Source organism: Gadus macrocephalus, chromosome 13 (assembly GCF_031168955.1).
Source record: "Gadus macrocephalus chromosome 13, ASM3116895v1".
Classification (NCBI taxonomy): Eukaryota; Metazoa; Chordata; class Actinopteri; order Gadiformes; family Gadidae; genus Gadus; species Gadus macrocephalus.
The window spans coordinates 3085545-3195544 of record NC_082394.1 but is presented as its reverse complement, the minus strand read 5'-3'; the positions used below and the strand labels follow the sequence as shown (position 1 = coordinate 3195544).

Genomic DNA, 110000 nt, shown 5'->3' with positions numbered 1-110000 from the left:
CAGAGGAATGTTATCACAGGGAGATGGCTCACACACACACACACACACACACACACACACACACACACACACACACACACACACACACGTACACACGTACACAAATGCAAATACACACATACACACAAACACACACACACACACACAAATGCACATATACTCACACACACACAAATGCATGCACACACATAAACACACAAACACACACACACAGACACACACACACTCAGACTCATTCAAACACACAAATACGTGCACCGACACAAACATACACACATGCAAACCCCCACGCATCCAAAAACACACATACACACATGCAAACAAACACACATACACGCGTGCACACATTCAAACACGCACATACACACATGTACACCCACACGCACAGAAATGCACTAACTTGATATATACACCATATATATATACACAACCCAGTCTGACGAAAATACGTGACACTGTCACGTCATTTAATCTATTCATTCGTGATCTGGGCCACGTCATTTCAATTTTTTTGTGCCAAAAGCACAAATTTCTCAAAACAAATTTCTCAAAACTCATTCTAAAAAGAAGAGATGTAGCAACTGCCTTTTTTTCTGTCGTGGTTTGCCTACAGAGCAGCGCACCTGCATTAAATATATCCGTGAATTGTCACAAGAAACGGGTGGCCAAAAGCTGTCATATTGTTAGAAATGTGTGCTTTTGGCACGAAAAAAAATTAATGACGTGTCCCAGATCACGAATGAATAGATTAAATGACGTGACAGTGTCACGTATTTCGGTGAGACTGGGTTGATATATATAGAGAGATAGAGATATCGATGTATAGAAATAGGGATAGATATTGATAGATAGAGATAGGGATAGATAGATATCGATAGATATATTGATGTATAGAGATAGATAGATTTAGACATAGATGTGTACATATAGATATATAGAGATAGTTACATAGCGATTGATTTATATAAATGTATATGGAAACACATCCCTAGACGGACCGCGAAGTGAGTCCCGTCTCCCTGGAGACCGAGGCGGCCCGATCCTTTTCCCGCCCATTTGCATGGTAATTCTATTACCGGCTCTGCTCGCCACTTCCCCTCTTCCTCCTCTTCCTCCTCCACGCCGCCCTAATGGGGACAAATGTAATTTCATTTCCCAGCAAAAAACTAGACCTTGAAGGGTCAATTTGGAAATTGGTAGGGAGGAGGCGAAAAAAAATAAAACCTCCCTCCCCCTTCCTCAGCCCTCCTCCCACCTCCCTCCCCCCTCTCCTCCCTCCTGGAAGGGAGGCAGACAAAGCACTGTCAGAATAAAATGAAGTGTGGGGTGAGGTGAGAGGGGTGGGACGGGGGAGGGGCGGGAGGGGGGGAGGCCTTATGGCTCGTCGCTGTCAGCCAACCGCTGGTTTTCACAGACAAGCAATCTTCCAGCACAGCGAGCCCGGATAACCCGGGCCTCCGCGGGTCCCCGTGGGGCCTCCGAGGCCGGCCGGGATCAGAGGCAGGGACAACACAACGGCAGGGGGGGGGGGGGGGGGCTTCAGGACCCAGATTTACATGTGGTAATAGAATGCGCGCCGGGGTGCCAGTACGATTCCCGCGGTCGCAGTAGTGCTGAGGGCCGTAGCTGCCATCGGTGGCAAATCGTTAGGGGGCGGACCATTCACTGTCTGATTGAGGGGGATGACAGGGAGGAGACGTTATTGTTCACGGCCAGCCATTACAGCAGACTATGATTGCACTAAACAAGTCGTCTTAATGGCATTTATTTGTTCCTGAGGCGTACGGAATAGCTGTTATTAGGAAATCCGTGACAAATTAAATGCCAATTTTATGGAAATATTCTGACGAAGGGCCGGCGAAGACGTTATCGTGAGCAAAACATTGTTGTTCGAGAATCTTTAATCAACTTTGATTTGCAGCACTTAATCAACGTTTTGCTTAATTATACGCACAGATGTGCACATTTAAGATGGTGTCCTTCTGGGATTTGCCTGTATTTTTGCCAACAAAAAAAAGAAGATCCAAGGACTTGACACAGGCCTGGTGAGAAGCAACAGCAGAACTGAGTCTGATTCTTATCTCCATCCTTCAGGATGGACATTTAGGGGCGGGGTAGGAGGCCACAGACACTTCTTCATATGTTTAGTGCCATTTAAACCTCCAGCATACCTCGCCTTTCGCCTTTCCCCCTTTTTGAATCTAGGGCGGCTTCAGAGTAATGGCGTGGCGGTAGAGCTTCAGAGTAAGGCCGTGAGGGAAATAAGGTAATGCCGTCTGGCAGGATTCACACCGTGGGATTCTGACAGCGCGTCACTTTAGCTCAGGGCGTGTCGTAGCTGTTACACCCTCACAGGTGACGGTGGGGCGATGCCCTCAGAGAGAGAGAGCGAGAGAGAGAGCTGAGAGAGAGCTGAGAGAGAGAGACCCCTGCCAGGGACATCGGTAGAAGGAGATGATCCCTGGAACACACTTTCCAACCCGCGTTGTGTTGATGTGAGGAAATGGTGGATGTTGTCGGTGGTATAAAATAATACTTAACTATTAGCCTCTTGGACCAACTAGCTGAAAGTGTACAACGCAGAAAGAAAGGATATTGGGATATTATTCATTTTTGCTCCTCCCCCCCGCTGGCACGCACACGCACCCGCACACTCACACACGCATGTACATATATGCGCGCACGCATCTACACACTCACACAGACGCGCACGCACCTACATACTCGCACACAAACACATTCCCACACTCACACATGCACGTACGTATATATGCGCGCACGCATCTACGCACTCTCACAGACGCGCACGCGACGACACATTCACACAGACGCGCACGCACCTACACCCTCTGACTGACGCGCACGCACCTACAGACTCACACACAAACACATTCCCCCACACACACATGCACGCACACACTCACAGACACGCACACACCAGCAAATGCACACACACATGCTCGCACACACGCCTGCCTGCACACACAAGCACGAATTCACACGCACTCTTATGCACACGCACACACACGCACGTACTTAACTATTAGCCTCTTGGACCAACTAGCTGAAAGTGTACAACGCAGAAAGAAAGGATATTGGGATATTATTCATTTTTGTTGTTTTGTCAACGACTTGACCTCAGCATGCCGCCAACCATCATCAACACCCCCTTCTCGTCCTGAACACTCGGCTCAACCCTCGCCATGTTCCTCGTCAGTCACTCCGCCATGCGTGCGCTCCAGGGGTCGGCGTTAATACCCGTCCTCGGCCACAGACAATATTTTAAATCTCCCACGACCTCCATCCCTCTGCTCCTCCATCGACCCATCCTGAGCCTCATCAGGCCGAGTTTGGCCAAACAGGGGGTGGGGGGGTAGGGGGGAGGGGATCGTCGCGGCAACCAACACGATGATCAATGGGAGAGGCAGCGCGGGTCAACAGCTCCAGCGGCGGTGTTTACCGAGGCAAGGCAGGGGAGGAAGAGGAGGAGGAAGAGGAGGGGGGCCGGCGGTATGCAGGGCATAAACCGGAATCGATGCAGCAGCTATCATCATTTGCCGGCTTTATGAACGGCCTCGTGCAGGGGGGGGCTGGCAGAGGGAATAACACTTACTTGTATCCAGACAGCACTCCGGCGGTGGATTCGGAACCGGCAGCCCATCAATCACGGCGGAGCCCGTTGCTCGTAGCAACGGGTACCGGCGCCCGCTTCACGAAAACACCAATTAATGAACGGCATCAGTTATGTGTCCGAGCCGCGGCCACCAGACAGGCGCTGTCCGCCGGTCGCCTCTCAGAGCGGGGGGGGACACAGCAACGCAGTCGGCCTCCATTTGCTCTGCTCAGTCTGTCTCGGTCGTTCTGCTCGTTGTTTCAATAACGGGAGGAAGGAGGCACTGGGCCACGCTGAGCCAGAGAGCGCCGGCACCCCTGAGGGGGGGTACGCCTAGCTCTACGTTCTAGAGACCCCTTTGGTGGTTTTTGAAGAGAGAGTTCACTGCTTATCGCCATCGCTCAGTCGGGATGGGTTAATTAGTTTTGTAACACTGGGTGGAGCAAAGCGGTTGATGTGCCTCTGTGGGGGCACCATGGGTTTCTTACTTACTTTCTCGCAGAGCTGTACTCGAGACCAAGTTTGTCAAGTCGAAGACCAGGGCTTGTCGAGTCCGTGTTCAAAGGGGTTTGAGTCCAAGTAAAGATCGAGTCTAAATGACAGAGACAGTCAGAAAAAATGAATCCTCTTCGAGACCACTTACTTACCTGTTTATAATTGTTGTGAGATACTAGAGACACAGCATGTCATCTATTTTAAGGATGATCATTTTGCGTGTGTGCAACCGTGTTCTCAAGACCCCTTTGTGTGGTTGTTGGACAAACACGAAGCAGGAACCGGTCTCCCCCTCCTGATGAGAGACGCCCTCCGTCGCGACACCACGACAGGGGGTCCCTAGAACGTAGAGCTAGGCTTAAGCGGGGTAAGCATAGCTCTGCATTCTCGAGACCCCTTGGTCTCCCCCACTGATGAGACACGGCGAGACGCCTTCCGTCAGGGAGGGTCGCTAAACAGGGCCAGGCTCAAAATGGCAGGGTCGTTGCACGAATACAAAGTGACTGCGGTCCAACAGCGGTGTGGAGTTAGGCAAATGGACGGATCAATGTCCCTGAATGTCAGATCCAATTGCATGGCACCGAGGGGGGGTTGAGCGAGAGAGAGAGAGAGAGAGAGAGGGGAAAATCTCTTTTAACCGCTAACACAGTGTTATAGAGACGAGAAACGTGCTCCGGTAATATAGGAAACCATGCTTTCAATAATGGAATGATAAGGGGGAGGTATGGAGTAGAGGTTAGGGTGCTGAGAAGAACCAAGCTCGATTCCCGGAGTCCCCAGTCGTACTACTTAGCGCTAGCGGCATCATTTATCACCTTTATCTGAGTTCTTTGTGAGACGTTTAGAGATTAACGCATCTCTAGAGGGATTAAACAGCGTGAGGTGAGTGAAGTGAAAAAAGTATTAAATTCGACCCAAGTATTGAGTTTACTCCAAAATATATCAAAAAAGGAAATGTGAGACTTCATAAATCCAAAAATCGTTAAAGCTTAAGAGCAAAATCAGTGTACTAGGCAAAGTAATCTGCTAATGAATCCCCCGCCTCCCCCCTCTTCCTCGCCGTCTTCCTCCTCCTCCTCCTCCTCCTCCTCCTCCTCCTTAACCACTCCGGGAAAAGCGCTGGGCGCTAATGAATTTAGAGCCGGACGTAGCTCACTCCTCTGTGTCCTCCGTCGCCCTCCGCCCTCCCTGGCGTCCCCACCCGAGGTACTTGGCCATGCCGGGACCAGAGGTGTGTGGGATTAGCCCAGTTTAGTGTGGCTCTCGCGGTCGGACCCACGGACATGAAAGAGGAGGCCTGCTCTGACAAGGCCAGCCCCACCGGCCAGGAAGCCCGGGCGGGGATTACCATTTTTGGAGTTCTGTTCCGAAACATGAGCCCTGAACATGAACAGCATTCCAATCGCCTTTTTGTTATTTTCTTCATTTTTTGGTTCAAAATCTGGAAGGACTCTCGTTTATTCTCTCCCTCCTTTCGTTTTGCCTGGATACTTTTCTGTGCGTCTCGTATTTGAATGTTTGTTGCAATAATAAGACATTTAACAAGACATGTGCTGTGACATGTCCTGTTTCTGCCGCACATGTGCTGTGTTTTCTGTGATGAGACGAGGATCTCACGTCTAGGATTAAAAACGGACAACATATCTCCTGTTCTAACCTCTGTACGCCTGGTATAAACCTACATGAACTACACGTTAGTCTCTACAGTGAGACGCTTATAGGTCGTTAGAGGAACTACACGTTAGTCTCTACAGTGAGACGCTTATAGGTCATTCGAGGAACTACATGCTAGTCTCTAAAGTGAGACAGCTTTAGGTCGCTAGAGGAACTACACGTTAGTCTCTACAGTGAGACAGCTATAGGTTGTTAGAGGAACTACACGTTAGTCTCTACAGTGGGACAGCTATAGGTCGTTAGAGGAACTACATGCTAGTCTCTAAAGTGAGACAGCTTTAGGTCGCTAGAGGAACTACACATTAGTCTCTACAGTGAGACAGCTATAGGTTGTTAGAGGAACTACACGTTAGTCTCTACAGTGGGACAGCTATAGGTCGCTAGAGGAACTACACATTAGTCTCTACAGTGGGACAGCTATAGGTCGTTAGAGGAACTACATGCTAGTCTCTAAAGTGAGACAGCTTTAGGTCTTTAGAGGAACTACACATTAGTCTCTACAGTGGGACAGCTTTAGGTCGTTAGAGGAACTACATGCTAGTCTCTAAAGTGAGACAGCTTTAGGTCGTTAGAGGAACTACTCATTAGTCTCTACGGTGAGACAGCTTTAGGTCGCTAGAGGAACTACACATTAGTCTCTACAGTGGGACAGCTATAGGTCGTTAGAGGAACTACATGCTAGTCTCTAAAGTGAGACAGCTTTAGGTCGTTAGAGGAACTACTCATTAGTCTCTACGGTGAGACAGCTTTAGGTCGTGAGAGGAACTACACGTTAGTCTCTACAGTGAGACACCTGGAGGCCATTAAAGGAACTACACTGTAGTCGCTTAGAGCAGGGTTTCACACACAGATGGTCGTGACTCCTGCTTTCATAAAACACATTCCTGTTCACTCGTCATTGACATTCACTGTGAATGCTAAACTACAAACTAGACGAGTACAGATCCATCCATCCTCCACAGAAAACCACCCCTGAAATCTGAAAAGTGCCTCTCTCTAGGAGTAATGGTGGCTAGGGAGGCTGAAATCAAAGCCTCGTCAGGTTTCCACTTCAGGCCGGGCTCGTATACCTCCCGCGGTGTGTTATGCTACGCGGGTATCGGAGAACCAACTACAGGTGTGCTGGAGCGTGACCACTCCGGGGAGAGCCCGACAGGACGAGAGAGGAAGACAGAGCAGCATCAAATGGCTTTAATCTCCGAGCATTTGTAAACGGAGGAGATCTGTTCGACATCCTCTGTATGCAAACGAGGACGCGTTCTTCTCAAGCTATTCTCCTGCTTTTCTCTTTTATATTTTGGCCTTGTGATAAAGTTTGGAGCTGGCCTAATAAAACCAAGCCAGCCTCAAATTATTAAAGAGTGTTGCATCTGGAAGGTTCTACTACGGTTAAGTAGCCGTGATATCTCCGGTTTAATTTTTGCGCCGTCTTTGTCTGTGTCCGCAGGCTGGGTGGGCTGGAATGATTAATAAACATACTTGACAGGACTCGATGGTATTTAACCACAATGATTATCAACACCGGCCCACACTGTCTCCTGTTTGTTGCAACCGGTCACTAAATGTCCTAACTCTTAGCCGACCGATTGGTTAACAAACCGAAAAATATCATCCGGTTTCAGTGAAGGGTGGGTTTGCGGCCGAAAGGATGCTATTTATTGGGAAGTATGTGGTGGTTGAACTTTGTATTTCTCACTTTCTATAGAGTAAGCACCACGACACTACGGGAATGATCTCTCCTCCATCTCTCTCTCCATCCATCTACACTTTTAACCTCTGCATCCTGCGTCTCCACAGCCAGGTGTAGAGCAGTGAGTGTTTCTCAACGTTTCTCAACCCAGCGCTGTTCGTTCCCTTTGAATGAATGAATGATGAGCTGATGGTGGTTGAGATGTTCCCCTCTGGGAGAACGAGTCCGTGTGTCAGCGTGCACCAAGGAAATGAGGGAACACGCGAAGGCTGAAGGCTTAAGAGGATGCCCAGCGGTGGAGTGATCATTGCCGCTACGCTAGGTAGCTGCTGCGCTGAGGCGCTAGGCCGCGCGGCTAGGGTGTGGAGGTGCAGCATGCCCACTGAGCTAGTTGCGCGGCTAAGAATACATAGCTATGCTATTCTAATAAACACCTTTGAGGTTGACATGGTTCTTTTTACTTGCTGCTGCTAAAATGTATTGCTTTCAAAGTACTCAAAACTCAAGTGGCCCACCTACCTTGGTGGACGAGAAAAATGTGTCAGTGACCTCACTTTAGGGGTGTTGCTTCAAGTCGTGGTGGAAGGTAATGATCAGAATGACCCTGGCTTGGTTGTATTGTATAATAATACATTTAAACATGCAGACACACACACACACACACACACACAGAAACGCACACACACACACACACACACACTATCATCATACAAGTGCACATCCCAGTGATAGTTAGCTAAATTAGATGTTGCAATGGTTTGTGTGTCTGTGTGTGGTTGTCTCTGTGTTTGTTTGTCTTTGTGTATGTATGTGTGTGTGTGTGTGTGTGTGTGTGTGTGTGTGTGTGTGTGTGTGTGTGTGTGTGTGTGTGTGTGTGTGTGTGTGTGTGTGTGTGTGTTAGTGTGTGTGTATGTTAGTGAGGAATGAAAATATGTCTCAGATTTCAAGGAAAGTGACATCACTGTCCCTTTTCATCTCAGGCCCTTTGATGCCAAATTGGTTTTGTTAGAGTGGGGCCCTTATCGGCATCACAGGGTGGCCTGACGCCTTCAGAACAACAACGCCGCCGTCTGAAGTGTACAGCGGCGCCTCTGTTTCAGTGGCGCGTCGCATGTGACTTTAGTAGTCGTCCGCTCACAAGGCTAGCGTAGCGCTAATCCGCGGCTAAATGATCCAACGGGCTCCTCAGGACATCGATGTTTGGTCGCCGAGGGCAGGCGATGCGAGCGCCCCCATGTGTGTGTCACGGCGGGCGTGTGTGTGTTGACGCTGACGTGGTTCATTGTCACTCGGAGGCAAATTGCGTGTCTGCAGCGATGTATACATGAACACAGAGTTAGACTCTGCATAGAGTCTAACCCCCCCCCACACCCTCTTATCCACTTATTGTATGTTGTACATCCTTGGACTTAAAGACAGTTCTTAGCATTGTTGACATCTTATCCTGGCTATCTTTGTTGTATACAGGGACTGGCACTTGTTCTATATACATCCTTACTGTGCCGACAGCGATATATTGTTGTTTCTCTTTCTTCTGACAAATGTACTTATTTTAAGTCGCTTTGGATAAAAGCGTCTGCTGAATGCCCGGAATGTAAATGTCAATGTAACACACACAGACGCATGTACGCAAATTCCGCCGCATACACGCATTCAAACCAAGCAGGTGCAGACAGAAAAAAATAAATAATTCTGACACACATCACGTACACAAACACACACGTAAACAGAGGCATCTATGCACACACTCTCACCCACACACTTTGGTGTAATGGAGAGAATAGTATACTAATGAATAATGAATCTTGCTGTTTTACTCTAATTTTAATCTGCATGCATGGCGAAGCTTCTCAGATACAAGAAGAACACACACAGATGTTGTATTTAGTGGAAGGCCTTTAGCCTACATTGTATAATTTGAGAGTCATACTAGTTTGAGAGACATATTGGTTGGAGAGAGAGACATTGGATATATTAGGTAAAGGCCTATTTAATAAATGGTACATCATGTATACAGACCGAACACACAGTTGTATTTCACATCGGTCATGACTCATGTCCTTTGCCACCATGAAACTTTGTATCTTGCGGAGCTGGCTTTGGACCGCTGCCTTCATGGCCATTTCATCTGGAGTCTTTTGTACCTCGTGCGATGAAGGCTAGTGTCCTTTGTGTCCTGCAAGTCTTTTCTTCGCTTGGTTGTGGTGGATCCAAAACAATTCCAACACAGGATTGGTTTGCCCTTTCCGGGCATTCATCATCTGTGAGGAGTTGACCAATCGCTGACATTGCCCCATGCTACAAGCACAGTCAATTTAGCATTGTTTTCTGGGCTGTGTTTTAGTGGAGTAGGTTTTCCCCTTCTCACGTTTCCACAGCAATTTTAAACGAGACGTTGCGCGAACCAAACACAACACAATCAACCTTGTTTTCCCTCAGTCTCGTATCCAATAATTCAACGACGAAGTGCTTCAAGGGCCGGCTTTTTAAGGGTGGGTGAAGGCAGAGGCAGCTAAGGGATTCAACGATGATGGTGTTCCTAGCTCGTCTCATATTACACATCGGTTCTTGGTTGACCAAATGTCCTTGGGCTTCAAGACTCACTCGTTCAGAGTTCACCTAGACTGCATAGCCTCCCCCCTTACCCCCAATTGCCCCTCTTACGCACTTATCAGGTGTTGTACGTCCTGACACTGAAAAATAGTTCTTAGCATCGTGTAGCAGCTTATCCTCGCTATCTTGGTTGTGTACAGGGAATGGGTTAACCTAGTGATTGTTAGTACTTGGTTCTAGGAGCATCCTTACATACCGAAAGAGATACAGTATATTGTTTCTCCTTTCTTCTGACAAATGTCCTTATTGTAAGTCGCTTTGGATAACAGCGTCTACTAAATGGCCTAAATGTAAACTCCCCATGGCGTCGTGGTAGGACCTCAACCTGCATCCTGATTGGACGAGTGAACCCTGCAGTTACTGCATATCAATGCCCCCGTCCCCCTGCTGGCCTGGTTCTCCAGCACCGGGACCTAGCCTAGCCCCTCCGGAACCTGCCCCTGCCCCCCACCCCAGGTCAAAGGCCGGCGGACCGCAGGGCTCCACTAATGATGGGGAACGACCCCCCTGGCGTATCAATTATGGAGCCCGGGCCTGAGGAGCCGAAGGAGCAGGGGTGATTTATTCCTCAGGGCTCGGCCATCCCTTCTCATCAGACGCATGCGTTTTCTTTCTCGCTTTCCTCCGAGGGACTCGATGTTCCAGTTATTCCAAATACATTAAGACAAATAACCGTGTGATCCACTCCGACCGATTCCCCGGCAGCGTTTCGAACTCGGTGCTCAAGCAATTAGGAGGAAGTTCCTGATATGTTTTAAAGACATAGCTGGATGGACTGGTCATGAGGGGTTGTGACGTCGAGCTGAATCGTCCCTGGGCTGAGACCCCCATATCATTCTACCTATTGGCACCCCTGAGTAAGACCCATTACCCTCTAGCTGCTCATTAGAGACCTGAACATTCACTGTCACTCACCTTGGGATAAAACTTCCAAAAAAAAGAAGTTAACAAAGTACTGAGCTTCCTACTTCCTGGTCCCGTCCCTCTTGGCCAATCACCACGGCCCATGGATCTATGTTGTGCTGTGTAGACAAACATTGCGTCGTGCCAAAACACTGATGTCAGGTAATGCTCAGCGTCACATTCATTCTGACAGCCAGCCTACGCTGTTGCTCCTCACAACTGGGTGATGATGCTAGGCCCCCGAGGCTAAGCTACTCCGCCGCCGAGGCTACGCGGCTGAGCTCCGGTGCTGAGGTGGAGGACGTGCATCTAGCCGGTGGGCTGCAGTAGACCTCTGTTTATTGAGAGCCAGGTCAGAGCTGTGCCGCCGCAGCCCCGCTGAGAGCTGACACACGGCCGGGGTGTCTAGACGGGCCGGGCGAGAAATGCCACTCCGATGAAATGATCTGATTGGAGGAAACAGCTCGGGCTCCGACAGACATACAGAGGTCACACACCTTTGTTATTATTTTATTTTGGTCAAATCGAACGCGCTTTGGATTGGATTTTTTGAGGAGGAATCGATGATTGGTCGCGTCAGTTGTTGTGACGGCAAGCCTTGTTGTCGTCATAACAACAACGCATAAAAAAATTGCCACAGACGGACAGAGAGGAAGACAGACAGACATATGGGGAGACAGACAGCCGGACACAGAGGGAGACAGGAAGAAAGACAGACAGACAGGGAGACAGATAGACGGACAGACAGACAGACGGACATACGGATAGACCGACCGACAGACAGGGAGACTGTTGGAAAGTGTTCTCTAAATTCGAAAGCCCATTGATATGTGCTCTCCAACTCTTTGGCCACTTCTATTTGTACGCTCACTGTGTATTTGTTGTACCTGTGATTCAGGAGCTGCTCGGCTCCCCCTCCAGGTATTGTATTTTAACTATGTTGTGCTCTGCTGTAACTGGTGTTGATGCTACTGCTCCCATTCGGATCGTGAGCTTTGAATTCTATCAGCCTCACTTTGAAGTGCCTTTGAAAATAGCCCAAGTTACACGACTAAATGTAAACATAGAGACAGACAGACACACACATAGATTGGTGAAAACACATGGAGGGTTGAACAAACAGACAGACAGACAGACAGACAAACAGATAGGTGAGAACACAAAGACGGTTGAACGAACAGACAGACAGACAGACAGATAGGTGAGAACACGTCGATAGTCGAACGAACAGGCAGACAGACGGTCTGACAGACAGAAGGACAGACGAGAGGGGACTCATGCGTTTGGGAGCACGCATTGTAAATCCTCTCCTCTGTCCCCTCTGTCTCCTCAGTCCCTCCGTCTGGGCTGAAGGACTCTGTTCGCTGGAATGCTCCGTCTAATGGCGCTGAACCCTGACACGGGGCCGGAGTCGGAGTCTATAGTGTGGGGTGGGGGGGGGGGGGGGGGGGGGCTGCCGGGTCAGCATGCGACACTGGGCCGAGCGCGGGGTCAAAGCGATATCACATAGTCGAATTAAACGGAGGGGATGACAAACTCAAAACCGCACAGAGCCCTTTTTCCTGTTATTTCTGAACACGACAATGACAGCATTTGTGGTTTGGTTCGTGTAAACAAGTCGTTGAACCGCGGGAGGAGGCGGTAGATCCTTGAGTGTGTTGAGGAGTAGCTGCAGCCTTTCACCGGCGTTCACACACACACACGGCAAAGAGGCTTTGTGAGCCCGCTCACTTCAGCACGGCACTGCGTCCCTGCCAGCACCCTGTCGATGGAGACGGGGAGAAACACGCCCACACAGCCCAGCACGCCGAATCACAGGCGCACACACACACACACACATACACACACACACACACACAGACACACACACACACACACACACACACACACACACACACACACACACGCACACTAGCATGCACACACACACACACACACACACACACACACACACACACACACACACACACACACACACACACAGACACACACACACACAGACACACACACACACCAGTATGTGCGCACACATACACAAACACACACCAGCACGTGCCCACACACACACACACACACACAGACACAGACACAGACACAGACACACACACACACACACACACACACACACACACACACACACTCACCAGAACTTACACACACCAGCACGTACACATCACAGGCACACACACACACACACACACACACACACACACACACACACACACACACACACACACACACACACACACACACACACACACACACACACACACACACACATTCAACATCTTTTGCACCCACATCACAGGCACACACACACACACAAACACACACACCTGCACGTGCGCATACATCACAGACACACAACTCACACAAGTACAACAATCCACACAAACCGACGAGCATCTACTTCCCTTCCACGTCTTTTGCCAAATCCCATGTTTCAGGAGAGGATCAGCATCTCCAGAGAGAAGGTTGTTCACTTCAGAGTAAGGGAGAGCAACTCTCGGTTGGGAGAAAGCACCTCAGCCGATCCTGGCTGGGAACACACTGTTCAGCCGGAGAACTCACTGAGCAAACACAAAGTAAACACAACACAACACAAAGAGTTGAGTTTGGCTGTTGCCCGGTGTGTTCTGAGCCACCGACCGTGTCTATGTTTGCGTGGATGCTGCTATGGGGCATGACGGAATTAAAGGCCCCCTCTTTCACGAGCGGGTTTGAAGTTGATGAGCCATTACAAGCAATTTCCAAATCGACCCCTCGATGTCCGCCCAGATGTATGATGGATCGCTCTGGCCCTAACAGATGGTACAGTCCAGTGGGTGGGTTGGTAGCCTGATCTGTCGATCGATGATCTGGCCAATGATATATTGATATATTGCTCAGTCTATTGATTGGTTGGAGAAACACGGGATGATAATGGTTTGCATTGGAAAGGTTTTGTAAACCTCAGCATGAGATCTTGTCATACTTTGATTCTGTTACTGAAGGACGTAAACATGGAAAATCCTTCTGCAAACTCAGACAGGGAGGAGGAGGAGGAGGAGCAGGGAGGAGGAGGAGGAACAGGAACGAGGAGGAGGTGGAGAAGGAGCAGGGAGGAGGAGGAGGGGGAGCAGGGAGGAGGTGGAGGAACAGGAACGAGGAAGGGTGGTGGAGGAAGAGGAGGAGCAGGGAGAAGGAGGAGGAGGAAGAGGAGGAGCAGGGAGGAGCTGGAGGAGGAGCAGGGAGGAGGAGGAGAAGGAAGAGGAGGAGCAGGGAGGAGGAAGAGGAGGTGCAGGGAGAAGAGGAATGAGGAGGAGGAGGAGGTGGAGGAACAGGAACGAGGAAGGGTGGTGGAGGAAGAGGAGGAGCAGGGAGAAGGAGGAGGAGGAAGAGGAGGAGCAGGGAGGAGGCAGAGGAGGTGCAGGGAGACGAGGAATGAGGAGGAGGAGGAGGAGCAAAAAGGGAGAAGGAGGAGCAGGGAGGAGGTGGAGGAGAAACGGGAAGGGGGAGGAGGAGGAACAGGAAAGAGAGGGAAGAGGAAGAAGAAAGAGGAGGACGAGGAAAGAGGAGTAGGAACCGTGAGGATGAGGGTCAGGGCGGGGGAGGAGGAGGAGGGTAAGGAAGAACAGAGTTAGGAGTTTCGGTTGAGGAACCAACACAGGATATCTCGTCCTTCTCACCTGGTTTAATCCATGTAATTAGACTTCTGCAAACAGAGGAAGCATCGCATTGAGTTTTCATTCACAAATATGTTTCTATTAATTGAAGGAGTAAGTCATTATTGGCAACAGAATATAAATACATGAATAATGCAGCTACATATGTCTGGTTTATCGTGTGTCAGTCCAAGAGCTCCTGGTCCCATCTGCTGAACGTTCGTTATCTTTGAACGCACCAAAGAAGTCAACGCTAAATACGATCCCCCGATCTGCAGTGATTTACCCGGTAACAGACAACACATTCACCGTCATGTGATGCTCCAGAAGGTCTATATGCAGCAGTGGGAGAAAGAGGCACAAACTTGACAAGGATAGACTGTAGACTATTACTGTCGTTATTCTAGCGCGATAAGAAACGTACTCAATGCATGGAGAGGAAAGAAACCAGCGTGGTAGAAGGGTTGAAAGAGTGCAAAGTAGAATACCTGTTAAAACCTCGGGGAGCTATGAATGGACCAATCGGCTCGGGGGAAGTAGTTTCAGGTCCTGACTTACAAGGAGCACCGCAGTCTTCAGATTAAAAAGCAATGGCGGAACCGACGGGAAGTGAAGCAATCTGCCGAGTGATCTGAAACGTTTCACCGGAGAACGACAGAATAACAACGTTAAAAGATGAACTGGGATCTGCGTGCAATGCTTTCCTCAGAGGGGAATATATCGGCTTTACTTACCCCCGTCTTCAGATTCTGCGAGAGCGGAGAGGGAGCGAGAGAATGACTTAGTTCTTTAATTGGCTGGATTATTTTGAACCACACAGGGCTGATGCCCATATTTGGAAGTCAATTGCCGCACCGCCAAGGCCACACTTATATATTCAGACCTGATATGTGGACGGCCTCATAAGGCCACAATGACAGAGGCTATTTAGGGTGATTTCAGCACGCTGTTGGATAAATTCTGAATTACAGCTCCAGGGTGGAACTCAAATACCAAGAATGACGGGAAGAAAGAAAAATAAAGGATGCAGTTCACTTTTAATGAACGGCATCTCAGCTCTGCCGAGATGACAGAAACACGCCGATAAATGCGTCGCGTGGTTACAGCTCGGGGCAAGCGATGCATAATTAGCGAGGTATATGTGGCAATTGTATCCCGATTCCGTGTACTGCGATACAAGCTTTCACATACTTTTTTTTATTCGTCTCACTCCATTGTTGTAATCGTTTTTAAAACCGTACCTGCTTTATTTTTTTATTTTGTTAAAAAAAAGCATTGCTTTAGTTTCTCTGCAGTTTTTCCAACTGGAGAAGTATAATAAATGAAGCATGCGCTTTTCTAATTTTACATAAATTAAAGTGCTTTGTACGCTGCTTTTCTCCGACAACAGTCTTAGCGGAGTTAACAGACCCACTTCATCAAGTTCACTGGCAGATCCCTGTTTTAATGGTGTTAATTTTAGGGAAAAACACTGAGAAACACTGTACATCACGGCCACGTTTTAATTATTTACTTGAGTGGTTCTGTGGCTGGAACACACACAAAGTTGTGTGTGGCGAACGGGGAACGGTGAAGATATGTGATTAAAAAGCAAGCGGAGCAGAGAAACAACAAATTGTGTTTGCAGAGCTGATGGTATGGCGTTCATTGGGCGTCAAACTACAGACACATACGGATGAAAGTGTGAGAAAAAGACCATAGTGGTCCTTTGAATAAAACTCCAAATTGGAATAAGATTTCCCCAAATATATTTGTGAAATTGAAATCAACCTTTTGAGAAGTGATATAAAGATAGCTTAATATCAATTGCCCTCACATATCCAAAAAACATACTTTATGAAACGGATGAACCTCTTTGTAGCGTAAAAGCAGAAGTTTGCAAGAAAAAGTTACTTTTGTAATCTAAGTATCCTAAATCAACACTGAACGGATGGGCTCCCACTTTCAGTAAAGTACCCGAAAATATCAAAAATCTTAAAAAAAGAGGAAAAAAAACTTTTTAAATCCTTTCAGTGTTCACACCTTTTTCCCTGATTCATATTTTAACTTTGAAGTTGTACGGTTAAACTCTGAAGCTGTAGAGCTACAACGCAGAGAGCCAGAAGAGCTCAACCGATGCGTATGGCTGAATCCCTAAGCTCTACAGAGCCACACCAAGATGGCCGCTGGGGTAACCGGTTCAAATAGGACCAGGATCCATCCAGACGGGCTGTGAGGACTGCTAGCTTGTTGAGGGTCACTTCGATAGGCCATGGCACGCTGATGGTTTGAATTAAGTAGTGAGATAGTAATATAGTCATCAACACACGCTGAATACTTAAGTAACTTCAGCTAAGAGATCACTCGACAGGTAAAACCCCTCTCACAAGGTGGGATCCACATTTAGGCCCAATCCCATTTCTACCCCTTACCCCTTCCCCTTCCCCCTCCCCCTTGTTTTGAAGGGGGAAGGGGTAAGGGGTAGAAACGGGATGGGGCCTTAACATTGTGCGTATCAAAAGACTCTTTACACCTTAACATAAATATCCAACTGGCACATTCCAGAACAGCAGAGACCACAGCAACTGACAGCTTCGTCTGGGACACTAGTGCGAAACGAGCCACTGTGCTTGCAGATGCTATCATTCTATACAGATGCTTTCAGGCTTTAAAGAGGCTATACAGATACTTTCAGATGCTATCAGGCTGTACAGATGCTATCGGGCTATACAGATGCTATCAGGCTGTACAGATGCTATCTCGCTATACAGATGCTATCTCGCTATACAGATGCTATCAGGCTATACAGATGCTATCAGGCTGTACAGATGCTATCAGGCTATACAGATGCTATCAGTCTGTACTGATGCTATCATGCTATACAGATGCTATCAGGCTATACAGATGCTATCAGGCTGTACAGATGCTATCAGGCTATACAGATGCTATCTCGCTATACAGATGCTATCATGCTATACAGATGCTATCAGGCTGTACAGATGCTATCTCGCTATACAGATGCTATCAGGCTATACAGATGCTATCAGGCTGTACAGATGCTATCAGGCTATACAGATGCTATCAGTCTGTACTGATGCTATCATGCTATACAGATGCTATCAGGCTATACAGATGCTATCAGGCTATACAGATGCTATCATGCTATACAGATGCTATCATGCTATACAGATACTATCAGGCTGTACAGATGCTATCTCGCTATACAGATGCTATCAGGCTATACAGATGCTATCAGGCTGTACAGATGCTATCAGTCTGTACTGATGCTATCAGTCTGTACTGATGCTATCATGCTATACAGATGCTATCCGTCTTATTAGCCCAGCGCTACACACAGTCTCTCTATTATTATATGCACTCTCCGGTCTCAGTCAGCGTGTAATATCAACTGACATCACACCCACTCAAACGGGGGAACGTGTGGCCTTGGAACGGTATGTAAACGAGAATAAAACTCATTTGAATAAATCTGTCTTTAATCAGATCTCGAGTGTCCCAGACCTGCGGAAGCGTCTGAAAGTTGTGAGTGTCTGTAAAGGGTGGTGTGTTTTGGGGTGGGGCTTTGGGGTGGTGTGACACCAAAGCAGATTTCGTACCCCAGCAGGGGTCCTGGTGCGGCGAGGATAATGAGTCAGTACTCTGTAGTGAACGTGCACGTCGTGCACATCCACAGACAGTCCTACTTTACCGTCGTTAATGCTGGGAATTACTGTGCAAAAATGCTAATTATAATAAGGGACTCGTACAAAGTCCCTTAGACTAGAGACAGGTTTTTAACAAAAAAAGCAGCAGACAAGCAGGACCCAAATTTGTATATTCTATATACATTTATTCATATCCTGTGTAATTATGTACAGACGGGTGGTGAGAGGGCGGTGTATCTCCTCTGTTCCCGAAGTTAAAGTGACCCTCCCCCGTTCCTAAGGGCCCTGATGTTTCAGGCGAGATGGGACAAGGCAGTCCTAATAATTTAAGCCCAGGGCCCTTCAGTGATCCCGTTGCCTCAGAGCTCTTTCCCCAGTACAGGACTGTGAATCCGGTCTGCAGTTCCCACTGATGAGCCAGATAGACGGGTTAGTTTAACCGGGGGTCAGGCTGGTGATGGCCAGGCGTGATGTTCTTGGTGTGAACCCCCTGAGTGAACGGTAAACCCCCGTTCTGCTCCCTAAAGACAAGGAACCTAAACCGATTTTATAAAAACTCTAAAGAAATCACTGAATAAACAGCCTGTTAAATACATTTGAAAAAAAGTCAGATAAAAGTGTCTCTCTCCCCAATCTCCCTCCGCCAAGATAGCAAACGGAAAGATACTCCTGAGGCGAAGCAGACCTGTTTCCAGTCTTTCCGAAGCTGTTCCCCTAATCCTCAGTGACTTGTATGGGTACAGTAGTGATTCCTCCCTCCTGTAACGCGGTGGGGGGGGATTCAGAAGCCTCCGCTCCTGCCAAGAAGCATAGCAGAATGCTCACTGCGTGGGCCCACCTGGCCTGTCAGCACAGCAGCCATGACACTAACAATACTATTCTCCCGGGGCTGCGGAAGAGGCACTGGGAGGGAAACCAGGAAGGCTGTCCACACCACACTCCACAAGGGTCTAGGAAGGGATACAATGGCCCTTAATTTGGGCGGCATGTTACTCAGAGCGGGTTGGCTTGTAAACGGAAGGTTGCTAGTTCAATCCCCGGCTCCTCCGAGTGTCGAGGTCTCCCTGAGCAAGACATCTAACCTTTGACAGCTCCGGACGAGCTGGCTGTCCCCTTGCGTGGTTGATACCACCGTCGGTGTGTGAATGTGTGCATGAATGGGTGAATGTGAGGCAGTATTGTAAAGTGCTTTGAGCGGCCACTGGTTAGAAAAGCACTGTATAAATGCATTCCATTTAACATTTGACTATGTTTACTATTACTACTGTTAATAGTAACTATAGTACTAACACTACTACTGATTAGTAATTATTTAGTAACTTGGCAGATGCTTTTATCCAAAGCGGATGGGAAGGAAATTAAGGAACTGGTAGGGGTAAGGCTGCTTGCTCAATGGTGGGCATGTCTGACTGCGGACATTAGGGATCGTACCCGGTACACACTAACCCCCCTGGTTTATCCTGGCCGATTACAGAGGGTAATTGTTTACCACCTCGATGTCCATCCAGGTGATATTGCCTCGTCCGTGTGTAATGTTTACGCTGTTGTGTTTGGTTTACCGAGGCGAATCGGCCTCAGAAACGCCCTGGCAGGGGATGGCAGTGTTTGTAGGAATCCATGAGTGACGTGTACAATAATGTGATGCTGCGATGCCAGTGCAGCGGTGAGCTGGAACGGGCCGACCGTGAGGCGGGACATTTAATATTTATTTAGTCAGAGAGGAGAGACAACCGCAGGGGCAAGGAAGGCCAAGTTGTTTGTGGAAATCTACTTCTGTAAAACTGTCCGTATTATACAGACGATAATCCGATTTCAGACCACCAACAGCGTTCTTCAGAGCCAGGCGTGCTTATTGTGTCCTTATATAGCTGAACAGAAATGGTGCACCTTGGTTAAGGTGCGGGGGGGGGGGGGGGGGGGCAGTGGTGCTCTCCTCTAATGATACGGACACCAAGCGAGTGATAAACCCGCTAACATCCACCTCGGTTCTTTAGGCTGGACTTTGAACCACCTTTGTTTTGAGTCGCGCTATTTAATGTCTGTGTGTACGTTCCAATCCTCTCTGAGTTCTAATAATTTTAAGTATCTGCTCAACTTTTAAGCAGATACACCAAGGAGACATTCTAACCATCTTCTTCATTAACCACGGTTCCTGAATAGATCTTAATTTACCATGGTTCCTGGTTCGTCAATAACCTGGTTTTAACGATGGTTCTAATGATGATCCTAACAATTTTCATAGCGATGGGACTAACGATGGCCCTAACACTGGTCCTAACGATTGGCCTAACGATGGTCCTTAAGATGGTCCTTACGATGGCCCTAACGCTGGTCCTAACATGGCCCTAACGCTGGTCCTAACGATGGTCCTAACGCTGGCCCTAACGATGGTCCTAACGATGGCCCTAACGATGGTCCTAACACTGGTCTTAGCGATGGTCCTAACGATGGCCCTAACGATGGCCCTAACGCTGGTCCTAACGATGGTCCTAACGATGGTTATAGCGATGGCCCTAACGTTGTTCCTAAAGATTGTCCTAACGATGGTCCTAACGATAGCCCTAACGCTGGTCCTAACGATGGTCCTAACGATGGTCCTAACGATGGTCCTAACGATGGCCCTAACGATGGCCCAAACACTGGTCCTAACGATGTTCCTAACGATGGTCCTAACGATGGTCCTAACGATGGCCCTAACGATGGCCCTAACGATGGTCCTAACGCTGGCCCTAACGCTGGTCCTAACGATGGCCCTAACGATGGTCCTAACGCTGGTCTTAGCGATGGTCCTAACGATGGCCCTAACGATGGCCCTAACGCTGGTCCTAATGATGGTCCTAACGATAGCCCTAACGCTGGTCCTAACGATGGCCCTAACGATGGCCCAAACACTGGTCCTAGCGATGGTCCCAACGATAGCCCTAACGCTGGTCCTAAAGATTGTCCTAACGATGGTCCTAACGATGGTTCCAGCAGTGGTGCTAACGATGTTCCTCTCCCCAGGGGGCGTGTGCATCTCCCAGTCGGTGAAGATCCCGCGGGAACCCAAACAGGGAGAGTTCGATAAGGTCATCCGGAGGCTGCGAGAGAACCCCAACGCCAGGGTGGTCATCCTGTTCGCCAACGAGGACGACATCAGGTGACTGACCCCATCTTAAGTACCCCGGACTCCTAGCATCCGATCCATCCTGATCGGGCCTCCATTACTCAGGTCTGACACGGAGGTCGGAGCAGTACATGGATTTGTTTTCACATAAGAAGGAAGGGAAAACGAGAATACTGATTTTTGCATTATCCGAAACCAGGTCATTAAGGGATGTTGGAATACTGAATGATGGTTTAATGGTTTAAAAAGACAAAGCAGCATCTGTCTATGCATTGATATCGGGTAATAATTGCAGGTCATTATTTGTGCATTCATGGTGTAGTAATACAAAATATTTTTCTTTCAAAAAAAACATTGTAAAATCAAAAAATGCAAATTAGACTTGCTATCATGAAATCAGTAACCAAGGTCTAAGTCCAACTGCTTATGGTTGCTAAGTGATTATTCTTTAACTCTTTACTGTGTACTCTTTAACCCACTTTCCCTTCACTCCTCGCTGTGCTGACGACGAAGAAAGAAACATGGATAATATATCTTGAATATTTACTGCACTGCATAATAGGCACATTTTGGGACAACTTCAAAAGCATAGTCTTCAATATAGGGCAAGTTTATTTATATAACCCAAACACAAATGGCAGAGTTTCATACGAGCAGGAATCACATTTAAAAGACAACCTTAAAAAAACGATTTAGATATTCAGAGTCAGACTACTTCTGAAATCGGAGAGGAAATAGTTTGTTGGGGATCGCTCTGCTCCAGATAGCAGAACAACAATAGAAACCAGACAGAATAAAACATGAACCTCAGGAGCAGATCGTGTTTCCCCGTCTGACCTGTTCGTCTCCCACGCGTGCTCCCCGTGTGTCGACAGACGGCTGCTCCACGCCGCCAAGAAGGCCAACCAAACGGGACACTTCATCTGGGTGGGCTCCGACAGCTGGGGCTCCAAGATATCCCCGGTGCTGGACCAGGAGGAGATGGCGGAGGGGGCTGTCACCATCCTGCCCAAGAGACAGTCCGTCAGAGGTACGCGACCTCCATCCTCCTCCTCTTGCTGCTGTGTGAAACCGCCTTCTCTACCTCACCCTGAAACTACTCATGTTAGAGGACAGGGGATGTTGTGGGAAACAAAGTAGTGCTTGATCCATCCTTGTCCGAATCCCGACTGAAGACATAGGAACAGATGTCAAATTACATTTTACATTTAGCAGACACTTTTATCCATTGCGACTTACTTATTCATACTCGCATTCAAACACCGACGGCAAGGTAACAACCAGCTCGTTGGGAATAGTTAGGGTTAGGTGTCTTGCTCAAGGCTTGTAATGGATAATCCCAGCTGGCTGCGTAATAACACCCCTTTAATTCAGGTCCTCCGATCAGATTCAGCCAGAATGTTTGCTTGACATTACCTGGCCGCCCAATAACATTTAGCCCATGCCATTGTTGTAACCGTAAGGTTGCTAGTACGATCCCCGGCTCCTCCCAGCTGAGTTAATATTCTGGGGCAGTATTGCTGCTCATGGGTCAGGGCAGATCAATCCCAGTGTTTGGTTCCTTTGGCGTCGTCATGGCGACACTAACTCTCTCTTAGGTTTTAAAATGTTTAGGTTGTGTTTTTTGCACTGATTTATTAGTTTTCTCCTTGTCGAATCAAAATAATATTAATTGGAATGATTGCGGCTGCTGTGTTCTATCAAGGCCACATCGTTGAGTTATTACCTATGTCGCCAGCAGCCAATTATAACCACGCTAATGAGAAAATCATATGGCCAACCTGAACATTAACAGAATAATACAAAGATAGGAAAATTATATAATTTAAGTATTTTATCGATCAAATTCACAGTATAGCTCAGGGTCATTCTGAGCATTAAATTCTAAAGACATGCAGACATATCTTTAAATCGAATAACAAATACTATGTATTTGTTGCTGCATGTCTTTAGAATTTAATGTTCAGAATGCCGCTGTGCTCTTCTGTGCATTAGATGAATACAGATACATGGCAGCAACAAGTACCTTGTAGCCATTAAACAATATGCAATGTATTAAGTAGAGTCTTAAATAAAGTCAACCTAAGCTAAATTCAACCCAACCTAGATAAGGTTAACCCAAACATTGTTAGTGCTTGGCACTTGGTTCTATGAACATCCTTACTGTACCACAGTAACATAACGAAAACAAAACCTAACGTACGTGTTGTACAGGCTGGTTGTCCCCTGACTGTTGGCCTCTGTTGATGACTGTGTTCAGGGTTCGACCGATACTTCATCAGCCGCACGCTGGAGAACAACAGGAGGAACATCTGGTTCGCTGAGTTCTGGGAGAACAACTTCAACTGCAAGCTGAGCCGGCACGCGCTGAAGAAAGGATCAGGGCTCAAGAAGTGCACAAGTAGGAGATAACTTCCGTCTGAACCGTACTAACGGGCTGCTGATTCCTGTCTCTCTGTTCTCTCTCTGTCAGTGTGTCTCTCTTGCTCTCTTTCTGTCGGTGTGTATGTGTCTATCTCTGTGTCTGTGTGTCTCTCTTGCTCTCTCTCTCTCTCTGTCTCTCTCTATCTATCTTTCTCTCCCTCTCTCTCTCTCTCTCTCTCTCTCTCTCTCTCGCTCTCTCTCTCTCTCTCTCTCTCTGTCTCTCTCTCTATCTCTCTCTCTCTCTCTCTCTGTCTCTCTCTCGCTCTCTCTCTCTGTCTCTTTATATATATATATATATATATATATATATATATATATTGTATAGTTCTTTCTTCTCCCCAAGTTGAGTTCTGAATTCTGTGAGGAAGAGACATGCTGAGTGTGTAGTGAAGGAGTCTTCAACAGCTTCAGCTCAGTCATTAAAAGTGTAACAGCGACGCATCAAATATTCTGAATGTCTGGCGTCTCTGTTGTAGCGCTGAGCCTTATTCGTGCTGAGTACCGACCGCTTGGGCCCACCTGGCTGGGACTGGCTGGGTCTTGGTGGAACTGGATGGAACTGGATGGAACTGACTGGAACAGGGGGAGCCCTGGTTAAAATAATATTAATAATTAATTATGATACCATACATTGGAAGACCCGTCATGTGACTCAGGGACTCTTGAACACCATGGAGTCTGAACCTTTGGTGCCCGTGCATGCAAATGGGGAAACCAATGTTCAAATAATAAATCAGACTGAGGTGGTTAGGATTAGGCTTTAGGATAGGGGTGGGGTTTGAGGGATAGATGTTAGAGTTAAGGTCTGGTTTAAAGGTTAGGTTAAGGCGCGGCTTCAGAGTTAGGGTTTGGTTTTAGCTTTCAGGGTAGGGGTTTGGTTGCCAGGACAACGGCCCCAGGACGGATCTCTGACCCTGGAGGCCTTGGTAGACTAACCCTTCGATTAGACAAATTGCATTGCAAAAACACAATCCGTCTTTACATCCATGTTTACAAATTTCTCCTTTCAGCCCTATTTATTGGAGCTTTGAATTGTTATCCTGAATGAATGCGGACCCCTGTACCAACATGAGGGGTACATTGGGGTTCTCATTGGGGTATATGAGGGGTATATTGTACCGTTGTATGTTGGTATTTTGGCGGTTATTCCGTTTGTGATAGGGCTGTAGAAGAAGCTCTCAATGTCTTCAGCCGGCTGAAACACAAGGCACTTTATCGCTGTTTTAAGAATAAGAAACCAAGCAACTCTATTTAGTATTTTATTGTCCTCCTCATCGTAGAAGACAATGTTTATGCGTGTTTTGAAATTGTTGTGCCGGTAATTTGTGATGTTTTAAATTATATTTTTATGGAGAAAGAAACCTGCTGAAAACACATGTTGAAACAATTAGACAAACTGCTGTTCATGTGGTGGAAATAAGTGTCACTAGTTTTGATAAAATAAAACTGATTTAGTCTCCAATCGAGCGACTGCAGACTGGAACGAGAACCCAAATTTCATCTCCATCTACCACTCCAACAACAACGAAAATGACCTGAAGAAACAGAAACAAAAGCAATTAAAATAATTGATTTTGCCTAGCAACAAACAAACTTTTCTGATTCTAATTCCAGAGAGGACTCTCGAATTTACGAATTTACGGACGAATTTATTTACCACAAATTGCAAATAAATTAGAGCAGGAGACACAATTAAAATCCTCTCTCTCTCGGGCGGTATAAATAGGTCAGAGGTTCTGCGTTCTCTCAAAGTCAGAGCTCTGATTCGCTGTTGCTAGGACACAGAACCCGACGGTACCTACCCGAATCTACGCAGAGGTGCATCGTATCCGTGGCGGTCGGTGCTCGAGGGAGAGGGGCGATGTCGAGGCATCAGCGAATTCATATCACATCACAGGATCTGTCTGGGATTCACGCGTGAAGACAGCTGTTTCAAAGGGGGCCTCGACACGAAGGGGGTCTCGACACGACAGCCCCCCCCGTCTCACCTCCGTCCGGTCCACCTGTTGGCTCTTTGTTTTGTGTCTCCAGGGGTGGGCGGTAGCATTATGGTCCGTTGCCTTATTATTTAGTGGTTTTTGTAGTTGCAGGTTTAAGTGCTCGTGCTGAACATGGTCATGTTGCCTTTGTGTTAAAAACATCTTTAGATCTCGATTGATTTGAGGGATTTCAGAGCAGCAGACATCTGAGGCCTCTAGAACTAACTCAGAACTAACATGAATCACTGCAAGGTCAGACATTTCTTTCAACTAAATATACATACCTTCAGTTCACACAATATTACATTGAATTTAATGTAACAGATTTAATTCCGATAAGTGAACCCCAGGAGCGTGGCTAGCAATTTGAAACATTCGGGGCTGTAGCCCAGAAGTTAGAGTCCTTTTAAAACGGGGGTTCGGGGGTTTGTCCCCCGGGAAAATGTAATAATCGGGCTGATGAACATGCAATTGTAACGTAGTTTGAGAAGGAAACTTTTAGAAACGCAATATTGTTATCCCGCAGTAATCAGCCCTGCGGCCCACCGGAAATTCTCCCGACTCCCGATTATCACTCCGTCAATCACCGTGTGTGGTGTGCGTGCGTGCAGGCGTTATTCGATAGCCTGGTAATGTGTATACATGTACGGTAATATTCGTACTGGTTTAAATAATACATTTGATAGTATTTCCCACCTTTGCTGAGCAAGAGTTTTGTTCTTAAGTTCAGTGATTGAAAAAAATAAAAGCCCGGGCTATTGAAGTTTTACTGTACCACTGTCATGCATCTACCTGATGTCAAGTGGACCTGGTTGAATTAACTGCGGGCCTCTCTTCTTATCCATCTTACCAAAGATATTTTATTACTGTCCTTCTCAACACTCTCTGATCTCACTAAAAGGCTGGAAGCACGAAACAGCAATATCGACGTGATGCGCTATGCATAGAGAAGAAAGAATTCCAACTTTGAATTTGCAACATTTTGCAACAAATTATTCTAAATCTGCCCATGTATGGACACGTCAGAATTTTGAGTTTTTCACTGGCTATGTTGTATCTGTGGCTGCTGGTAATGCAACCTCAAAGAAGTCTACTCTACGGAGCTATTTTCATCATTATTATGTTTTTTTATTTTTTATTTGACGTCACAGCAATCCGGGGCTATTCACAAAAGATCCGGGGCTATAGCCTCGAATGCCCAGGTCTAACAATGCGCCTGGTGAATGCGCAGACGTGGGCTGTGTTGGGTCTTTGTGTGAACACCAATAGTGTGTATTAATTTTAAACCAGCATCAGCATCATCTTGACAGATCCTCCAAGATTAGAAGAGTTTTCCGTGACGTTGTCTGCATATAGTTCACATTTCCTACGCTGAACACAGGATTCACACAGCTGCTGGACAAAAACTTTTTGGTGGCAGCTCTTTTTAATAGCCACAGAACTAAAGGACTGACCCAAATGAGGAAACAAACTTTCGGACTGAAGTACTTGGAGTGGCCTAAAGTCAGTTTGAAGAGGTCAATAGGGCGAGGAAAAGATACGATTATAATCGGTAATTATTTTAAGAGAGAAGTTGAGTTCATGCTTTTGAAAAAGCATTTGAACATCCACTATTCTCTGGGTGGAAAAGTCCACAATTGTGTGTGTGACTCACTCACTCACTGACTCACTGACTCACTGACTCACTCACTCACTCACTCACTCACTCACTCACTCACTCACTCACTCACTCACTCACTCACTCACTCACTCTCACATCGATTAAGCCTCTTTCCAGCGTGGCTGCCTGATTGGTTATCTGTGTCAGGTTCAGTGTGACATCATGGAGACGAAGACAAAAGGCTTATATACTGAGACTGTCCCTCTGCTTACATCATCAAACCTACACACGCATTGCTCTGAGCTATTGCCTTAACTCTACTTAAACTATTAAAGTGTGTTCAGTGCCAGGGGTCTTCAGAGATGTGAGATGGAGGAGGGGTGAAGGTTCAGGCCCGTTGAGACTGGGCTGGAGATCCATCGTAAGGCTGAGATGGACCTGAGGAGAGACGCATCTCAAGGACGCTCGTTAAACCAGCGCCCAGCCTCAGACGCCCCACGACAGGCTTTTAAAGGCCGCCACTGCACATGCACGCACACACACAGACACACGCACGCATGCATGCACGTGCAAGCACACAAACGCACATACTCAAACACACGCATGCATGCACACACAGACACACACACACGCACATGCACGTACACACACACAGACACACACACACACGCATGCATACAAACACACACAAATGCATACACACACACACAGACACACGTACACACACACACACACACACACACATACGCATTACGCACACAGATGGACACATACACCCACACACACAGACGAAGGTGTTGAGTGCATGTTAATGGGCAGTCTATTCAGAGGGCGTTATGAAGAAGGGCTTGTAATCAACCAAGAGAGGCGCACATAAACTCGGCACGGCTTCGTCTAATCCAAGAGTGTGTGTGTGTATGTGTATGAATGTGTTCTTAACTTGGTCATGCTGAAGTTAAAGGTTGTTTCCAGCAACTACGGTGGCCTGCACCTGCATGTATGGTGTTATGGTCTCCTGTACTGGCCTGCATGTGCAAGGGGGGCTGTGCTGTATTGTGTAAGATATCCTGTACTGGCATGTATTGTGTAAGGTGCCAGTAGTTATTACCTTTTTGACGACTCTTGCCTGTGGATAAATCAGTTGAACCAATCTCAAGGTGCAATATAACACGTTTTCGCAGGAGCCAATCTCTGCCAACCAGTCTGTGAAGTTCTCCTGCTCCTGACTCAAGTGGGCTTCTTTTCGAGGCGCCAAAGTGCCTTTTCGCTCACGACCAAAGGACGATGATGTGTGGATTTGTGGATGTGTGTCTGGCTTCATAGGGATGTCCACGTCCGAGAGAGCCTAATCTTCTATTACGCCACTAAAGTAGAATCACACAAGTTAACTAGCAATTGCAATTGCCGGTGAATTTGTGAGCAAATTGCCTCATAGTGTTGACCGCCTCTGCGTGTGGTCAGAGCCAGCAGACTTGTTCCAATGCGTTTCATTGTTCTACCTCTTGGCTCTATTGTATCGTAGTTAGCTGAAATAACACAGCAGACTCTATCCAGGCCTCGAGTCCATCGACACCGGATGGCAGCAAACAGCAGTTAAGTCCTCCCACTGTATTACACACAAGCGACCTTAACTCCAGTGCAGCGAGTTTAAACTCCATGACACCAACACGGCTCTTGGAATGAGATATTTCCCTCCGTCCGCCTCCTGCTTGCAGGTGCCACCCGCCATCTGTTTAACAGGGCCGGCGTGTGTCTCCAACGATGGAGGGGCCATAACTGCTCTCCCTGCCGTTGTTTGAGGAGTCCATGTGGGGGGCAGGGCTCGGGAACAATCAGTGTCTTCAGAGGTCTGCGGGGATCAGAGTGATCAAAGATACCCCGGTACATCAAGAAGAAACAGAATGGAGTGACACACAGAGAGGGAGAGGAGAGAGACGCACAGAGGCAGAGAGAGGAGAGACACAGAGAGAGGGGCAGAGAGAGGAGAGACACAGAGAGAGGGGCAGAGAGAGGAGAGACACAGATAGAGGGGCAGAGAGAGGAGAGACACGCAGAGAGGTAGTGAGAGGAGAGACACAGAGAGGCAGAGAGAAGAGAGACATCGAGAGAGGCAGAGAGAGGAGAGACTGAGAGAGAGATGTATAAGAGAGAGGCAGCAAGAGGAAAAATAAATAGAAGAGAGACGCAGAGAGAAGAGAAATGGATAGAAGAGAGCCATACAGAAAGGCAGAGGGAGGAGAGAGATATAGCAGAGAGAGAGTGACTGAGAGAAAGAGAGGGAGGGAGAGAGAGTCTGAGAGAGAGAAAGAAGAGAGAGAGACAGCGTCAGAGAGAGAAGAGAAAGAGAGAGGCAGAGAGAGGAGAGACACGCAGAGGGGCAGAGAGAGGCAGAGAGAGGAGACACACACAGAGAGGTAGTGAGAGGAGAGACACAGAGAGGCAGAGAGAAGAGAGACATCGAGAGAGGCAGAGAGAGGAGAGACAGAGAGAGGTAGTGAGAGGAGAGACACAGAGAGGCAGAGAGAAGAGAGACATCGAGAGAGGCAGAGAGACACAGAGAGAGGGGCAGAGAGAGGAGAGACACGCAGAGGGGCAGAGAGGCAGAGAGAGGAGACACACACAGAGAGGTAGTGAGAGGAGAGACAGAGAGAGAGAGGAGAGAGAGAGAGAGAGAGAGAGAGAGATGTATAAGAGAGAGGCAGCAAGAGGAAAAATAAATAGAAGAGAGACGCAGAAAGAAGAGAAATGGATAGAAGAGAGCCATACAGAAAGGCAGAGGGAGGAGAGAGATATAGCAGAGAGAGAGTGACTGAGAGAAAGAGAGGGAGGGAGAGAGAGTCTGAGAGAGAGAAAGAAGAGAGAGAGAGACAGCGTCAGAGAGAGAAGAGAAAGAGAGAGGCAGTCAGAGAGAGAAAGAGAGATAGAGAGTCTGAGAGAGCGAAGGGATAGAAGTTTGGTCATCAGGAAGGAGGGAGATGTTGAGGTGATATTGATTAAACATGAGAGGCTGGATGGCCATCTAATCACTCTGTGATCTCCCCACTAATTAATGAAGTTGGACCAGAACCAGGACAACATTTAATTTCTTGCCCGTCCCTGGAGATTAAGTCTTTGATGGCATTGTTTTATTTTGCGTCTTTGTTCTGCTGGTTTTTAGTGCCCTGCTTCGGTTCGAGTGGCTCAGCTACTGCATAGTTCCTCGCCGTCGTGATGGAATCAGACGAACATGTAAAGATCTGGAGAAGAGAGCCCAACATACAAACAAGAGGCTATTTATAGCCCGCCGACTCCCAGTGTTCGGGTCCCGGGTATCAAAGGGTCCGGGAACCGTGAAACATTCCGAGGCTTTTGACAGTCGGAATAGAGCACAGCAGGTGGCGAAAGACAACAATATTAGGACAGTTGTCAGCAGTTTTACTTTCAGGAGCTCAAACTAGCGACAGAGTCAGCCGAGCCGATAGCCTGATGCTAACGTCGCTAACGTTTTTTATGTTATGGCAGCGGCGGCACAATGAGGACCCACGTCACTGGTATTTAAAACCAGGAGCACACCATGCACCGATTCAACATTGTTGTTGAATCGGACGCCGGCTTAAGACAAGAATAACCGGATTAATGCAGATCCTTCACATCTCGGAGCAGATAAAGATGCCTTCAAAGCACGTTGTGTCTATTCACGACGACTGGGGGGGAAAGAAGAAAGAGAACATTTTCGGAACGCACGCACGCACGGCACGCATACAAACCCCGCCACACAAACGGACTTGTGTGTGGCGGCGACACAAAGTCGGGACGCCCTCACTTTGTAAGAGCTTATCACTTTGAAGGCCGGCTTCCAGCCCGGGGAAACGTGTGGGAGGCTGCCAGCGTAGCAGGAGGAGGGAGACGGGAGACAAGGAGGGAGAGACAGAAGCAGCTTGGGAGGCTGGGGCTTAGAGAGCCCGGAGACAATGCCGCCACCGCCGCCGCCGCCGCGTGTGTGGGCTGCAGACGCAGCACCACAGAAACATCTCTTACCCCCAGCTGGCTCCAGACCCCCCTCCTCGCAGAATACCAAATGGGGCCCTAAATCCACGGCGGTATCTGTCCACAGCCACGGAGGCCCCCCTCGGCCCCCTAGAGCAGTCAGGGGCCCGGCCCCTGGCGTGGGCCGAAGGTAGTCATTGCTTTTAATTCATACGTTTTCGAAGAACTCGCTGAGATAATTGGGGCCGTTAAAAATGACTTTGGTCCGTGGGGGGGGGAGAGGGCTGGTGATGGTTATCAAGTGGGCGGCGGGGAGGAGACGCAGGCAGAGGGAGGTGCAGGCGAAGGGGACGTTAACTGCTTGAGGAGGGGCCGGGACCCTTTCAAAACGGGGAAGTGGGTGCCGGAGAAGTGCCTTAACGAGGAGAGGCGAACCGCAGAGGACAGCTGTTGAATGATAAGCAGAGATCAGGGAGGTAGGACGAGTGGACGAGTGGAGGGCAGCTGATATACCAGGTTTGGACCAGAAAGAGGCTTGTGAGAGGATTTAGAGACAAAAACAACTCATCTGTGATTGTCAATGTAATGAGCTGGAGTTTAACTAATTAGCCACAGAGTGGTGTTTATCGGACGGATGAAAACATCCCAAAATCATCAGTGATTCACTGGGAGGGGATGTCAGCGACTGGGATGATAAGAACATTGTGCCCATCATGCAATGCTCTCTCTAGGTCTCTCTCAATCCCTCTCTCCACCTCTTCTTTCCCTCTCCGGCTCTGTCTCTCTCTCCTTCTCTCCCCTTCTCCCTCTAACCTCCTCAATCTCTTTCCTCCACTATTATTAATGCCGGCTCTCTCCATCCCTCTCCCTCGATCTACCCTCTCTCTCCTTAAGTCTGTCCCCCCTCTCTCTCCCTCTCTCTTCCTCTCCCTCTCCCCCTCTCTCCTTATCCCCCTAACCCTTTCCCTCTCCTTCTCTCCCACTGCCCCTCTCTCCCTCTCTGTCCCTCACCATTATTACTGCCAACACCTTAAGGTGTTTTCTGCAACAGCTGGTGGTGGAAACGCTGCAACGCGCAGTGGTTTGAATCCCATTGTGCAAATTTCCCATTTCCTTTGTGTTCTAATGCATGTTGAACACTCTCATGTTGTGCCGTCTGAGGACTTTAGCTCTGAGTTTTCTAAAAAGCTGGAAGTACTTCTAAAGACTCTTAAAGCCAGTGCTTGTGGAATGATTATTTTGACCCAGCAGAAAGCCCTTGTTACCCCGTGTAATGGTCGAAGAACACCGCTGCTCTCAGAATGCCACAAATCAGCACGGGTGTGCACATGTACGTTTAGAGTGGGAATAGGGGGGCCCTCAAAGAGAAACCGATTCGAGACACACACACACACACACACTCACACACACTCAAACGAACAATGATCGCTTTTAAGTGAACTTTAAAAGCAGAATCCAGTTACCTGACATGACAGGATCAAAGTCCTTTGTGCCGGTCGTCACACAAACGAGCCAATCTGCATTCACACCTTCGGAGTCATACAGTTAATGATAAAATTACTTCTGAGAATCTGTACCTACGTAAACAACTGATTTCCCAGAACCGTGTTATAATGACGCAGGAGAGTTGATCAATCAGCAGTCCACTTGCCCACCTTTGAGATCATCACCTCTTTGCCCTCTTCAGGAGTCGATACGTTTGTTTGTAGGGGCTTGAACGAGTCTTCAGTAAGAAATAGGAAAACAATGTCTAGCATTGGTCAGGTTGTTTAAGTACAATCATAAGCCAGAAAAGTTTAAAGACATTTTTATCAACATAATTGGTATATAAGATATGAATATTAAACAAATATGGATAGCCTAGTGGTGAGTGTGTGCGCTACAGGGTTTGAGTCCCCATTTCCAAAAGTATTATATATATATGCATAATTTTTTTTAACAAAGATGATTTCTTTGTCTTGTTAACCTTTTTTACCAATATAAGCCTTTTAGGGCAACCAATTATGTTTTGTATGCAATATAGAAAGGGACGGTACAGTAGGATCAGTTCTTAAACCTTTTCATCAGACCCAAGGTCAGACTGCACACTCCACACACTGGAATTGGTGTGTGTGTGTGTGTGTGTGTGTGTGTGTGTGTGTGTGTGTGTGTGTGTGTGTGTGTGTGTGTGTGTGTGTGTGTGTGTGTGCGTGCGTGCTTGTGTATGTGAAAAAACCCTGGCTGACACCGCCCCTAATCCTCACTGACTCCCCCCTGTAACCTTGCTGACTCCGCCCCTTGTGCATGCTGACTCCGCCCCTTACAGCACTGACCCCGCACCTTACCCTTGCTGGCTCCGCCCCTTACCTCCTTAGCCCTTTAGCAGCTTTTGATACGTTATGCTAATAGAATACATGCGCTCTTGATGACATCAGTTTCCTTGTTTCATCGTTGAAATGTGGTAATAAATACCTGGTATCGACAAAATACAATTGTTTTATTAACCGTAACAACTTGGTTTACCTCGCCAGGAAGAACAGAGAAAGAAAAATAACTTCAGTTGACAATCTTCCATTGAAGTTATACCGTGAGAAAGTCTCATTATCGGATTCCGAGCCTCACCGCCTCTCCTCACCTCGCTCAGCCAACAGCACACTCAATAAGCAGCGCCTCATGCCCCAAACACCCCACTACCACCACACAACACACAGCGCCTCACACACCCAAACACCCCTCTACCACCACACAACACACACTAGGGTTGACACTAAGGTTTCAAAAGCACTGGGGCAAGTACAAGTCCGGTTCAACTTGCCCGAATGTAATGTTCACTTGCCCAAATTATAATCAGAATCGTGAACGGGCCTCTTTTTGCCAGGCACCCGGCCTGGTTTTGGGGGGGCTCAGAAAAATCATCCTAACTCAGACTGAAGCTGAATGTTAGCTTCCACACATGTTGTGTTTAAAAAAATAACAAACTTCTCTTTGTTTACTTATTTATCGAGCGGTCACATCGTGCCATGAAGTGATTTCAGTCCACCATTGCAACCTATTAAAGCTATCGCCAAGTTATATGTAGACCTGCATGATTTAAGCAAATGTACATAACTAAATGTCGGAGGTAGTAGCAAAGATATGTCTATTTTAACTTTCAAGTTTCTTGTAGCTCTAACTGAATAATCACAATCGCGTTTCTAGTAGTGTCAGTCACGATACTGGATTTTCTAACTTCGACAGTATACCTGGAAAAATATCGATATTCTATACCATTTTTGATATCAGAGGAAAAGTTTTTTTCAGGAAAGAACATAGCCAAAGTAAATAGAGTATATCTCCACAACTGCAAGGGCGATAATGTCATCTTTGTGCCAAAAGAAAGATTGTTGTGCAAGTGAAATATTCAACGGGGATAATACTTGGTTAAAGTGAATAAAAGTATGGAACACAGCATAAGTGGAATATAACATTTCCACCTGAAATAATTATCAGTTGGTCCTTATCAGTTGGGAGCGCTGTCTTACTATGAGACACAAATAAAGGTAGATATCTTACAATTTTGACACTTGACACCTCTATTTAAAGTTCAGGGCAAATATAATCGAATGCACCAATACAAGCCAAACACTCGCTAATAAATATATGGCACTAGATTGTGCTGAAGAATATGTTTTCTGAATGAAGGCAATTTACCTATTCCCTAAGAAACCATCTCTTATTCATTGATTGAAAACACCATGTTTAGTTGCAAAATTTGGCCCAGACACTGGATAATCTGTTTATGGTTTTATTCGATCAGAATCAACTTTGTGGACAAAAATCACTTAGGTAATACTTCATTTTTGGTTGTTAAAAGAAAAGGGGACGTTTCTTCTTAAGTTGTTATTTGCGAATTTTAGTCACAGAATGATATGGTTTGGACTGTTGGAATAAGTGGAGGCTCAGCTTTCATGATATATATACCGTATTTTCCGCACTATAAGGAGCACCGGAGTATAAGCCGCAGCAGATAAATTGAATTATGTGTACATACATAAGCCGCACTGGACCATAAACCGCAGGTGTTTTAATGTTTAATTACCATTACCCCCTATGTTTTATTCGATACATTTTGACAGTGTTGCCCCTTATAGGTTTTTCATGATGACAGATAAAAAACGATGCCAGTGTTACCCTTTACGTTTCATTTGATAAAAACGACAGTGTTACCCCTTATGTTTTTTTGCCATGATGATTGATGAAAATATTTTATTTGACAAGGACAATTATTTTTTTTTTTTTAATGTTTTTTTCATGATGACCAATAAAATACGACAGTGTTACCCCTTATATTTTATTTGACAAAGACAACCTTATCTTTTTTTTCATGACGACCAATAAAAAACAACAGTGTTACTTACCCCTTATGTTTTTTTTCATGACGACCAATAAAAAAACAACAGTGTTACTTACCCCTTATGTTTTTTTTCATGACGACCAAAAAAAAACGACAGTGTCACCCCTCATGTTTCATTTGAGAAAAACGACAGTGTTACCCCCTATGTTTTAATTAATAAATATCGACAGTGTTACCCCTTATGTTTTTTTTCATGACGACCAATAAAAAACGACAGTGTTACCCCTTATGTTTTTTTCATGACGACCAATAAAAAACAACAGTGTTACCCCTTATGTTTTTTTTCATGACGACCAATGAAAAACAACAGTGTTAACCCTTATGTTTTTTTTCATGACGACCAATAAAAAACAACAGTGTTACCAGTGAATAAGTGGAGGCTCAGCTTTCATGATATATATACCGTATTTTCCGCACTATAAGGCGCACCGGAGTATAAGCCGCAGCAGATAAATTGAATTATGTGTACATATATAAGCCGCACTGGACCATAAACCGCAGGTGTTTTAATGTTTAATTACCATTACCCCCTATGTTTTATTCGATAGATTTCGACAGTGTTGCCCCTTATGGGTTTTTCATGATGACAGATAAAAAACGATGCCAGTGTTACCCTTTACGTTTCATTTGATAAAAACGACAGTGTTACCCCTCATGTTTTTTTGCCATGATGATTGATGAAAATATTTTATTTGACAAGGACAATTTTTTTTTTTTTCAAATATGTTATTTTTTCATGATGACCAATACAATACGACAGTGTTACCCCTTATATTTTATTTGACAAAGACAATAGTGTTACCCCATACGTTTTTTTTCATGACGGCCGATAAAAAACGACAGAGTTACCCCTCATGTTTTTTCCATGTTGACCAATAAATAAAAACAGTGGCACCCCTGTCAGCCTTTTTCCGGGGATCCGAACATGGGCTGTTTAGAGTGTTAACCTCCGAACTTAACAATGCACCATAGTCACCGGATAAAGTCATCACAAAGGTTATACTTGACTTTATAATTCACATGAAATACAGATAAGAGTCTTCCAACAGAAGACATCAACCGGACTTGAACCCCGGTCTCCAGGGGGTTAGCTCACAGCTCTCTCCACTTCCCACTGAGATATGTATTTTAATTATGTCTGAGGTTATATATGACAGTGAAATAGACATGATAGCATTACGTTTAAAATTAAAGATATTGTATATTCCACAGATATTGAGCCACGGTCTCCAGTGGGTTAGGCATAGTGCACTCCACTGCACCACTGAGGCGATGAAAATACACAATAATCAATCATCAATAAAGAGGATATACATGACATTAAAATGTATGTGTGTATGTCTATTATTTCCCTTATGTTTTTTTTCATGACGACCAATAAAAAATAAAAGTTTTACCCCTTATGTTTTATTTCATAACGACCAATAAAAAACAACAGTGTTACCCCTTATGTTTTTTTTCATGACGACCAATAAAAAACATCAGTGTTACCCCTTATGGTTTTTTTCATGACGACCAATAAAAAACAACATTGTTAGCCCTTATGTTTTTTTTCATGACAACCAATAAAAAACAACAGTGTTACCCCTTATGGTTTTTTTCATGACGACCAATAAAAAACAACATTGTTAGCCCTTATGTTTTTTTTCATGACAACCAATAAAAAACAAGTGTTACCCCTTATGTTTTTTTTCATGATGACCAATAAAAAACAACAGTGTTACTCCTTATGTTTTTTTTCATAACGACCAATAAAAAACAACAGTGTTACCCCTTATGTTTTTTTTCATGACGACCAATAAAAAACAAGTGTTACCCCTTATGGTTTTTTTAATGACGACCAAAGAAAAACGACACTGTCACCCCTCATGTTTCATTTGATAAAAACGACAGTGTTACCCCCTATGTTTTAATTGATAAATATCGACAGTGTTACCCCTTATATTTATTTCATGAAGGCCGATAAAAAACGACAGTTACCCCTCATGTTTTTTCCATGTTGACCAATAAATAACAACAGTGGCACCCCTGTCAACCTTTTTCTGGGGAACCGAACATGAGCTGTTTAGAGTGTTAACCTCCGAACTTAACAATGCACCATAGGTACAGCGGATAAAGTTATCACAAAGGTTATACTTGACTTTATAATTCACATGAAATACAGATAAGAGTCATCCAACAGATGACATCAACCGGACTTGAACCCCGGTCTCCAGGGGGTTAGCTCACAGCTCTCTCCACTTCCCACTGAGATTTGTATTTTAATTATGTCTGAGGTTATATATGACAGTGCAATAGACATGATAGCATTACGTTTAAAATTAAAGATATTGTATATTCCACAGATATTGAGCCACGGTCTCCAGTGGGTTAGGCAGAGTGCACTCCACTGCACCACTGAGGCGATGAAAATACACAATAATCAATCATCAATAAAGAGGATATACATGACGTTAAAATGTATGTGTGTATTTCTATTATTTCCCTTATGTTTTTTTTCATGACGAACAATAAAAAACGACAGTGTTACCCCTTATATTTTATTTCATGACGACCAATAAAAAACGACAGTGTTACCCCTTGTGGTTTTTTTCATGACGACCAATAAAAAACAACAGTGTTACCCCTTATGTTTTTTTTCATGACGACCAATAAAAAACAACAGTGTTACCCCTTATGTTTTTTTTCATGACGACCAATAAAAAACGACAGTGTTACCCCTTATGTTTTTTTTCATAACGACCAATAAAAAACAACAGTGTTACCCCTTATGTTCATTTTCATGACGACCAATAAAAAACAACAGTGTTACCCCTTATTTTTTTTTCATGACGACCAATAAAAAACAACTGTGTTACCCCTTATGTATTTTTTCATGACGACCAATAAAAAATAAAAGTGTTACCCCTTATGTTTTTTTTCATAACGACCAATAAAAAACAACAGTGTTACCCCTTATGTTTTTTTTCATGATGACCAATAAAAAATAACAGTGTTACCCCTTATGTTTTTTTTCTTGACGACGAATAAAAAACAACAGTGTTAACCCCTTATGGTTTTTTTCATGACGACCAAAGAAAAACGACAGGGTCACCCCTCATGTTTCATTTGATAAAAACGACAGTGTTACCCCCTATGTTTTAATTGATAAATATCGACAGTGTTACCCCTTATATTTATTTCATGACGGCCGATAAAAAACGACAGAGTAACCCCTCATGTTTTTTCCATGTTGACCAATAAATAACAACAGTGGCACCCCTGTCAACCTTTTTCCGGGGAACCGAACATGAGCTGTTTAGAGTGTTAACCTCCGAACTTAACAATGCACCATAGGGACACGGATAAAGTCATCACAAAGGTTATACTTGACTTTATAATTCACATGAAATACAGATAAGAGTCTTCCAACAGAAGACATCAACCGGACTTGAACCCCGGTCTCCAGGCGATTAGCTCACAGCTCTCTCCACTTCCCACTGAGATTTATATTTTAATTATGTCTGAGGTTATATATGACAGTGCAATAGACATGATAGCATTACGTTTAAAATTAAAGATATTGTATTTTCCACAGATATTGAGCCTCGGTCTCCAGTGGGTTAGGCAAAGTGCACTCCACTGCACCACTGAGTCGATGAAAATACACAATAATCAATCATCAATAAAGAGGATATTCATGACATTAAAATGTATGTGTGTATGTCTATTATTTCCCTTATGTTTTTTTTCATGACGAACAATAAAAAACGACAGTGTTACCCCTTATATTTTATTTGACAAAGGCAACAGTGTTACCCCTTATGTTTTTTTTCATGACGACCAATAAAAAATAAAAGTTTTACCCCTTATGTTTTTTTTCATAACGACCAATAAAAAACAACAGTGTTACCCCTTATGTTTTTTTTCATGACGACCAATAAAAAACAACAGTGTTACCCCTTATGGTTTTTTTCATGACGACCAATAAAAAACAACAGTGTTACCCCTTATGTTTTTTTTCATGACCATAAAAAACAACAGTGTTACCCCTTATGGTTTTTTTCATGACGACCAATAAAAAATAACAGTGTTACCCCTTATGTTTTTTTTCTTGACGACCAATAAAAAACAACAGTGTTACCCCTTATGTTTTTTTTCATGACGACCAATAAAAAACGACAGTGTTACCCCTCGTGGTTTTTTTCATGACGATCAAAGAAAAACAACAGTGTTACCCCTTATGTTTTTTTTCATGACGACCAATAAAAAACAACAGTGTTACCCCTTATGTTTTTTTTCATAACGACCAATAAAAAACAACAGTGTTACCCCTTATGTTCATTTTCATGACGACCAATAAAAAACAAGTGTTACCCCTTATTTTTTTTTCATGACGACCAATAAAAAACAACTGTGTTACCCCTTATGTTTTTTTTCATGACGACCAATAAAAAATAAAAGTGTTACCCCTTATGTTTTTTTTCATAACGACCAATAAAAAACAACAGTGTTACCCCTTATGTTTTTTTTCATGATGACCAATAAAAAATAACAGTGTTACCCCTTATGTTTTTTTTCTTGACGACGAATAAAAAACAACAGTGTTAACCCCTTATGGTTTTTTTCATGACGACCAAAGAAAAACGACAGGGTCACCCCTCATGTTTCATTTGATAAAAACGACAGTGTTACCCCCTATGTTTTAATTGATAAATATCGACAGTGTTACCCCTTATATTTATTTCATGACGGCCGATAAAAAACGACAGAGTAACCCCTCATGTTTTTTCCATGTTGACCAATAAATAACAACAGTGGCACCCCTGTCAACCTTTTTCCGGGGAACCGAACATGAGCTGTTTAGAGTGTATGCACCATAGGGACACCGGATAAAGTCATCACAAAGGTTATACTTGACTTTATAATTCACATGAAATACAGATAACAGTCTTCCAACAGAAGACATCAACCGGACTTGAACCCCGGTCTCCAGGGGATTAGCTCACAGCTCTCTCCACTTCCCACTGAGATTTATATTTTAATTATGTCTGAGGTTATATATGACAGTGCAATAGACATGATAGCATTACGTTTAAAATTAAAGATATTGTATTTTCCACAGATATTGAGCCTCGGTCTCCAGTGGGTTAGGCAAAGTGCACTCCACTGCACCACTGAGTCGATGAAAATACACAATAATCAATCATCAATAAAGAGGATATACATGACATTAAAATGTATGTGTGTATGTCTATTATTTCCCTTATGTTTTTTTTCATGAAAAACAATAAAAAACGACAGTGTTACCCCTTATATTTTATTTGACAAAGGCAACAGTGTTACCCCTTATGTTTTTTTTCATGACGACCAATAAAAAATAAAAGTTTTACCCCCTATGTTTTTTTTCATAACGACCAATAAAAAACAACAGTGTTACCCCTTATGTTTTTTTTCATGACGACCAATAAAAAACAACAGTGTTACCCCTTATGGTTTTTTTCATGACGACCAATAAAAAATAACAGTGTTACCCCTTATGTTTTTTTCTTGACGACCAATAAAAAACAACAGTGTTACCCCTTATGTTTTTTTTCATGACGACCAATAAAAAACGACAGTGTTACCCCCCGTGGTTTTTTTCATGACGACCAAAGAAAAACAACAGTGTTACCCCTTATGTTTTTTTTTCATGACGACCAATAAAAAACAACAGTGTTACCCCTTATGTTTTTTTTCATGACGACCAATAAAAAATAACAGTGTTACCCCTTATGTTTTTTTTCTTGACGACCAATAAAAAATAAAAGTGTTACCCCTTATGTTTTTTTTCATGACGACCAATAAAAAACAACAATGTTACCCCTTATGGTTTTTTTCATGACGACCAAAGAAAAACGACAGTGTCACCCCTCATGTTTCATTTGATATAAACGACAGTGTTACCCCCTATGTTTTAATTGATAAATATCGACAGTGTTACCCCTTATATTTATTTCATGACGGCCGATAAAAAACGACAGAGTTACCCCTCATGTTTTTTCCATGTTGACCAATAAATAACAACAGTGGCACCCCTGTCAACCTTTTTCCGGGGAACCGAACATGAGCTGTTTAGAGTGTTAACCTCCGAACTTAACAATGCACCATAGGGACACCGGATAAAGTCATCACAAAGGTTATACTTGACTTTATAATTCACATGAAATACAGATAAGAGTCTTCCAACAGAAGACATCAACCGGACTTGAACCCCGGTCTCCAGGGGGTTAGCTCACAGCTCTCACCACTTCCCACTGAGATTTATATTTTAATTATGTCTGAGGTTATATATGACAGTGCAATAGACATGATAGCATTACGTTTAAAATTAAAGATATTGCCCACTGGAGACCGAGGCTCAATATCTGTGGAAATTACCCCTAATGTTTTTTTTCATAACGACCAATAAAAAACAACAGTGTTACCCCTTATGTTTTTTTTCATGACGACCAATAAAAAACAACAGTGTTACCCCTTATGGTTTTTTTCATGACGACCAAAGAAAAACGACAGTGTCACCCCTCATGTTTCCTTTGATAAAAACGACAGTGTTACCCCCTATGTTTTAATTGATAAATATCGACAGTGTTACCCCTTTTATTTATTTCATGACGGCCGATAAAAAACGACAGTTACCCCTCATGTTTTTTCCATGTTGACCAATAAATAACAACAGTGTTACCCCTTATGTTTTTTTTCATGACGACCAATAAAAAATAACAGTGTTACCCCTTATGTTTTTTTTCATGACGACCAATAAAAAACAACATTGTTACCCCTTATGTTTTTTTTCATGACGATCAATTAAAAACAACAGTGTTACCCCTTATGATTTTTTCATGACGACCAATACAAAACAACAATGTTACCCCTTATGGTTTTTTTCATGACGACCAAAGAAAAACGACAGTGTCACCCCTCATGTTTCATATGATAAAAACGACGGTGTTACCCCCTATGTTTTTATTGATAAATATCGACAGCGTTACCCCTTATGTTTTTTTCATGACGACCGATAAAAAACGACAGTGTTACCCCTTATGTTTCATTTGATAAAAACGACAGTGTTTCCCCTTTAGTTTTTTTCATGACGACCAATAAAAAACAACAGTGTTACCCCTTATGTTTTTTTTCATGACGACCAATAAAAAACAACATTGTTACCCAGGGACGCGGGAAGTGGGGGTGCTTAGGGTGTTGCAGCACCCCCCCCCCCCCCTGGCGAACCCTGGCTGTAACTGCAAGTGAGAAAGTTTTCTGAACAAATCAATACTTTTTTTTATTTTATGTATAATTTTATCATACAACATGATTTTTCATTAAATTAATACTCGTTCCAGAAAAAAACACCATAAAAAACGACATTAATTATCCCTATATACTCCCTGGAACCGATTTTGACAGTATCTGCATATTGTTTTGAAGATTTTATAGCTTTTGAACATTAATTAGTAGGCCTAAGTAGGTTGAAGTTTCTTAGTTTTCCCCCGTGAAAGCGAACAGCTGTTGTTCCGTTCCAAATCAGCTGTCCTCTGCCATCTCAGCCCTTACGGGAGCTTTTCAATTCATTCTGGAACGTGCATCTTTTCAGGGAATTTGTCCAATAAATCCATAACAAATACCGAATATTGATTTTCTTATGTGTCCATATTATATCCATTATATTGTCCGGGTATTCCCAAGACGCTCACTCTCTGCAGCAAGCCAGTCACAGTTGATTGGCGCGGCGCTGTTACGGTAGTTGAAATTGGTAGTTGAAATAGGTCCAATTTCATGAAAAAGATCGCTATTGCTGTGCATGTGCACAGTTATGAAACTCAAAACGGTGTTCTTGCATATGACTTTCCTTGATAATTTGCCTCAATCCAAAGTACTTCCAAACTGCACTCCTCCATCACTACTCCATTTTCCTTCTACCTAAACCGTTCGCGGAGGCGCTGCACTTGCGATGCTAGCTGTATTGGCTAACCTTTAGCTAACACCTACGAATCACTGCCAGAGACCGCACTGCGAGTGAGTGACAGAAGGCGGGGCTATATTCGCACTGAAGCGATGCATGTCTGTTAACTCGCTTTCCGAGAGAAGAGAAGACTAAGCGCTGATATACTTCTATTTTGCGTGATTTTGCGGAACAAAAGGTTGTTCTGCAGTTTCTAAAAACATTTGAATAAATAGCCTTTACATTAACATCCACCCAAAATCCACTTGCCCGTTCGGGCAACCAGAAAAAATCTCAACTTGCCCAAACATTTTTTTTACTTGCCCCGGGCAAGCGGGCAACCGTTAGTGTCATTGGCTGACCAGCGCCTCACACACCCAAACACCCCTCTACCACCACACAACACACAACGCCTCACACACCATACAACCACCACACAACACACAACGCCTCACACACCCAAACACCGAACAACCAACACACAACGCCTCACACACCGAAACACCCAACAACCAACACACAACGCCTCACACACCGAAACACCCAACAACCAACACACAACGCCTCACACACTGAAACACCCAACAACCACCACTCAACACACAACGCCTGCCTCACACACCCAACAACCACTACACAACACACAACACCTCACACACCGAAACACGCAACCACCAACACACAACGCCTCACACACGAAACACCCAACAACCACTACACAACACACAACGCCTCACACACCCAACAACCACCACTCAACACACAACGCCTCACACACCCAACAACCACCACACAACACACAACGCCTCACACACGAAACACCCAACAACCAACACACAACGCTTCACACACGCAACAACCACCACACAACACACAACGCCTGCCTCACACACCTAACATCCACCAAACAACACACAACGCCTCACACACCGAAACACACAACCACCACCACACAACACAGAACACCCCGTGTGTCTGAGGACGTGGGGGGAAGATGGATTTGCTCCAACGTCCACAGCCCCCCGCTCTCCTCGTGAGCCCGCTCTGAGAGGAGGTGGAGGTGTCATGCCAAATTTGTACCGGCTGCCAAATTTGTACCGGGCGCGTCATCCATACGTAATCCATTCCAAACCTGCCTGGCAGCAGATGATCGCGTCGTCCGTTGTCGGGCAGGTTTCAAAAAACATTTGCGCTCATGTTGCCAAAGACGAAATAACATAATACAGTTAACGGATCGCTAGATAACACTTGTTTTTACTTCATATTTGTATTGTATTCAATTGTTTAATCAAATTTAGCTAGTAAACTGAGTGTTTAAAGCGGTTTTCATAAAACATTTGCGCTCATGTTGCTAAAGACGAAATAACATAATACAGAAAACGGATCGCTAGATAACACTTGTTTTTACTTTATATTTGTATTGTATTTAATTGTTTAATCAAATTTAGGAAGTAAACTGAGCAGGTCAAGGACGAAATAGCACAATACAGATAACGGATCGCTAGATAGAAGGTTCGCGAATGTCCGTGAACCTTTCACGTCATTCGACGCGATCGTCCGTTGCCAGGCAACGGACAACGCGATCATCTGTTGCCAGGCAGGTTTGGAATGGATTACGTATGGATGACGCGCCCGGTACAAATTTGGCAGCCGGTACAAATTTGGCATGACAGAGGCCCCGGGGCCCGGGATTAGTATAACGACGTGCTGGGCTGATCTGGAGCCAGTGTCAATGAGGCGCGGCTCCTAGGGGCCCCGGGAGGAGCAGGGCAAGGTGGTTTGTTCATTATCACACCCATTCCACTCCATCAAACTTTGGGCGGAGGGGACGGTTGCTCGTTTCTCATCGACGGTTAACTTCTTGCTGCGAGTTCCCGAGTTGACTTTGTTTAGTTCAAGAAGTTGTTTCGCGGAAGGCTTTTGGATGCATTCATCTGCTGGTTTTAAAAGAGCCATTTCACAACATGGCGACATTGGACGTGGTATTGGACTGTCACCTCTTCATTCATGACACTGTTTACACTGTTAACATGCTGCTATAGCATATTAGTGCTTTATATTTATTATTAGGTGAGTGCTATTTATTACTTTTTTAATCTTTTTATCTTATATTGCAGTGCTTCTGATGCACTGATGTCACTTTTACATTAGACTGCATACTTGTATGCCTTTGACAAGTAAAGTACTCTTTAATCTCTCTTGAATCATATATTGACCATATAAGCTTATTAAAACCATATTTATATTTTATGTAAGATTGATACTTGATGCAATTGGACATCAAACAATACAATATTTTTGACAATACATAAGTTATTAATATAACTGCAAATAGCAAACAAGAACGAGGAGAATCAAAACGGCAGCGCTAACAACAATAATGTTGTTTTTATCAATTTCACTAAAGTCAGGGTATTATTCCTGGCCTCTAAATCCCTGTCCGCCGTGTGCTATTAGCACGTTGCGGCTAATTAGCCGCGGTCCGGCAGGTATTGGCAGCGCTGTCTCCGCTTATCCCAGATAGACGCTGCGTTGTCAGCTCTGAGACGAACGCTAGCATGTCGCCCCGGTAGTTCTGTCGCTATCTCCCTCCGACAGCGTCGTGGCGTCCAGGCCACCGCAAGTTCAACAGCATGCTCAGAGAAGCTTCTGGAAGCTCCCGAGGTCTCCTATCTGAGGCTCTGTCACCTAGCATGCCACCAATTAACAGCTCCGTTAATAACCCGACCCGCCCCCTACCCGGGCAAAGGGATTAATAAATACCTATCACGACTTATCACGCCCAGAAAGGATTATACGGACCGACGGCTGTGTGTTGTGGGTGTGTCTTGTGTGTGTCTGTGTGTGTATTGTGCATGTGTTGTTTGTGTGTGATGTGTATGTGTGTAATGCATGTGTGTTCTTAGTGTTGTGGTGTGCGTTTGTGTATTGTGTGTGTGGTGTGTTGTGCGTGTGTGTTGTGTGTGTGTGTGTGTGTGTGTGTGTGTGTGTGTGGTTGCTGTGCGTGTGTGTGATCGTGCTATGTGTTGTGTGTGCAGCAACATCCTCAGTGTGGCGTCGACTCACGGGCATAAAAAGACATTTCAGTTCTGGGAAAAACACGGCGTGCTGACACGCTCTCGCGGCAGGTCTCAGGTCAGCCCGATGACGGACGACAAGGCCAGGCTTGTGTTGTTGTTGTTACGCGCTGACCAGGACACAGCCGCACACAGATGGATATCAAAGTGCACTCCTCTCCCCGGCAGACGTGGTGACCTGGGGAGAGGGCGTGTTCCGACGCTGCGCCGACGCAGACGTCTCGCTCTGTAATTGATTGCTACCGGCCCGGGGTTCACTTGGCGTAGGAAGGGAGCGACCGACGGAGGAAAATGCTTTTTCCATCCTTGAGCGTTTGGAACGCTGCCCATCCCCCTGTTTAAAAGTTCAGGTCGTTTGTTAGGAAGCGCTGATAATGAAACGCCTCGCGTGGAATGCGAGCCCAGCGAGAGCAGCCATGTTCCTGCAGGAGAGATTTGATACTCCTAGGCTTTTTCATCAGTGAAAATTGGAGAAAAATAAGCTGTAAAGACCAAGTTTGAAACCCTGGCGCTTCAGACATTTGTGTGTCTTAGTGTGTAGACTGAACGTGTTCAGTGTGTCCGTTGCTGTTACATTCCCGGCCCGATACATATGGATATTCTTCAGGTACTATCAAAGCCACTTCCACATTATCTCAGAACTGTTCCCCCTCACAAAGACGACCGGAATCTTGAAGCGGATCCAATTTACTTGGCGGCATGTGGCTCAGGAGCTAGAGCGGGATGGCTGGCGAACGGAGGGTTGCTAGTTTGATCCCCTAGCTCCTCCGAGCGAGCGTCGAGGTGTCCCTGAGCAAGAACCCTCACCCTAACCGCTCCCGACAGGCTGGCTGTCGCCTTGCGTGGTTGACACCGCCGTCGGTGTGCATGAATGGGTGAATGTTAGGGGATATTGTAAAGCGCTTTGAGTGCAAAATAAAAACGCCGTATAAATGCAGTCCATTCACCTTTTTTCCAGACCACACAGCAGAGGCCGGATGAGATCCAATACTCCAGACCCCCGCAGGGACCCTTTCCTTCTATGGCTTTGAATTCCTCTCTTCTGATTGATGACCTTCATCTCCAGCGGTTAGACTGATAGACTGAACCCTCCGGAGGGCTGGGGGTCAAAGGTCGCTGAGTGAGGCGGTACCCTGATACCCTGTCTTGCTCCCGGGGGGTACACGCAGCTTTGGCGGCGGTATTGTGACGAGAAGTGTAAAGTGCGCTGAGTGCCGGAACATATTAAACACGCCGGAGTAGTGCAGCGTAGGGGCTTTTCGTCCAATCAAACGGTCACATTCACCGGTAAACGGGTGGGAGCAGCATAGTGGTTTTACTGTAGCGCGCGCGGCTATATTTAGCTATATTTAGTTGTCGTGTTTAACGATGGGAGGGATAAAAAGACACCCCGGTATGGTGTACTGCTTGAGCCAGAACGTGGTAACACCTAGGTAACCATCAACCGTTCATTAACATTCATAACCATCTCCAATCATTTGTACCCGAATACCTTCGTGAACATGAAAACCTACCTGAGTTAACATAAACACCATTACCTTAACATTAAAACCAGTAGCAAACATGAACAACATAAGATATGATAACTAGACCACTAGGTAGCTGTTAGCAAATTGTTAGTTTGTGCTTATCACTGAATGTTACTTAATGGTTAATTAACGTGCCCTTATTGTAACCGTGTAATCGTCACCTTATAATATATAGGACTGCAGGTCAGACTCTAACCTGGGCCGTTAGAAACATCTTTGGCGCATTCTTGGGGTGAGCCACCAAGCCCCCCATTGGCTGATTCGTCTACTCAAAGCGTGTGAGGTACAGCTGCGACTGAGAACAATTAAAGCACCAAATCCCAAATCACCTGAAAGTGCTGCCAGGCCGAAAGAGTGCAGAGAAGGCTGTAGTTTTCAGTCAGTGGCAGTACACTGAACGGTTTAAGAGTTTGTTCCATCCTAACAAATGGGGACGTGTTCTAAAGAGAGCGAAAGGGCGATACCATCCCCACACCAAGCAGCACACCGCGCCTTCTCAGAGGACCCCTGCATCAGGCGCACGTCAGACGCATGGCCTATTAGAGGTAGGGGACCAAAACAGCCGCTGCAGTCCTCCTTTGATGGCCAACAAAACACAGGAAAAGGCTAAAATGACCCAGACTGCAACATCAGAGCTCCCTTAATTGGCACTGTTGAGGTTTTTCGAAGACCTTTTGCTCTATATATTGCCTGATTACAGTACTTGGTACCTCGATGGTAACACGTTCTGCCGTTTCCGTCAGGGGAGAGACGCCTCATTTGTTTTGCTGAAGACCACGATGGATGTGTTATCAACAGTCACTATTCCTGGTGCAACGTTGCCTTCCACTAATCTTAGCACAGGTGTTATAAAAATGCACCGAGTGCTTAATAGAGAATTAAAACGGCGTATGCGCCAGGCACACAGACACACCGCTGCCAAAGTGTAATATAGATATATATATACACAAAACAAATGTACTAATTATGTATACGCATGCAGAGTAGACTTGTTTTGTTTTCTGCCGCTGTTCCAAATCGAATATGTGCTCAGCGAGGTGAACGGCGGTCTGAGGCAGACGTCAGGTGCCTTGCGTTCATTTGCTTTCTAATTGATTACTGGCGGCAGAATTCACCCAGAGAAGGAAGGGGTGAGTCTCACACAGGGAACGCAGAGTCTAGTCGCTACCGCAGGCATTTAGCAGGCATTTAGCGCTCATCCAAAGTGACTCGTGATGAGACACAGGTCATTAGGAGGGAGGGAGGGTTCATGCCTCTTGCGATAACCCATATACATGTACAGTATATACTATATATCTGTACAGTATATATATACTGTGTATCTGTGTATTTATATAGTAATTCAGTATGTGTTTGTGTATATATATATTTCTTTTAGTTTTACGCTAATTAATTACTTTAAATTAATTAATTAATTAGGCGCTCTACAATGATTTGAATGTATATATTGTAATTCAGTATGTGTGTGTATAAATATATATATATATATTTATTTGTAGTTTTTAGTTTTACTCACTTTAGTTTTAGCGGCTTTAGTGATTTAAAAGACACAGCAGTAGGAGTAGGGAGGGGTAAGGGGGTAAGGCATGTTGCCCTACGATTCCTTCAGGGTCACTGGGGTTCGAACCCATCCGGTTCAGCCTGGGGTCACTCTACACCCTAACCCCACTTACGCCCCTAACCCCCCTAAACCCCAACCCCAGTGTACGACCCTTCTGTGAACCGACTATTGTTGACTCCTGTACTCTGATTGTTATTGACAAACCTTCCGTGCTCTGACTGTTGTTGGCTCTTCTGTGCTCTGACTGTTGTTGAAGACCCTCCATTCTGTGATCTGACTGTTGTTGACTCCTGTACTCTGATTGTTATTGACAAACCTTCCGTGCTCTGACTGTTGTTGGCTCTTCTGTGCTCTGACTGTTGTTGACCACCCTTCTGTGATCTGACTGTTGACTCCTGTACTCTGATTGTTATTGACAAACCTTCCGTGCTCTGACTGTTGTTGACCACCCTTCTGTGATCTGACTGTTGACTCCTGTACTCTGATTGTTATTGACAAACCTTCCGTGCTCTGACTGTTGTTGACCACCCTTCTGTGATCTGACTGTTGACTCCTGTACTCTGATTGTTATTGACAAACCTTCCGTGCTCTGACTGTTGTTGACTCTTCTGTGCTCTGACTGTTGTTGACTCTTCTGTGCTCTGACTGTTGTTGACCACCCTTCTGTGATCCGACTGTTGACTCCTGTACTCTGATTGTTATTGACGACCCTTTTGCGTTCTGACTGTTGTCGTTGTCGTTGTTGTCGTTTCAGACCAGGAGCGCATCGGGAAGGACTCGTCCTACGAGCAGGAGGGCAAGGTGCAGTTCGTGATCGACGCGGTGTACGCCATGGCCCACGCCCTCCACAACATGCACCGGGAGCTGTGCCCGGGCACGGTGACCCTCTGCCCCAAGATGGACCCGCTCAACGGCACGCTGCTGCTCAAACACATCCGCCGCCTCAACTTCGCCGGTGAGTCCGGAGGAGAGGCCCCGGTCGGTCGGTCTCTGACGATTTAAAGCCCCGTGGGGAGCCCTGTAAGGGGGGGGGGGGGGGGCTGGAGAGGGGGGGATGGAGAAGGTAGTTAGCATTATTATGTAAAGTTAGAGGAGGGGTAAGGGTTTGGGTTTTGTATTGTAGTTCAGTTCTTTTGGTTTAAAGTTACTCTACAATCTACAATCCTTCGTACCCTGACCCGATTAAATAATGTATACATGACTACCTTGTTCAACATGAACACCATCACCTTAGTTAACATGAACACCGTCACCTTAGTTATCATGAACACCATCACCTTAGTTAACATGAACACCATCACCTTAGTTAACATGAAAACGTCACCTTAGTTAACATGAACACCGTCACCTTAGTTAACATGAACACCGTCACCTTAGTTATCATGAACACCATCACCTTAGTTAACATGAACACCCTTACCTTAGTTGACATGAACACCATTACATTAGTCAACATGAACACCGTTACCTTAGTTAACATGAACACCGTCACCTTAGTTAACAGGAACACCGTCACCTCAGTTAACATGAACACCGTCACCTTATTTATCATGAACACCGTCACCTTATTTATCATGAACACCATCACCTTAGTTAACATGGACACCATTACCTCAGTTAACATGGACACCCTTACCTTAGTTAACATGGACACCTTTACCTCAGTTAACATGGACACCCTTACCTTAGTTAACATGGACACCTTTACCTTAGTTAACATGGACACCCTTACCTTAGTTAACATGGACACCCTTACCTTAGTTAACATGGACACCTTTACCTTAGTTAACGTGGACACCCTTACCTTAGTTAACATGGACACCTTTACCTTAGTTAACATGGACACCCTTACCTTAGTTAACATGGACACCATTACCTCAGTTAACGTGGACACCGTTACCTTAGTTAACATGGACACCGTCACCTTAGTTAACGTGGACACCTTTACCTTAGTTAATATGGACACCTTTACCTTAGTTAACGTGGACACCATTACCTTAGTTAACATGGACACCTTTACCTTAGTTAACGTGGACACCCTTACCTTAGTTAACGTGGACACCTTTACCTTAGTTAACGTGGACACCTTTACCTTAGTTAACATGGACACCTTTACCTTAGTTAACATGGACACCATTACCTTAGTTAACATGGACACCTTTACCTTAGTTAACGTGGACACCCTTACCTTAGTTAACGTGGACACCTTTACCTTAGTTAACGTGGACACCTTTACCTTAGTTAACATGGACACCTTTACCTTAGTTAACGTGGACACCCTTACCTTAGTTAACGTGGACACCATTACCTTAGTTAACGTGGACACCATTACCTTAGTTAACATGGACACCTTTACCTTAGTTAACGTGGACACCATTACCTTAGTTAACGTGGACACCATTACCTTAGTTAACATGGACACCTTTACCTTAGTTAACGTGGACACCCTTACCTTAGTTAACATGGACACCTTTACCTTAGTTAACGTGGACACCATTGCCGTAGTAATGGTGGTTACCTGGTTCTGGTGGTTGGTCTCTGAAGTGTTTATTGCACCATGGGGGGGCCTTTAATGGGGGAGGGATGGGTTTATGGAGGGAAGGGGGGGTGCATGCAGAAGGGACTTTATATCGATTTCCCCCACAACTCTGGCACTTTAATGTAACACCTTTTGGGAGGGGCACTCTTAGCCTGCTTTCTGGGACGGGATCCAAGGCGTTTGCCTGGAGGTCCCAACTTAAACATAAATCACGTCGGGTTTATTAGAACAGCGCTTTTTCATGATTACACTATCCCAAGGGCTGGGGGGGGACACGCCCTAAAAGTACATCGGAAGTCGAATGAAAAACACAGAGAGGTAAGGCAGCAGTGCCGCCGAATGAGGCCAGACGCATTACAAGGATTACATGAGTAGTGGATTAAGGAAAGCCGCGCCATGTTGGGCTCACCTAATCAGATCTGCAGTGCTGGGGCGGGCTGGGGCTGCTGGATGAAACCGTGTCAAGCATCCTTCTACCAATATCACATATCACAGCTGTTCCCCGGTTGTGGATTCACTTATTTCGGCGTAAAACGGAGCCTGTATTCGGTCGTTCATTCACGTAGTCATTCCTTCATCCCTCCGTTGATTACTTCCTGCGGCAACTTTATTGATATCTTACAAATGCACACATACACGATCCCATGAGGGCGTGCGCGCTGAAAGGAGCCGTGGTGAGGGAACTCCGAGCATGTCCTCACCGAGGACTGCAGAGTCCTACAACCACTATCAACGCCCTCCCATGGACTCTACCGTGGGCTCCGTACAGATACATTATTCATTTCAACTCTTTCTCCTCAAGCTAATTCTCCGTGAGAGTTGTGTACTTGTTGCGCGGGCAGAATGCAAATTCGATCTTTAATTCATGACAGAGAGTGGAGTGATAACAATAAAGTAACTTGATAAACGGGACATTTCTTGCTAGACTCTCAGCTGCGTTCAGCTGATACGCTTTTCTATTGCGTATTGCAGAATGGTGCATCTTGGGATACTTATGCTTTCCCCCGAATGGCTATGAACAAAGCATTGTGGGGAATTTGTCCCTCTCGCTCCATGAGTAATCTCAGCTGGAAGTCGAATAAACGCGGACCAAAACAGCACACAGCGAAGTTTCCGGAAAGCATAAGTAGTTTTCTGGGAATGCCAGGAAAGAGAAATGGTGTTGTGTTTGTGTTGGGTTTATCGGTACGGAAACAGCCCCACGACGTACAGTTTCATTACATGGAATGGGGGGTTCCTTGGTTTATTGTCTGGGAGCGTGGAGGTACATCATCACTTCATCAACTATTGATGCCGTCTCCTGTGAGTAATTCGCTGGTACCCATCCCAGCCTGTTCTAGTACCGCGATGGTCAGCTTGACGACATTTTTCTTTTTGCTTGCGTCAAGCTGATGTTTATTTTTCTGCCTTGTTGGTGTGAGGCCGACGTTTGAAGAGAGGATTCAGAGATGTAAAGAGAAAAACGCAGCATTTCAAAAAGACTTGATGAAGAGAGGGTGTGGAATGTGAAGCTGTATTCTCATGCATGTGATGGGGGCAAAGAGCCAATGTGCTTTCCACCCTGAGTCACCGGTTCCGACCGAGAGAGAGTATTGAAAACACGCTCTACTGGATAAACGCGATCAATAAAGTCAAGGAAAATATGCGCTATGGCAATATGAACTGACCTTTTCAGACTCTCAAATTGAAACGATTGGCAGTGCTGTTACACCGTGTGTGTGTGTGTGTGTGTGTGTGTATGTATATGTGTGTTTGTGTGTCTGTGCGTGTATGTGTATATGTGTGTGTGTGTGTGTGCAGGAGGGAAACTGGAGTAGCTGAAAGTGTCCTATTAGTGGAGTATGGGCCACAGGGGCTGCACATCACCCCATGCAACGGGAATGTGTACGTTTCTGACATTTGTTCGGGCCAGAATCTCAAATATAACACAGCAGAAAGAACGTCTTAAAGCCATTGAAAACCATCCTGGTCACCTTCGGGTCTTCAACTCATGGATCTGACCAGCCTTGTTGGTGAGGTCAGGCACGGCAGTGTCATGGCTGGTTGGACAAATAAAGCTTTTGAACTTGAACTTTGAACTTTGAAGGCCTTGACCCACACACTTTGCTCTTTCTGGACAAGCAAATCCAAGGTGTTATCCTTCATGCACACACACACACACACACAGACACACACCCACACCCACACACTAACCTCTGAAGCGTATGTTTGCCCGTCATGGTGGCTGAGGTTGAATATTTTCATGAATCACTGTCGGCAACTAAAGCAGTAAAAGTCTGCTTTAGTGATTGAAATTTTCTGCCTGCGCATTAGGGGGTTGTCCACTAAGATAAATCCTATCCCGTTCTCTGTTGGATACTACAGCGTTTTTAGATAAAGCTTGTCATGTATCCCAAAAGTTTTCTTCGGACTTAGTGCGGCTGAATCATCATAAAGCATGCGTGATGAATGCCAAGCGCTACAAAAGCTCCTAAGAGCCGTTGTAATTTACATCAGACTGTGGCTTTCTCCATGGGAGCCAAGTGAAGGTTTTCAGAGCTCTGATCCATGAGAAAACGATTACCTACCACAAAACTCCCACAGAGCTCTTATCCATGATACAGCGGCGATCTATGACATGGCTCTAATCTATGACTGATGTTTTCTACATCTCTAATCCATCACAGATGTTTTTCTATGAGAGCTCTAACCTATGACAGATCTTTTCTATGAGAGCTCTAATCTATGACAGAAGTTTTCTCTTATCTATGACTGATGTTTTCTATGACAGGTCTAATATATGACAGAGCTGTTCTATGACTACTCTATTCTATGAAGGAGGTTTTCTGTGTCAGCTCTAATATATGACAGAGCTACGTTCTACGACTGCTCTAATCTATGGCAGATCTCATAGTTCATCCATGATAGAGCTGTATCCTATGTAAGAGTTCTCATCTATGACATATCTAACATATTACAGTTCTCAAATATATAATAAAGCTTGAGTGTAAGGCGGTAAACATATGATACGCTTTCAGCATTATTGTGGCCAGCTTTCCCAGATATTTGAGCGGTATGGCTTAACAAAGCATTAAAGCTAGCTCATTGTAGGACCACTCAGACTGTGCAACAACACCATTATTCACCATTAAATACAGAGCTAAATATGCATTACCTTGCTGTCTATTAACAACATGGTGACGTAGAACATTGTCAGAAGGCTCAACCTTTTAATCCACTGAGATAATCAATGCAATCAATAAATGCAAAAGAGGACCCGAACATGGCTGCTATGACATCTAATTCCATTAGCGATCACCACAGCAAAGCAGAGCTCACAGGAGACACCCCACAGTGGCAAGGCAGCGACCCCAAAACTTTTAAATTGACTGTGAAAGGGATAAGAAACCCAAACCAAGGTCCCCACTGAAAGAGAAACGACAGGAACAAAACAAAACGATGTAGCAAGTAAACATTTTCGAGCCATGAAGCGGCGGGTGGTTTCCTCAATCACCACTGATGCATGGACGGTTACAAAGGCCACTTTCATGTTTCTCTTCCCGTGGCCGTGGTGACGGTAGCGTTACTCCAGACATCGTTGTATTCAGGTGCCTGTGCTGTTCCAAGGCCGCGTCAAGGCTGATATATTTTCCACTTTTCCTTCCACGAAGTAAAGAGTAAAAATTTACTGTAGCCGTGATCGTTATTCACTGCGTACTTCCAGTCAGTGCTTCAGGGTTTTCTTATAGGCAGGGCTAATTAATACGCACAAGAAGGCATGAGGACGCCGAGAGGCGGCGGGGAACAGCAGTGTTGTGTGAGGCTCTATCGCCTTATTTTTTCCTTTCAGGGTTTGATGAAATTTCGCCATTTTTTGACGGAAACTATTTTAACTCCGGGGGAATTTTCTCTGAGCCAGAGTGGAGTACAGCAGACCCATTTTACACAGGTTGTAGTGTCTGGTACTGCTTTCACTTCCAGAGCAGCGATCTGATCCGGAGCGTTGTTGTCGTATGGCTGTAGCCTCGCTCTGCGGTGGCGTGCTCCATCTTTCCCGTGTTGATTAGCTCCGTTTGGCTGTCGCCTCACTGGAGAGAGGGGGGAGCGAAGCACACGACCGCCCGCAAGGCGTGGGGGCCGGCTCCCGGATACGGGAGCATGTGTTATTATGTTCATCATGACTTCTGCACAGCATCAATATGCATTAGGATGTGCTGCTGCATTCCGATACCACTCAAACACCCGGTAATTACTAGTGTGTATATATATACACCATGAGATAGGACATTATGGATCCCTGGTGGGAGATCACGGAATATGGTAATGCAGAGGTACGCAGTCAGTCTATATCTTGTTATTTTAATTATTTATGCTATTTGCTCGTTTTTTTTCGACGACTTTACACAATTTTAAAGACGAGGTGTGTATCGTAATTGGTCATACATCAGAGCCGGGCTCTGTGATAAGTCACCTCTTGTCACCGTTCCATCTCCTCGGCTGGAAGAAGAACGAAGCCTGCCTCTGCCTCCCCTCTGCACATTAGTTCCCCTAAACCCCCCCCGTCCCCCCCGCCAGTCTGCTGTGCCGCAGCACAGACCCACAAAGCAAACCTGCACACCACCCTCCCATCTGGCCGTTTGTGTTCCTCTGGCTCGCCGAAATCAAACGCCATATTTTCCCCCAGATTGATATTGCGTAATATCTGCAGCAGCAGAAAATAAACGACCCACAAACAGACGAAAGGAGCCCCGCCGATGCGGAACGTTTTTGTAAAGGGTCGAGGCAGCAGCGATGATATCGGAGGAGCTTATCACACAAGAGCCATACGGCTGCGGAGGTGGTGGAGGTGGAGGTGGTGGCGGTGGAGGTTGAGGTGGCGGTGGAGGTGGCAGTGGAGGTGGCGACGGAGCTGGCAGTGGTGGGGGCAGTGGTGGAGGGGGTGGCGGTGGTGGCAGTGGTGGTGGTGGTGGTGGCAGGGATGGTGGGGGTGGCGATGGAGGTAGTGGTGGTGGTGGTGGTGGGGGTGGCGATGGAGGTAGTGGTGGTGGTGGTGGTGGGGGTGGGGGTGGCGATGGAGGTAGTGGTGGTGGTGGTGATGGTGGTGGTGGTGGGGGTGGCGATGGAGGTAGTGGTGGTGGTGGTGGTGGTGGTGGTGGTGGGGGTGGCGATGGAGGTAGTGGTGGTGGTGGTGGTGGTGGCGGGGGTGGCGATGGAGGTAGTGGTGGTGGTGGTGGTGGTGGTGGCGATGGAGGTAGTGGTGGCGGGGGTGGCGATGGAGGTAGTGGTGGTGGTGGTGGTGGTGGTGGTGGTGGTGGTGGTGGTGGTGGCGGGGGTGGCGATGGAGGTAGTAGTGGTGGTGACGGCGGTGGTGGTGACGGTGGTGGTGGTGTTCTGCCCCCACGCTTAAGAGACGTCATCAGTCCCCCGGATTACAACATCTGAACGTCATTGAATACGTTTTTTTGTACGATTACACGCCGGTGATCAGAGGCCTTCTGATTCCTTTTCCTTGAGTCTCCGGTTCCATGCTCTGTGGTCGGTAATGATGATGCTGATTGGCCTGTTCTCCATGGGGGATCAGGAGCCGAGAGGGCTTTGATAGAGCTTCGACTCCCACTGAGGACATGGGTAGGCCTGTTAGGGATCCACTGTCTAACCCCTCCTTAACTTAATGACAATGTTCTCAGTGTATTCACTTTCTAAGCCTAAATCGGGTCCTCATCTTAAGTACATGGGTCTTAAGAGTATTCAGTCTAACCCTATACCTTGTCCTTATCTTAAGTACATGGGTCTGTAGGGTATTCACTGTTTAACCCTATACCTACACCTTACCTTAAGTACATGGGTCTTAAGAGCATTCCCTGTCTCACACCATACCTGGTTCTTATCTTAAGTACATGGGCATTAAGAGTATTCCCTGTCACACCACACCTGGTCCTTATCTTAAAGGTTGGGTATGGGATTTGCGAAACGCCAGATTTTGAAAATAAACAACTCAAATGGTCCTACCCCCTCTCCTTCAACGCTGACTCTGACTCCACCCATTCCAAGTACATGGACGCGCAATCATGCACGAGCGCGAACAAAGATGCGCGAGAGCGAGCCGCTATCTAGGTTGGAGTTTAGGGTTGTCTTCTAGTGCTAGGTCCAAATGTGGATTAGCTAGTTAGCTAGCTCCAGTAGCTACCGCAGGATAACAACAAACAGAAGCTTGCTCTTGGTCACGAGCTTTGAGTACGTGCACAAAGGGGTCACGCGTGGGGAGCGGGGGGAGGGGGAGTGCAGTATGACCGTTTGATTGACGTACTTACCGTCCAATGCCACTCGGTGGTTCTGGAAATCATTGGCTGGAGTTTTTCAAACCCTGCCCGTACCACAGATGATTGACTTGTTTAATTTTCATGTCCGTACTTCTAACTCAGTGGCTGTAAGTGGGTTATGATAAGGATTTCAAGTAATTTTGCAAAAATGGCCAAAAAAGAGAATTCCATACCCAACCTTTAAGTACATGGGTACTAAGGGTATTCCCTGTCTCACGCCATACCTGGTCCTTATCTTAAGTACATGGGTATTAAGGGTATTCCCTGTGTGCGGCTTCAGTTTAAAGTGTCTGTTAAGTGAGGAACCCCGCCCCTCTGGGGCTTGCTAGTTACTGATGCCGGAGGGCAGACGATCTGTGGGCTCGCCCCGCTAAACGGGGAGGCTGTGTTGTCACGGCGATCAGGCCTGTGGGTGTTAATTATGGGGGAGGTGAACTACCAAGCCAAGCTGTGTTAGCACCTCGGGTTAGCTCGGTGGTTCATCCGAGTGGATTAATGACCGCACGCGATCAATGACCAATCATGCAACTCTTTATTGCGTGTGTGTGTGTGTGTGTGTGTGTGTCTGTGTCAGGTTGTGTGCTCGTGTGTGTGTGCGTGCGTCCGTGTGCATGTACGGGTACATGTCTAGGGGAATGTGTTGTTCGGGCATGCATGCCTGTGAGTGCGGTGTCTGGTGAAGATGTGGAGCTATAAGACAGAGCGAATGCAAATGCTACGCTAACACATTTTGGCGAGGGACGCGGCGCTAGTATTGCGGCTAGTAAACGTAGCAGTTTGCAGTGTGGTTAGCTGGTAGCGATAGCGTACCGCTGCAGACAGAGTTCTCCCCAGGGAGCTCATTAGGCCTCTGACTAGCCAAGTTGCTATTAAAACAAGCCGTCTGCGCCACATGACAGCTCGAAGTCCTCATCGGCCGCTGAGGCCTTGACCGGCCTGGCGTATCACACACACACACACACACACACACACACACACACACACACACACACACACACACACACACACACACACACACACACACACACACACACACACACACACACACACACACACACACTCGCACACACACATACAGAAATGCACACATACACACAGATACAAACATTTTCTTAGATGCACACACACACACACACGGAAATACAAACATGCTCACACACACACACACACACACACAAACACACATTCCCACAAATGTACACACGCACACGCACACACACACACAGCCAACAATGAACAGCGCCTTAGAACCACCACTGAGGGTAAATATGTTAAAACCCTGGACTCCTCCTCTGCTCCTCTGCCCTCAAGAATCCTTTCTTCATGAGAGAGAGAGAGAGAGAGAGAGAGAGAGAGAGAGAGAGAGAGAGAGAGGGAGAGGGAGAGGGAGAGGGAGCGAGAAATAAAGAGGTATATAGGGAGAGAGAAAGAGGGAGAGACATAAATAGAGTTACAGTCTCTCTTTTTCATAGGGAGATAGCGAGGACGAGAGAACGATATGGATCGAGAAAGAAAGCGAGAGATTTTATGGATATTCATATTCCCTCTAGAGATTGAATACATCTATATTACCGTTTCAGCCAGATAAAGGCTAGACATGTATGAACAAAGCTTGATCGAATGAACTGCGATGAACTGGAGAAGTTCAGCATGTGGTGTCAGAACACCTGGATGAAATATCCACAAACCTCCCACCCACAGGTTCTGTGGGTGGAGGGAGAGCACACATATAACTCAAAGCCCTCTCAGAGATAGGAGGACTCAATCGACGCAAGGAGTGGACATGGTGCTGGGGTCAGGGGCTTTATTCCCTGCCAAAGTTCTGGGTTTGAGAGGAGAGCACAAATATAACACAAAGCCCTCAGATATAGGAGGGCTTGATCGGTCGGGCGCTTTATTCCCAGCCAAAGGGAATGAAGTATGCATACAAACAACCACACACATACACACTCACTCCCAACCACATCCACGTGCACAGACACATCACTTACACATACATATACACACATACACACACACACACAAACATATACACATACACAGACACAAACATGTACAGACATACACACACACATAAACACACACAAACATACACACACATACACGTACAGACAACCACACACGCATAGACTCATGCATAAAAACACACATACTTACACATGCATACACATGCAGACACATACGGTAAATACACATACACAGACACACACATACACAAACATACACACACTGCACATGGCTCACATATTTAATGGCAGAAGGAATATGATCTTCAGTAAATACTCAGCGAGAGAGAGAGAGAGAGAGAGAGAGAGAGAGAGAGAGAGAGAGAGAGCGCAAGAGAGAGAGAGAGAGAGAGAGAGAGAGAGAGAGAGAGAGAGAGAGAGAGAGCGCAAGAGAGAGAGAGAGCGAGAGAGAGAGAGAGAGAGAGAGAGGCGAAGGAAGTGGTTAGAGGTGCCACATGCACACTCATACACACACAAACACAAACATATACACACATACAAATACACACACATGGACACAAACATTGCTTCTCCGCCTTGTGACGGTGTTTTGGTACAGAGTGGATCAGCGCGAGGTGTGAACCGGTAACGCGTCGACCCACAGCCCGGCTCATCGCTCGCTGTGGATTAGCGCCGCGCGTCTCCTGCTCACACAAAGAGCAGGAGAGCCATCAGCAGAAATACAGAGAGAGCAGCGACCCGCTATGTCCAATAGAGTCACTCTGAGCGGCTGCTGGGGCTGCACAGGGGCGCCATGTGGCTCAGGAGGTGGAGCGGGTTGGCTGGTAACCGGAAGGTTGCTAGTTTCAATCCCCGGGTTCCGAACTAGCGTCCGGTTGCCGAGGTGTCCCTGAGCGAGACGCCTCGCAGTAACTGCTCCCGACGGGATGGCTGTCGCCTGGCATGGTTGACTCATCGGTGGGTTGATGTGTGCATGAATGGGTAATGTAGTGCAATGGCTCTTTGAGTGGCCGCTGGATAGCAAAGCGCCGTATAAATGCACGTATAGTGCAGTCCATTTGCCATTTGATAATATAACGCAGGCACGGCAGATAAACCATCATTTAAGGATGACGATGAGTAAATTACAAAACAAAGTAAAAAAATCTTAAAATATATATATATATATTAAATATTGTCATAATTACCAACGGGAATTTGTACCCACGAGTTGTAACAGCAAACAGCCATTTGTTTTAATCCAACAGTGCGAGAGCGCTGAATTAATGCTTGGATGTGATGAATGTGTAGCCGCGTCCTAGCACCACAGTGCAGATAAGAAGAGCATTGTGGGCGCGGTCCCACGGTGTGCTGAGCGTGCAGGAAGTGAACAAGAGGCCCGTGCCTCTTGATAGCGAACCAACACCTTGTAGTGCCAACGTCTGACTGGCGTTCACTTTTAATTAGCCAGATACCTCCTGTGCGGCTGTCGCGCGACACACCGTCGAAGTTTGGATTTGTGTAACACAGGGAAGGTAAATGGATGTTGTTGATCAGATAACGCTCTGTTACACACGAGTGTACCTCGTACGGTAGGATTGCAGAATACACTGCAGCGGTGAAACTTCCCTCCTGCGTGCGATGGTAGTGAGCCGAGAACGTGGATGCAGTGGAAATGTAAAGGTGTTGTAAATGTTGAATGGTGAGTGGACTGCAATTATATGACACTTTTCTAACCAGTGGCAACTCAAAGCACCGTACCATATTCACCCGTTCATGAATAGATTCAGTGGTGATAACCATGCAAGCCGAAAGCCAGCTTTTCAGGAGCAGTCAGGGTGAGGTGTCATGCTCAGGGACACCTCGACACTCAGCTAGGAGGAGCCGGGGATCGGACTAGCAACCTCCGGTTACAAGCCAACCTGCTCTACGTCCTGAGCCCCAAGCCCCAGAGTGGGCCGAAGAATGAGCGACATTCACAAACATCTCACATTCAAAATGAACCAACTGGTTTAGTCATCATGGTCGTATGGGAAGGGGCTTTACTGGCAACGCTGAGGTGGGCAAATGTACCGGGTGTGTGAGTGTCAAACCCAATGGAAAGAACTCAATGAATCTGGACTCGTTTTCACACCAATTTCCTGGGGTATAAAAGTATAATATTCACATTTCGAGTACATTTGGAAAGTTAAGCCAAAAAAGTTAAACCTGTCTATGCCTGGAATCCAGAGAACCCAAAGAAAATCATTTGCTAAGAATTACTGTAGTGATGGTGTTCATAAGGTGCAGCAGTGGCACCTGTGCAAGGAGTTTAAATAAGTACTCAACTAAATACATAGCTCAACTGCAATGCAAATCAAACACCTGCTAAATATTATCAATCTCATATTCATTTTCGTTTTCATTTCCATTAAGGGCATTTTGCAGACGCTTTTATCCAAAGCGACTTACAATACGTATATTTGTCAGAAGAAGGAGAAACAATATATCGCTGTTGGTACAGTAAGGATGTCCATAGAACCAAGTGCCAAGCACTAACTATCGCTAGGTTAACCCATTCCCCGTATACAACAAAGATAGCTAGGATAAGACGCTACACCATGCTAGTTACTATTTTTAAGTGCAAGAATGTTCAATCCACAATAAGTGCGTACATTAAGTGCCAGGACGTACAACATACAATATGGACTGTTGACTTTAAGGGTCAGTCACAATGGACTGTTGACTGTGTGGGTCAGTAACAATGGGCTATTGACTGTGTGGGTCGGTAACGTTGGACTGTTGACTGTGTGGGTCGGTAACGTTGGACTGTTGACTGTCTAGGTCGGTAACGTTGGACTGTTGACTGTGTGGGTCGGTAACGTTGGACTGTTGACTGTCTAGGTCGGTAACGTTGGACTGTTGACTGTCTAGGTCGGTAACGTTGGACTGTTGACTGTGTGGGTCGGTAACGTTGGACTGTTGACTGTGTGGGTCGGTAACGTTGGACTGTTGACTGTGTAGGTCAGTAACGTTGGACTGTTGACTGTGTGGGTCGGTAACGTTGGACTGTTGACTGTGTGGGTCGGTAACGTTGGACTGTTGACTGTGTGGGTCGGTAACGTTGGACTGTTGACTGTGTGGGTCGGTAACGTTGGACTGTTGACTGTGTGGGTCGGTAACGTTGGACTGTTGACTGTGTGGGTCGGTAACGTTGGACTGTTGACTGTCTAGGTCGGTAACGTTGGACTGTTGACTGTGTGGGTCGGTAACGTTGGACTGTTGACTGTGTGGGTCGGTAACGTTGGACTGTTGACTGTGTGGGTCGGTAACGTTGGACTGTTGACTGTGTGGGTCGGTAACGTTGGACTGTTGACTGTGTGGGTCGGTAACGTTGGACTGTTGACTGTTGTGTCCTTGGTAGGCATCGCCGGGAACCCGGTCCTGTTCAACGAGAACGGGGACGCCCCGGGCCGCTACGAGATCTACCAGTACCAGATCAGGAACCGGACCGCTGAGTACAAGATCATCGGCCACTGGACCGACCAGCTGCACCTTAACGTGAGACCGACACCACACACACACACACACACACACACACACACACACACACACACACACAGTCACACATACACCCCCCCTGCACAACACACAGACACACATGAACACCCGCGGACATGCACGCATACAGACACAGTAAACACAGTACACACAGTTCCCGTAGACGCACACACACACTCCTGTGGAACATACACACACAGACACACCCACATGCACACACTCACACTCAATACACACACACACTCCTGCAGAACTCACAAATACGCACACACACACACACTCATGCTGCATACACAAACCGCCGTAGTACACACCCTCCCTTAATACCGCAGTACACATGAATGCACACACACTCACTCCCACGGCAAACACACAAACAAACAAACAACTCCTACCGTACACGTACACGCACACACTCCCAAAGTCCACGTACACACACTCCCCCGTAGTAAACCCACACAAACCCACCACAGCTTCCCCCACCACCGCCCCCTTCCACCCAGGGCATTCAGCGCTCCGACGTGCTGCCGGTGATGGAGTGTTTGCCAGGGGAATCCGGCTGCTTGTCGGGAGCTCTGCAGCTGTGTTTGCGTGTAATTCCTCCCCAGAGCCTTTGTCCCCCCCCTGCTCAGCCCCGTCTCCTTCAAAAGGTGTAAACACACACAGGGTGCGTTTGAATGACGAACCGGGGCTGGCTCAGAGGAGCAGAGCAGCCAAGCCCGGACTTAACGACAGACAGACACTTCAGACGCTGTCACTTACTTTAAAAACTGGAACTCAAACTATTTTTCTTGGCAAGAGGATAAAATTAATAACGTAATGGAAGGGAATAACAATGAATTACATTAAGGGTTTCGAAATCACAAATCACGCTTTTTGGCAAATAACTTGCCTGGGGCGGCGGGGAGGAAGAAGAACACAGTGTTGACTGACTACAGTCTGCTTTAGGGCGCCCAGCGCTGTCTGTTCCCTTTGTCCCCGATAGCTTCCTTAGGTAAGCTACTTCTATGGCTTTCCTTTCTTTCGCCTGTAAAGCTGCTTTAAGTTAATTAGCAGCCTTTGAGCTCTTAATTGAATGGAAAGGCGAAGACAAACAGCTTTGAGTTGGGAATGCACCTTTGAAAGCAAACATAACATTAAGTCTGACGCTTTTTAACGACACAAAGACAAGTTTATCTCCCGTGGCAGACTCCGGGGGAATATTTCTCAACCCAAACCGAAGGCTTTTGTGCTTTTTCACTGTTACGTTAATCTCGAGGCAATAGCACGGTCGTGTATTTAGAGCCAACGCTACGTGGGACCAGACAAATATTTATCACACAATAATACTATCAACATCAGCAGTATCGAGAATGACATCAAGAGCTCAAAAGCTTTGTGTGTCAACAAGGGCGGTAACTCCGATGTTAATTTGTCGGGTTTGTATACGGTTTGTATACGATTCAATATATTATATTTTCTCATTCGTATTCTGGAGATAACACTGGACAGGAAAAACAAACAAACTCTTTTCCAAACCATCATCGGCTCATTGCTATTCCCCTGCTGTCTCCAGCCAGAGGGCTGTTATTCAGACGGAGGTTTCTCTCCGTCCATCTCCCTCCGTCTCCCAACCTCCCCCCCGGATCCCCCCGTCTCCCCCGGTCTCCAAACCTCCCCCATGATCCCCCCAGTCTCCCCCGGTCTCCAAACCTCCCCCCGTCTCCCCCGGTCTCCAAACCTCCCCCATGATCCCTCTCGTCTCCCCCGGTCTCCAAACCTCCCCCATGATCCCTCTCGTCTCCCCCGTCTCTGCCCTCCGTCTCCCCCGGTCTCCAAACCTCCCTCTGATGCCTCTCGTCGTCCCCCGGTCTCCAAACCTCCCTCTGATCCTCTCCCCCTCTCCCCCCCCTGTCTCCCCCCCAGGTGCGCACCATGCAGTGGCCGGGCGGCGTGCGCCGGGTGCCCTCCTCCATCTGCAGCCAGGCCTGCAAGGCGGGCGAGCGCAAGAAGACGGTGAAGGGCATCCCGTGCTGCTGGCACTGCGAGCGCTGCGACGGCTACCAGTACCAGGCCGACACCTTCAGCTGCAAGATGTGCCGCTTTGACCTGCGGCCCAACGCCAACCACACGGGCTGCGACGCCATCCCCATCGTGAAGCTGGAGTGGAGCTCCCCCTGGGCCGTCATCCCCGTGCTCATCGCCGTGGCGGGCATCAGCGCCACGCTCTTCGTGGTGGTCACCTTCGTGCGCTACAACGACACGCCCATCGTCAAGGCGTCGGGGCGGGAGCTGAGCTACGTGCTGCTGACGGGGATCTTCCTGTGCTACGCCAACACCTTCCTGATGATCTCCACGCCCGACGTGGGCGTGTGCTCCATGCGGCGGATCTTCCTGGGCCTGGGCATGAGCATCAGCTACGCGGCGCTGCTCACCAAGACCAACCGCATCTACCGCATCTTCGAGCAGGGCGGCGTGTCGGTGAGCGCGCCGCGCCTCATCTCGCCCGCCTCCCAGCTGGTCATCACCTTCGCCCTGGCGGCGGTGCAGCTGCTGGGCGTGTGCATCTGGTTCGGCGTGGACCCGTCGCAGGCCGTCATCGACTACGAGGACCAGCGCACGTCCAACCCGCTGATGGCGCGCGGCGTGCTGAAGTGCGACATCTCGGACCTGTCGCTCATCTGCCTGCTGGGCTACAGCATGCTGCTGATGGTCACGTGCACGGTGTACGCCATCAAGACCCGAGGCGTGCCCGAGACCTTCAACGAGGCCAAGCCCATCGGCTTCACCATGTACACCACCTGCATCATCTGGCTGGCCTTCATCCCCATCTTCTTCGGCACCTCGCAGTCCACCGAGAAGGTAGGGCCCACTACCTTCGGGTCACTCCCCCCCTCCCTCCCAGCACCCTCCCCTGCTGCCTTTGTGTGTGTTTGTGTGTGGGTGTGTGTGCCACATGGGTCAGTGTGTCTGTGTGCCTATGTGTGTTTGTGTGCCATTGTGTGCGTGTGTTTGTGTGTGTGTGAGCATGTGTGGATGTCTGTGTGTGTGTCTGTTTGTGTCTGTTGGTGCATGTGTGTTTGTGTCTGTGTGTGTGTGTGTGTGTGTGTGTGCGTGCATTTGTGTGTGTGTGTGTGTGTGTGTGCGTCGTTTTCCTCTCACTTGTTTTTTGTCTCCACTTTGTGTTTGTTTTGCTATTTTTCCAACCGCAGACAGTAAACTAACAGCAAATCCACGTCCAATCATCCTTGGAAAGGAGTGTTCTGTATCGTCTCCCTTCCTTGATTATCTCCCTCAACCTGTCTGGGTTAATTCTCCTTCTCCCCCCCCCCCCCCCCCCCCCCACCCCCAGGTTGTTTTTCTTATCCTGGTTCGTCTTTTGTTGTTCAAATGGTTTTCTTTAGAGGCTCTCCTCTCTCCTACTCTCCTCCTCTCAGCAGCCCGGCGACGTTGGAGGAGTAGGGGGGCCGGGGGGGTGTGGGGGGACCTTGATTATAAAACAAACAAGCACGCTTCTGTGAGAGGCATTTCAAATGAAGATGAGCCTCTGCCTGGATATAAGACACTTCAGCGAATTACATTTTTCCCTTTCCCGTAAAGTTACGATTGGTTTTTGGTTTAATTTAATTTAGTTTTTTTTTACCGTCCTCGCTCCTTCCGACGAAGAGACCGCTTCAAAGACATCGAGTTTAAGAGGAACTTTTTATTCTCCGTAAAATAAATGAATTTCTGGGTGTTACCGGGGTTTGACCCTGCTTTATCTCCTGCCACAGACAACCTCGTAAACAAGCAACACAATCTTACCACTCGGATATTTCTCTTGAAAGACGCACGCCACGACAAATTAGGGCCGATCCCGCGGGAGCTGTTTACACCACGAGCAGCTTTCCCTCTCTTCTCCCTCCCGTGTCAAATCAATGTGTCTGCCGTCTGCCACAGCCATGTCTGAGATCCAGCCCAGAGAGACAGAGACGGGCGCGCAGGGCGGGGGAATCGGGGGTCAAACGAGGTCCAGACACAGGGGTCATGAGTGTCCGACGTTAGGCTCAGCACTCGGGCCCGGCCGCCCGTGACAGCGGTACGGTGAGAGGGGGGGGGGGGCAGCTCAAGCCCCCAGGTTGAGAGATTGTCTTTTTGGCCGGTTGTTTGCTGTGTCACAGGAGAGGACACACCAGTCAACGGGAAGAAAAGCCGAATCCTGGCATGAACACTATCGGCTGTGCCAGAACCAGCCCGACAGATGCAACAAATTAATCCTCACCTCCTTCCCACAGGGATTTGTGAAGACAATGCATCAAAATGTTGGCCTGAAAGTCTGCTCTTTGATAGTCTCCCTTTGTTGGAGATGTTTTTCCGCGCGAGGGAGTGTGTACAATTGTGTCATTCTCGGCAGTCCAAAAAAAAAGCCTTTGACGAATGGACTGTGCTGCGGAAAGTTTGAGGGCGGCTGTGAATCCAAAATGGATTCCTCCTGAGCCGTACAGGATACGTTTTACAACCCCAGTAACGGCTCCGGTTATTTCTGTGTTGCCATTATCAGTATGCATAGATTTAAAATACATTTGATATCGGCACTCCTGTTAAGTTAGGTCTTAGGGCCAGGGTTTATGACTCCCTGTTTGAAGGATATGGGACTGAAGTCCAAAGTCTGTAGCATACTTGTAGGTATCTTCGAGCAGGATGCTCCAACCTTTCACCTGCTCCTTAATGACATGCGAGTAGCGAAACAGAGGAGAGATATTGTCATGGTATCAGAGGAAGATGAAGTGGCCCTTCACTGCCTGCAGGCTGCGGAGTGTGACGAGACTGATCAGAGTCTGCAAGACCGCGACGCAATCCAGCAAAACAATAATTGCGAAGGGTGAGGCCGGCTGAAATCGAAGTCTGTTTGGACTGATGGACGCGACCCGGGGGTCGAGGCAAACAGCGACAACGAGGAGGAACTCTCGAGTGGTTCATCGTTCTGTTTTCATCGCCCCAGCTCCCGGTCGGCTTTGTCCTGCTTTTCTCGGCGTAACTGATCGCAGCCAATCAATGCAGCTTGGCTAAAAGGTAACAAAGCAGCCAATTACCACTTTGTTTCTGGAGCCTGATCCAAAACCAATTTGTGCTCCCACCAGGCTGGCGAGAACACAGCGGGGGGGGGGGTTTGTGCATCCAATTGCTTTGCCAGAATTACCTGTTAACAAACTCATTGGCGCCACCGGGGCTTTGCTTGGGCAAACGCATTATCCGAAGTGTAGACCTCATCCTAACATGATGTGGATGATATCTGACGGCAGGATGCAACACGATTGATGTCACAAGTTATATAATAAACGATTCAACAGTTAATATAGTAGTCCTGCATTTCCATCCAGGGATTAATACTGGTTTATCTTATCTGAGTACGTTTTCAAAGATAAGATATCGTTGTATTATTATTTTTTGGTTATTTTGGTTATTAGTTATTTGAATCAAAAGGTGTGCAGGTTTAGTACTTTGATCTCAAGAGTTGGTAGGTCAAGTAGTTTCAATCAAGAGTTGGTAGGTTTTGTAGTTTGTTGTTTAAATCCCGAGGTGTAGAAGGGCGGCGCAGGTCCTCTGACACCTGTGTTAACGCTATCATTGGTTTGATTAGAACAACGTTTGTCCCGCAAGCTTGTTCTCAACTGATGGAATGCTTGTGTTGTTGTAGTTTGTAGCGGCTGGTGTTTTACCAAGCGTGTGATGCGTACCTGTGCGTACGTCACACATGCCTTTGGGTTGAGTACTAAGGTGTCACTTTTTTACCTCCAGCTGAAAGGTTGTGAGTTGGATCCCTCATACATGCAGCCTAGCCTGTAGGCATCTTTGAGCAAGATGACTAAACCTTCCTCCTAAATAAGGACCTAGTTATACAAAATTTACATTTGCGTTTACATTTAGGGCATGTAGCAGACGTTTTTATCCAAAGCGACTTACAGTAAGTACATTTGTCAGAAGAAAGAGAAATATCATATCGCTGTCACTACTGTAAGGATGTTCATAGAACCAAGTAAAGTGCCAAGCTCTAACAAAATAGTATTAAAGGGTAAGTCACTTTGGACGAGACTGCTAAATGGCTTAATACACAACATAAACGTGTTGTGTAACACAGGTGTGCCAACACAGAATATATGTAAATAAATGTGTTGCATGTAAATACTAATCCAAACACCAAGTAAACAAACTCTAGTCAATATCTCCCCACATACACACACCATCCAAATGTATGTTCTCCTCCCTTACTTGTGAGGTCATTTCACATTCATATCACATTCCTGCTCAGTTTGAGTCCCATGCTAATATCCTGTCCTGCCTGTAAATACAGCCTAATGGAGGAGTACGATGCTTCACATTCTCTATTTCACGTCTCTGAGCGGCAGAAACCACCACTCTCACAGCCGTCTTTGTTTCAGTATTCCATATCCTGCCTTGGAAGATGAAAGAGGATGTTAATACGGAGCAGAGATTAAAATTCCCTCTTTACTGTTGTTTCAGAAAGGGTCATCCATTGTCTGGCCTCAGAATAGTAAAGTAGCTGTATGGAAAGGTTGCTGTTGTCTTACTTCAAATACAGAATTAACAATCTTCAATATGTATTTTCCCTCTCTGTCTCTCGCAGAGTTGGGGCTGCATGTGACGTAGGAGGTAGAGCGGGTTGGCTGGTAACCGGAAGGTTGCTAGTTCGATCCCCGGCTCCTCCTAGCGTCTGAGTGTCGAGGTGTCCCTGAGCAAGACGCCTCACCCTGACTGCTCCCGACGAGCTGGCTGTCGCCTTGCGTGGCTGACACCGCCGTCAGTGTCTGAATGGGTGAATGTTAGGCAATATTGTAAAGCGCTTTGAGGGTCCACTGGTTAGAAAGGCGCTGTATAATTGCAGTCCTCATAGATGTACTCAGCCCTTGTTAATTAAGATTTCCCCCGGAAGCAAAACCAACTGTAGACACAAACAGCTGGTAGAGGAGCTGACGTCTAATCAGGGGGACATTCGAGGGTCCGCCTTCAGCACGGGGAGGAGGGACATCAAACAGGAGCAGGAAGTGGAGGAAGCTCTCCTCGGTGGTGGGCGACGTGCGGCTCTCATGTGAAGTCCTTTCTTCTCGGCTCCGGCGCCTAATCACGCCTGAACACAACACAGACTCCCCACCAACACCCCCCGACCGAACGGGTCTGCGACACGACGCAGAGTTCCAAGCGCTCAGGTGCTTTCATCAGAGTCGCCGATTCAGCCTTAAGTTCTGTCGCCGTTTTTTTTCCCCCCTTTCGTTGCGTTTTTTTCCGGCGTTCCTCCAGCTTGTCATTAAAAAAACCGAGGCGGTAAACGACAACAAAAGCCGCAGGTGCGGCGGCGGGAAGAGGGACGAGGTAATTGTGTGGAACAGAGACAGACTCTCTGAGCGGTTGCGTAAACAGCGCTCTCCGTCTGAAAGGAAGGAGCGTGTGGGAGGGGGGGGCGTGCTGATCACGGGCCTACTGTACATGGCAGGCCCACAAAGCCTCCAGCAAACCGGAGGCGACACCACGCCCCCCCCACGCCCCCCCCCACGATTAAACGCTCCACTACCCCTGGGTCGCCCCTGTTGCCCGCTGCCTGCCTGTGTGTGTGTGTGTGTGTCTGTGTGTTTTTTTGTGTGCGTGTACATGCGTGTGTGCACGTGTGTGTGTGTGTATGTGTGTGTGTGTGTGTGTGTGTGTGTCTGTGTGTGCAAAAGTGTGTGTCTTTGTACCTTGTGTGCCACTGTGTCTGTGTCTGTGGCGGGCATGTGCGCGTGTCTGCGCGTGTCTGTGTGTGTCACGTGTGTGCGTGTCTGTGTCTGTGTGTGTGTTTGTGTATCTGTGCGTGCGCTCGCTTCGTTGCTACCCTTTACTCGCAGGTTCCCGGCAGTGCGGACAGTCACGCATTTGTCATCCGGTGTCAGAACAAATGTGACCAATGCCAGGGGAGACTCTCCCTCCATCATTCACAATGAAGAGGGGGGTGGGGGTGGTGGGGGTGGTGGGGGTGGGGGCGGTCGGGGACATATGATGTGATACGCGGAGCTTGAACGGCCTGGTTTGATGCCAGCCCCAGTAGATGGATGTCACACCTGTCGGAGCTGCAGGACGGTGTGATGGGTGAGAGAGGGGGGAGATGGGGGAGGTAGGGGAGGCGGCGGTGGGGGGGGGGGGGGGAGTGACGAGCCACCCAACCCTAAAGCCGGTCTCCCCCTCCCCCGAGGGACCAGCTCAACCCAGCCACACACGAGGGGGCTCCGGAGTACGGGGTTATGAATGGGGCCGATCAAACGGCCGGTTCTGGTGGGGTCCTCTCCTCAGAGACCCCCCATCAGTCCTGGGTCAACGCTCCGGGTGCCAGGAGAGCACCTGCGGAGGTTCCCGGGAGACCTCAGCGCACGGTGAATAGCCGGAGAGCGGAGGACGTCACGCGTGGAGCTGAGGCACAGCGGGCCATCCTTCTCCCCCGCGGCTTTGCTATCCCCCCCCCCCCCCCCCCCACGATCCGTCTCTACAGAGACGGAGACAAAGCGATGACTCAGAGCGTCTCAGACCCGCCTCTCTCGCTCTCTCTCTCTTTCTTTTTTTCCCCGCTCAGTGACTCATAGCGTCGTTCGCATTCTTCTTCTTCTCTTTCAATGTTTTCTCGATTTCTCTCTTTTATTGTTGTCTTTGCTATTCCTTTCTTTCCCTTCCTCCTCCCTCCCGCCACCCAGAGACAAACGTTGACGCGAGGTGAGACATGGGCACGACCACACGCACGTCTCTGTAGAGATACAGAGTGTAGACACTGTTAGCGTGCATATAGCGTGTATTAGCACCAACGTGAACACACAGACCATGTGGTTCACGTCGTTCTGGTGTCCGGCGGTTTAAGCTGAGCACCGCTGGCTGAAGTCTTCGTCCTGCAGCACAGCGACCCTCTCGGCCAACTACGGGGACCTCTGGCCTCTCTGTAGGGAAGAGAACAGAGCTTAGAGGCCGGCCAGCCAACCGCCCGCCTCCATGAATCCCATCCCCTTCAGGGCCTCGCTCTGTTTGTCCCTCAAGGCTCCCGTCGGGTTATCGGTTGAATGAAGAGGCGCTTATAGGCGGACCGTGAGCATAAGGCTTCCAGTGGACTGCGGTCCCCCGGGGTGCATAACGATGGCCTCGCTAACCCCCAGAGTGGGAGCCTCGCAACGGCTTCGTTTTGAGACCCGGTGATCCATGGAGATCCGTCCACGTGGGAAGTGGCCTTTCTTTACATTGACCCCCCCCCCGCGTATCGGCCTGACACGATCCCATTGGCTCTCAGGCCTCTCCTTGGGCTGCTGGTGAGTCTCCCGGGGCCTCCCGCCTTGGCGGAGCGTCGGCCACTCATCTCGCTGCATGAACTGCGTCGGCTCGCCGTTCATTAGCAGCCGCGCGGCGTCCGCCCGCTCCATCATCTGAAGCCCGGCCTGCGGCTCTCGGCTGATGACTGCGCTGAGGAACGGCAGAGAGATACACGCCTTGCCTTTCTCTCTAAGATCCTCTTTATGGGCTGATCGGGCACAAAGCGATCAGGAGGGAGAGGATTAATAAGGCGGTGACAGTTAACGGCAGCCAGTCAACGGCAGTCAGTCAAACAGCAGTCAGTTAAAGCCAGTCAGTCAACAAAAGGCTGTCAACATCAGTCAGTAAAAAGCAGCCAGCCAACGGCAGTCAGTCAATAACAGTCAGTCTACAGCATTCAATAAAAAGCAGTCAGTCGACAGCAGCCAGTCAATAGTCTGTCCACAGCAGTCAGTCCACAGCAGTCAGTAAAAAGCAGTCAGTCGACAGCAGCCAGTCAAAAGTCTGTCAAACAGCAGCTAGTCAACCAAGTCCATCAACAGCATCCAGTCCAAAAAAGTAATTCAACAGCAGTCAGTCAACTGCTGTTGACTGACTGCAGGTTCATTCAGTGAGAGACACCCATCGTTGCAAAAGCATCTAATCATTTCAAGTAAAGAAAACGATAATTTCAAAGTCAATATGTTGGATGTCAAATGGCCTGTGGTGATTGGTTGAATCCCTGAATCGACTCCTTCATGCCTTCACTGGTCCATCAGCCATATTGTCGTCCACATCAAGGGGTGCAGAATTCTGTCCTGGGGCGGCAGACGTTTCTCCATCCTTGTTATTTTGCACTCATTGTGCCAACAGTTTGAATGGGGAGTCAGTGATCCGAGCCCAGAGCGTCTCCTATAGCTGGGAGGGGTCGGCACAGCTGTCCCTCCCTCCATCCATCTCCCCCTCGCCCCCCAGCCCCCAACCCAGGCCCTGCTACGAGACCTGGGGGGGATGAGGTACGCCCCAGCACAGAGGAGGAGGGGGAGGGTGCAATGATGAAAACAAATAGCAAATAGAGTCCTGCCTCTCAGGCGGGGGGTCACCCCCTTAGGGGAGGGGAGGGGAGGGCAGGAACTAGATATCAGCAGGGAGTCTGCAAGGGATGGAGACAGTAAAGGGGAGAGAGAGAGAGAGAGAGAGAGAGAGAGAGAGAGAGAGAGAGAGAGAGAGAGAGAGGGAGACAGAGACAGAGACAGAGAGAGAGAGAGAGAGAGGGAGACAGAGGGAGGGGGAGAGGGAGACAGAGAGAGAGAGAGAGAGAGAGAGAGAGAGAGAGAGAGAGAGAGAGAAGTTATTGGTTATCGGGCTCGTTCCGGAACCCCCTACAGTCCTTGCAGGGCGGGTCTCCTCGGCCCGTCTCATTCCTGGTTTGGGTGGTTGGTGGGGGCGCGAGGGTCAGGGCTCGGGCGCATTCCAATCAGAAGGTATCTGCAGTTCCTCCCCCCCCCCCCTGTCGTGGGTCAGCCAAACAGGAAGTCCAGCGAGGAACACCAGTTCCGCCGTTCCACTCGGTGCAGCCGTCCGTCCGCTTTGTGTTGATTGGTCGGATGATTTAAAATGGAGCCGGCGTGTTGGGGGCCGAGGGGGCTGCTCCCCGGGACCCGGCCCTGCTCCCTGGATCAGAGGGGCCGGTCGTCACGGCTGGAAGTCACACCTTTATGGGGTTGTTGTGGTCTCGAGTTCAACGGCCGGTATCAAATTTGTGTTGCGGTTAACTCTATGGCCACATGAAAACCGGCGCCACGGAGATATTAAACAAACAAGGCCTGGCTCCGAACGCCGAGAGCGACGCTGGGATGGTTGCTCCGGAATATAATTTTAGCGGCGTCGTATATTCCGATCTTTGCGCCCGGGCGTTTCCATGGGAGTAAGCCTCCTCCCTACAGCAGCCGACCACCGGACGGGTCGTTGCGTCCGCTAATTAGAACGAGCCGCAGCAGATGTCCGTGTTTTACGGCGGCCTCTCGCTCGCCCACACGGGGAACACACGAACATCGCAAGAATCATAATGGTCGCACGAGCTTGAAGAAACACACCAGATAACGTTGTAGGCCTACACATCGCGGGAAGCAACGCAACAACAGAGCAAGAATCATCAGGGCACACGAGGGTCAGAACACACTTAACAGCACACTAAACAACGCACCCAAGAATAATAAGGGTCACACAAGGGCCAAAACACACTACACATTGTTGTACACATCACGGGAAACACACAAGAAGCGCAAGAATCAAGAGGGTCACACGAGTGTCAAAACACACTACACAGTTTTGTGCACATCATAACAACGCACACAAGAATAATAAGCTTGCCCGTGGCCATTTAATAAGCTTGCCCTCTGCCACTTTTGTATAGATTAAAAATAATTCAAACCTAAATCCAACTGTATACAGAATCTGTGGTTGAGAACCTCCTCGAGACGAGTAAATGCTTCATTCAGTTGAGACTTGTTGCTTTGTGTGACATTTGTTGGTGCGTCCTTAACCCGCGACCTCACACCCCCCCCCCGCCGAAACCCCCCCTCCCACCACCCCGGTCCCCATTATTTTTCAAACCAGTGTCAAAACATAAACACATCCTTGATTAAAAGTGACCGACGTGCTCTCTCTGACTGTGTGTGTGTTCTGTGTGTGTGTGTGTGTGTTTGTTCTCTGTGTGTGTTTGTTCTGTGTGTGTGTGTGTGTTCTCTCTGTGTGTGTGTGTGTGTGTGTGTGTGTGTGTGTGTGTGTGTGTGTTTGTTCTGTGTGTGCGTGTGTGTTCTCTCTGTGTGTGTGTGTGTGTTCTCTCTGTGTGTGTGTGTGTGTGTGTGTGTGTGTGTGTGTGTGTGTGTGTGTGTGTGTGTGTGTGTGTGTGTGTGTGTGTGTGTGTGTGTGTGTGCTCGTGTCCCCCCCCAGATGTACATCCAGACCACCACGCTGACCATCTCGGTGAGCCTGAGTGCCTCGGTGTCCCTGGGCCTGCTCTACATGCCCAAGGTGTACGTGGTCCTGCTGCACCCGGAGCAGAACGTGCCCAAGCGCACCCGCAGCCTGAAGGCCGTGGTCACCGCCGCCACCATGTCCAACAAGTTCAACCCCAAGGCCAGCCTGAGGCCCAACGGCGAGGCCAAGACCGAGCTCTGCGAGAGCCTGGACTCACAAAGTAAGGGCTCTGGGTCACTGAGGCTAGACTCACAAAGTAAGGGCTCTGGGTCACTGAGGCTTGACTCACAAACTAAGGGCTCTGGGTCACCTCCTTAGCCTCGATTCACAAAGTAAGGGCTCTGGGTCACTTCAGGGGTCTGGACTCACAAAGTAAGGGCTCTGGGTCACTGAGGCTAGACTCACAAAGTAAAGGGCTCTGGGTCACTGAGTCTCGACTCACAAACTAAGCAGTCTGGGTCGATTCAGGGGTCTGGCCTCACAAAGTAAGGGTTCTGGTCTTTAGTTCCTGGGTGAGTCTTTGTGAGTCCAGACTCACAAAGACTCACTTCCTGATTCTGGACTCACAAAGTAAGGGTTCTTGGTTCACTCAGTGAGTCTGCACTCACTGAGTGTTGCACCCGGTTTATTTCATCTCATATGTGTGGACTCAAAAAGTTGGAGTTGTGTTTGTTTGTTTTATTTCATATGTAAAATAAGAAAGATAAGAAAGTAGAGCAGAAGTGTAACACTTATCCTCCACCGCCGCCCCAGAGCTTCAAGTTATTTATTTTCCTTGCGGCATCTTAATAAGCTCACCACCAAAGTGGTGTACATGAACGTTTTACTTAAGTTATAGTAAAAATAACAATTTGCATTTAAATAGGGCTTCTCAGGCCATTTTGCATAGTGAGTGTTGAGGGCGGGATTTTATGAAGATAGCAGATTTAACAGCCAACCAGGTTGGAGCATCTGGGGCTGAACAGCCAATGAGAGAGCAGCTTGGTTGAACAGCCAATGATAGAGCAGCTGGGGTTCAATGAGGAAAACCCCGGTCTGAGGAGCAAAGAGGAGAAGGGCCAGATGTCTGATAGTCCTCACTTATGATTTGTACTTCCAGCTCAGCACATCACAACAACAACAAACAAACACTACAAATTGCTTCGCTAACGCAGGGGCAGAGAGAGAAAGAGTACATGTGCAAAATCATTAGTTATTAGCCAACGTACACCAGGGTATTTAACACTCGAGTGGTTTTAGGAAATGAAACGCTATCCTTCATTCGGTGGTCGTATTTTCCAGCCGGAGAGGATCTATTGGACGAGCTCCACACGATTTATTAAACGAATACTTCTGCAACACTAGTTTTGAAAAAAGACTTAGCGTCTGGAAACTGTGCTTCATATATCCATTCCGATTATTTTAACACATAACGGGATATACATCACGGTCATTACACTTCAGACTCCTTTCTTCCAGCTCCCCTTTATCATTATTATTAGTCTCTCTCTCTCTCTCTCTCTCTCTCTCTCTCTCTCTCTCTCTCTCTCTCTCTCTCTCTCTCTCTCTCTCTCTCTCTCTCTCTCTCTCTCTCTCTCTCTCTCTCTCTCTCTCTCTCTCTCTCTCTCTCTCCCCCCCCCTACTCCCTACTCTCCCCCTCGTTTCCAAACCACAACAATCCACGAGCAAACACGTCTTCATCCCTCACCAAACAAAGCTGTGTTTTAATCCCGGTTCGGATAAACACCCTGTCTAAGACTGTAGAGAGTGAGAGACAGACTCACTCGGAGGAAACACAGGACTCTGCATCCCATCCCGTCAGCGGAATAAAGCGACTGACGCGCTGCGCTGCAGCACGTGCATTCTCAGCGCTCTGACAGACGCAGGTGTCCTCAGGCGTCTGTCTACCGAGACGGCCCCGCCTGCTCCTGGACTGTCGTTCTAATGACGGCTGCCTACAGCCCGACCGGCTCAGCAGCTTCTGCAGGCGCTGCCCTAACGAAGCTGGACCTCCCGAGAAGTCTCAGTCCGGCTGCTGGGTTAGTTGTGGACGGAGAAATGATCATTGAGGAGGAGAAAACGTATATCTGAGGCCTGAGGTGGTTTGGATCTTCCACTCCCCGCCGGAAGGTTCCAGGTTCGATCCCGGATGTCTTTCATTTTTAGACATCCTAAAGCCCTTCTCCTTTTGCACTTTTGGCGGGCACCACGTCAAACCAAGATCGGCGTCGATCTTTTTTTGGCGTTTCCTTTTCCAGTTCAAACGCGCCGAGTAGCGCCAAATGGAACAAACAAAATGATCACGGATCGAGCTGTGAACTCTAGCCAGGCTCTGCGTGCATGGCAGGGCGGCTCAGGCACAATAGCACACGTTATGAAACCGGGAGAGGGTCGAACTTGTGTGCGACTCATGGATGGAGCCTCTCAAGGGGCCTACCTGCCTCCAGGCGAGCTGCATTGACGTCAGTCTGCTGGCAGTTGGAAGCGAGAAGTTATGAAGGAATATATATTTATATATAACGTGCGTTCTTATGTCTGAGACTAATCGCCATTCACTCAGAGCCTGGCTATAGTTCATAACAGCTTTGTTATTGTTCGTCTGCTCCCATAACTATTCCGGCCTGGTTAAAGAGGAGAATGAAGGTTTAGAAAGAATCACAAAGCGGTCATTCTAGTTTGACGTAATCGTTTGCATAACAAAAAAGCTGGTTCAAAATTAAGGTTTTTGTTCAGATTCGTCTTGTTCCAAAGGCTGAACAATAGTTCCCACTATTGGATCGCTGATACTGATATTCATCTTGTTTTGTTTCCTCATATCAAGGACATCATGAGGCAATCTATGAAATATGTGAGAAACATTGTCCAATGTTTGAACAGGAACAATACAAAATAATCGGCCTCAATCTCAATAATAATGAGCTGCTGAGATTAGGAGAGGGAATATTTAAAGTCAAACTAAAATTCATCGTCACGGATGTAATTGGGTGCGTTCCTTCTGTCTCAAACAAACATGACTAATCCTTAAACCAATCACATTTCACCACGGGGTATATTACGACTCAATGCAATAAGTTGTTGTGTAATCGACGAAAGACACTTGCGTCATCACGTAAAATCAGAGGGGAGTCCTGTTCAGTCATGGAGATGCAAATCCAGCCGATCAGGCCTGAGGTGCTGAGCCAATCAAAGCCATCCATACGGCGAGGTTCCAGTGGAGAACAGGGCCAAAGACCAGTGAAATGAGATCTTCTGGTCAATTCCCTGATCTCGATTCACTGGTGAATCGGACAGCAATGCATGCTTAATGACCGAATGGTAAATATCATTGTTGTCAGTGCCGCCGCTCCCATAACGCGCACTACGCGCTGCGCGTAGGGCCTCAAGTCCTGAGGGCCCCCCCAAAAAAAATAAAATAAAAATAAATAAAAAATTCTTACTTGTATACTTCTGGTTTTAAGTTTGTATTTATGGATAACTATTTAATTTAAAAGATTTTGGACATTCCAATACTTGTGTGTACTGTATGTATGTTTTGGCTGTTCTGTGAACTGTGTTTACAAAGTAGATTTAACTTTTGCGTTTTAATAAAATGTTAAACTGGCAGAAACCAATTCTTTTTTTCGGGGGGGGGGGGGGGGGGGGGCATAAAGGAGTTATGCTTAGGGCCCCAAAATAGCTAGCAGCGGCACTGATTGTTGTTATATGCATATTCTCTAATTTCTTTCCCTGCTTGAGGCCCCACTTCTTCCTGTTGATAAGGAAAACGTTTCGTTTTTTTTGGTTATTTTTATAATAGAATAGGGCAGAGAGACTCCGGGTCGATAGCGAAAGACGTTTTGTCTCGATTGGCCGGCCCGTTTACAGGGTTCTACACATTTGAATAAGCACCATTTGTCATTGTCATCCAGAAAAAATGTCTGTCTGGCCCAGACGTCCCCACACTGCCCTCGACCACCCTCCCCCCCCCGCCCCCCCCCCCCCCCCCCCCCCGCAACCCGGTGCCCGGGTCTGGTGGCTCGCTGTCAGGGTTTATCTGATCGGCCGCAGCCAATCAGCTTCCACGGTCTGGGAGACAACGAGGAAGTTAAGGCCTGATGGCTCTGCATGCTGGAGATGCTGCTGCTGTGTGTGTGTGTGTGTGTGTGTGTGTGTGTGTGGGGAGAGAGAGACTGAGGGATGGAGAGGGAGAGAGAGACGGAGGGATAGAGAGAGAGAGAGAGAGACTGAGGGATAGAGAGAGGGAGAGAGAGAGACTGAGGGATGGAGAGGGAGAGAGAGAGACTGAGGGATAGAGAGGGAGAGAGAGAGACTGAGGGAGGGAGAGGGAGAGAGAGAGACTGAGGGATGGAGAGAGGGAGAGAGAGACGGAGGGATAGAGAGAGAGAGAGAGAGGGAGACGGAGGGATAGAGAGAGAGAGAGGGAGACGGAGGGATAGAGAGAGGGAGAGAGAGACGGAGGGATAGAGAGAGGGAGAGAGAGACGGAGGGATAGAGAGAGGGAGAGAGAGACGGAGGGATAGAGAGAGGGAGAGAGAGACTGAGGGATGGAGAGGGAGAGAGAGACTGAGGGATGGAGAGGGAGAGAGAGAGACTGAGGGATGGAGAGGGAGAGAGAGACTGAGGGATGGAGAGGGAGAGAGAGAGACTGAGGGATGGAGAGAGGGAAAGAGAGACGGAGGGATAGAGAGAGGAGGGAGACGGAGGGATAGAGAGAGAGAGAGAGAGAGAGAGAGAGAGAGAGACTGAGGGATAGAGAGGGAGAGAGAGAGACTGAGGGATGTAGAGAGGGAGAGAGAGAGACTGAGGGATGTAGAGAGGGAGAGAGAGAGACTGAGGGACAGAGAGTGACGGAGGGAGCAAGGCAGAGGGCTGGGGACTGTTATTATTAAGTGAATGTCTCTCTGTCTGGTCGGCCGAGCGGGCTGTCTAGAGGGCAGAACTCATCCAAGCAGCATTATGGGGGGCACGGCTGATATTTGTGTGGCCGTGTCGCTAGCCTATAAAAGTTGTGTCTGACGAGTGTTAGACTCTGGGGTGAGAGGACTCCTGGCCCCTACCTCTCTGGCCCCTGTTACTCAGAAGATATGGAGCCTCAGCCCCCCCCCCCCCTTGCCCCCAAACCTCTCCTCCTTATCTCCCACTTCACAATGGCCCACCTTTGCTCCATCAAATCCTCACTCTGCCCCATCAATCTCTCTCTTTCAGCCTTCTCCACAAAGCAAACATACATCAGCTACAGCAACCATGCAATCTAGCGGGGGACCAAGGAAGGCCGGACGCCCGCCATTGTCAAGGATTCCACCATTCTGACCGTGACGACGACGCGTGTGTATGGAATTCCGGGCAGCCGGGAGTGTGTGTGTGGGGGCGTGTGCACGTACGGGTGCGCCACCGATGATGGATTTTTCCTGGGACCCAATGTGGCAAAAGGATTAACAACGGCAAAGTTTTCTGAGGGAGAGAGGGCCCGAGGGGGAGGACGTCGAGGCTCCAACTTTGACTTGATGGCGGCCGAGAGACAAAGGAAGAGAGGGGAGCGGGACTTTTTAAGTGTTGTGTGGCGGTTCTGTTGGATCGGAGCGGGAAGGGGCCTCGGACCTCGAGGGATCCACGACTGGCTATGAGGAAATGTGTTGGAAGTTGTCTGCAACTTTTGTTCTGATTATCATTCAAGTTCTGAGAGGGTGAGTAACTCCAACACTTTTAAGGAGGGTTGGTTTACTTTGGTTACTTTCTGAGTGTCTTTTTTCCGTTACAAAACGTCATTCCAACAGAACCCCGTTTTTGGTTTCCGAGTTCATGTTTTTGCTTTTTCTCTAAACGGTCTGTGATAGGTTAACAGAAACGAAGACTTTGAAAAATGATAACAAGAAAAAAAAAAAGAGAATCAATCTGCTGATTTTGAGCATGCCGGTTTGAACACCCTGTGTCGTGTAATAAAAAAAAATCGTAAACAAAAACTAAAGAAAAAAAGTTGGAATGCGTTCAAACTCTGTTCCAGTGTTGTTACAATTGTTTGGGCTGCTGCCTACTGTATGTTTAAAATCGGTCCTAACTGGTGAAGGTCAAATCGTGATTTCTGTTACTTTCTGTTCGTTTCTGTGTGCTACAGTGAGGCCATGATATGTATTACCAGCTAGCCAAAGGCTGCCACTGCCCTCCGCATTTTGTGCTTTGAATCGGTGGCCCACGGCTAAAGCGAACAGTACTTCTCCCCCCCACCCCCCACCCCAGACCAAACTCTAAGTCGTCGCCCCTGTATGAGCCACCCCATCACTGCCACCACCTGTCTTCTAGGTCACAGATAAGGGACAGTTCCATTAGGGTGGGGGGGATTAAGATGAAGTGAGCGCTTGAATGTGGATCGCGCGATATCCTCTCAAGGTGATCCATTACGGAGCAGCGATCCAAACGACATTACCTCTTCTTCTCAGGCGTCGTCGCCGTCGCCGCCCCTTCCCCCAACTTGTCTCACCGGCCGTAAGTTTGGACGTCGCGCCATCACTTTGTCGTTAAGTGTAAAGCCGCCATTGTTAAGAGTCGACGCTAGCTAGCATCCGTAGGTCCCTTACAGCGATCGGACCGAGGTCAGCGGAGTTCCTCGTGCATAATGTTAAATAAGTCGTAAACATATCTAAAATATCGGATGAGGAAGAGCGAGGACGTCGCAAAGGCAAGACGCGCAAAGTTTCAAACATGTACCGTAAATTTCTATGTTACTAACTTTCCATGATCATGAAATAACCTGATAAACGGATGACGTACCGCGGTGCAGAAGCCTCGAGTCATTCAACATCTTTAGGAAAATATGTGAGGAGGAGGAGCGAAGAAGTCGCAAGACTTGAAACTCTCAAAAGTGAACATTACTAACTATCCATTACAATGAAGTGAAGGGAATACAGGACGAATTAACACATAGAGGTATCAGAATAAACAAGGTATTTAAAGTCCTCTGGAAACACGGTCCGAGGTAGAGCGAGGTATGTAAACTCTTTGAGTTTGAGTGAAGACCATCCCAGGGTCCCTGTCGTATGACGTGAATCCATGTTGCTTCTCATCACCCCCCCATCCCCCCCCCCCCCCCCGTGTCCCTCAACACCGTGTTGCAGATCAACTTAAAAAAGACCCAAACGGCCTCCTAATGTGTGTTGTTAAATAGACGATGATGTCGCTTTACCACCTGACATACTCTAAGCTAGGAGGGAGGGAAAGTAAAAAAAAAAAAGAAGAACCCAGTGCCTGGCTACCTGATGATGATGTGTTTGTAAAACCTCATGAAACCTAACAACTTTGTGTGGAGCATGTTCAGTTATTTCTTTTTTTATACCTTTTATTTCTATTAAAAACTGTTTTCAAACCACATACCCCCCCCACCCCCCTTTTTGTTGGTTCCGTTTCATGTACGGTGTGTGCTTCTTTTGAAATGTCCCCATACCTTGATTCTACAAACCCTGCGGGGGCGCAGAAATCTAATGTTTTGTTACATGCAAATCAGGTAAACAAATGGAAAAATCAATAAACATACCATGCTCCATCTCCCCGTTTCCTTCTCTCCGAGTGCTGCGGTTGTATAAAACTACGCACGCGACGCTGGAGAACAATGGCTCCTGTGCCACCGCCGCGACGTGCTAGCAGGAGTAATCCGATAATAGCGGGTGAACGTGGGCCTAGCGTTAAATGAGCCGTTATTTCACTCTCGGATCCACTGACCCCGCAGGTCGGACAAGAACTCACTCCCCGCGGTCTGGTATCTTATTACCACGCCTCTTTGATAGAGGGACCCGGCAACACAATGGCTGAAATAACAGGGTGTACACAGCAATCACGTTAAGTGCGAGCACAAGTAAAACAACTACATCTCCATAAAGCAGAAGGCTCGAGAGCCGTCGTCACAATAAGAGCGTGGCTCCGTGAAGGGGAACACATCAGCTTTTTGTTTTGGTTTTAAACGTCTCCTGTGATCTTCAACGTGGCGATGTATGCCATGTTCTTTTGTTACCAAGTATGAGAGGCAATGCAGAAAGAATTGTTTGTAATTCCGAGCTTTTATGCCGCCAACCAGTGTTTTGTGTTTCCTATCGTGTTTTATTGTAGCTGAAACAGTGGGTTCATTACACTATAAATCTTCAGCATCTCAAATGGTGAGACTATACAAATATGAAGTTTTTTTTTACACGCTTTTACTTAAATCTTTGGGAGATATGTATCACAGCCAAAATGTTTGAAGTATGATAAATGTGCCTGCCAAAGCTTTTGAAAAGTCGTATAAGACGATTGCCAGGACAGTTTTTTTTCATAGTTCTCTTTTCAAGTTGGGTTTATTTAATTTGAATTACCCTTCATCATGTTTTTATTCAGTACCAGTTCCACCGAAAGCCCGTTGCAGCGCATTGGCAGATGAAGACACAGCCAGTCCCAAGGGAACAGGACAGAATGTAACAACCACAAGATGGATGCCTTCAGGGGACGCTTCTCCACCCTATGAAGAAGAACATTTCTTCTGCTTATGTCTGCAGGGTACTGACGCAACTTTGGAAAAGGCGTGAATAAATCCGAAACAAATTCCCAGCCCAATTAACTTTAATATCGCTAATTAATTTCGTGAATCCTTTCATATTCCGCGTTGTTTGTTCTTAAAATAAAGCATTTAGTCAGAAAATATAATGCATTAGCACCAACGGGAACGAATCCAATGATCCTGAAACCATAATATCACCAGCGATGCTTCAAAAAGGTGTTGCTGTACACGTCTAGATTGCAATTCAATTATAAAATCCACCAAACAGACTCAGACTCCACTCTCCAGACTGTGACTTTTGGGTCCCATTGCAACCAAACAAAGTGCAGTTCAACCATAACTTTTCATCAAGTCTCTAAGTGCATGACCTCCAATTAAAGGGGTGATCTTATGCCACCAGTGTGTGTGATTAGCCTTTTCAAGCCATTTAAATATCGACCTTTTGCTGTGTTTTAATTGTACACCTAGATGCAAGCTGGATAGATCAGTCTACCAGCCCACCTAGTGGACTCTAGCAGATGTTGCTTATCTACCCGTCATATATCTATTCTAGGTGGACACTCCCACTTGTGATAAAACACTGGAAAGGGACGATTTTCAAACGGCTTGTAACGGCTAATCACACCCACACCTGGTGGCATCACATCACCCCTTTAAGCAACGTCTGCTCCCAGAATAATTACATGCCCAAGTTAGCCCACCTGGCCAGTCCCCAGCAGTTCAAATATAGGCTGGATCCTGGAGGTTTTGATGGCAGCAGTTACTTTCCAGCTGTTGAGTTTGTCCTTTTTGTTTTGCTTTGCTGTGCCAACCTGTGTTATGATGTGAAACTGCAGAATGTAGGGTCCCTATGGGAGGGTCCAAAGGGCCAATACACGACTAAAAGGTTAAAAGAAAATAATAAAAATATTGTTGGAAAAGATTTGCTTCTAATGCAACAGTAACATTTCGTCTAATCAGTAGCCATTTAATTGCACCAGTAGTAATTTCATCAGACCAGTAGTAATTTCATCTGACCATTAGTCATTCATTGCACCAGTAGACCCCACACATAACCCCCCTTCTTCACTGTATATGAAGATAACTTCTTTCAGATATTTCTCTATATATCAACTTCTGACTTCTAATATTTCTTAAAAAGTAATGGTTTTGCTTTACTTATTCATCATCCAATCTAAAGTTGCAGATCTGGAGTTTGAAAGCAGGTTTGGTAGCATAAATGTTATTATCTCACTATTTTAGCGATCTGTAAGTCAGAGTTGCGTTAAGGTGGATGCATAATATGAATAATATCTCTTAAGTTTTAATGTATGCAAAATATTTAGCAGGCAAAAAATATCAATTTTTTATAGGGTAACATTACTGGCATCCGGCCTAAATGATGGCATATCTACATAAAGCTACTTAGGTTTCATATTTTCTGAAAATATGAGAGGGTTGCACAGCAACAAGAAAATAATTGAATTGGACTATATGGAGGTTGATCAAGGACATGGGATTATTGATCTGGAGGTTTTGATGAAGAGCCCTTCTGCTGCAGCCGGGAAGCTCTCTTGAGCCTCTGATCATAACCTCCGCATGGCAACATGAAAATAAAACTAATGTAAGGAGACGTACTTCATGGGATGAGATTTCATTACTGGGGAAACACAACACAGCTCCTCGCGTGGATGAAGTGGGTCTCCATTCGTCCAACTCTATACAAAATCAGTCTCAAAGATGAGCAAATGCTTGATTCATTTTGAGACTTGTTACTCTGTGTCCACTCTGTGGGACTTTTGGTTGGTGTGTGCGAGAGCCAAGCACAACCACCCCCGTACCACCCAAACAAAAATGAACCCCTGCAACAGAAGGCCTCCCCCCCCCCCGTATTCCTGGCTACTGCCCAGTCCACCCCCTTGCCCTTGAGTCTATAGTGTCCTAACAGCCTATGGTTACGAACGTCCCTAAGGCTCATATTGTATGGGCGGCTTTATTTCTACGTTTGTATTTCTCCTTCTGCCAAGGCGGACGTGATCTGCAATATGAACCCACACCGACCTGCATTATAGATCCTTATCTTAATAAACAGATCTGACATCGTAATTGAAAAAATAGACGGATGTGCAGACAGACAGACAGACAGACAGACAGACAGACAGACAGACAGACAGACAGACAGACAGACAGACAGACAGACAGACAGACAGACAGACAGACAGACAGACAGACAGACAGACAGACAGACAGACAGACAGACAGACAGACAGACAGACAGACAGACAGACAGACAGACAGACAGACAGACAGACAGACAGACAGACAGACAGACAGACAGACAGACAGACAGACAGACAGACAGACAGACAGACAGACAGACAGACAGACAGACAGACAGACAGACAGACAGACAGACAGACAGACAGACAGACAGACAGACAGACAGACAGACAGACAGACAGACAGACAGACAGACAGACAGACAGACAGACAGACAGACAGACAGACAGACAGACAGACAGACAGACAGACAGACAGACAGACAGACAGACAGACAGACAGACAGACAGACAGACAGACAGACAGACAGACAGACAGACAGACAGACAGACAGACAGACAGACAGACAGACAGACAGACAGACAGACAGACAGACAGACAGACAGACAGACAGACAGACAGACAGACAGACAGACAGACAGACAGACAGACAGACAGACAGACAGACAGACAGACAGACAGACAGACAGACAGACAGACAGACAGACAGACAGACAGACAGACAGACAGACAGACAGACAGACAGACAGACAGACAGACAGACAGACAGACAGACAGACAGACAGACAGACAGACAGACAGACAGACAGACAGACAGACAGACAGACAGACAGACAGACAGACAGACAGACAGACAGACAGACAGACAGACAGACAGACAGACAGACAGACAGACAGACAGACAGACAGACAGACAGACAGACAGACAGACAGACAGACAGACAGACAGACAGACAGACAGACAGACAGACAGACAGACAGACAGACAGACAGACAGACAGACAGACAGACAGACAGACAGACAGACAGACAGACAGACAGACAGACAGACAGACAGACAGACAGACAGACAGACAGACAGACAGACAGACAGACAGACAGACAGACAGACAGACAGACAGACAGACAGACAGACAGACAGACAGACAGACAGACAGACAGACAGACAGACAGACAGACAGACAGACAGACAGACAGACAGACAGACAGACAGACAGACAGACAGACAGACAGACAGACAGACAGACAGACAGACAGACAGACAGACAGACAGACAGACAGACAGACAGACAGACAGACAGACAGACAGACAGACAGACAGACAGACAGACAGACAGACAGACAGACAGACAGACAGACAGACAGACAGACAGACAGACAGACAGACAGACAGACAGACAGACAGACAGACAGACAGACAGACAGACAGACAGACAGACAGACAGACAGACAGACACACACACACACACACACACACACACACACACACACACACACACACACACACACACACACACACACCCGGCTCTGGTGGCAGCAGTGCTCCTAGGTTAAGAAGCTAGTTGTGAGGGTTGCTCCATTAAAGCAGACAGAATGTATAGAAAGCCAGACATGAGAACAGGCTTTTCCCAGAAGAGAAAGGATGATTTATTAAGATGACATTAAACCTCAACCAGAGACAGGAACTGAAACACTCAAACACCGTTATTTCAGGTCGTGGATATTCTCGTTTTAGGAACCCGGCATCGGTTGAAAATAGGTTAATAAACAAGGTCTTCTTGGGCAGGCTTGGTTGTTTATTCAGCGAGGTTTGAGGGAAAGCAAAGGCTCATAGGATTATATGTGAAGTTATTCAAATGTTCTAGTGAGACGGTACAAACTGGAACACTTTAGGGTACCTGTGAAAAATGAGCTTTCTTGACGCACATGGTTGTTGTTAAAAAGCATATTTTTACTTTAAACAAATAGCAAAACCGTAGAGTCACTTGCACAACCCAAGCCTCCCTCCAGTCTAAAACTCTGGCCCTCTTAAGGAGCACCAGTATGGGTGTGGCTCAATCAGCCTATGAGCCACGGCTGCGGACTATTACGGCTAACAGCCAGACAGGAATATGTGCATCTTTTAAAACATGGTTTAAGAGTGAAGATGCCATTCACATCTTCACAGTACCTGTTTATAACAAAACAACAGAGCAGACTCCCACATGCTAGGTTGCAGCTCGGCAACAATGACGTCTCCTTTGAGTGAGTGTGTGCGTGCGTGCGTGTGTGTATTTATATTATATATATATATCTATATTCCTTTCATATTCATCAACAGACAATACTTTGCAGAAATTATTTCCCTGCACTGTTTACTTTTGTTCTGCCACCACTACACATACTCCTCCACCATAGCACCTTATCATCATTGTCTGTATCAATAGAATAGTCTTTATCAGGCCTAGTAACCAACACACATGTTCTGTACTCCTTACCGTTTCATTTTATTTTATGTACCTGTGAGTGTTTTAGATTCCTTTTATGTGCGTGAGGTATGTGTGTGTGTATGTATGTATATGCTGCTACTGGATGCCTACAACTTCGCTATGGGATGAATATAGTATCAATCCATCCATCCATCCATCCATCCATCCATCCATCCATCCATCCATCTATCTATCTATCAAATCCTCGATCGCAGATCTGATGCCTACGACCTGCACCTGGGGATACCTACAGCTCTCATCTCCTACAGATATGGAGATTCCACTCCTGGGGCTTGACTACTCCTGAAGGCAGAACGCCAAAACTTGGGAATGATCATCAGGAAGCTCGGAAGACAGAAGTTTCCGGTTTCTGTCAGGAGAACGGATTGCAAAATCACTAACGGTTGAACATCCTTACAACTGTTCCATCAAGCTCGGGGATGTCTGAGCTCTGAACTCTCTTGAGATGTACACACAGGAAGAGAAATCTTCAAGGTACAAGAGAGGTGAGATAAGGCAAGGGTGAGGTGTTAATTCACTCTTTGTTTAAGAATACTTCAGAGTCCTTGATTGCAATACATCCATGTGAGTTTTTATCCAACCTCCAACCTGAAGCACTGCAAGGTACGTGGGGCATTACTGACCTGTACATGCTATGAACTGGTTATTTATATGTACACTCTGTGAACTGGTTATTTCTCCGGTCACTGCGCGCTATGAACATGTTATGAACTTGTTATTTCAATGAACACGTTATGAACAGTTTTTTTCATTGAACCCGTTAAGAACTGGCTATTCTCAGGTCGCTGCGTTCTATGAACATGTGAACATATTCCTGTGTTCAGAACAAGAGCATGAAGTGTCAGAACAGGTTTGGGTCAGGGGTATTGATTTTAAGGACTGAATTAGACCCCTCACTGACACACACACACACACACACACACACACACACACACACACACACACACACACACACACACACACACACACACACACACACACACACACACACACACACACACACACACACACACACACACACACACACGTTTCAAATCCTTCAGTGTCACTCCGGCGTGACACCCTCTCTCCCCTTGCTGAGACCTCACCTAGGAGAGCGTGCACGGGCTGACGTTCACGCCCGCCGCCACCACTACCCATCACCGTAGCCAATAGGAAGCCCCCATCCCTTAAAGGGCGCAATGGAGTGCATATGCAGAGCGTTTGGTACGCAGGGCTTCAGCGGTCGGTTGGAAGCCTCCCCAGAGAGCGCAAATGGGGGAGGCTGTCTCCATGAATGAAGAAGACCAAGTACACACACGCACACAAACGCACACATACGCACACACACACACGCACGCACGCACACACGTACGCAAATACACACACACATCATATACACACACACACACACACACACACACACACACGCACAGGTATCTTCCAATGGATCCAGTGCCGTTTGAACTACCAGAGTCTTCCTCCTCAGCAGCATCAAAAACAGGAAATGATGATGAAGATTGTGCTGCAAATTATAACGTTATTATTAAGAAGACAAACCCGTTTCCCGTGCTGTTTTTGTCTCTCCAAAAAGTGTCTATCTTTTGAACGACTTAATAGTAGGGTTGTACTGTGGTTAAAAATATGAAAAGATGAAAAATTTGTTTCAACACATTTATGTTTATTCATAGTAATGATTGTTTATGCTGATGGTTATTCAATCTATTAATGGTCCCTCAGGGGTGCCTTGGATCAACTACATCATGTTTGGCAAGCATAACTTTATATATTTGATAAACAAAACTTAACTTAGTCCAAACCACATCCCATATGATTCAGTTGTTCCAACAAGCTGGGACGCTTTTGGAATAAATGATTAATAATTCGAAGGAGTAAGTGAGTTGTCAAGAGGCACGACCTTCGCAAAGGCGTTAATATAAAATTTGGGTTGCTTCAAGTGGCCTCCATGCGTTATTGAGTTCTGCCCTTATAAAAAGGCCATCTTTAAAATTCTTGATTGAGGCTTCCAATACCGTAGTAAACCTAGAATCCTAACTTTAAAAGCATTCTGTGGCGTCGCTACCCAAGGGCAGGCGGATATGTACGACGAGCTGCTTGGCCCAAGGGTATCAACAAACTTTATGAGCCAACAAACTCAGACTCCTGCATCTTTCTGAGTCAACCTGTCGGAGAGCAACGTAGTCGGGCCATTCGGTTAGAGCGGGTGTAGATGTGTAGCAGATACATGTTAGTTTAACGTTGTTGTTTGTGTGCATGCTTATTTAACATGCTTAGCATATCACCCATGACATCCATCAAGGCCAACAGTTTTATCCTATCTCCCCTCCTTTACACTGACATAAGCCTGGCTTAAATAGGCTACCCGATGCATTGCCCGGTCCCTAAGACTAACCACAACCCAACAGAAATCAACTAAATACAAACACATACTTCAACAGTTAAAACCCATCTGTGATAAATAATATATAATTGAGAGGTAATATATGAATGTTACCTTTCGCGCACAAATTTCAAAAATCTACACATTTCTGATGATTTGTACGAAATGACATACAAATCCTCAGAAAGACGGGAGTGCTGAACACCTCGCCTTCTGGGAGCCCACTGATGTGGTAATGAACTGTTATGAAGGGCCAATCAGCGGCCAATCAGAGAGCCACGCCGGCCAGCCGCTGATTGTCATGTCCTCCACTTATTTGTTCGTCCGTGAGTCGAGGCAGAACAAGGAAAGGGAAATGGCCCTTTATCAATCCCGCTCACTCTCACCTCGTGAAACCCATTCACACATTGCGCTACACATCCTGGTCTGACGCAGGTGTTACATGTGAGCCCAGCCCACTGGATGGAGGGATGAGAGGAACAGCAACCAGCCGGTTCAGAGAAAGACTCTTTGTAATGGAGGGCTGCACTTAGTTTAATCTGCATGCCTCCAAGGTTGGAGTAAAGAGCACAGAGGATGAGTCACGCGAAACAAAGATAAGATGTACACAGACTACAGGCTGTCCCGAAGGGGCTGATCAATGACACACCTTGCCTCTAAAAGGTGCATTAAAAAAGTAATTCTGGCGTTTACTCATTCATTAATCAACTAAATTCAATACTAATTACTGCAGAATGGTAAAGTGGTAAGCGCTGCTTTTATGCAGCACTTTTCTCCCCAGTGGCCACTCAAAGTGCTTCACAATATTGCCCAACATTCACCCATTCATGCCCACATTCACACACTGACGGCGGAGTCAACTACGCAAGGAGGCAGCCAGCTTGTTGGGAGTAGTCAGGGTGAGGTGTCTTGCTCAGGGACACTTCGACACTCACGCTAGGAGGAGCCGGGGAACGAACCAGCAACCTCCGGTAACCAGCCAACCCGCTCTACCTCCGGAGCCACATGGCGCCCCAGAATGGACCTGAACTGATTGTCTTTAATTCTGCAGAACTACCAGCTGGCCGGTCCGTCCCTGTGAGAAAACAGAGGCTGGGCTGTGCAGCGCGTTCGCTCATTACTGATGTGTTATTGGTTCTATCACATCTGGGGCAGGTCCACCACAGGAGTCTATGCAGGAGTAGAATTGCCCCACAAACCCACCATGGTCATGGAGGATTGAGTCAAAAAGCACACGGCACAAACAATGTGTGTCTCCTCGGTGCCGGTGTGCAAAACGGATCTACTGTGAGCGTTCGCATTGAGCCACACCGCTGGTCGAATGCTCGTTGGGTACCAGGTTCTGGCGCCACTCTCTAAAGCTGTCATTTTCTGTGAAAGCGTGGAACAACATTTTTTGTGACCTGAAAAATTGTATTGGTACATTGGCGGTCGGAAGAGCGGCAGGAGAGTCTCGAAGGTTCCAGGTTTGATTCCTGATGACCACAGGTGGAGGAGGAGGGGGCGTGGTGGAGCAGGATGCAATAACCTAACAACCTAACCTAACAATTGTGTTTGGCACTTGGTTCTATGAACATCCTTACTCTACCGACAGCAATATATTGTTGTTTCTCTTTCTTCTGACAATCTGTATTTATTGTATATCGCTTTGGATAAAAGTAAAAAGTTCAGATCAATGCCCTAAAGGTAAATGCAAATGAAACCCTACCTGCTCATAGTGACATGTCTCTCCAATGAACTTCCTTTCAGTCATGCCGGTTAAAAGTGTCTGCATAAAATATTGACTTTTCAAACGGCAATTTTTCCTTTCTTTGAATCCATAACTGTCAAAAGAACAAGGCCCATTGATTTCTAAGCACGTCCTTCATAATGTTTTAATTGTCAACCTGTTTTCTTGCTGTAAAGAGACTTTGAGCTGCGTTTGTACGTACAAAAGGTGCCACAAACAAAGCTTTATTATTGGTATTACCATAAATAATACCGGTAATGAGTGACCGGTTCCGTGCAGGTTCCTTCAACGTACCCGGTAACTACCAGGCAATTTGAGGCTTCAAACAAGGGAGTAAAAAAAAAAACCTGGAACCAATCATCCCGTTGCATCACGTCCACCTTTCCTGTTATCTCCTCCAGCCTTCGTCTTAGCACCCCCCCCCCCCCCCCCCCCCCGAGACCGTCGACACACACAGCTTGAGAGATGTCACTGCGCCATGCTAAGAACACCTGACGGTGTCTGCTTAACGGAAAACAGTGGATTCCACCGGTGTGCGGAAACGGGGGAAAGGCCTTTGAAGTGCAGGTTCCCCACCATCCGTTACCTTTTACCGTGAACGAGGTAGCGACCACAGAGGCAGACGGTTCTGGTGCTTGGAGATAGGCCTCTTCCACCGGCGCCTGGCTGGGAGGAGACGAGCGAGCGTGTAATACGCGGTAAGCAGCTGCTATCAGCCCGCCTCAGTGCCCCCCCCGTCCCCCCGCCATCAAAGGCCTGAAATAGTCATTAAACTTGTAGAACATTCAGGACATTCTGAGACATTGTTATGCAAAATAATAGCAACAAGCGCGTCCCTCGTTCGAGAGAAAGACACATTAGAGACCCGGGGGAAGCCATCGCGGAGTTCAATGCAATCTGCTCGGCTGTGTAATTGGGGATGTGGCGATACGATTGCTCAGATAGAGGTGGGGAAGGTTTCAGCGCGGAGGCCCGGTGACTTCAAATGAGCCGGTGACACTCTAAACCCCGAGCGGGGAGCGATTAGCCAGCCTCAACGCGCCGAAGGCGGGGGTTAGCCAGCGCACCCGCGTTACTGGAGCACCGGGCTGTCAATCAATCTGATCCAAATGGCAGAAGAAGTGGAAGAATGGTGAGATGAGAGTGAGGCCACACCCCCCCACCCGTCAAAAGTCACTGGGAGTAATTGCTAATGAAAGCCCCGCTGCCCGATGTGAAGCTGTGCACTCTGGTTGTGTCATATGTCGGCAGCCACGCAGTCGTTGCGGTGACAAGCGGCCACGGCTTTCATCCCAGCGATCGACTGCGGATTCAGTCACAGGTAGTGGATCCAAACGGAGGTCCTCTTAAACCTCGTAGCGCAGACAAGGGGGTTAAGGCATCTCGCTGAAGGACGCCCAGAGACGGATTTGCACACGTTGAGGACGGAAACCGAGGATAACCGTACAGCTGTCAGGCCTCCTCCACCCACGAGACAATCCTGTTCGTGATTGGGCGCTGGATGAGGCGCGGCAGCGTTCATAAAGGGTGAGAAATCACACGCTGTACCTGGGGGTGACGGGGAAAGAGAAACGATGCACAGGCACGCTGTGAGCCTGATGAGCAAACCACTTTTTGTCTGAGAACCGGCTCGTGCATGGGGGCGGCGTTACAAATGCCCCCGATGCTAATCTCAACGGGCCTTTTCACACGAGGCGGTGGGGGGGCAGCCTTGGCACGGTGTTGCGTCATCAAACGCGCTCGCTCCAAGAACGCACCAGAAACACATTCATCTCCATCTTCAATCTTTAAGCGTGGAGGGTGGGGGGGGGCTTCATTATAAGGGATTCACTGCGGTAAAAAAATATGACAACCCTGCATATAAACACATCATGGCTGGGGCGGAAGGGGGGGTGGGGGGGGGAGGAAAGATCCCCCTCCCTCCCTCCCCCTCTCCAGTTTCACCTGAAGATAATGCACCATGCTGGCAGAATGAGTCCGGGGGCGTATTTATCTGAAACCAAGCACCGATAGAGGAGTGAGGGAAAGTGCAGCAGCAGCAGCAGCAGCAGCAGCAGCAGCAGCAGCAGCAGCAGCAGCAGCAGCAGCAGCAGCAGAGAATACCTCAGGGGTCCTCCAATGAGGGGCGGGGGGGGGTGGGGGGGGGATAGTTTGGCTGTGGATAAAAGCATCTGAAGGTCTACGTTTTAAAACAGAGCCATCAGAAAGGAGGCTGGATGGAGCCGATGTCAGAGGTGCCCAGACAATGATGATGTTTTGTGGGGACACAGAGAGCCACTGGAAGGGGAGGATTGTAAGTAGGTGTGCACAACGCCAGCGACGACGGACCGCGCCAATGTGTTTGCAGAAGGGGGGGGGTGGGGGGGGGGGGGCGGGGAGGGATGTGCCAAGAGGCAGGCGAGAGGAGAGAGAAGGAAGCTTGGAAACTACTATCTATGGAGGGCCAGGGAGCTAACTCTTGGTGACACGCTTTTCCCAGACACTTAACTTATAGTTCCTCCTCGCAGCGTCTCCGGTTGAGGCCGACGACTGATCAGACACACTCTGGAGGCTTACGCGCATCATCACATACTAAGTGTGTTGCTAGGCAACAGCGACTCATGAATATCCTCCATTAAGAGCACAAATCAAATGAATGAAAGTCCCCGTGGTTCAAAGAAGAGAGAGACGGGTCCAAATGTTTTATTTTTAAAGAGGGAACAATAAAGCGGAGAGCAGTGTGTATGATCCGTACTAATCACTCAACGTACTCGTTTAACGTCCATGGAGATCAGAGGCATGCTATGCCGACATGATTATTTCTTTCATCTTGAGATGTGTACACAGCGTCCAAGGAATACCAGAGAATCAATGTCGACGGCGCCCTCCGCCCACACAATGACCGGATCCTTACCTTACGGAATGAAATGTATTCCTTCGTCTATTCAATTCAAACCGTGATGAACACGCACACACAGAGGATTTACACAGTCGATATTTATTTACAGACGTACAGGAAAAGAAAAACTTAATTCACTTTAGCTTTCTTTTGGTTGCCAGAGTCGGAGGCTGGAACGCGTCCCCAGGAGGCGCCAAATTTGCCACTTCCTGGGATTAGGCTAATAAAGTATATCCCAGCTTGCCGTACCTTATCCTGATCAACGCATGACCATCGTAGAGGGCTCGTAACACAACGCCACCAGGACTCAAAGTCTCTCAGGGTTGTTCTTAGTCATCGAGGTCTGTCACACACACGCACACATACACACACAGGCACACACGCACACGCATCGTAGGCACACGGACGCACACAGTCGCGCGCGCACACACACACACACACACACACACACACACACAGGCTGGCTCACAGCCTTCCCACGGGCTCTGGTTCTGCGTCCCACGGAACCCGGGTTGTAATTGATCCGTAGGGAGCCTGAGCAGTGAGGGGACTGAGCTGAGGAGAGGGGGAGAGGGGGAGGGAGAGGGGGACAGAGGGAACCAGAGGTTGGCAGAGGAGGAGAGGGGGAGAGGGGGAGAGGAGGAGAGGGGAGAGGGGGAAAGAGGGAACCAGAGGTTGGCAGAGGAGGAGAGGGGGAGAGGGGGAGGGAGAGAGGGGGACAGAGGGAACCAGAGGTTGGCAGAGGAGGAGAGGGGGAGAGGGAGAGGGAGAGGGGGAGAGGGGGCGAGGAGGAGAGGGGAGAGAGGGGGAAAGGGTGAGGCGACAAGGGGGTTGGCAGAGGGGGTAGGGAGAGAGGGGAGAGGGAGCGGGGGAGAGGGACAGAGGGGCAGAGGGGCAGAGGGGACCAGAGGTTGGCAGAGGGGGAGAGAGGGGAGAGACTCCCCCCCTCCTCCTCGAGGGATGGGCGCGAGCCAGAGTGAGGAACTAGCTGATGCCTTCACAGGGGCCAAGCCAACGAGGCGGCTGGGGGAGACGGCCTCCGTTCCCCTGCCTCACGATATCCCCACACAGCCCTCAGACACACCACCCGCAACCCGTCCTCCACCCTTTACCCTGAGAGAACGTCAACGGTCGCGCCGTCTCCCAGTCGTCGCTCGCTCTTGTCGCCGTGGCGACGAGTGCTTACGTTGACCTCGACGGCGACCCCCGCCGTGCGGGACGACTCCTCTGCGTTCCCTCGTCGGTAGCAGCGACAAATAGACGCGACTTAAACAACAGCGGGAAAATCGTGTTGCGCCTCTTTGAACCGGCTTTTGTTTCCACGGCGCGAGCGGAGAGAGCCTGGGCGGCCTGCTTACCCAGCCCAGAGAGCTCATCAATTATGGAGTCGTGATGGCTGGGGGGCGGGGGGGGGGGAGGGGGGAGAGCGGAGTTCCTTCAGCCTCGCCTGTCTTTGAAATGAGGAGCAACAGCAGTGCAATGCATGGCGGTGCGGGGGTGTGCCTGAGTGCAATCTCGCTCCTCTCAGTAGCGGGGCCAGAGGCGGGCCCACGGGGGGGGGGGGGGGGGGCCCCGGCGGGGGGGGGGGGGGCAGATTCTGGGGATGCGACATCCCGCTCCGATCCCAATTAGGCACATGCTCATCGTCGGGGGGCTACCGCCTCCTGTCCCACATGCACGGATGCTAGCCTGTTTCCTCGTCTGTCCTTTAGTAAAACCATCAGACTGTCTACGTCATCGTACCGAGGCTGGGATGTCTCACTGGGGCGCCATGTGGCTCAGGAGGTAGAGCGGGCTGGCTGGTAACCGGGAGGTTGCCAGTTCGATCCCCGGCTCCTCCGAGCTGCCGAGTGTCGATGTGTCCCCGAGCGAGACAGCCTAGCACTAACTTCTCCCGACGAGCTGGCTGTCGCCCTGCGTGGTTCACACCGCCGTCGGTGGGTGAATGTGTGCGTGAAGGGGTTAATGTTAGGCAATATAGTACAGCACGTTGAGCGGCCACTGGTTAGAAGAAGCGCTGGATAAATGCAGTCCATTTACTATCACTGAAGGAGGGACCATCGGGCCCCCATGATGGGTGCACCGAGGTTAAGGAGGGCGGTCTGTCGGTAGTTAGATCCAGAGGTAATAAACATGTAAACAGCGACCAAAATAAACACCTAATCCCAGCCGAATCGATTTGACCGTTTAGAAGGTAGAAAAACCCAGGGTTAAATATTAAAAAACAATTACTCTGCCGATAGATTTATCCACTCAGGTAGAGCAAAGCACATTTTGGACCCCGCGTGTAAATATTTGCTTCTAAACCCCCTTTGCATTGATCTGTTTCTCTTCCTGGACTAGATCTGTACCGGGGGGGGGCTGACGAGATCTGGGTTTAAACCCCTAGTTGCCACTAGCAACGCGGCCACCTTCGTTAGTCCAATCAGGGGGAGTTTAGCAGCAAAAGGAGGGAATAAACCCAGGGGAACAGAGATCATGGGCTAGGACCTCAGGGGCCTTGGGGGGGGGGGGGGGGAGGTACATCAGGACCTGAGGGGGAGACTCTGAGATAATCACACAGAGGAATCAAACGCTCCGTTAGGAAGCGTACATTCTGGGCTCTTTCCCTGGATGATAATTGTTTGTGAGGTTAAGAATTAATTTCAAAGAAGGGGAGCAACAAAGAGTGTCACGCACGTGCGTGTGTCTCACACAGCCTCGCTCCTTATCGCTGAGGGGGTTGTGTGCGCTCGACACGAGCAAAGTTCCAGACTCCTGCAGGGTCGGCGCGAACGAGAGAACGAGAGCGTGAGAGAACGAGAGAATGAGAGAACGTACGCGTTCCCATCTGCACCAGTTACCGGAGGAACCCTTCTTCGGAGCTTCACAAGGTCAGATGATAAAGACGGGGGCCTTTGAAACATCACAGCGCTTGTTCTGCTTCTTCCGCGTGACATATCGTTTACCTAACAGCTGCACAAAAAGGCCTTGAATGTGGATAGGGATATAGCGATGCTGATGAAAGTGCTATACTATACTTTACAACTATAGTGGAGCAGAGTAAACTATCGTAGTAACTATACTACATTGACTACTATACTATAGTTACTACTATAGTGGAGTAGAGTATACTATCGCAATAACTATACTAAATTGACTACATACTATAGTTGCTACTATAGTGGAGTAACTATAGTATGACATGGTATAGAGTAGTATCCTAGAGTAGATTATATATTATACTACTACTATTTACTAAAGGTTGCAAAGCAGCCCCCTCTTCTCCATTAGCGCTGCACGCACTCGGCTGCGCTAACGCTGCATTAAACAATCAGCGCTCGTTCGGGTGCCAGGGGGGGGGGGGGGATTTGGCTATAGATAAAAGCATCCAAAGCACATCCCTACGTTTTAAAACAGAGCCATCAGGAGGCTGGCTGGAGCTGATGTGGCGCTGTGTGGAAATACTATTACATGGCATAGTGTAGTATACAGTAGATTATATACTATAGGTGCTACTATAGTGGATTAACTAAAATATCACGTGCTATAGAGTAGTATAGTAGAGTTCATTATATATACTATAGTTACTACTATAGTGGAGTTACTATAGTATGACATGGCATAGTGTAGTATACAGTAGATTATATATACTATAGTTACTACCATAGTGGGGTAACTAGTATAGAATAGAATAGAATAGAATAGAAAGCTTTATTGTCATTGTACAAGTACAACGAAATGCAATGAGCAGCTCCATACATGCATACATTTAAATCGAATATAAATATATAATAATTACAAAAGCAATGTATAATATAAAAAAAATAAAAAAATAAAAAATAATAATAATAATAATAATAATAAATAAACTAAATAAATAAATACAAATTTAAAATACACAGTAAAGACTACCAACAGACTACTCTGCAGTAGACTCTGAGTATGACATGGTATAGAGTAGTATAGAAGAGTAGATTGTCTTTACTATAATTACTACTACTAGAGCAGACTAGACTACAGTAACTACTACCGTATACAATTTAGTATAGTACCTAATAATTAAGAATAACTAGCTTCTTCCTGCTCTCCTTATTTGGCCACGGTGTCTTCAGCCTCTCCTTCCAACTAGAGCAGAACAGAGCCACTGATTGGCTGCGTGGAGAGAGCTACTTTATTGTTATCAACGAGGTGAGGGGGCTGCTACTTAGCCTCCATCTACGCTGACCTCCTGACCGCCACGCCGTGTGTTCAGGGAACCGCTCGCACACGCGTCGGGTCTTCTCGGTCCCTGAACGAGCGCTGATTGTTTAATCTAGCGTTAGCGTAGCCGAGTGCGAGCAGAGCTAATGGAGAAGGGGGGGGGGGGGGGGGGGGGGTGGGCTGCTTTGCCACCTTTTCACACAACACAACGCTGGGGATTCACACTCCGACGTGGAACTAATTCTACACCCTGTTATGCCTATCAAAAGATAAATTATAATAATGTAAAAAGCAAGAAGGCGAGAGATATTTAATGAATGCGGGAAATCGCATTATCCACCCTGTTTCACTGGAATATACATATATTTTCCTTGGATATACGTGTGGATTACATGTCGTGCTCACTATCTGACAAACGTGTTACGAGTCAAACACAAGTCAAGACAGCGGTCCAACAAGTCTGTCCTTGATGTTTCTCCCTTGATGTTTTTACCGCCACAATCCGTTCATTAGCCGACCACAACGGTTGTTGTTGTTATTATTGACGTCGACATGCCTAACATAAAGCACTCCGACCTGGGGATTCAGGTTCCGCAGGGCCTTCGGTCTAATCTATAGAGCTAAATGAGCAGTTCAATCGGTACAATTACCGATTCCTTTATCAGGACAGCACATTTCTCAAAGCACACAGGATGAGAGAGTTAGACGTATCATTTCTTTTTTTCAGGCAATTTACAGGCAGAAAAGAGGCGGTAAATAACCACGATGACCATCACATGACCGAGCACCGAACTGCTCTTTATTTCCAAACCATTACCGTAGAATGAGCTAATTTCTTTTTTTCCTCGTACGCTAACACACATGCCTCACCAGAGAGAGAGGCGTGTTTTCCTCAGACTCGCAACAGGTAGCATATCCTCCATGCAATGAAGGAGCTAACAGGTGGCATGTCCTGTGTGCTACGCAGGAGCTAACAGGTAGTATGTCGTCCGTGCTACGGAGCTAACAGGTAGCATATCCTCTGTGCTACGAATGAAGCTAACAGGTAGCATGTCCTCTGTGCTACGAAGGAGGTTACAGGTAGCATGTCCTCTGCGCAACGAAGGAGCTAGCAGGTAGCATTTCTACCGTGCTACGAAGGAGGCTAACAGGTGGCCTTTCCTCTGTGCTACGAAGGAGCTAACAGGTAGCATGTCCTCTGTGCTACGAAGGAGCTAACAGGTAGCATGTCCTCTGTTCTACGAAGGAGGCTACAGGTAGCATTTCTTCCGTGTTACAAAGGAGGCTAACAGGTAGCATGTCCTCCTTGCTATGAAGGAGCTAACAGGTGGCATGTCCTCCATGCTACAAAGGAGGCAACAGATATCATATCGTCCGTGCTACGCAGGAGGAGATGAGCGTTGAGGGTTTCCACGTTTCGGCTCAAGGACTCTTGGTCGCGGATCTGAAAGAATGTCAACAGTCGCGCCGCCCCCAGTCATCGCTCGCTGTTGTCGCCGTGGCGATGAGTGTTTACGTTGATCCTAACAGCGACCCTGTGTGTGGGACAACTCATCTGGGTTCCCTTGGTACGATATAACCGGTTCTCAGGAGAGAATTGCACGACTCCCCTGATAGTGTTCTTAATTTACATTTAGGGCAATTAGCAGACGCTTTTATCCAAAGCAACTTAAAACGGTTCACACACACACATTCACACATCGACGGTGGAGTCAACCACGCAGGGCGACAGCCAGCTCGTCGGGAGCAGTCAGGGTGAGGTACCTCTCCACAACGGCAGATGTAACGGTGAAATCAAACTCGGGCTAGATCGAGAGAAAGTTAAAGTGAGAGGTTTGCGTTGTCTCCATTGATCAGTTTCATTCTGGCTTTGTTGATGCTGCAATCACAATGCAACATCCATTCAAGCGTCCCACAATGCATTGCTTGTACCATGTTCTCTGTGTAGGAGTGCACAGCGACGCCTGGGGGTCCCATGCGTCTTTCATGTCTGAGGCACGGAAAAGACGAGTGTTGTGAATACGTAGGCTTTCCAGTGCAGGGCGAGGCCTCACACAGAGTGCACCGTGCAACACCTTAGCTGTACCATGAATGGATTCATCTGAGACGCTTACTAGGTTGACCGGAACTGTTGTCGCAGATCCTTCATGAGCAGGTTTTGTTTGTTTGTTTGTCTGTGGTGTAGTGGTTGTTGTTGTGTCGGGCAGTTTTATTTGAGTCTATCTGAATAAGGAACACAAGAGCTCACGCCTGGGGATCCTTGTTAGGATGATTAGTAGTCCATCGTTGAAATGTGGACGAAGTATGTTAGGACCGTTGGTAATGGGGAGGACAGAGCTGCACCCTGGACGCTACGATGAAAAGATGAATGAATATGTCATGATGCGTGTGTGTGTGTGTGTGAGTCAGTGAATCCACGTATAGATCTGCTTGTGTGCATGCAAGTATGTGATGTGTGCGCGCGCGTGTGTGTGTGTGTGTGTGTGTGTGTGTGTGTGTGTGTGTGTGTGTGTGTGTGTGTGTGTGTGTGTGTGTGTGTGTGTGTGCGCGTGCGTGTGCGTGCATACATACATACATTTTCATATGTATGTGTGGGTGTGTGCGTGTGTATGTATTCTTTTTTATGTGTGTGTGTGATACTGTGTGTGTGTGTGTGTGTGTGTATTCAGGTTTTTATATGTGTGTGTGCGTGTGTCTGTGTGTGTGTACTTGAGTCTGCATCACAGCACACTGATGAAGGCATGCTCCAGGACATTTTTCCAATATGTGTTAAGAGTGGATGTCTGTTGGGGGTAAGAGGACGGGATGTATATGGTGTGTGTGAGTGTGTCTATGAGTGACGTGGTGTACTTGATGTGTGTGTGCGTGCATGTCCACGCGTGCGTGTGTGTGTGTGTGTGTGACACAGATCATGCAAGCGAGGAAGATGCTGTCAGGGAGTGTAACGCTGAGGCTTCATGTTTCATCTCTCTCTTTTATTCCTTTAGATTTCCTCACCAGAGAAAGCAGACGACCACCAACAAAGCAGACTGACACATCTCTCTCCTAGCCCCACGCTGCCCCCCTCAAACCTGGAGAAGCTCTCCTGGTTCTGAGGTCCAGTCCTCTGCTGAGGCTCCCCACCACGTCTCCAGCGGTACCGGGCTCTAAGCTTCCATGGAGCCTTCTGAAGGCCAAACTATTGTGGGTTAAATAGGAAGGTGTGGCCAGTACACATCAGTCTTCTACGTCAGTGGTTCTCAAATGGGGGGGTGCTTTGTAGTACTGCAGGGGGATCTCAGACAATAAAAAAATAAAGGGGGAAAAAAGGAAGACGCTTGCTAAAATAACCTGAGCAAGATACAATTCTGAAAGCTAGACAAGTGGTTGAGATGTTAATCTGAAAACAAGGAGAACCTGTAAAATGAATGGGCTTCACCTTTACATGCTCTGACCCAGGGGAGAAATTGGCAGTTGCATAGAGCACAGGCCCATGTTTCTCACTAAATTGTGAGCATTTGTTCAGGTTTACACTGCCAAATAGAATGCACATACATTATTCATGTAAATGTTTTAGTTTTTCCCCAAAAGAAAAAATTGGTGAAGGGGGTTATCAGCTGAAAATATATCTTAGAGGGGGTACACTAGTAGAAAGAGTTTGAGAACCACTGTTCTCACGTAGCCATCAGAAGCTATTGACGTACGGAGGTAGCTTGCACCTCTCCCAGAGATGGAACGGCTGATGATGATGATGAGGCCCTTCCAGCTGTGTGTTCCGGTTCGTTTATGTCCGCTGAGGAGGTTGACATCCTCTTGATGATGATGTGATAAACATCACCAGACTGCATAAGTGACTTTGGGTGGACTCAGCCCAGAATTACTGAGACACACATAACCGCGCGGTATCAGATTCACAGCCTACGAAGGCTATTTTTATACTCAATACTTTTATACTTTTTATACCCAACCGCTTCAGCTTTATTCTCTTGACTTCTGTTGAGCCCTGACCTCAGCACACTGTAGCCTAAGGTGGCTATCACAAAAGCTAACCACTTCGAACGCAGCGGAGCCTAGCAACGTCAATATTTAACCTAGAAACACGATGTACAGCTCAAACTGTTATGGTACTTCTTGTTCCACTGGTGTTGAAATCATCAATCGATTGGGAACACACTTGTTGAATATCGAACGTTTAGGTTTGATGAACCCCGTTTACATTACAATCGGTCTAAACCGAGACCCAAACCCCGTCTCTTCTATAAAACCATTTTCAAACTGCCAAAGAAACTCACATACTTGAAGGGACGGACACACGCTGGAAGGCCACGTGTTTCTATACTTATAATGAGCACGACCATGTCCACTTTACAGCAGTCCAGGGTACAGCTTTTGTTGCTCTGGAGTGAGGCTATGTTCTTCACACATGGCTGGCTGTCTCTTTCCGGTAGAAACACACATGAGGAAGGCTCTGTTCCTTAAGGCTAATGCTAATCAAAAAACGATGTTTTTCACGTCCTGCTATCCACACAAACTATATGTCAGATGAAAGCTGAGACGCCAAAGAGTCCCGAAATATAAGCAGTAGCTCATAGATTGGGGGTCGTCTTAGCAAGGTGGTTGACTTGTAACCGGTTGCTAGTTCGATCCCCTGCTCCTCCTAGCTGAGGGTGAAGGTGTCCTTGAGCAAGACACTTGACTAACTGCTCCAGACGAGCTGGCCGTTGCCTTGCATGGATCACTCCACTGTCGATGTGTGAACGTGTGTGTGAACCGTTTTAAGTCGCTTTGGATAAAAGCGTCTGCCAAATGCCGCATATGTAAATGGGTGAAGCGAACCACAAGACCTGTGCTTCACGCTCACTGGATGAACAAAGGATGTAGGTGTGACCCTGGAGGTGTGGGGAATGATGGAGGAGGGGAGGTGGAGCAGCAGAAGGCGGAGGAGGAGGAGGGCGACAGGTCCACAGACAACACGTGTGAGATATGGACAGCGCCTCGTTCTATTGATAACCTCATCACGCGTGATGAAACACGACACCCGTGTCCTATTTTAAGCCGCCGCCGCAAAGGAGGAGAAATCTTGAGCTCTTTGACTGAAAAGTAAGACGAGGCCCTGTGGGATGGTGGACAGCCACAGACCCCCCCCCCCATGGCTGAACAGTGAATAGGGCCAGACTGAGGTTCTGCTCCAGCAGAGCGTCCCGAAGGTGCGGAGCTCAGTAGATCTCTCTGCTGCATTGGTGCCAGAAGAGGGTCAGGATGCCAGCGCTGGCCCACTTGGATAGAAACTATCTCTGTGTCCAGCAGGTCTCTGCTACAGTCTCAGAGAGGGCCTCTGCACAGCAGGGAGCTGGGAGGGGCAAGCAGGCCTCCAATCTCACCCCAGAGGGCTGACCGAGGCTGGTCGTTCTCAAGAAGAACTGCTGGAGAAGTTCGTTAGAGTGTGTTATTTCTGGGGTAGGGGGTAGAGCAGTTAATTTGTGTGCTTTACTTCTAGGGGGAAAATAGTTTGGATCTATGTTTTATAACTGAAATATTTTTTTTTGTTATCGAAGAGAGTGCTGTACCAAAAGTGTTGATCGATTGAGTGACTAAGCCTCAAACGTAATTTGCGGGAAAGTTAGAATATTTTAAATTAAGTGAATTAGAGTAGAATCACGCGAAATCTGCGTGAATCAGGTCGTTCTCGCCCTGCTACTCATCCGTCTGCTTTTATGTGTAAAAACGTACATTAAGTAGCCAAACAGTCACTGGTGCACAAATGCATCTGCTGAATAAATAATAGGTAAATAGTAGAAATAAACACAGACATTATCCATCTGGGTAAACATCCTTCAACTAATACGCAAAAAGGTTCTTCAACCCTTCCGACCAGAAGACTCGAGCAAAATATGCGAACCAAGCATTGAACTTCCGCCGACCCGGGCTGAAGAACTCGAGAAGCCCTCAACGAGGTAAGGAGCTGTATCCAGTGTGTTCTGCTCTCTCTCTGGGGCTAAAAGCTCCATCCCTCTGTCTGGCTAGCAGGGGAAAGTGCGCTGCCAATAGAAGTGGGTCCGCTGTGGAAGGAGTTCAGCAGCGGCACAGCGAATAAACTTGAGCTGAATCTGGTCAGGGGGCTTCGACTCAAATCAATGGCCTCCTCTTTTATATCTGGACTGCTAGTCTCACTCTTGCTGCCTCGTTCTCCCTTCCCCGATGTCCTTCTTTCGTTTCACTGACCCATTCCCCTCTCTCTCTCTCTCTCTCTCTCTCTCTCTCTCTCTCTCTCTCTCTCTCTCTCTCTCTCTCTCTCTCTCTCTCCTCTCTCTCTCTCTCTCTCTCTCTCTCTCTCTCTCTCTCTCTCTCTCTCTCTCATCAACGCTGTTTCTCTCACTCCCCGGCTCTCTCTCGTTATCGCATGCCTGCTCCGTCTCCCCATTCTCCTCCAATTAACACTATTCTCCCTCTCTGACACTCACCCTGTACTCACCCTGTCTGTCCGTCTGTCTCCCCGTGCCCTCTCCCTCCCCCCTCCTCCTAGACAACACATGTCTGCCAGGAGGTATCTTTAGCAGGCGGACACGTCCCGCATGCTGACTGACGTATGGGGCTCTGGTTCCTCTGGTGCTGGACCCCCTGCCTCCCTGTCTCGTCCCCAGCCCCAGAAGGCTCTCCGGCCTGGGCCCTGGGGGTAGGCGCGGGCTGCTACCTTACAGCCGGGCTGCTGCTGACAGGCAGGAGGGAAGTGGTCGGTGACGGGACACCGCACCACGGGAGCCAATGGATTACTGCTGGCCCAATTAGACGGTATGGATTACAGATAACTTGTGCTAGCTGGGGCCGAAAGCTCCGTTGATCACTGGAAGGCTCCACGAAGCGCGGCGAATGTTGGCTGGGTTTGTTTCTTTAGAAGGATGTTTTACTGTGTACTACTGTGTAGCATTTTATCCTAGCTATCTTTGTTGTGTATGGGCATTGGTTAACTTAACGATTGTTAGTGCTTGGCACTTGGTTCTATGTTGTTTCTCCTTCTTCTGACAAATGCACTTATTTTAAGTCTATTTGGATGAAAGCATCTGCTTACTGCCCTCAATGTAAATGTAAGTGAATACAGGAAAAATATATACATGATGCGTATGATTTATTTATTATTACATCTGTGAATAAATGTGATCAAAAAGCATCTAGAAACACACTGATTTTTAATGGAGCAGCAGTCTCTCTCATTGAACTGATTTTACCGAACGTTCGAAGATCTCCCCAGAGCTCTCCCTGTCCACTCTGCGACCAGTTGTGTGTCGCCCGCCTCCTCGCGCGCGGCCCACATCCCCTGCGGCAGAGTCGGGTCAGCCAGACCAAAACTGACTTTTCTCTTTAATTGTTCCTGTCAACATGTTGCAGGAAATGACATCATGTCTCAGCAACCAACTCTGCCGGCCCGCCCCCGTCTCCAGGATGGGGGGGGTGGGGGGGGGGGGGGGGGGGGGGGGGGGGGTGGAGGAGGGAAGGCGATGCAAGATGTAGAGACTCGGCTCCTTCATTGATTTATTCATCACGCCGGGAGTTCGAGAGCGGCGGTCAGCGACGCGGAAGACCGAACCCACGCGGGGACGGCGGGTCTTCCGCCGTCCTCGCTCCACGGCGTCGCGTTAGAGCCGCCCGTCGCAAACTCGTTTGTCATCGGCCGGGGCGCCTTCCAGGGAAGCGGGAATGCCGGCGGGAGCGTCGGAGCGCGCGGCGATGTGCGTGACATACTTTTTTTTTAATGATGTACGACCCTGCACCGGGGGGGGGGGGGGGGGGGGGGGGGCGACGCTGGGAGGCATGTCACACACACGAGGCTGGACTCGTGTGCGCGAGTGTTGGTTGGTTCGTGTCTATTTGTGTCTCGGCCTGTCTGCAGCGTGTCGCTCTATCCGTGTCGAGCTAGTCGAGCTTGTCCCGCAGTAGCTCAGGAGGTCGAGCGGGTTGGCTGGTAACCTGAAGGTTGCTGGTTCGATCCCCGGCTTCTCCTAGCTGAGTGTCGAGGTGTCCTTGAGCGAGGCACCTCACCCTGAGGACGTCATAGAGGCAGGTGGGACCAGTAACCCTCTCCTCGAAATCTACTACTGAAGAAATGTACAAATGAATTTCATCGCTGGATCGACAATTGGGCCGGTCCAGCAACTCCCAACGGCTAGCCGTTATGGGAGCATATAACTGTACTGTACTGTACCCGCTCAGCGATCCATCGACACGACCTCACCATCCACGAGACCAGCTAACCTACCCCCACCCAGCCCGCACCAAACCTGGCTATCCCACCCATCCTATCCCACCTACATGATGGACTGCATTTATACGGCACTTTTCTAACCAGCGGCCGCACAAAGCGCTTTATAATATTGCTTAACGTTCATCCACATATTCACACACCCGACGACGCTGTCGACCACGCAAGGCGCCAGCCAGCTGGTCGGGAGCAGTTGAGGTCGAGGTGTCTCGCTCAGGGACACCTCGACACTCGCTAGGAGGAGCCGGGATCGAACCAGCAACCTTCCGGTTACCAGCCAACCCGCTCTATCTATTCCGTCTATCTGTATCTATTCATCCATCATCCATCCGTCCATGAATTCATCCGTCCACCCATCAACCAATCCTAATTGGGGGGCTGAACCCACGTTTGGTTGGATGGACCAGCTCAGCAGATGGTGAAGGACGAGGACAGACGTGGCTGTTGGTGAATCACAGACAAACAACCACACACGCCTTGTTTGTTCCCCGCATATATCGCCTTGTCAAAGGTCAGGGAGAGCCTGGACAGCAGAAAACCTTTCAATTAGAACAACCAAACACCAATCCACCAGGACACACGCACGCACGCACACACACACACACACACACACACACACACACACACACACACACACACACACACACACACACACACACACACACACACACACACACACACACACACACACACACACACACACACACACACACACACACCCATACACCGACACACACACACACACACTTGTTGCTAAAAGTTTCCGATCTCCGTTTTTTCTAACAGTTTGACTCTGAATCATTTGTATGCGCTATGGTCAGAATCTATATTCACCAAAGTAGGGATCAGCCTGACCTTAAAAAGATTGGTAAATGGTAAATGGACTGCATTTATACAGGGCTTTTCTTACCAGGGGCCACTCAAAGCACTTTAAAATATTGCATTCACCCATTCATACACACAATCACACACCGACGCTGGAGTCAACCAAGCAGGGCGACAGCCAGCTCATCGGGAGCAGTTAGGGTGAGGCGTCTCGCTCAGGGACACCTCGACACTCAGCTCGTTGGTCTGCAGCCAACCTGCTCTACCTCCTCAGCCACAAGCCGCCCATAGAGCTCATGAGGTAGCACAGAGACGCCT

At 47.5% G+C, this 110000-nt stretch overlaps 1 protein-coding gene across 1 annotated transcript; it reads left to right on the top strand.

Moving 5' to 3' along the window:
* Window positions 1-21239: 21239 nt before the first annotated feature.
* Window positions 21240-83944, top strand: LOC132470952 (metabotropic glutamate receptor 4-like). The gene is made up of 8 exons (XM_060069915.1): window positions 21240-21415; window positions 22258-22412; window positions 23643-23783; window positions 50605-50805; window positions 64038-64174; window positions 66080-67015; window positions 76403-76649; window positions 81614-83944. Exons 1-8 carry the CDS (start codon window positions 21240-21242, stop codon window positions 81661-81663), a joined length of 2043 nt encoding a protein of 680 aa, XP_059925898.1. The 3' UTR covers window positions 81664-83944.
* The last annotated feature ends 26056 nt before the right edge of the window (window positions 83945-110000 follow it).

Bases quoted from the DNA above. Each gene is read 5' to 3' on its own strand.
- LOC132470952 (XM_060069915.1), top strand. From the start codon at position 21,240: ATGGTTCCAGCAGTGGTGCTAACGATGTTCCTCTCCCCAGGGGGCGTG. The intron at 23,784-50,604 runs GTAGGAGATAAC...TTGTCGTTTCAG, and splicing joins AGGGCTCAAGAAGTGCACAA to ACCAGGAGCGCATCGGGAAG. The intron at 76,650-81,613 runs GTAAGGGCTCTG...TCTCTCTTTCAG, and splicing joins CGAGAGCCTGGACTCACAAA to CCTTCTCCACAAAGCAAACA.